Source organism: Mustela nigripes, chromosome 3 (genome assembly GCF_022355385.1).
Source record: "Mustela nigripes isolate SB6536 chromosome 3, MUSNIG.SB6536, whole genome shotgun sequence".
Classification (NCBI taxonomy): Eukaryota; Metazoa; Chordata; class Mammalia; order Carnivora; family Mustelidae; genus Mustela; species Mustela nigripes.
The window spans coordinates 157,710,995-157,855,173 of NC_081559.1; the positions used below are offsets into that span (position 1 = coordinate 157,710,995).

The 144,179-nt window shown below is 44.0% G+C and overlaps 3 protein-coding genes across 3 annotated transcripts; 1 reads left to right on the top strand and 2 right to left on the bottom strand.

Moving 5' to 3' along the window:
* Positions 1-29,305: 29,305 nt before the first annotated feature.
* LOC132013203 (cytochrome b-c1 complex subunit 7) lies at positions 29,306-34,027 on the bottom strand. The gene is made up of 4 exons (XM_059392918.1): positions 33,921-34,027; positions 31,808-31,879; positions 30,185-30,351; positions 29,306-29,521 (listed from the first exon to the last, which is right to left on the bottom strand). Exons 1-4 carry the CDS (start codon positions 33,937-33,939, stop codon positions 29,444-29,446), a joined length of 336 nt encoding a protein of 111 aa, XP_059248901.1. The 5' UTR covers positions 33,940-34,027; the 3' UTR covers positions 29,306-29,443.
* A 3,526-nt stretch (positions 34,028-37,553) lies between these two features.
* MTERF3 (mitochondrial transcription termination factor 3) lies at positions 37,554-56,668 on the bottom strand. Its single transcript, XM_059394901.1, has 8 exons — positions 56,312-56,668; positions 53,245-53,593; positions 51,793-51,945; positions 46,760-46,949; positions 42,367-42,514; positions 41,908-41,979; positions 40,618-40,779; positions 37,554-37,835 (listed from the first exon to the last, which is right to left on the bottom strand). The coding sequence occupies exons 2-8, from the start codon at positions 53,576-53,578 to the stop codon at positions 37,641-37,643; spliced, it is 1,254 nt and encodes a 417-aa protein (XP_059250884.1). The 5' UTR covers positions 53,579-53,593; positions 56,312-56,668; the 3' UTR covers positions 37,554-37,640.
* An 87-nt stretch (positions 56,669-56,755) lies between these two features.
* On the top strand, positions 56,756-118,171 carry PTDSS1 (phosphatidylserine synthase 1). Its single transcript, XM_059394900.1, has 13 exons — positions 56,756-57,035; positions 68,624-68,715; positions 81,244-81,288; positions 83,926-84,050; positions 87,921-88,079; positions 91,998-92,149; positions 95,193-95,334; positions 97,242-97,354; positions 100,350-100,415; positions 107,444-107,543; positions 115,120-115,188; positions 115,932-116,001; positions 117,969-118,171. The coding sequence occupies exons 1-13, from the start codon at positions 56,857-56,859 to the stop codon at positions 118,076-118,078; spliced, it is 1,422 nt and encodes a 473-aa protein (XP_059250883.1). The 5' UTR covers positions 56,756-56,856; the 3' UTR covers positions 118,079-118,171.
* Positions 118,172-144,179: the final 26,008 nt, after the last annotated feature.

Genomic DNA, 144,179 nt, shown 5'->3' on the forward strand with positions numbered 1-144,179 from the left:
AGGACCAACAGAGGGCAAAAGCAGGAGAGGACAGAATGAACTTCTTGGTATTCGCTGCCCACAGCAAGGGGACAGGCAACAGCAGAAGCAACCCGATTCTCTAGGTATATAGACATTGTCAGGGTTTGTGGTTCTCGCTACTTAAGTAATGCTTACAGTATGTGCTGGACTTTTCTAAGCTTATATGTCTGGGCCAACTTTGCATAGTGTGCATATTCTGGAGAAATGAATATTTATGCTGAGTTAGTTGGACAAATACACAACTCGTTGTAGATTCCTTCCACAAAAGCTATCACGTGGAAAGAAAAGTCGAACCCATGGTATAATGAGATTTGCTGAATGTTCATCCCAGGGCTATGCCAGTGCAGGACCGGTAGGAAAGTAATTCTGTGTCTATTAGGTGGTTAAAAACCAGTTGCATAAAATCATTTACCAAGTATCATTTTCATAGGGCCCCAATTCACTCTCACCAAGTAATTCTAGAGTTAGGAACCTTTCCAAAGAATTCCTGCAGAGCTATACTGGGATAAAACCTGGCCCCTTGTGAATATAAAATGGCAATTTTAATTTAAACAGTTGTAGCTCCTTGGGTCTCTTCTGGCTGACTCTGGTATTGCTCCTTGTCTATATACTTTGGACACATTTTCACTTTCTTCTAAGAAGAGTTTTACTGCTTCATCATCTTCCTCCTGCCCCCCTTTCCCTTCTAGCGAGTTCTGTGTCGGGACAATGGAATAATTATCCTTGGCAGTGGTCTGTTGATGAATTTCATAGGAAAGTTATCACTAGTGACCCTCCATACATGTCCCTCAATCTTGCTATGCCATCATTTTTTCCAGCTGTAAAACTCAGCTGATGAGTCCTAATGCCTCAAATTTCTCAGCAGCCAAGGGTTGCATGGCTTTCCTATGGTTTCTTTGCCAGCCTGAGTCATGACTTCCAGTTTGAAAAGCTGACTTCCCTTATTGTACCCCCTGTGTCACTTCTCTGACAAACAGGGGCCAGTAAAATGGATGGGACCTGGAAAAGCTTTAGTGGTTTTTTTGCAAGATATGTCTAGTTTATGGCCATACAACAGAATCGACTGTGCATGGACCCAAGAATCTCATCATCAGACTTAGCCCTCAGGATGGCTTCGAGCTTCATCCAATAGCAGATTATGATTTAATGTTGGATTTGAGGGAAGCATAGATCGGTTGATGCACAAGGAGGAGTTATTTGATATGTAGTATGACCCAGGTGTGGTGAAGGATGGTGAGGGGGTGGGTGGGTTGGTTGCTTGGTTGCTTGGTTAGTTGGTTTTTTACTCCCAGTGGTGGGAATGCGCTAACCAAAGAGTAAAAAGTCATATGCTTAGGGGGTTTGGAAAGCAGTTTCCATGGGAACAGGGGTTGACAGAAGTGTTTATCAGTTCCTGATAGTCTGAGTAAGGGCTCTGTTCTGGTTCCATTCTGCCCATACTACCTGGATATGACCATGACTTTATGCTTTTCTCTACCAACCTGGTGACCGGAGTAAAGGAACACATCTACCTCTGTAGGAGTGAATGATACCTGTGGTAGGGCACAACCATAAGCTCTGAATTTGAGCCCTTCCCCAAAATCTATCCTAAAACCTATCCCTTCAAGTTATCAGTTTTCCTTCCCTTTGCAATCCAATGTCTTGAAAGAGACCCATCTTTGCTGTCTTATTTTTTTTTAATCCCACATTTCCCCTCTCCAGTTAATCTTCAGTGCCACTCACATTGAAGATACAATTGCATGACATCTTGAAGAACTTTTCTGGCTCCCAGATTCGTTTCTACCCTCTCATGAGACGTACTGCAATGAGAAAAATAGCTAACCCTTTTTGGAAACCCAATAGGTGCCAGGCATTGCACTAAAAGTTTAAAAACTCATTTTGTTCTCACAGAAGTGTGAAACTGATGCAAGCATTAGCCCGGATAAGTAAAATAAAGCCCAGAGAGGGTTAATGACCAGCCCAAAGTCAGCTTCTCAGGGTGGAAGAGAATATCGGACCCAGATCCACCTGATTCACCTTGGAGCCATCGATGCCTGATGCCTCTCATGACTTTCCCAGAGGCCCATTAAGTAAGCCCTTCCTCCTCCCCATCTCCCATCTTCACAGGATGGCCCAGAGCAAGAGGACAAGTGGTCATCCCCTGAAACAATGTCCTTTTCCTTATAATTCTTGGCCCTGCCGACCAGCCTCCCAAGTGGAGGCCAGAATCACATGGGAACGCAAGGGTGGTCTAGAAGAGGAAACCCTGGGTTTCTGGAAGACACCGACAGCCAGTCTCCTGCGATAAGACATGGCCTATGTATGTTGTGTCATGTTGGCAAAGACCTTCTTTGGACAGAGGAGAAGAAGTGTATCTTTGAATTAATTTCAGCAAATCCCTGTATTTTTTACCCCACTTTGTCTTCTCTCCATCTTCAACATCTACCCTATGAGATCCAACCATGTTCCTGTTCCAAGAGCCTTCTGGACTCTCATAAGTCTGCCATCTGCTGTGACTCCATGCCCTACACACACCACACACCACCAAAATTTCCTTCAGTGGGGATCTAACGTGCCACATGCAGACTTCCAGGTCAAGTGTTTGCTTGTTTATGGTTTTTTTTATTTGAGTATAGTTGACACACAATGTAACATTTGTTTCAGGTGTTCAACATAGTGATTCAACAAGTGTATAGCTTATGCCCACTGCAAGTGTCACTACCATCTGTCCCCATTAAGTCAAGCATTTTGTTTCATAATCTCAGGAGATTGCAAATCCCTTAAGGCCAAAACCTTGTCTTGTTGTCTTTGTCCCTGGCATTTGGCAGATGCTGAGCATGTGTTGAGTGGCTCAGCTCCATTTCTGGCTCTCTGAGAAGTGTTCCCTCACACCGACCCGAGGCAATCTCTCATTCCTGAGCAGAATTAGCAGAGCATTCTGCGTCCCCAAGGCACTATATTTGCACCCCCAACAAACCACTTATGTTATAGAGTCACATGTCTATCTGTTCCTTGCCACCTGACCCCTGGTGATCTCTCCAACCTCACCCCCTTGTCCCCTTGTCTTTCCTGCTCCTTCCAGACTGACCTTCTGCCCACTTCTCTGCCAAGCGCATTCCCACATCAGAGCTTTGTACTTTCTGGGAACTCATTCCCTCACTTCTTCCAGGTCTCTTTTCAAGGGTCACCTTCTCAGAGAGGCTGTCCCCAAACACACTACCAAAATATCCACCCTACCATCGTTGTCTAGACCACTCTTCTCAGAGCACTGATGCCAACCTGGCTGATAATATCTACTTCTTCACGTGCGTGATTACGGTTACCTACAGTAAAATGTAAGCTCCCCAAAGACAGGGACTTTGTCTCTTCTCTCTTAGGACAGAGGCTGATACATAATAATTCCTTGATGACTATCTGCTGAATACATAAATTCCCTAAGGGACTGTGAGACCCATTTCCCCAGGAGCCAGGTTTGTGTCATTCTTCAACCTCTAGCATTTGGTAATGGTGGGCCTAGGACAAAACGTGAGCTTGTTACCTGATTTATGATACAAACAAGAGGTGTGTGCAGAAAAGCAACTACCCAGTGTCTACCCAGGGACAGGTGTCTGCTGCGGGCTCAGGTGTACGCTTCATTCCATCCTCACAATTTTATGAGGTGGTTGTTACTGTCCCCACGTAGGAGGGGAAGAGACTTGGCGTCAGAGAGCTGAGGTGTCTTGTCCCGAGTCATGGATAGTGTAGGGCAAACTGGGATTCAAATCCACTTCTCCCACCAATGTCTGTTTCTCTCTTCCACCTTGTTGACTCTCCTGATGCCCTACCTACACTTAAATAAGTAGATATTTGATTCAGATACAGTCCTGTAATCAATGAAGTAAATCAAGATAGAAAATTTAGGAAAAAAAATTTTCTAAATAATCTAGATTCCTTTCTGTGATTTCTAAATTTCCTTTCCCCCTAGGTCAGTGATATTTTCAGCTTCCCTTTCCAGAGGAGGGAGAATGGGCCTGGATACAATAATGAACATGGCAGTCACTGAAACCCATTCTGAATACAAAGTGCTGTATAAAGCATTCCAGTTAGAAGGCTAATCATCATCACTTTCATATGAGCCACATCTCTCTCAGAAAAATTAAATAACTCATTCTTGCAGCTCTTCCAATTTAACCTAAAGAAATGCATAAATTTTTCATTTAAAAAAATCCCAAGGGATTTGTAAATACACTCCACTCCCCATGTCTCAAGGAAACATTCCCTTTTCTTATAGGTGAGCTGGTTGCGGGTCTGCCCTTCTTCGGTGGGAGGGGGAACGCAGCACCAGGCAGAGGTCTTGTTCAAACTGTGTTCAGGGAGGACTGTCTGGAGACTGGGGGTAGGGAAATAGTATTTTGTAAGAGAACTGAAGCTTGGACTGATTTTATGAAATTACTGATTTTTAAATATTTTGCATTTTCTTAAGTCTGGAAGGCAGTAGCTTTGCCAGATGACGCCATTATCCCAGTGTTGCGCTCCATGCACTCAGAGTCAATTAAGGACACATCAAAAGCGATCGTTATGAGTTTAGACATCTAGAGGCAATCAAGGCTTTGCAGTGTGGGGGTCCTGTCCATTAAAACACAACAACACCAAATGGAACAAACACTTGCTCCCATTTGAACAGCTAATGTGTCTTGGCTTTAATTACGCCTGGTATGCTGTTGACGCCACGATTTTCACTGCCAGCACAACCCCTCTCAGGGACTCTGTTCCATATAGTCCCCTGCTGGTCAGTGTCCGAGTCTGCAGGTCTCATAGGCATCTCAGAGGTAACACTGAGTCCCAAACGGAGCCCTTCACTGGCCCTTCGCCTCACTCCCCAAAACCAGGTCCTACTGCCAAGTGCCCATCAGAGCAGCAGCATCTCAACTCTTAGATCCTGTTGGCTTTAACTTGGAAATGTATCCAGAACCCGAGCCTTCTCCCCACCTTCACTCTGCCTTCCTGGTCCTGGCCCCCATCCTTGCTCTTGAATTCTAGCAGAGGTCTCCTACCTGGGGCCCTGACCTCTGTCCCCTTGGGCCCCGCACCCCAACACAGTCCCCAAGGCAGTTTTTTTAAACAGAGTCAGATCGTGCTGTTCCACCCCTCAGATACCTCCAGTGGTCCTGCTGACCCTCAAAAGATATCTCAAGTTCCTTAATATGAGCTCTCAGGCCTGTATTACCTTCTTAGGCCTTCTGTAACAAATTATCACAATCTTAGTGGCTGAAAACAATAGAAATGTATTCTCTTGCAATTCTGGAGGTTAGATGTCTGAAATGAGGGTGTTGGCAGGGCCCCTCACCCTCTGGAAGCTCTGGAAGAAAAGGTATCCCTGGCCTCTTCCAGCTTCCGGTGAGGGCACTCTGGCTTATGGTGCACCTCTCTGTACCTCCCTGCTTCGTCTGCCCATCACCCTCCTCGCTGTGTGTCTACCTTAGAAGGATACATGGGGCTGCATTTAGGAATCACCCGGATCATCCTCGATAGGCCTCCCCTCTTATGATCCTTAATCGTATTTTTTATCATATGAGGTACTATTCACCATTTGCCATATAAGGGAACCTCACTAATGCCAGGAATTAGGGCTCAGACACCTACTTTAGGGGCTACCGTTCCATCACTACAGGGCCCTCCATGATCTGCCCCTGTCACCCCTCTGGCCTTACCTCCTGCTCCTTTTACCTTTATTCTCTTCATACTCACAGGCTTCCTTGCTGTGCCTTATGTAAACCAAGCTCATTCCTGCCACAGGGCCTTTGCATTTGCTGTTTCCTATTAGAGTGCTGGCTCCTTCACTTCCTTCAGGTCTTAACTCAAAAGCTACCCACTCAGTGAGGTTTTCCCTGGTCACCTTATTTAAAATTTCAGTACCTCCTAGCATTTCATTTATCCCTTCCATGTTTTACTTTTCTCCTTAGCCCTTATATTATAGACTTAACCATTTCATCTAACTTTCTGTAGACTTTACATAATTGTTTATTATATGCCTTCCTCCACCAGAATAAAAGCCACCAGAGGCCAGGGGTTTTTGTCTAATTCACGGATATGTCCCCAGCACCTGGAACAATGCCTGGCACACAGTCTTTCAGTAAGTACTCGTTGAAGGAATAAAGGCATCGATCACTTATCTCCTTGCTAGACACTGTGCTAAGGGTCTTATATGCATTGCCTCCCAATGATACAGGTGTAAACCATTACTCCCATTTTGCAGAGGAGAAAACTGAGGCTTCCAGGTTTACTAAATCCATCAAGATCCCACAGCCAGGGGGCGCCTGGGTGGCTCAGTGGGTTGAAGCCTCTGCCTTCAGCTCAGGTCATGATCCCAGGGTCCTGGAATCGAGCCCTGCATCCGGCTCTCTGCTCAGCCGGGAGCCTGCTTCCCTTCCTCTCTCTCTGCCTGCCTCTCTGCCTACTTGTGATCTCTGTCTGTTAAATAAATATTTTTTTTAAAAAATCCCACAGCCAGAAAGAAGCCCAACCAGGACTCAAGCCCACACCGGCAGACCCCAAAGCCTATACACACAGTGATTACAAATACCCATTGTATTGGTTAGCTAGAGCTGCCGTAACAAAGCACCACTGACCAGGGGGCTTGCACAGTAGAAACTCGTGCTCCCATAATTCTGAAGGCTATGAGTCTGAAACTGAGCTGTCAGCAGAGCTGGTTTCTCCCGGGCCTCTCTCCTTGTCTTGTGGATGACTGTGTCCTTGCTCATCTTCCCATGGTCTTCCTGCTGTGCAGGTCCGTGCCAACCTTTTCTTATAAAGATGCCAGTCATATTGAACGAGGGCCCAGCCATATGGCCTCATTTTACCTTAATTACCTCTTCAAAGATCCTGTCTCCAAATACGGTGGAGTTTGGAGGTACTGGGGGTTAGGACTTCACCGCACGGCCGCACGCGATTCAGCCCATAACACTGTTTCATCAGACACCTGGCCACAGAGAGAAAGGGATATCCCTATTAAATCTTTGGTTCAGAGTTCCTCTTTCTGTCTTTAGTGGTTCCTTCTTTTCGGCCCACAAATAGCTATAAACCTATCCAATTAAAAAAAAAAAAAAAAAGAAAGAAAGAAAGAAAGAAAGAAAACTCCTAAGTTTCCATCTCCTTCGATTCCAGTACACTCTTTCCCTTCACGGCCAAATTCAACAGAACCTCTGCGGGTCTCGTTCCGTCCTTTGAAATCATTGTTCTCCTCCCGACATCCGCTGGCATCACTCTTCCAAAAGTCACAAAGCCAAAGCCTGTGCCATCTTCGCCATCTTCATCGTCTCTCTGCTCACCACTGCACGCCAAGCACCCTCCCGTTGGATCTCGCTCCACACCACACGTTTATCTCTGACACCTATGACGCTCTCCACTTGACAGAAGGGAAAAGGAGATCAGTGGGTAATTTCTGCGGCTGGTGTAAGAACAGAGATGTCTGTATAGGGTCTCGGTATATAGGATTGCCAGGTAAAAGGCAGGTTACCGTGTACTAGTTGGGATGGGCGCATATTAAAACATTCCCCATTGTTTATCTGAAATTCATATTTAATTGAGAGTCTTCTATTTGCTAAATCTAGCAACCCTGCTGGTATGCAGTTTTGGTGAATGGGTTCTCCTCGCCCTGAACTTTCAGTAAAGTCTGCTATTTCCGGTCAGGGGTGGTTTGGGGAGGAAGGGAACTAAGGTAGCATTCTAAAGAAGCAAAAGTTTGAGGAAGGGAGAACACTCACAAGAGACTGTAAATTCAGAGAGCAGGAGAGAGGTGAGCCCAGACGTGTCCAGAGTCCTAGAAAGGTATATTAGACATTCACCTTACGTGAAAAAAAAACTCAAACCAATTTTTCAGCACTAAAGGAAACAACCGTTCATATTGTCTATAATATATACTTCATATATATACTATATATATACTTCATATATACTATATATACTTCATATATACTATAATATAATACTTCAGCATTGTGCACCTGGATGGTTCAGTCTGTTAAGTGTCTGCCTGTGGCTTGAGTCATGATCCCAGGGTCCTGGGATCGAGGACCATGTCCGGCTCCCTGCTCAGCGGGGAGCCTGCATCTGTCTCTCTTCCCTGCTCATGCTCTCTCTCACTATCTCTGTCTCTGTCTCTGTCTCTCTCTTTCTCAAATAAATAAATAAAATATTTAGAAAAAGAGAACACCTCAGCCTACATAGAGTGGTACATGTGTCATCCACACCCGAGGCATACCCTATCAGAAATAGAGTTAGCATTTTGGAAGACACTATTAGGCATCCCTGCTCTAGAAACAGCTACTGCAAGAGTTTCAGTGCCACCATCGGTTCTGTCAACTAGCACTGAGAATGTTTTAAAAATATCTTACAGTGGAAGGGAGTGGTGCCAAAGGTACAGGGATTGGCTGGAAATGCTGTGTAGGTACTTTGCATGAAGGGGATATTGGATCTGGTGAACCCGGCTACTTCCTGCCTTTCAAGAGGTCTATTTTAATCACCTCCTATTCACCCTATTGGTGAAGGAAGGATTCCTGTCCTGGGGTTCTGGAGATGATCGAACACGTCTATTCAGCATGGACAGGTAAATTGGACAGCCCTTGATACATCGCGTACACTCACAGCCTGAGGAAAGAGCACCCAGAATGTCCCAGAGGGGCTGTCCTCAGGAACAGAGTACACAACCAGGGACTGTGGGAGGCAGTCTTTGTGGTACCAAGAGGGGGAAGTGGCCCTTGGCTCTTTTGTCAGGATGTGATCAGCTTGTTAGAATTCCATGCACTGGCAGGAACAGAAGACTGCTACCAGGGATAAGCAGGAACTGTGTCTGGTTCTTGTAATAAGGTTTGTTTGGCCAGAGGACCTTATCTGCAGGAGCAGAGTGGGGAGAGAAATTTGTGGCTCGGCCATCTGTGGCCTTCCTGATGTTATAAGATGTCAAGGGAGCTTAAGATATCAGGCCTTGATTCTACACCACATGGCGCTTGGTTTCAGGTTCCATTTGGTCCTGGGTGTCCCTACTTTAGAGGGGATTCATGCCATCAGCCTAGGACAAAAGCTGATCCTACCACTATTGTCATATATATGCAGAATTGAACTTCAGATACCGAGAACAAACTGACATTTGCCAGAGTGGAGGAGAGTGAGAAACGGACAACATGGGTGAAGGTGAGTGGTAGATACTGGCTTCTAGTTATGGAAGGAATAAGCCATGGGAGTAAAAGGTACAGCATAAGGAGTATAGTCAATTACATTGTAATAGTGTTGTACGGTGACAGTCAGTAGCTCCAATTACTATGTTGTACACCTGAAATTAAGCTAACATTGTATGTCAACTAGACTTCAATAAAGAAAACCATACTTTTTTTAAAAAAGAGAGAACATTGAATGCAAAGTGTTACTGGACATCTAGGACCTCACCAAACCTAAAAGAAAAGGTTGAGTGAATGCCCTTCGCTGCACTTGCTGATCAATGTGTGTGGCATAATTCCTGTAAGACTTGCTTTTTCCATTGCAACATACCTCCTGATGGAGAAATTTTGAGGGGAAGAACATATACTTCTCATGTCTGTCTAATCCTCAGACTTCTGCTCAAACCAGTCTGGCAATGGTGAAAGACCAACAGAGACCGGGTGGTCTGGAAGGCTGCGGGGATGCCCAGGGAAACACAGGCCACCCCCTGAACCTGTGTTCAGTGCCTTCTCTTTTCATTCATACTTCCACGGTACCTGCTCCCAGAGCTTTCAATTAAATTCTCTGCAGATTTTCCCAGGACATTCAGACCCTGGTCTTCGCCGGAGTACCTGATTTACTTTCCCATGGTACACTGGACATCTACATCTGCTGCCATCAGTTCAAGCACTTATCAGTTATCCGTAGTAAGTGTTACCCATACAAAACACGTGACAGGTCCTGCTGTCTTCCTGGGGTTTATGGTGGGGTGGGAGACGTCATACAAGCCCATAAGCTCAACACACCCAAGATACTGTCACTTTCTTCTATCCCTACGTTGATTCCTTCTTTTTCAGCTAAAGACATCACCATCCCACCCCATGCTAAAATTCACGGCTCCTAAGTCATGCCTTTTTTCTCTCCCCCTCCCTCATTCTACAATTCCCTTTCTGCCTGTGACCTGATTCCCTGCCCATCCACTAGGCAAGCACATAACAATATAATGGCCAGAAAGTTTGATGAGGCCGAACCAAGTTTTATTGGGCCCCGAAGCCTCCACCTGCACACTCACGATGTTAATATTTTACGAAGTTGTCACTCTTAAGGTCCCCCTTACCATAGACAGTTGCCTACAAAGAGTAGTGTTTTGTACATGGGTAGCACCTGCCTTATATCCTTACCACATATTTTTACATCAAGGTTCTCAGTACTTTTAAGGTAACATTTCCGAGACTCCACAAAGTCTGAAAACTCCATTGTCTGAGCGACCCAAACCCACTAGCAGCCGCGGTCTGGTTTTTTAAGGCCAGGTCCAAGGCAGGGAGAGAAACATCTCCGTAGCTCGCAAAGATGCTGATGATGCTTTTCAGAAAAGGACCCCGAGGATTCCAGTTTTAAACAGACTCTAATAACAAAGCACTTCCAGCCAAAAGAGAAAGCTGAGCCCCTGACCCAAAGATGCCAGCAACACCACCTCCCCCCCCCCCGTCGGTGGGGCCGCTGACGCATCTTCTATCCTGTCTGTGGGAGAGCCAATCAGTTCCCTCTGAATGAAATCTTTCTTCGGCTGTTGAAACAGTCCTGGGGGAAGGGAGGGAAAGGACAAGAGGAGCATTTCAGAAACAATCGGGGACCCAAACGCCAAGTTTCTGTTCTTGTTACTGTTCGGCTTTTGGCCTCGTCAAGACGGTCTCAATTCCATGTTTTTCGCTAAGCTGGTTTGTTTGGCAAAATCACTGATAAATACAGAACTCTGAGGTCAGTCTCACCTTACTCAGAAGGCTCAAGCTGGGAAGTTGAGCTTTCTGTGGTCGGGGAAACTTTGGAAGACATGGATCTGCCGTTGACAACGGGAGGCCAAGATATGGGCCAGATAGTTTTTTCTTTACAAGTGTATGAATCTGGGACGTTTCTCTCTTAAAAATCCAGCAGACAAGCAACCCTTTGTTGATAGTTCAGCACTATCGGCTGCTGAGTGGGGGGTGTTCGGATTCAGTGAGCGCATGGCATTCACAGATAGGCCAAGATCTGTTCTTCAGGGGTTCCAACGCGCCGCAACCAACCCATGCCTCTTCCCTTGCTTTCTTATCCTCAGCTACTCAGGGACAGTCACACCCCTACCAGGGCCAGACACTCAGGGTAAATGTGAGGGAGACCAGGGCCTGGGCACGGACAGGCGAGCTGGTCCACTTGGAGGAGGTGATTCTGACTTCCTGGGACCCTGCTCTGCTTCCCCAGGCATTTCCTCCCAGGTTATGTGTCCTTAGGGGGCAACTTTTCTCCAGGTTTGTTAAAGAAGCCCTTTTTAGGGGCACCTGGGTGACTCAGTGGGTTAAGCCTCTGCCTTCGGCTAAGGTCATGATCCTGGGGTTCTGGGATTGAGCCCCCCCATTGGGCTCTCTGCTCAGCAAGGAGCCTGCTTCCCTGTCTCTCTCTGCCTGCCTCTCTGCCTACTTGTGATCTCTCTGTCTGTCAAATAAGTAAATAAATAAGATCTTTTTAAAAAAATCCCTTTTTATAAATTCCTGCCACATCAGTACCTCTCACTTAAAAACAAAGGAGTCTAAACAGGAAGAAATAATCTGCTTTAGTGCTGGAAATACAAAGCCCAAGGCGAATGTTTCGACTTGTTCACAGCCTATGAAATCATAATGGGCAACATGTAGTAAGTGCTTACTAACTTCAAGGGGATGGGCTCCGTGCTGACCCCCTTCACCAAGCAATCTTGTGATCATCTTCCTACTGTTTAGAGATGAGGGAATGGGGGCACAGAGAGGCTGAGTCACTGGTCTAAGGTCACACAGCTAGGATTTGAACCCAGGCAGTCTGACTTCAGATCTGTGGCTCTTAACCTCCCCCACATGAACCTGGCCTGTCCCCTAAGTAAAGGTATGTGACCAACGGCCCAAGTGGCCAAGTGGCCTGGACAACACTTCTCTCCTGCATTTATTTCCATAGGAAAAGGGCAGCAAATGAGGGTTGCTTGGAAGGGCAGAGAGAACCCCACAGGGACAGGGCAGCAGCATCACGATTCCGTGCACTAGGCTCTGCCCAAAAGGCAGGTCTCACAGCGCAGAGCCAGGCGTGGCATCCCTATGGGCGAGCACGCCAGCCGACCAGGCAGGGAGAACCGAGAGGGGCCTCACCACTGCCTTGGTGTGGGTGGATGTACACCCTGATGGGAGAGAAGGCAGAGCCAGCAAACTGCCCCCTGCTCTGGGGGAGACTGAAGAGCCAACTCTGGACATTTTATATATATCTACATATGTATGTATTTTTATATTATATTGTATTATTAAATTAAGTATAGAATAGTATATTATGTATTAGTTATTCAGTGATCCACCAAAAGTACGTAGCTTGGATTCAGTTTGTGGACTAGAAAATAAACACCTCGGTGATCATAATACAACGAAAAGATCTCTTAGTTAGTTGATGCCTTGGTCAGTTTGCGCTGCTGTAACAGAATATGGCAACCCAGACTCTGTGGCTTAGTCAACAACTGGACTCCTCACAGTTCTAAGGGAGGGGACGTCCAAGATCAAGGAGGCAGCAGGATGGCGTCTGATGAGGGAACACTTCCTGGTTGATGGGCAGTTGCTTTCTTACACGCTCACATGGTGGAGAGCAGAGAAAGAGGAGGCAAGCTCTCTCGGGTCTGTTCTTTTTCCTTTTCTTTTCTTTCTTTCTTTTTTTTTTTTTTTAAGATTTTATTTATTTATTTGACACAGAGAGATCACAAGTAGGCAGAGGGGCAGGCAGAGAGAGAGGGGGAAGCAGGCTCCTTTCTGAGCAGAGAGCCAGATGCAGGGCTCGATCCCAAGACCCTGGGATCATGACCTAAGCTGAAGGCAGAGGCTTTAACCCACTGAGCCATGCAGGCGCCCCTCTCGGGTCTATTCTTACCCCCAATGGCTCCACCTTCATTACTGAATCCCCTTCCAAAACTCCATCTCCAAATACTATCACACTAGGGTTTCAACATACAAATTGGTGGTGGTGGCGGGGGGGACACAAATGTTCGGTCCACAGTGAATGCCATTCTATAAGACTTGGCAAACACCATAAAAAATCAGACACTCATGCACACAGAAACTGTGTAGGCCTGGACCAAACTCAGAGATTTAATTGCCCCATTGTTCCCAAATGGCTTATTTAATGTCACAGTGTCACTAGGGCAGAAAGCTTATCTGTTTTGTTCATCACGTACACCCAACGTTCATCGCCTGGAACCCAGCTAGAATTGTTGAATTCAGTTACTGAGATTTTCCCATTCCTCCATGTCACTATAGTCCGTCTATACTTTTATACCTTCTTCCTGAAATTTCAGTTTCTTAAGATTCTGATGAGGCTAATCTGTTGACTCACAGCAGAGATGGCCACACCTCGTAGTTATGGTCCACGTTTTCATAACTAAAAGAAAGTAAAGATTCTAGAGTAAAGGAAATAGTGGGTCAAGATTAATTTGAAGATCTTCCAAACTATCAGAGAGAAACCTAAACACACTGGCTGTCTGTTGTTGTTTAACTCGTGTACAACCCCTCTGCTTAAAAAACAGATTTGTTTGTTCAGTGACAGATTCTCTTCAGACATTTGAACAGCTGCTGTCATCAGTCCCTATCCATTAAGATCCCCTATCTTAAATTTCTGAACCAAAGTCCACAGACCCTTCTCTCCCAGGAATGACGGAGTTATGGAGTTGAGGTTATAAATTCAGTCAAGCCCCAAGACCAAGTTCCAAGTTGGAGTGTTAGGGTCTAATGTTGATATTTTGCTTTTTTAAGTCAAAGTCATAATTTGAAACAGTTGTTCATCAGCAAATCACTTTTCTTACTTTTTCCTGATCTTTAGATAACATCGCAACAGTTAAAAGATTATAATATGGGTCAGTGCGCTAATCTGTGTTTTTAGTTCTCAATACTCAAGGTAGTTAACTTACAACATCTTAGACCAACATTTCTATATGGATTGGAAAGAAAAGCAATCTGGAGAGAAAAAAGAAAAATGAACCATTGCCCCAAAATGTCTATTCCTTCTTTTGGCTCACCCATTTGTGCTGCAAATATTTGAGTAAGGTAAAGACATGAGCCACTCTCTTTAACCCCAGGGACAATTTCCAGCACGTGGATCAGCGTGTTCTTTGCCTTTTCACTCGGTTTCCAGTAAGAAGTTCATCCCCGGGGGGGGGGGGGGGGGACATCGTACTCTGTTGTTTTTAAACAAAGTTTTGTTCACTAAGTTAAGTAAGTCAGTCTTGCAATTTTCCAGATAGGGACATTAGGATTTGAGGGGTGCCTGGGTGGCTCAGTGGGTTAAGCCTCTTCTTTTGGCTCAGGGCATGATCTCAGGGTCCTGGGATGGAGCCCCATATCAGGCTCTCTGCTCAGTGGGGAGCCTGCTTCCCCCCTCTCTCTGCCTGCTGCTCTGCCTACTTGTGATCTCTCTCTCTCTCTCTCTGTCAAATAAATAAATAAAATCTTTAAAAAAAGAGAGAGAGAGATATTAGGACTTGACCCTTGTTCTGTGAGCAATTTAGGACTTATTCTTTCTGCTGTCTGCAAACTGCTGTCCAACTTCAAAGGATCAGCTGGTAGCTGGGTATTTAACACAATTGAACTGGCAGCAAAGCAGCCATGACTTGCTATACCAGAGGGTTCTGCCCACAAATCCAATCCACAACCCTTTATAGATGAGAACAGAGACACGAGATGTATCGCAGGGGACAGCATTTCCAAGGACTAAGTTAGACTCGTGCTTTCTGGTAAGATGCAAGCTCTGAAGAAGAGCGAGGGGGACAAGTGAAGGAGGCTGGAGACACAGCAAACATCTGAGCAAGAAACGGAGAGAGAGAAGCCATCCGTGCCCAGGAAGGCTGGAGTTTGTTTCTCCCTATGAGAAATGCATACATGTTTGGAATTGGAGATCCTTGGCAGGGGCACAGACATGAATCCAATAGGTCTTGTTTTTTTTCTTCTTCTGCATACCGAATCAGGATCTCTGGGGGGAGTGTATTATGGAAAAGACCCCCAGGTGGTTCTAACATAAACCCGTGGCAGAGAAAAGGTGTGGTGTGTGATATTTTTCTGTCTTTATTTTCTCGTAATATCACAGCTTAATTTTTCAATGTCATTAATTTTTTTAAAATGCTCAGATGATAAAAACAATTCACTGAAAATCTGAAAAAGTACACCTAAAAAGTCAACCGATTAGTCAGACGTACCTTTCTTAGTCCAGGGATTCTAAATCGAGAAGCCCTGGTTGGATTTCAAGGAGGGGCACAGCCTAAACCTGAAAACTTACAGAAAATTCCTGTTGCCTTTTCCCCCCTTTATAATATTAATATCTGTTTTTGTTTGAAACAGTTTTTCTTTCCTAGTTAACAAGACATATCTTTAATATCGCTATATCCTTAAGTACCTCTCGTGAATATCACTTTTTTTAAAAGCTTTTTTTTTTTTAAGATTTTATTTATTTATTTGACAGACAGAGATCACAGGTAGGCAGAGAGGCAGGCAGAGAGAGAGAGAGAGGAGGAAGCAGGCTCTCTGCTGAGCAGAGAGCCCGATGCGGGGCTCTATCCCAGGACCCTGGGATCATGACCTGAGCCGAAGGCAGAGGCTTTAACCCACTGAGCCATCCAGGCGCCCCGCAAATATTACTTTTTAAGGGTGAATATATTCCAACCGCCATCCCCCATCATTGACGGTGAAATTACCTACATGCATTACAATAAACAATGCTGGAACAAACCACCACGTACATAAATCTCTGCATCTTTTATTGTTTTCTTCTTTCCCATTCCGATATGCAGAATTACTAGACCGGATGGTATGTCCTCTTAAAGGCTCTTGGCATTTGCTTTGTTTTGCATTTCTTTCTTTCTTTTTCTTTTTTTTTTTTAATATTTTATTTATTTATTTATTCATGAGAGATAGAAAGAGAGGAAGAGGCAGAGGGGAAAGCAGGCTCCCCACTGAGCAGGGAGCCCGATGCGGTGCTCTATCCCAGGACCCTGAGATCATGTCCCGAGCTGAAGACAGAGGCTTAACCGACTGAGCCACCCAGGTCTCCGCATTCATTGCTTTTGAGAGAGATCTTGCCAATCTGCACACTCATCAGGGCCGTATTAAAGTGAGGGACTCCCGTGTTCCGTCTGTGGCTTTTAGAACAGACTCTTGGTCTCTGATTTCTTTGCAGATACCTTTTATTCATATTAGAATTAGTCCCCTTTCTTGGGGAAATGACAGCCTGATACAGGGCCCAAGTGTCCTGAAATGAGCCACCCGAGGGAGGGCAGATGAGCTCTCGTGAGTTACTCTAACAGTCTTATTCAGGCCGCCGGCCCCAGCAGCTCCGTCCAGGGTGACGTCCCTGGTGACTGTTCCTTCCTGGGGCGTAAATGTGTTCTTGTGTCCACATCAGAGCTGCCAGCATCTGGACATGCTCCTGGCAGGGCATGGAAGGGAAGCCTCCAATCTGAGTCCTGCAGGGAGCCAATTGCTCCCCTCTTGTTACCCGAGCTTGGGGAGCAGGACACCTTCTCCCAGCAGTCAGCATGGGGTGCCTGAGCCAGAGCCTCCACCTGGATGTTCCAGCTCACGATTCTGTCTTGTGGGAACAACACAGGTGCAGGGAGAGCTGGGAAATGACACAGGCCGGTAGCGGGGGCCAGCAGCTGCTGCGGCCAGTACAGGGCTTTAGTCCATCAGTCCTGGGACAGGAACTTGGCAGGGCCTGAGCCCGTCCATCCTTTTCTGGGGGCGTCTCTTTTGCCTTCCGTGGTGGGTGGAATAATGACTTCCCGTCCCCAAAGAGGTTCTCTCTTTAATCCTTGGCACCTGTGAGTCCGTGAACTTACATGGCGAGAGGGACTTTGGAGATACGACTTAGTGAAGAATCTTGAGATGGGGAGATTATCCTGGATCATCTGGGTGGACCCAACGTACTCACAAGGGTTCTTAGAATAGGGAAGCAGAGAGGTCGAAGATAGCAGTAAGCCCGGTGCTAACAGCACCGGAAATCAGAGAGCTGTGGCCACAAGCCAGGCAATGCTGGCAACCTCTGGAAGTTGGAGGAGCAGAGGAACAGATTCTCCCCCAGACCCTCCAGAAGAAACTGAACCTCACCCATCTCCAGCCCTCCCCAGGCATTCCTTGGTTCCTAAGAAAAAACTTTTTCCTAAGAAAAAACATTTGAATAGATGGAGAAACATTCACATTAGGCACCTTTTCTTTAGACAATGGGAATTTTCTTTTTTTAAAGTATACTTACCTACCTAAAAGGAAAATTCTGTCCTGATTTACAACAGGATTTTCAAAAGCTGACTTTTACGTGAACGTAAAATATTAAACATATGATATGTTCACGAAATCGCTTGGATAGAACTGGAAGTGAGCAAATGTAATCAATTTATGATATTATTAAAACCTAAGAGGAAATGCAGTGTCCATTTCAGTAACACTGGGTGTGTCCATGTTCCTCACACTTCAGTGTCACTGTAGGACACTCGCAAAATGCTGATGGTGTGCTAAACCTGGCTTTATCCTGGCTGGTGTGGAACACGCATTTCAGACCCTTGGGCTTAAGAGATCTGTCTCTCTTGCAAGACGGGGAGTTTTAAAGGATTTTCTCCCCTCCCTGCCAACCATGTCCCCTGTCTAAATTTTTTAAGCCTCTGGACTCTCTCCTACAAAAATGCGAAAGCACAAGTGCAGAGGGATATATACTGCTGCTCTATTTTGTAATAGCATTCTGCTGGAAGCAGCCCAAATGCCAATCAATGAGCAAGTGGCTGAATAAATTATTAGACACCCATAAGCTGGAGAGCTCTGCTTTCCTGAAAAAGAGGTAGTTTTATACATACCGCTTGCTTTCAAATCAGAGTTCACTGCTCTGCTTAAAACCCTCCTGGGCTTATGGTTGGGTTTACATAAAATTCAAACTCCTTCCCCTGGTCTAAAATGTCTTCCACTGGGTTAACTGTGCCTGCCTCTCTAACTTCGGGTTTGCCTTCTCCCACCCTCTGTTCAGGGTCAGCAGGGTGGCCTTCTCCATCAGCTCAAGGTCAGCACGATGGCTTTCTCCATCAGCTTCTCCTCAGGGGCTCCCAGCCAGCTACTACCACAGGTCCTTTGCACTTGCTGTTTTCTCTGCCAGGAGTGTTCTTCCCCAAACCAGTGTTTATCTGCTGTAGTTGTATATTAAACACATCTGCATTACAGGCTGCATCTTAATCCAGTCAATTCAGAATCACAAGGATGGCTCCCAAGCATGGTTGTTTTGGTCTGAGTTGCTTGTTTGTTTCCAGAGTTCCCTGGGGATTATCTGCACAGCTCAACTTGAGAATCAGGGCGGCTTCCCATGGGGGCTCCTCTCCAACAGGACATAGTTCAAATGTCACCTCCTCAGAGAGAGTATGATTACGCTACTTTTAAAACTAAAGATTTCATTTGACACGGAGGCTTTTTTTTTTTTTTAAAGAAAAGCATAAGCAAAGAATGAAATAGAATTGAATTTGCAAATGTTGAGGTGGTAAACACAAGATGGCAGATATTGAAAAGACAGCATGCCATTTCAAGGCCTACAGAATTTAAATTTCAGTTTGCTCACTTGCCGTGATCTTGGATCTGTTATCTAAGATCTCTGAGCACTTATAAAACTGTGCCCAGCTTGAAGTTTTGTTTTTTTTTTTAAAGATTTAATTTGCTTATTTGACAGACAATGATCACAACTAGGCAGAAGGCAGGCAGAGAGAGAGGAGGGGAAGCAGGTTCCCTACTGAGCAGAGAACCTGATTTGGGGCTCGATCCCAGGACCCTGGGATCATGACCTGAGCTGAAGGCAGAGGCTTTAACCCACTGAGCCACCCAGGCACCCCTGAAGTTTTGTGGGTTTTTGTTTTTTTTTTAAAGAAATAAGAACACTGCTATTAGCACATAGTGGACACTAGGTAGATAGTATTAGGTAATTTTAAATAACAAATGATTGGCTGAAACAGTAAGTGCTTCAGAAATCAAAGAAAATAGATAGGTCAGGTGCCTTGGGATCAGTGAGGACTTCTCTGAGTAGGTAGAATTTCCTTTTTTTCTGAAAATAAAGCTAGAATGTGGGCAAGCAGAGACAATGGTGAGGGTTGCAAGTGACATCCCAGGAGATGGAACAGGAAAAACAAAGACTAGAGGTAGAATTTTAAAGTATGTTTGGGGAAGAGGGAGTTAAACAAGAAGAAAGAGCTTGCCCAGAAAGACAGCGCAGCAGTCTGTCAGGTTGGGTGAACCTTCTGTTTTCTGTCATACAGCATCTTTTTAGCCCTGGCATTTCCCTGAATTAAATTGTGTGGAAGAGTAAGTCTCTGATTGAAAGCAGATCCATCAGGCTTGGAGGCAGAGAAGTGGGAGTGGTAGGAGACAGGTTTTGGAAGGTCATTCCCTTCGACAGGAACTTGTGTGGTCTCTTGGAGGCTGACTCTGGGCCATGAGTTGGCCGACTTCAAAGAAGCAAGCTTGTAAAGTTTTCCAGTGATGGACCACAAACCAATTCCAAGGGACAGCCCTTGGTACTCTCATGGGGAAACCCAACAACTCTTGAGGGGAGCCCAACTCTGTATGAGTCAGGGTCCTTGGTTGCCAGTCAGATTCCCGCAACCAAAGAACATCCAGTGAAGAAATCACTAACAAAGGACAGGCAGGGTTAAAGGAAACCCACAAAGGATGGGTGTGGAGAGGGAGAGAGCTGCAGGAATCCTGAGAGGGACTGCCAACCCATAGCCCAGCAGAAGGTGGACTGGAGAAGTACATCCTAGTCTGTCTTCCCGTCTGCAATCTCCTACAGGTGACTTTCCATTGACCAACCTCAAGCCAGAAGCCAGAGGTCAAGATGCCTATGCAGGTCAGCCTCCCAGGTGCAAAGCAGGGTGGAGAAGTACAGAGAGTGGATCTGGAATATCCAGCACAGCGAAAAATCCTACAGAATGACAAGCTCATAGACAGGGCTGATTACCACCTGCTTCCCCCCTAAAGCATTCCCTTTTGTGGATCCCCTACATGCCTCCCTCTCTACTTCCCACCTCCATTCCCTGCACGTATAATTGATCATCCAGTCTTGCCAACTGGACCTCCTAGTATCTCTCAAAAACATGCTCTGCTCATACCATATACCTAAATTCCTTGGAGACTAAAGATTTATGGTTTAACTTCTTCCAGCTAAAAGTACTGGATGAAAACCTCACTGGATATTTATATAACTTTGGAGTAAAGGGAGGACTTCTCAAAGCATGACCTCAAAGGCAAAACCACAGAGGAGAGGACTGATAGATGGTGCTACATAAAAATTGGAAACTTCCATTCAACAAAAACCACCATGAACATAATTTAAAAGGCATCAAAAATTACCAAAACAAAACTCAAACAATGAAATAAGAAAATATCATCTCAGCAAATATAAGTAAAAGGAGTACTGTCTAAATATATAAAGGTCTCCTACAAATAGATAAGAAATGACCCAAATTTTGGGGCGGGGGGTTACTAAGAAGAAAACAAAACAAAACCAAAAAACCTGTAAAAATAAAATTAGAGGCATAGGAAAAGGACACGAACAAGATTGACTAAGGAGGAAAAACAACTTGGGCACCTGGGTGGCGCAGTGGGTTAAGCCTGTGCCTTCTGCTCAGGTCATGATCCCAGGGTCCTGGGATCGAGCCCCACATGGGGCTCTCTACTGAGCAGGGAGCCTGCTTCCCACCCACCACCCCGCCGCCCCCGGTCCTGCCTGCCTCTCTGCTTACTTGTGATCTCTCTGTCAAATAAATTAAAAAATGAAATCTTAAAAAAGAAAAGGAGGAAAAACAACTTAATAACAGCTTATGGAAAAATGTTTACTCAATCCAAGAAATGCAAATTTAAACCAGAAACTATCCAACCAAGTTCACAAAGATTGTTCTTTTTTTTTTTTAAGATTTTATTTATTTATTTCACACATACACACACACACAGAGATCACAAGTAGGCAGAGAGGCAGGCAGAGCATGAGAGGAAAGCAGGCTCCCGGCTGAGCAGAGAGCCCAATTCGGGGCTTGATTCCAGGACCCCAGGATCATGACTTGAGCCAAAGGCAGAGGCTTTAACCCACTGAGAACCCAGGTGCCCCCACAAAGATTGTCTTTAAGGGGAGTACACAGTTCAGGCAGGGGTGTTAATGGATTGCTTAGAGGCATATAAATCATTACAAAGTTATGAAAAGCAAACTGGCAGTTTGGTATTGAGAAACTTTAAAATTCATCCCCCTTGACCCAACTTGAAAATTCTGGAATTCTGGGAGAATGCTGGGAAAGATTTTCAGAATTTTTTCAAAGACTTTTCCTGCTCACAAAGTCCAAGCAGGTCAATTTGAAGCGCCCTTCCGAGTTTTATCTCGCACGTCTCCCAGCTGACATCTGCCACTCCATTAAAGCAAGACTGTTCTTCCCAAGACGTACACCTTGCACTTTGGTGCCTCTGAGTGAGTCCTTTTTGTTTCCCTCTGCTTACAAAGTCCTCCACCACCTTCTTGGCTTGGCTGACTTCGCTTACTCTTCTGGAGTCAGCTAAGTTGTCAGAGGGTCTTCCCTGAATATCCTCCAGGCTGAGTGAGTTTGCCTTTACCATGTTTCCATAATACCCGATACATACATATTTCTAGATAATTTACATATTCATGAATCTATTTACATATATGTCTCCACCCTCTTGGTTTCTCTCTTTGTATTCCTACACTGAAGGTTTTCAGCTGGAGGCAGTTCTGTCTCCCATGGGACATTGGGCGAGGTGTGGGGACATTTTTGGTAGCCACAACTGCGGGGGGGGGGGACCAGGGATGCTACTAAACATCCTACAATGTACAGGAAAGCCCCCATAACGAAGAATTATCCAGCCCAAAATGTCAGTAGTACCGATATTGAGGAAACCCTGTCCTATCCCAAGCTCCCACCTAGTATAAAGCACATAAAAAGCATACACCGAAAAAAAATTTTTTAACTATGTAATGAACAATAGTTAAATGACCTTCTCAAGCTCAACTTCTTCTTCCATACAATAGATGTAATAATATCTATCTCAGAGGGTTGAAGGGAGTATAAAAAGAGGCAACGTATGAACAAGGCCTAGGACAAAGCTGAGGCTCCATCACTGGCGGTTTATCCTAACAACAAAGTGCATAGATTAAATCACAGACCCAGATTGGGTTGGTGCTGAAATGAGTCTTAAAGACTTTGCAGCTAAGCCCCTTCATCTCATAGCTGAGAAACCCCAATCTATAAAGGCTAATGGCTTGCCTAAATTGTTGGCTTCAGATCTGAGTTTCCAGTTTAGTAGCAAACCACATTTTAAATGCATGCATAAGAAAGGAATTATAAACTGACTCTTTTGTAAACCAAACAGTTATCTTTGGGGGGGGGGGGTTGGCTTGTAAATATAGTTTTCATATATATGTATAAAACTTTCTTTAAGATAGAATACTAACAGAGCAATGACTCAACTGAATACTGTTACCAGAAGTTTCACAGGGATTTATTTTGAAATTACATTTTTGGCATTTATGCAAAAATAGGCAAGTGTATTAAAATACAAAGTAAAACAAATAATACATACTTTTGACTGTAGTAGAGATATAGTCAGAATCCAGAATAACAATTTAAATAGTTTGTCATAATACATAAACCCCTCAAATATTAACAGACTTTCTGGAATCTATGCTAAAAATTAACTGCCTTGTAATGATTCCATTCTTCTTTCCTGCTCAATTGCTAGTACATACAATGACATTTCTTAGCAAAATATAATTCAGAGGCACCGTCCACATCTGAGATCTCAGATTCTAACATGTTATGACTTTTAATATGAACACCAGTATAACCAGAATTTAAACAAATTATGGCAAATAAATTAAAACATTTATACTTTAACATCTATAGACTTTATTAGGTGTTCCTTATACAGTCATCTGGTATGTTTAAAGAGTGAGCAATCATATAAAAGGAAATATGGTCATAACTGATTGAAGTAATAAAATCCTGAAACTAAATAACATCTCATAATTCATTGCACAGCATATATTAGATTTCATTACATCAGTATATAGCTTAGTTGTAAATTCTCCTGATGGCCATAAACCTCTAAGGTGCTGTCATCCTGAAGAATGAAGGGGAGGGAGTTGGTGGGGCATGGAATGGATAAATCTTCAATCACACTGGTGTGGTGTACCTTGAAGTTGTAAAGTTGTAGTGCATCGCCACCTAGTGGCAGGATTTAGTACCTTATTCTAACAAGGGACCCTTTCCTCGTATTTTCTAAAATAACGTGATTCAGTTCACCATTCAACTCTGTTCATCTCTGATACCATAGTTCCTAAAATTGCCGTCACCCATTCAGAGTAAACTCAATTCTCTCCATCCTCCAGGTTGTCCCGGGTTTGCTTCGTACAGTTTTTATGTTCGCCTAACTTTGAAATTCCCAGTACTTTGGTTATTTTCAAAATCACACACAGGATGTCTGTAGTACCAAACCCCAACACATTTGTGAATATAGGAGGATTATTATGGCTGTAGGAACTTTGGGCTTTGGCCCAGTTTTTATTCTTATTAATGAGTCTTTTAGAAAGTCAGAATTAGTAAAGAACTAATGCCTTAAAAGGGAGTCCTTAAAGTAAACATACAATCTTTATCAAAATCTACACTTGGGATTTTATTAAGATCCTAGAGTTTTAAAACAGGCAATGGTGCTGCTGGTGAAGAGTCCTTCACTAACATGTTGGCCCCATTCGTAGAGCATCACATAAACACTGAGGCTGTGAGAACTCCGTTGGGGAACGTTACCAACATTGCTGCGCAGTTTGGGAATACCAGAATCAGAATTTGGGGACCTAAGCCCCCACCATACCTTACTCTGTTTCCTACACCGGGACACCGTGGAGGCTGAGTGATCCACAACAGTGAGCATAAGCTAAGTGTTTTGGATGGAATTGCAAAGAAATGAAAAACAAAGTAGGCCACTTGAGAGTAAGCAAATCTATCTTTCTTCAAGGTCTAGGAAGCCATATACTCAAAACCTAAATCAACCTCAAACTTTGAACAATAAAAGCTATCAAACATTTTACACTGTACAAAGTAAACTAGCAGGATGTGAAAGTTTAAAAAAACACTGCCAATCCAAAAAGCAAAACAAGGAGACAGGAAAGTCCTGGCTGGGCTCCTTCCTAATTAAGCTATCACACAGATCTGATTCCACCTGCCCTCATCTTGGGTAATGGGTACTTCATTCAAGGCCAGACATCCATGGAGACAGATGGGCCAGGAATGAGAGTGTCACATAGGAGGTAGAAGAAAAGAGCCCGGGACCTGGGCCTACATAGGCCACTACCAGACTTAATGGCCCTCAACATTTCCCCAGAATATTTATTCTTCCTTCTTTTCACATAAAGGAGCACCAAAGCTGACTCTTCTAGTGTTTACCATGTCCAGGAACTATTCTCAGTGTTTGGCATGTAATGAAGTCAGGCAATTTTCACAATAACCCTGTAAAGTGGGTCCTATCATGACCCCCACTTTAGAGCTGAAAAAACCAAGGTATGGAGCGGTTAGATCAGAGTCCTATAGTCACAGAGTAAGTGGATTCCTATCCGGGCATCTCTGAATCTTACTATTCCATGAGCTTGTATTTCAGATTTTCCGGTGCTGATTTTTCAAGTTTTTCATAGTACGCTTTTGGTAACAAAATGACCCTCTCTTCAAGTGAAAGGATTTCATTGGCCAATTAACAAAATTCTCACCCCTTCAACTATTCTTTCAGTGGGCCAAATACGGTTCCTATTTTCTGTCTTATTCTGCATGGCAAGCAGAACAATACTGGTAATTATAATTAATAGTAAAAACATTGATACAGTGTTCTATGGTTTTCAAAGAACTTTTGCATACTTTTTCCATTTAGAAGAATAAGGTCGTTAAGTGATGTGGAAAATCCTTACAGTTTGGCTAGAAAGAGCTCTCACAAAGTCACAGACCAGACTACCATCATGCCTCATTTTCTGCTTGGAGCAGGTGGATGACCCAGTTGCTCCCGTTACACCTTAACCTTGGTCAGCTGATTGCGCCATCTTTCAGTGGAGCCCTTAGGCTTGCTTTAAATGTCACCAGCATTTACAAGCATAGTTCCCAAGTTTAGTGCCCCAGCCTCCCTCCACCCCATCCTTCTCTTCACACACCTTTGTAGGAGTCCAGCTGGAGGTGCTTCCGCTCTGGTCTCCTTATAAAGATGCGCACTGGATGCTTAGTTGAACGATTGTCAGACTCTGCAAAAGTGATGCAGAGGTTAAAGGAGGCTCTGGAGAGTCCTAGTCGAGGAAATTCTCTGAGGATACAAATGATTTTTGTGGGGGGCACTTGCACCCAAATGTTTATAGTAGCAATGTCCACAATAGCGAAACTATGGAAATAACCTAGATGTCCATCAACAGATGAATGGATAAAGAAGATGTGGTATATATATATATATGTATATATATACATATATATATATGTATATACATATATATATTCCATATATATAATGGAATATATATATATATATATATAATGGAATACTATGCAGCCATCAAAAAATGAAATCTTGCCATTTGTGATGACGTGGATGGAACTAGAGGGTATTATGCTTAGTGAAATAAGTCAATCGGAGAAAGACAATTATTATATGATCTCCCTGATATGAGGAAGTTGAGATGCAACGTGGGGGGGGGTAGGAAAAGAATAAATGAAACAAGATGGGATTGGGAGGGAGACAAACCTCACAAAACAACCTGAGGGTTGCCGGGGAAAGGGGAGTTGGGAGATGGTGGGTGGGGTTATGGACATTGGGGAGGGTATGTGCAATGGTGAGTGCTCTCAAGTGTGTAAACCTGGCAATTCACAGACCTATACCCCTGGGGCTAATAATACATTATATGTCAATAAAAAATAATTTTTTAAAAAAATGGGGGTTCTGGACTGTCCTTTTTCTCAACCTTCTTCTGCCAAGCAGGAATATGTTGAAACCTCCTCCCAGTGTGACCTGATCTTTTTCCTAAGAACCTCCAGGGAGCCTTGCTTTTCCCTGGATGGTTTTTTAGTCCTCACCATAGTAGCAAATTGACTGGTAACAAGCAGTGTTATATGATATACATAGTATATAGTACTATATATATTATTATATATATGTGTGTGTGTGTATATGTATATATAAAATACCCTCTAGTTCCATCCATGTCATCGCAAATGGCAAGATTTCATTTCTTTTGATGGCTGCATAGTATTCCATTGTGTATATATACCACATCTTCTTTATCCATTCATTTGTTGTTGGACATCTAGGTTTTTTCCATAGTTTGGCTATTGTGGACATTGCTGCTATAAACATGAGGGCACAGCCTGCTTGCTGTTCTTCAGTCCGGTCTTCTTTATTTAGCCTGAATATGTTTTAGAAAAATTGTTCATTCTTTTTTTTTTAATTTAATTTTTAAAAGTTTTTTTAAACATATAATCTATTTTAAAATTTTTTTTATTTTCAGCATAACAGTATTCATTTTTTTGCACCACACCCAGTGCTCCACACAATCCGTGCCCTCTATAATACCCACCACCTGGTACCCCGACCTCCCACCCCCCGCCCCTTCAAAACCCTCAGATTGTTTTTCAGAGTCCATAGTCTCTCATGGTTCACCTCCCCTTCCAATTTCCCCCAACTCCCTTCTCCTCTCCATCTCCCCATGTCCTCCATGCAAATTGTTCATTCTTATTGCTGGTTACCATTTCATTCATAAGAGCTCCTGGGGCACGGGGCTCAGGCAAGGCGAGAGATCCTACGACCTACAGCTTTTGGGCCAATAACACAAATATCTGCTATTGCCTTTTCTACCGTAAAAGTGATTGCTACTCAATTATGAAAAATTAACTGTCAGAGAAAGGAAGAATACGAAACCACACTTACTCACAAAAAGAGAACCTCCACTATCACCTTCCTGTTTCCCATCTTTCCTTAACAAACGGTTGGGGATTTTGTTTCACCTGGTTACATCTGTCTTCATATCACAAGAAGTTTCTGACTTTTTAAACTATCTTCATAAATACACTTTCCCCACTCAGTACAGCTTACGTAAGTATGTCCTATTATTGAAAACTTATACTTGTTTGGTTTTTCACTCTGATAAGCAGCGCTGCAGCACAGTTTTGGAGCCACACACCATTTCTGTGGATGCACGACTTTGGGCAAGGTGCTTGACCTCTGTAAAGTAAGCCTTAGTTTGCTTATTTGCAAAGGTGTAATAATCCTCATTGCATTATTGTGAGACCAATGATTGTAAAGGACACAGTGCCTCATGTGAAACAATCATAATCACTCAATATAATGATGACTGCTATTGGAATTATTTAGATTTTGTAATTCTTGATTCACATTGCCAAAATGCTGTCCAAAGGATCATAGGGTTATTAACACCCATCAGCCACATATGAGATTCAAATTTATTTGAAAAAACATGAGAGGAAAGAAACTGAATCACTGAAACACTGGGTGGTTCTTGGTTGTCTGAGAATTTATCTTAGTTGCCTCATTATCCCTATATAAGGAAGCATCTTGACACAAAAAATTTAATAATTCACTAATGATATATAGTCCTCACTAAACCGTTCCCCAACACTAGCATCTACTGGCATCTTCATCTGTTTCTCTGTGATTTGTGATACTGTCCCAAAAACGTAACTCAAATGGACTGCAAAATCAAATCACAAATCTTATAAAATATTAAGTATGTTAAAGGGGAACTTTTATCGTGACCAAGGCCATTATCAAATGGAGATCCAAGCAACTCAGACCAGACTAAATAAAACTGGCAAGAATGATTAGGCATTTCAGAAAATAACTTTGTGAAAGAGAAGGCTCTTTGAGAATTTAATGACGTTTTTGAATATTTTAGATATTAAGGCAAAAAATTTAAGACACTCACGTTCATGTTGTAGAAGTCAAACATAAATGACTGTCAAACATTGTAACCCTTTTTGTGAAAAAAAAAATATATATATATACATATATATATATACTTTGATCCTGCTTTAGGAATTTTAAATAGAACCCCCAACTTGCTTTTTGCACTGTTGTTCTGTTCTCCGAGAGAAGATCCCAATCAGAGCTCTCTCTGCACACAGCAGAGGCTGGCAGAACCCCACACAGGATGCAGGTCCTACACAGCTCTTTCCACCGAAGCGTTTTAGAATTCAGGGGTAGGAATGACATTATTGAATGGTTCTAATTTGTATTTAAAATTATAACCTTGGGGCGCCTGGGTGGCTCAGTGGGTTAAGCCGCTGCCTTCGGCTCAGGTCATGATCTCAGGGTCCTGGGATCGAGTCCCGCATCGGGCTCTCTGCTCAGCAGGGAGCCTGCTTCCTCCTCTCTCTGCCTGCCTCTCTGCCTACTTGTGATCTCTGTCAAATAAATAAATAAAATCTTTAAAAAAAAAATAAAGTAAAATAAAATTATAACCTTAACACTTCTACTTTGTATTTTTGTCCATTTTTTTACTGTCTAGTTTTTGTTTGCTAATACACGTATTAACACAAGATCACATGTATGTATCCTACATAGAGCGATACTGCGACCACATACATAATTTTTTTAAAAAGGATAGGATGTAACATCAACAATATTCAGAGGCCAGTGGTTGGAGAATGCTATTTATCAATCCTGCCCAAGGAGGGGGTGAATCCTCTTTTTATCGGGGAACTTGTGATGTCTGAGAGGCAATCTGTTACAGTGCTGTTTGCTTCACATACAGTCAAGTCACCACACTAATTTCTTGCTCTACTCCATCCCAGCCAAGTGAGGCCTGAGGGGGCTTCTACATATCTTGGTAAACTACAAAGGCAATATAAAGGTGATTACTCTACTTGAAAGAATATTACATTCTTCAGTAAAATAAGATGTTGTCCAACCAGTGAGGAAAGCTGATTCAAGTGGCCTCTCTGAGCTCCAGGAAGCAGTAAAATCGTAACTAAAATATATCTTAGAAGTCTAGAAAGAATTGTTAACAGGTAAGTAAATTCAGTAGTTATTCAGAATAAGATTTAGAATGCAAACACTCCAATAGTAATCATAATAGATATTTATTTAAAGCAATACATTTGCAGCTCAGATAGTTCTAAATTGTACATTTCAGCTTTATTCAACTTCTTAAAAATACTTGAGGGCAGATGCAATGACAGTTTTCAACTCCATGATTACTTCTTTGCCCATTCTTCTCTCTCTTTCCTTTCCCGAATAACTTCTTTCAGATACGGTTCAAGGTAGAATTTATCCTAAAGAATGAATGAAAGAAAAATATTATATACAGCCATCACATACTGATATATCCCAAACACTCAACAGGTCTTCAACAAAAGACATTCATCAAAATTAATTTTTATTTCCAACTTAAGAAAATGTATTTACAAGCAGTCTAAGAACTGTCTGCTTTTCTAAAATGTAAAAACCAACAAAGCCACTGTAATAAGTTGCTTTGACAGGTTGAGAGGGTAAAGTCTGCCAAAGAAGAAGTGAAGTTAAAAGCTTTTGCCTAACTTTAGCACAGTTCAAGGGGTGGGGGTTTACTTCAGAGTCCTTCCTGGGAGCCAGAGGGCTACCCCAAGAGCTGATCACAAAGATACTACCATTTTTTCATCAAGCAGGAAACAGAGTATAGAAGGAGAATGACCCAGAAGAGAGAGGATCTGGACTGTAGCCCTGGATATCTACATTAGAGACTTGCTTGGTGATTTTGGAACAGTCACATCACCCCTAAGTCACAAAATTTATCTCTAAAATGGAGTTAACATTTGCTCTATTAACCTCACTGGACTGCCCTGAGGGTATTTCTCTGACACAACTTTAAGAACTCTAAAGAACGGTACCAATGAATTTGTTTGTTTCTAATGCTCAATGCTTAGTGCCCAAAGCTGTCCCATACATAAAAGCTGAGCTACCTCCTCGTATTTTGTCCATTGCTCTTTAGGCAAGATCTGATGCCTCATGGTCAGGTCCAGTGCCCTCTTAATGCGAAACATCCTGTCATTATAAAGGTTCTCAGGTAGCCTTCTTATGGCTTCTTTCACATCATCATTCTCATGTATTGTATCATCTCGCATTAACCCTGTGACAGAAAACAAGAGTTAGACTGAATACACATCTCAAAAATCAGACATTTAAAAAAAACGAATGAAACAAGTTTATGGCATAACTTAAGACTCAGGTGAACTATGTATGCATTTCATACGTAATACTGGGTTTTTTCTTTTTTAAAATTTAAAAATCAATGAATTAATGTATAGTTTATTATTAGCTTCAAAGGTATAATTTAGTGATTCATGAGTTGTATATAACAGCCGGTGCTCGTTACATCAAGTCCGCTCCATAACGTCCCTCACCTGCTTACCCCACCCCCCGACCCTCCCTCCAGGAACCCTCAGTTTTGTTTCCTAGCATCTCCTATGGTTTGTCTCCCTCTCCGATTTTCTTATTTTATTTTTTCCTTTCCTTCATAATGGATTATTTCTTAAATGGTGCCCTAGAAACAATGAGTCTTTTAAAACCCACTGTCAAAAAATTCATATTTTATCTAAAACAATTTTTAAAATATCTAAAATATCTACTTTGTTTTTAAACACATCAGTAAATCACATCTCTATTTTCTTATACTTTGAATCTGAGATCACGGTATTAAAGAACCTTAAGATAACAGTGTACTAAGGAACCAGTAACATTTAATGATGCTTCTGTCAAGCTTCAATTAAAAAAAGCTGAAATTCTTAGTGTTCAGATATCTGACGATTTAGGGGCACCTGGGTGGCTCAGTGGGTTAAAGTCTCTGCCTTCAGCTCAAGTCATGATCTCAGGGTCCTGGGATCGAGCCCCACATCCCCAGCATCCCTCAGCAGGGAGCCTGCTTCCCTTCCTCTCTCTGCCTACTTGTGATCTCTGTCAAATAAATAAATAAAGATCTTAAAAAAAAAGAGATCTGATGATTTGGACATCTGGCAATTTTAACATCTGTGAAATCTCTTACTTTCCAAGTTCATATAACCTAAATTTTCAAATGCCAGATGGAGGAGTTGGGAAAGGGAGCATATAATAGGGATAATGTACTGCTACCAGACTTCAAGAACATAACTTATATGCACCTCAAACATCTGAGATGATTGATTCTATTACTCTCTTCTCAAAATAATAAAAAAGAAATGACTGAACAATAAAATGTGAGCTAATTTTGGGACACCTGGGTGGCTCAGTTGGTTAAGCAGCTGCCTTCAGCTCAGGTCATGATCCCAGCGTGCTGGGATCGAGTCCGACATCAGGCTCCTTGCTCGGCGGGGAGCCTGCTTCTCCCTCTGCCTCTGCCTGCCATTCTGTCTGCCTGTGCTCGCTCTCTCCCCCTCCCTCTCTCTGATAAATAAATAAAATCTTTTAAAAAAAAATGTGAGCTAATTTTAAAATGTTCTAATATACACAGGTACAATTAGTTAAGCAGCTTTTGGGAATACTAACATCTCTTGCAAAAGCAAAAAAAAAAGGAAGAAAGGAAGAAAGAAAGAAAGAAAATAGATACTCACCCAGTTTATTGAACCCTGCAGCATTGTAGTACCATTTTCGAATACCCTCCAGCCACTGGCTTGATGCTGCAACTAATATTGTCACACTGTTAGTTTCTATGATGCAATTATTATTTATTATACTATATGAACACCTGGAGAGGTAGGCAACCAATACTCTTACAGTTGCCTTGTTAGAGAATGCAAACAGAGAAAGGAAATTTCCTTTTCAAAGTGTATATTCTGTACAATGTAGATAAAAACTGCTTATTTTATCTATGAGCAAAAGTGATTACAGGTTAAAAAAAATGGACAGCAAGTCATGGGAAAAAAGGGTAAACTCACACACATGAAGAAGCCCATTTTCCTACTCCCAAATAGTTAACTTTCCAACAAGGAAATGAATATTTGAAAATGGATGAAAAGAAATAGGTAATGTTAAAGCTCTTTGGGGTGCAGGACTGAAACTGATAGGTGACTCAGCAGAAGTTAAGGGCAACATGGAAGTGCCTAATGTTCATAGGTCAGGTGTTGTTAAGAAAGGGAGACAGAGCAAATTTAAATTTTCTTTTTAAAATTTTGGCTGGGGCTAGCCTCTCACCAAGAGCAAACTCTTTTATTCCAACCCCTCCTCCTCCCTTCTCCTTAGTGTATCACAGATTACACAGCTTTGGCAAAGCTCCTTAAGAATGAAGCACCATGTGGGGCGCCTGTGTGGCTCAGTGGGTTAAAGCCTCTGCCTTCCGCTAGGGTCATGATCCCAGGGTCCTGGGATGGAACCCAGCTTTGGGCTCTCTGCTCAGCAGGGAGCCTGCTTCCTCCTCTCTCTCTCTGCCTGCCTCTCTGCCTGCTTGTGATCTCTGTCGGTCAAATAAAATAAATAAAATCTTAAAAAAAAAAAAAATGAAGCACCATGTAAAAGATTGCTTCTAGAAAAACAAGTACCCAAGAGTCAACAATCTACAACCGTATTTGCAGAAAACAAATGATCTGTGTATCTATTTGTCATTGACGGTGATGATTAATATTCATTTAACACTTGTGTACTAGACACTATCTTATCTGCTTTATCCACATTAGCTGGGTTTATTTACAACACTCCTGTCCTACCAGAAGAGTAATGTTTAGGGAACTTATCCTATCCAAAATCAGAGCCTTCCAGTGATAGATAGGGTGGAGACCAGGTCTATCTAGTTCTCAAACACAGGACAGACCACAGTGACTTCTATATTTGTCAAGTTAATGAAACAATGAATTCTTCAATGTCCCCCCACCCCCCAAAAAGTTCAGTGTCATTTAGAGTAATGGATTTTTCCGGCAATCTGCTCTTTCCCAATAGCTTCATCATTGCTGAGAGCGAGGAGAAAGGGACCAAGAGCATTTAAAGGTTACTCCGATTTATACCTCCAGAGGGCAGAGACCTGAAAAAAGGTGCGGGGGAGGGAAAATCCTTGGTGTTCACGCTCTGTTTTAAATATTCCGGTAATCTGTATATTCTATTGGATAGTACGTATGTTTTAGTGCCTACAGTAAATACAAACTTCTCCAAATCTGCAGACGGAGCTGACGTTCCAGATAAGCCTACATGAATCTGAAGCTTCGCAGGAACCCTGGCTCAGCTGTCCCGAATGCCGTTCGAGAAGCGCGAGGGGTGAAAGGAAGTTTGCAGACCTATCTCCTCCAGTCATTTCCCCTCGGCTACCAGACCAGCGTTATGAGGCAAACCATGATCTCCGTCGTCACACTGGCAGAAGTGATCGCAGACGACAGGGCTTGACTCACGGCAAGCACTCGGTTTTAGTTGAAAGTCATGCACTAATTATCTCTTTGTGCCCCCTGAACACTTCAAGGCCGAGGGAAGGCCTGCCGCGTGCGGGCAGTTGGAATGGCAAGGCTATCGGAGCCACCGCGGGCACCTTCACCGACGGTAGATCCACCTTCAACCCTTCAGGTGAGCCCGGCCTGGGGACAGGAAGAGGGTCGGGGGAAAAGCGCCCTTTAGGCTGGAGCGCAGCCTCCACCTTCCCTGACATCGCACACCTAGCCACTTAGGACAGAGGAAGCGGAGCAAATTGCTGCAAGAAGAAAAGGCTGAGTATGGCAATGCCTGTCTGAGAGGTCACCCGTAACTTACCGGCAGGCCTGCTCGCCATTTTGACCCGAGACTGCTGCGTTGCCTGCTGGGTAAGTCCTGGAGGACGCTCTAGGCCCAATGCGCAGGCGCCTCACGTCGCGTCGCCTGGCGAGGAAGGACGCGCACGCAGGCGCAGTTTCTGGCAGCGGAGTTGGGGCATCTGCGGCTGCCGTTTTCTCCGCTTGGGTCATGCCAGTGTAGTCGGGCTGGCATCTTGCGCTACCCGTTCCATGGAACGTTTCATGTGATCTGATGGGAAGCACATTAGGCAAGGAATAAGGGGCTTCAGACTGAGTTCTGTGTTGAATGAGCTGTGAGAATTTAGGGAGTATTTATTGCGCCCTTTGTGCCAAGCAACGCCCTAAACCTTTTACTTTGTATTCTCATTTTAATGTTCTCATTTAGTTCTAAATCCATGAGGTAAGTACTGGGATTATCCCCATTGTAGAGAGGAAACGGGGGCTCAGAAAAGTCGAATAAATTGTCAAAAGCTACACAGCTACGAAGAATCCAGATTTATCTTCTAGTATCAGAGGATCCGAGTAAAACTCTGGGACTCCTTAATTCTAGGGCCATATACGACACTACTAATCTAGGAGACACTAACCCTCTCCATTTTCCAGCTTGGCTACACCAAGCCATTTTAGTGGAGGTTAAGTTTCTAGGGACAGAAATGATTATAGTGTGACTGACTCATTCAGTTCCTAGTGACCTACCACCATTACTGTCATGGTCAGCTTGAATTGCCATAACAAAACACCACAGACTGGATAGTTTGAAAAACAAAATGTATTTCTCACTGTTCTGGAAGCTGGAATCCCTAGATCAGGTGCAAGAATGGGCATTTTCAGGTGATAGCTTTTCCTGTGCATTTTTTAGAGGGCTGCCTTCTCACTGTGTCTTCGCATGGCAAAGACACAGCAGGCTCTTTTGTATCTTACAAGAACAGTATTCGCATTATGAGGACCCTATCTCTAAATGCCATCACACTGGGGGTTCGGGTTTCAACAGGACTTCTGGAGAGACACAATGCAATCCATAACAAGTACCTACAGATACTTACTTTTGTTTTCTTCAGGCTTAAGCAGAGAACTGGGACCATATACAGAAGGTTAGATTCAGTGGTCTTAGTCACATTCCAGTTCTAAACTTTTGTTGCCTTCCCTCTTTTCTTCTTTGTGCCACCAGATTCTCACATTACCCAGTCCTGTGTGCAGCACGAAAAACTGATGAATGTCTGCTCCCAGACTACACTAGCCAAAGTGAAGTCTGAAAGATGTGAAGTGTGATACATTTAAACACTGGCACATTGCTTTGCAAGAAGTACTCAGTAAACTCTTATTTCCTCGTTACCCTTAAGTTTCAGCTTGCTGATTACACAGTGAAGGTGGTAAGAGAGGGAAGACCATGTCAAGAGATAAGATGCCCAAGACTGTCCCAAACTCCAATTCCTAGTGGTATTGAGCCTACAGCTCCTGGATGTTTGCTGGCAGTCTTTAAGTTTGGTTCAAAATTCTGTTTTATTTCGCTGTGGGCACATGGGTAGGATTGCATTTCTCTGCTGCCTTAAGGCAGGCATGGTCATGTGATGCTTTGGCGAAGAAAAATGTGATTAGTTTTTTAAGAGCAATTCTCATTCCTTTCCCTTTCATAGAATGGCTACACTTAAGACACAGTAGAGGCTCTATCAACCTGTATCACCAAAGATGAAATGGAGCAGAGCTTTTTTGGTCCCAAGTAAGACATGTATGAGATGAAAAAAACAAAAAGCAAAACAAACAAAAAAAACTTCTGTGGTTTAAAACCACTCATGGTTTGGGGCTCCTGGGTGGCTCGGTTGTTTAAGCATCTGCCTTGGGCTCAGATCATGATCTCTGAGTCCTGGGATGGAATCCCGCACCAGGCTCATTGGCCAGTGGGGAGTCTGCTTCTCCTTATCTCTCTGCCCCTCCCCACTAGCATTTGTGCTCACTCTCTCTCTAAATGAATACTATCTTTAGAAAACTACTTAAGGTGGTTTTTTTTGTTTTTTTTTTAATTTTTTTTTTAAAGATTTTATTTATTTGACAGACTGAGATCACAAGTAGGCAGAGAGGCAGGCAGAGAGAGAGGAGGAAGCAGGCTCCCTGCTGAGCAGAGAGCCCGATGCGGGGCTCGATCCCAGGACCCCGGGATCATGACCTGAGCCGAAGGCAGAGGCTTCAACCCACTGAGCCACCCAGGCGCCCCGAAAACTACTTAAGGTTTTAGAACTGTTCATTATAGCCTATTCTGGTTTGTTAAGAAAGGCAAAATGAGGTTTGGAGCCATAAAAAGACCAGTTGGGATGCTTCCATGCTTTTTTAGCTGAATCTTGTTTCCTGTGTATTGATCTCATCCATTAGAGAACTCCATGAAGGCCCATATCTATGCCACACTCACCACTGCATTTTAGGAACTCAAATGCCTGTCAGGCAAATGAATAAAATACCTAACAGGAAGAACCTGATCAATTACAGATTCAGTTTATGAGCCTTCCCAACCTACAGTGCACCACAGAACCCCAGTGTACAACAAACTACTCCCGGTTAGTGTTTTAAAAACACTTTTTTAATCCCAGTTCTTAATTCAGCTGGATAGCTCTGCTCCATGTTGTATCTGCTGAGGCTGAAATGTCTAAGATAGCTTCTTCCCCCACCTGTCTGGTGCTCTGTTGGGATGGCTGGAATGGCTGACGTCTGGCCAGGCACCTCTTTCTCTTCACATCACTTCTCCCAGGGTCACCCGACCTCTCTGCATAGTGGCTCAGGGTTCTGACAGCAAATGTTTCAAGAGGACAAGTCCCAATATTGCAGAACGTATCTAGCCTCTACTTGATGTTTCAGGGACCAGATCCCATTGGCCCAGAGTCAGTGTGGAAGGGGACAAGGAGTACAAACACTGGGGTGGTTCACTGGAAGCCACCACTGTTAATTACCCACCCAAGCTTGTGATCCCAAGGCAGATAGCTTAAGTCACAACGCCTTGTTTTACAAACAAGGATCTGACCCAGAGGTTAAATTATTGGCCCAGGATTACAAGTCTGTATCAGTTCATGCTGTATATCTTTGCATACTGGCAATAAGTCAGAGGTTTGTTATGACCTTTTGCTATATCTCATTGCCCTTATCTTCACACTACTGCCCGCCCCCCTGTCCCCCCAAACCCTCTTCTTTTCCCAGTTCTCAGCAGCCAACTGTGAGCAACTCTGAGTATCTATACTCAGGAAGATACAGATACAGATCATCCAAAATGGAATGCATTTTGTAGCATGATCTACATGGATAGTAACTATTAAGTAAATAATAAAACAGCATGCTCCAGAAACTCTAGTAAGCTTTCAAAGCAAATAAAGAGGTCTTGTGATGAAACCACTTTAGAAGGCCTACAACTACAGAGGGAAACCTCTGTCCTCATCCTCACCAGTAGGACAGTATGCCCACCCATAGGAAAGTGACTCCTTCTCTCACTTGCTGTGGTTTGTTTTGTCCTCCTTGAGAAGGAAGGAAATGGTCAAGTTGAAGAAAAATTAAGTCACTAGGAACTTGTTAGAAAGATGTGCCACAAGTGTGCCCAAATACACAATATTAAGAAATTTTTTTTCCAGGATCAGTGGAGGCCTGAGGCATTTATTTAAAAATATGTATCACTCATTCATATATACATTCATTTTACATTATTATAGCTTTACATCATCAAAAACTAAAGAGTTTTTAAGAATTTTTCAAAGTCTTGTACTGAGGCTTTGGCAATCTCTTCACAAAATATCTCATCAGGTACAGACACTAACTTGTCCAAAGAGATGTAGTTAGGTTTTACTGGATCATATTGTGCTCTTCCTAAATAGGTAAGGAACAAATGCCTTTCTTTGACTTTAAACAACCTTGTATTAAATACCTAAAAAAGAAAAAAAAGTTTTTAACAAAAAATTATGCACTGAAAGATGAACTATTAAAATGTTTATTTGGCTAAAAATTTTAATTACTTAACAATTATAAAGCATTGACTATATGCTCTGTAACTATGATAAAGCTTCTGCTAAGAAACTATGATTAAAAAGAACTAACAGAACAATTATAAAGTAATTAAGGGCTATATTGTAGGCAAAGAACATTGGCTAATCCAGATGGAGGAGAAATTAAGATAGCAAATCCTCAAGCCCTGCCCCCAAAATACTTAATCAGAAATTCTGAATGGGGCCCACAGGTTCTCCAGGTGATTCTAATGACTGCCGAGTTTGATAACCAAAGTTAGAAATCAAGGTCTATCGGCACGGAAAAGTTTGCAAGATTTCACAATCTGTGAAGCTTCCTTATTTTGGTAAAATTCCCACCTGCTCCCTCTGACATTCATTTCAGAATGAAATGAACAAGGGCAGGCCCCTAGGGGAGCCACTAGGGAAAGCATGTCTTATCCATCTTGTGGTTAAAACTCCTAAGGGTAGTGTGAGTGGCAGCAACTTTTAAAAGGAGTTAGAAACAGGCCAACCAGAATTTTTATTTGCAAGAGAAAATTCATTTCATACCACTAAGTTTTTGAAGCACCAGCCAAAAATTTAAAGTCTATCAGTTGCCCCACAATCCTGTCAGTTAATGTATTTTTCCATTAGTTTTTTAAAAATAATATTAGCCAGACCCCTACAAGTCTGAGAATCCCAATAAGGAGGTCCCAGTTCTATAACTGGGCTTTCCAGAAGCAAGGGTTTGGGTGCCTAAGAGTCTGTGTGTTTTAAAGAAATGATTTTGCTCCATCTGGTCAAGTTTATAGTTTCCTCTATTCAGAAAGTTTCTGTCCATCTTTGAGACCCCACTCATTCTACTGACCACTCAAATGTCGGTTCTTAGAGTGGTAGCGTATCCTTGTTAAGAGCATGGATTTTTAAACTCAACTGACAAGAGTTCTAATCTTGGCTTTGTCTCTTGTTACCTGGGTAACCTTTGGACAATCCTTTTATGTTTTCTTCACTTGTAAAATCAGGATAATAATAGTACCCATCTCATATGGTGGTTGTCAGGATTAAATGAATTAATACAAGTAAAGCAGTAAAGGCAGGGCTAGTACACAGTGATCACTTAGTAGCTTCCATTATTTCTATGATTTTTTCCTACCTCTTCTAAATTAAATTAATAAGCTCTTGTAAGGTTAAGACTTATCTAAGTCTAGATTAAGGTAGACTTAGACTTAAGTCTACCTGGTTAAGACTCTAACATTATGTAAATCAACTACATTTTAGAAACTTGTCTCCCACACTAGATTACAAATTCCACAAGAATACATACCATGTCTGATTGATTTTTGTATCCCCAAACCAGATTATTTTATTATGCTCTGTCACTGAATTATCCAACAGCCCAGGGGAAAACTAATTGTTCCTGCTTTTTAGTTGAAGACCACTTACTTTACAATTGTTCCAAAAAGCCACATCTGTACCACTGCACTTTTAATAATGAATACATATACATTTAATGAAACAGAAAAACTCTCTGTTAAGGGCCTATTCATAGTGAAGTATGATAGGTAAATAAACATTGCTATTTATGAAGGAACTGTACCAAATTCAATCTAGTTCTGAGTTATATTAAAGTTGTATTTCTTTTGCCTATCATGTATCAAGAACACATGTAGCAAACAGAGTAGGGGGATCACTCTAATGAAATTCAATCTTTCATTTATCCAGTATATGAATATGAATATGGAATGTCTATTCACATGGCAAACAGGAAAAAAAGGATGACTTTGATGAAATTCAATCATTCATTTGTTCAGCAAATATCTACTAAATATCCCAGTATAGCTCTAGGCACTGAAAATCCAGCAGTGTATAAATCAGACAGGATCTCTGCTTTCAAAGAATTAACATATTGTGAACAAGCGGATAATGTCACTTGCTAAAGAAGAGCAAAGTCTGATGAGCTTGTAAAATATAAATGTGGCTTGGCACAGTGGCAAACAAACTGTTTCATGCCTTTGTAGGAGATCATTACAATATGGCTCATTAACTCGTGGTTTTATTTATTTATTTTAAAAGATTTATTTATTAATTTGAGAGACAGTAAGAGGACTGTGATGGGGGGGGCAGGACAGAAGGAGAGAAGCCCAAGCAAACACCCTGCTGACTGCAGAGCCCAGTGGGGTCACTCTCAGGACTCATGAGATGATGACTTGAGCCAAAAACCAAGAGTCAGACACTTTAACCAACTGAGCCACCCAGGCAGCCCTAACTGATGGATATAGATAGACTGGCATATACATAGACTGTGACTAAAAAGTACAAATAGAATTGAAAGGACCTTTAAGGGAAGTGATGTATTTCCAATTTAAATGGAGAAAAACACAATTGGGAATATGTTAGGCAGGATGAGCAGTAGGTAACAACTATCGGGCAACAGACTCGTCAATTGTGTCTCCGACGGAGATGTACATGTGTGCCCTAGAAGTTGTGAACTTTTCACAAGTGATCCCTCAACAAACAGCTTCTGCTAGATGTGTTCTTGATTTAAAAGACGGGCAAAAGAAATACAACCTTATTACAACTGTCAGCCTCAGAACCAGACTATCTTTGGTCCAGTTCCTTCCCAAACAGCAAGTCATCTTCTCAGTGGAACAGCACAATGCCCACAGAGAGCAGTTCTGGATGAAGGGCAATGAGAGCTCCCAGAGAGAGCCGTGCACCTGTTACCTGTGGGAAGCGGACAATGAGGTGATGGGGAATGCTCATCACATTGTGCACATAGTCAAAAGTCTCGGTCAGTTTCCTTTTATTTGCAGTCAACATCTTTGGGACTTTGGTGATCATATGTTGGATTTCATTACGTTTAAAACCTAGTTCAAGACGATAAACCTATAAGAAGGTAGAGTTACTTGAATCACAAACGGAAACAGTTATTTTGGCAATATGCCAGAGAACACACTGATTCTTTCAAAACTGGAATGAGGACTTTAAAATTTGGAAAGAGCTATGCCAGTGCCCTCAAGGGTCCCATGGGCACCCCAGTGCTTCTGAGGTAACCTGAATTTCAAGCCCCTTTCCTGAGATGAACCCTCATAGCATGGTGATCATCATGAAGATCACCAAAAGGCCCTACCATAACGATGAAACAGAATGATGGTGGATGTGGAAGTCCTGGTCGGGCTATCTGTATGGGCCCTATACCACAGACCAGCAGTTAAGACTGTCAGCACGTTTTTTTGAGCCTCTGCTCCCCAGAACACTCACATACATGTTATCTGGAAAAACATGTCAACATTCCAGACAGAGATGGTAAAACTAAACACCCATATATGTAGTTAGGTCCTCTGCTCCCCTACCAATCCACTGCTTTCCCCACTCCGCACGCTGTGCCCCCGCTGGATGGTAAGACCCATGAGAGCACAGTGCAGGGCCAGACGGACAACTGGACATGAAATACTTCAAGCACCTCAGAAAAACAGGCCTTCTATCATAATTTCAAATACCACTACAGCTTTGTATACTAACTAGTCAGCTGCCTTTGGCCTAATACTATTCTCTTGGAGGAAGGACAGTAACAAGTGTCTGGTACATCCTGTGAGGGAACTAGAACGGGCAGTGGGCACAGTTCTAAGGAGAGCAATGTGCTGGCCACTAGTCTTCTTTGCAGGTCTTCTGGATCCAGCCTCTAAATCTCCTCTCCCACCGAGGTGACATAAAGCCAGGATCTCACACTGGGTAACAGACGTAGTTCCCAGACATCACCCGGATACCTAATGCATTACTCCAGGATTATTGGTATCAGTGTCTACAAGGTGATTTCCGCACCCAATACCTGCTCAACATGTGAACATACTAACTAAAATAAACTGCTTGCTTGATATTTATTTATTTCCTAGGTCCATCTTTCCAGAAATAATTTCTTTCACAATCTAGTGTTCTTTAAGAAGACAGAAGCAAAATCTATCCTCTTAAGCACTTAAAGAAAGCGGATTTCTGAAAATCTTAAAGTTGACCTACCTTCATGTTTTCTTTCACAGGCTCCAGACTTCCAGTTAGTAGCCTTGGGAGACGAACTACCAGGTCTCTAGTCTATAGTTATTTAAAAAAAAATCATGATTACTATACATGCACATTCAACTAGTTTGGGAAAATAAGCCATTATTAGGAACACAAATCTAAAACTCAAAATATGAGCAATTCAGAAAGAATTCAGGAATTCAGGAACCCTGAAAATACATAAACTTAAAACTGTTTGAGAAAAAAACAAATACTGAAAACAAAACTTAAGGCACTAACTTGATGGAATATTATAAAATGATACAGTTATATATTTAACCTAGTAGGGTAATTCATTCTTATACAAAAACACCAAGCATTTGTAGAATTCATTTGGGCCAGGGATCTGTGAGAAACGTGAGATTTAAGTTACTAAATGGAGCGCACATGGGAAAATATAAATTCTCCTGTTTTCTTTACCTTCTTCACGCTAAGTTCAAGTTCTTTCTGAAAAAATCCCAATCTGTTATCCAATCTCTCCACTGAAAAACTCAGCAAAAATGGCGCATTTCTGACCATCTGTGCGATATGTGCCTTACTGAAATTTTTTGACTGCAGATAAGCCACTCTAGAGAAATAAACAAAAAGTACATGTACGTATGATTAACATTTACTAAAGTCATGCTACTTTCCAAAGTAACAAAAAAAAAGGATAAATAAAAACATTCTATAGTAATGGTCCAAATATGGTTAAAGCAAAACAAGCACCCAACCAACTCTAGAATGGTTCCCTTTTCTACTTAGAAACCAAATAATTCTGAAATCTACTAACAGGTTCTCTTTTCAGTTAATCTGACTTATTACTTTGTAGAAAAAAACCAATAGCTTCCGTTTAAGAATTTTTTGCTTAGAACAAAAAAATCCACAAATTAGGAAATAAGAGATTCCAAACTCTTTTTATAAAAACCCTCACACGTGGCTGAAATGGAGAGGGGAATGTTTTAGCTTAGCAAATTTACTGAGTATGTATATTTGTCAATAATTTTTACTATGATTTTCAATACGCCTTTTGTTAACAACAGAGAAATTTCCTGCTAAGTTTCTGGGAACCAAAATAAGGTAGTAAAATAGAAAGTTTGACTATGAAATATCATTATTGGTTTTTAAAACCTATACACATAGTAAAAGGCAGTTTTATTAAATACCTAAAATATACAAGTACATTGTCTTAATTCTTACCAGAAAAACAAAAACAATAACCTGTGAACCAGGTAAATTTTCCACATTGTATATGAAAAAAATACAGATTCAAAGAAGTTAAGTAATTCCTCTTAGGCCACTAGCTAATTAACGACCAAGCTGAGATGTGAACTCAGGCATGCCTACACTGAAGGCCTATGATATTTCTATACCATGTACCACCAGAGCTTATATTTTATAAGTGACTACTATTCCTTTAAGGGACTCCCTTAGAGGATATGAGAGAAAAGACCAATAAATTAAACTATATAAAAATTTAAAATGCAAGGCAACCCCCTCCAACCACTGACAAAGTCAGAACAAGTGTTGAGTATTTATAACATGTCACAGAGAAATAACTAATTTTGTTAAAATATATAAGAATGCTTACAAAAGAAAGAAAAAGACTTTAATTTTAAAATGGCAAAGGAGATTTATAGAAAAGGCAATGTATATAGAAATTCAGCATTGCAAAAGACCCTCCAAATGTTATTTCTGAAACAACACTGAGTCATTATGTTTTTGTTTATTTGTTCGGTTGGCTTTTAAGGCACTGTTTTTAATCTATAAAATGAACTGAAACCATAAATTCTGATGACTCTGTATTAGTGAGGGCAATAGAGAAACTGGCACTTCTGTACGATGCTGGTGGGAGCCTAAACTGGAAAACAACCTTACAAAGGACAACTTGTCGGTATCTATTAAGATTGTAAATGCTCATACCCTTTCACCTAGCAATGTCACTCCTAGAAATCTGTCCTACAGATACATAGCAGTATATGGGATATAAATGATAAATATATGTATATCATTTTCACACACACACACACACACACACACACACACACGGAGAGTCACTGCAGCCTCATTATGATAGTAGTGACTGGAAACACCCCAGCATGTTTGTCATGAGGGACTGGACAATCCACAGTATGGACTAAACAAGCATTAAAAACAAGAAGTCCTAGTACAAAACTATCTCTCATATACAGTTAAGTTAAGAAAGTGGAGAGCAGAATAGTATGTATAAATGTTACCAAGTTGTATGTACATGTGTTCATTTGTATTTGTACACACATATACACACATGCTTGCATATGATAGAACATTCTTAGGTCAAACAAAAAACCTGATCATAGTTGCTGCCTCCACAGATGGTCTCAGAAAGTTGATGAGGGATAGGAATAAGTAGGAGGGAAAGAGGATTACTTTTTCTCCCCCGACCCTTTTTTTGGGTCACAGCAAAAATCAATATTTGACTAAAACTTTGTCAAAACTGTTGCTACCTTCTGATAATTTTTTTTTTTTAAGATTTTATTTTTTTGACTGAGAAAGAGAGACAGCAAGAGAGGGAACATAAGTAGGGGGAGTGGGAGAGGGAGAGGCAGGCTTTCCCACGGAGCAGGGAGCCTGATGTGGGGCTCGATTCCAAGACCCTGGGATCATGACCTGAGCCAAAGACAGATAGTTTACGACTGAGCCACCCAGGTGCCCCTGTCATAATTTTTCTAATAAAAAATTAAGATATAAGGCTCAGTCAAAAAATTTTTAAATAATTAAATGCTGATTATCCTTTTGAATATCCTTACAAAGAACCAAGTAACTTTTTTATACATTTGAAATTTTCTTCATTCAAAGGAAAACAAGTTTATGAAATTAATGCTATTATAGAAATCCTAGAAAATAAGACTACTGTGCATACCAGAAGAACAGCTAAATTCAATTAAAATTAGAATACTCTTGCCTCTTACAGTAGAAGCTTGTCTTTTGCTGTATGTGAATAAATCTATTAAAAAATTGTAAGCAATTAAAATAATGTTCCAGAGTTTGAGTCAGCCAGGCTTAGGAACCATTAGACTATGCTGTCTATGAGGGAATATCCTTTTGTTGTTAGGAGGCTATGTGTGATCTGGAGCAAGTAACTTCAGCTTCCCTTCAACTTCGGTTTCCTTTACAGAATTAAGAGTAGGGAGACAGCGTGGTGCAGTACCCCAAACTCTGCAGTTAGACTAACTGGGCCAGAATCCCAGCTCCGTCATGTATACCATCCACGTCATCTTGGGCAAATTATTAAGCCTTTCTGTGCCTCCCCTGGAAAATGGGGATATTAATAGTAGTACTGAAGTAGTCAATGGTACTGAAATAGTGCTGTATGGTGACAGATGGTACTACACTTGTGATGAGCGTAGCATAACAGATAGCCTTGCACAGAATTGCTCAGTCACTCCTTTGTACACCTGGAACTAATGTAGCATTGCATGTCAACTATACTTCAATTAAAAACAATATTAGCAGAGTAGTCTCTGAAATGGCTCCCAATAATCCCCCACCTCCTGGTATGCACACTTCCTTTGAATAAATCTTGAACAATAGAGCAAACTCGTTTTTGAATGGAAAGGGATCAGTGTTCTAGATAGAAGAAGCAGAGCTGGATATGACAGACTGAGTTCCCTGGAATCATTCATTCTGTTCCCTGTAATAGTCTGTCTATATTATACCAGAAGGTAAGTCCCATAAAGAGAGAGGGTGTGCGTATCTATCTTTTGTGGTTCAAGTCTAGCTCAGTGCCTTGCATATACAGGAGTTTAAAATGTTCCAACACAAGGAATCAGTTTCTCATTTAGTATTTTTTTTCACTAATTCATACAAGGCATTGGGTTCTGATGTTGTTCAAGAAACTGTAAAGTTCTCTGATATGCAGTAAGGCTCACCATCAGTGTAAGAATAATCTGGGGGGTGAAGACTAGAGGCAGACCAGTTAGGAAACTATTAAAGCCATCTTCTTGTGAAATGGGGACCCAAGGTGATTTTCACAGTGAAGATTAAGAGAAATGTATTGACTATTTGAGAAATTAAAAAAAAATGATAGGTGATTTATTAGCTGTGGATACTAAAAGAAGAGAAGCCAAAGTTACTACCAACATTTCTGATTTGGTCAACAAGGTGAACCGTGCTCCCATTCAGTCCGTCTGGGAATAGAGGTGAGAAGTAGGGAGGATGATAAATTCAAAAGGTGAACTTAGGGACAGGGGCTCTGTCTTGTTCTCTTTGGTGTTCTCAATGCCTAGCAGGAGTCTTATGTCACAGATCAATACTATCTCATCTCACTGTATTGATTCTCACAGATTTAATAAATTATTTGAATGCTGAATTAAGTACAAAGATATTTATCAAAGTACTTTTTAAAGAAGAAAAAAAAGGAACAACCAAAATAGCCAACTTGTGGAAATGATTAAGCAAATTACAGAGTAATGAGCCAAGAGGATGTCAGATGTCTACCATCAAAAATTACCCAGAAATTAAAACAACCCACAAAAGTTCAGGTTTTCATAACTCTAAGTATACTCTCAGTAATCTAGCCATTTGTTAATGGATGAAAAAATTTTTTATTCCAGTTTCTGAAGAGAACCCTGTAAGTATTGACTCAGCAGTAAGTTGAACACATAAAATGAGAAGTCAAATAAAAGAACTGTTATAGATACTTAATCCTGATCAAAGAAAGTCCATGACAATAACAACAAACTTTCATATTATTAGCAGATTCTTATGCAGCTAAGACTTAAAAATATCTTACACATACGTTTCCTTCATAACCACTTCTTGGGTTATATGGAAACCACTGTAAAAGTCCTACCTGGTCTTGAGATTTTCAAGGTCTTCAGAGAAAATAGCATAGTTTTTAGTCAGGTATGTTCCCAGCTGGTTATCCTCTATACCCAAATCCTTAAGAAACATAAGTATTTGCTTAATGTCTTTTTCAAAATCCAGTCTCAGTAGGAGGTTGGCTGCATCAGGATGTTTTTCTATCTTTGAGAGATCCACTCCTATAATAAATTACAAATAGTGCTTGAAGATAACTGTTTAGATAGCTCATTAAACTTCATACATAAAAATACAAGGAATTACTGGTGAAGATCAACAACCTGTCCAAAAGAGAACTGAGATAGGCCAACAGAAACTTCTAAATTTATTTAAACTAAACTAGTTGCAGAAATAAAATTAAATTAAAATGAAAACGAAGTACTTCTGTCAAAGTCACATATAGAGGAAAACAGTTCATTTGGGGCTAAACTTCTGCCCAAAACAAATTCACCAAGTCATACTGATCTAGCTAGGATCATCATTTTTATCTATGGTTTCTTGAATATTGTTTGAAGGATGCTTATGAGCTCCAAGGAATCTCCACAGTAATTGCTTAACGGGTAATTCTACAGTGTAAAAAAAAAAACCCTTTAAATAAATTGTTACTTTCTTTGACGTTTGTCATTTCCTTAGTTATAAGCATTATTTTCAAAATGTGTTTAGATCTCCTCTGGTGGGGAAATAAAAATAACCCTATGTCTCACTCATTGTAATCTCCAGGTTTTCAACGTGGAGACAAGTACCTTGAAGGACCTCAAGAAATGTGTGTGTGAGAACAGGTGAGCCTACACAGCCCTCAGATAGAAAACAAAGCAGAAAGTATAGAAATTTGACCTTCAGATAGTCTTGTAATCTTAGGAAGTCTAAGTAAGTGAGACAAGGCACAGGAGAAAGAAAGAGGGAGAAAGCAAGTTGTTAAAGTATTCTCTGGTTATGGATATAATTAGATGGCAATGTTAATTAGGCAGGGAATCAAAGTAACCTGTAATTCAAAATTCATTAAAACTTAGCATTTTTAAAAAATATATATTTTATTTATTTATTTGAGAGAGAATGAGAAAGTGAGCATGAGAAGGGAGAGGTCAAGGGGAGAAGCAGACTCCCTGCCAAGCAGGAAGCCTGATGCGGGACTTGATCCTGCAACGCAAGGTTCATGACCTGAACCGAAGGCAGTTGCTTAACCAACTGAGCCACCCAGGTGCCCCAAAACTGAGTGTTTTATTCTCTCACTTTTCCCCCTTTCATCTGATTAAAAAAATAACCATGAACAGGAAAGGCATATTCTTTACCTTTAGAGTAAACATTTGAAGATACCTAATACCTAAAGGTTAGACCTAAATTTTATATTCCTAAAAATATTTCTTCAGGTGAAAAATAACTCTCAAACTGATTTCCAGATGCAGCTTTCAAGTCTTCAGTATAAAAGCAATTAAATAAAAACATTCTTTCTTTAATGGTATACACAACGAGAAAAGTAAATTATAATTTCTTACATTACTATATCCATCTATTATTATCAAAACAATCAAACCATAATTCTAAACCCAAATTCCTTTTTTTTTTTATGATTTTATTTACTTATTGGACAGACAGAGATCACAAGTAGGCAGAGAGGCAGGCAGAGAGAGAGGAGCAAACAGGCTCCCTGCTAGGCAGAGAGCCCAACATGGGGCTCGATCCTAGGACCCTAGGATCACAACCTGAGCCGAAGGCAGAGGCTTTAACCCATTGAGCCACCCAGGCGCCCCATAAACCCAAATTTCTTGATATTAAACACGCACTGATGATTACGACTATAAAAACTGATACACAAAGACACAGAATGAAGACCAGAAACAGATCCAGGATCAACTAAATGAATAAAATAAAATATTAGCATATAATAATAATGGCATTTCAAATTAATGGTGAAAAGATACACATTCATTGCAATATAAGAGGTCCACTAGCTATACATTTAAAAAATAATTGTTTTAATTACTATGCTTATCATGGTGAGCATGATGTAATGTACAGAACTATTGAATCACTATGTTGTGTATCTGAAACTATGTAACATACGTCAATTTTACTTAAATAAAAAAAAATCCTTCTATATCTCAAACAAAATTTCAGAAGGTTAAGCCTCTAAATGTGTACTAACTCCAAAACCACTAGAAGAGAACTGTTTTGTCAATTAGTAAGCTTGACTGCATACAAACGTAAAAACCATGCATGGCTTTCTGTAATAAGTGTATTTGCACAGAAAAAGGTAGGGAAAGCTATTCAACAAACTGGTGATAGGGTTACCTCTGGAAACAAAAGGTATGGGTATGGGTATGTAGAGAAGGTGAGCGTTCCTTCTCTTATAGTCCTCGATGGATAGATACATAAATCAGACAGAAACTATTTCCCAATCTCTGTGATAAATGTGGGAAGGGGTGCTTTAAAAATAACACACAGGATTCGGACTTGGAATTTCACTTCCTGTTAAGCTGACCTGTGCTGCAGTGTCCTGCTCCGCAGGAGCCATCACACCCCAACTGCGCTCAAACAGAAATCCTGAAAAGCAGCCTTTTTAACAGCTATCGGAGAGCAGAATCTCATCAAGAGAGCACACTGCTGCCAGCACAAATCACTTGGGCTTACTCAAGATTTCTTTAACTTGAAAAAAGAGTCCCCGAATTCCCAGTACGGACCAGGCACTTCTGTTAGGCTCTGGGGATATAAAAAATGAGTAATCCACACCTCTAACTTCTGGGTGAACGCCGTCCGAGTTGCTTTCATCCCTTCAGTAACTACAATGATTACCACTGTATTCAGTTATGGTTACACATATTTCCGTCAAGGTCTGGCAGGCAGCAGATTGTGCCCTAGAAAGTGCGAACCAAAAGAACTTTAATGAAGGGACTTTACACAGTGGTGTGACAGCGTGAACAAGGGCTCCCCTAGTGCTAAACAGCCAAGGAGCAAAAAGTATTACCCGGACCCAGAGGGAACCGCAAGCTATTAAGAAGGGGTGCTCGGTAGGAGCCGTTGTCATGGAGCAAGGCAGTTACAGGGCCCAATGCAGGGAGGGAACAGGGGAAAAAATAAACTCCCACCTGCCTTCCCTCTCCTCCCGCAAGTGCCTCCCACTGGCTGAAGCTGCCCAGGAGCCAGCTGGCAAAGGAGCTCTAGTGCATGGAGGCTGGCCTCCCGGGAGAGAGAACAGGCAGGGAAAGGCGGAAAATAGATCTGAGAAGCAGACAGGCACCGGGACACATGGGTCCTCAAAAACACTATCTGACAAGAAAATCAGGCTCCTCCACGGTCCTGTCATTTAAGTTACTTCCAAGATGTGCTGCTGACTTATCAACATACAAAGAAGGAATGGCTGAAACATATATTCCAGATTATATATTCCATATATTCCATATTAAGTATGCTGTAACTTACTTAAAGGCAGGGGCCATGTCTTCTGTTTATCTTGTATTTGCCATGGCACCTATCATAAGGCTGGAAAAGCTGTTCCAGAAGGAAAGTGACTGGATCTCCTCTTTGTAGCAGGCATCATCTTTCTCTCCTCTCTGAAGCCACAGAACACTTATTTGGATGTCTTATGTAGCACTTCTCACTTTCCCTTTCATTCCTGCAGACCATCTATTCTTAAAAATGTGTATTTAGATGCTTCTGAAGACTTGAAGCTTCTTGAGAACAAAGGCCATTCCCTGCACATTTGGGTAACTTGCACAGGAACAGGGAAGTAGACAACTGTTAATGTTGTTATTAGTGCTAGAATGGAACTAAGCCATGGTGATTGTGAGGGTCACCGAAGACATTCTAGAAGTTACTTGAACTAAGTCTTCCAGTTGTCAGAGCTGGCCACACTGAAGGAGGGAAGGGGCAAGCAGTAGAGCTGAAAAGGTAAGCAGGGGCCAGACTAGGCAGAGCTCTGACACCCCGAGAAGCTTTTGAAGGATTTCTAGCAAGTCACTGACATAGTCAGATTGGCATTTTAGAAAGAGAACTGGTATTTGAGAGATCATCAAGGCAAAACTACTGATAAAACGACTATCAAGTTAGGACACTCCTAACCTTCCAGTGAAAAATGAGAGCCTAAAGTACAGCCGTGAGTGGAAAATGAGAGAAGCAGATGAATTTGAGAAAGAATCCCTCACCTCCCCTCTTCCTCTCAATCCCCTGGGAGAAAGGATGTTTATCATCTGGGAAAATGAAGTCAGAGATGTGCGAGACCCAGGGATGAGAGAAGCAGATGGCTGCAATGAGGTATTGGATTGAACAGGACAGGACGAAGTAAAAAGTCTACAGTGAGATCCCTTGGCTGTCTTCAACTATCCAGACCCAAGTGCATGCTCCCAGCCAACAACCTAAAATAGTTATGGAGCAGGCCTAGATAGAAACCATCTACATTAGGGGGACGGTGGGCTCCAGGAGGAAGGGTGGCAGGTGGTAGCGAAAAGGAAGGAATTCCTCATCTGACAGGGTTTGTTGCAGGAAACACTGTCCTGACAGGCTACTGGAAGATGCGGGAAAATTTGGCCCTAGAAATAAAGAAAACTAACCAAAGGAAAAACAAGAACTATTAACAACTGTGGAAAAATGAAAAGTTGTACAGGAAGGAAAACAATCCAGAGAGCAACAAGCAATATTTACAGTCCTAATATCATCGCTGACTGAGGATTCGTCTAGAAATTTTTACCATCGCTATACTGGGCAAACCGAATAGGGGGAAAGTATGTGTACATACACGGGATCAACCAATGTCTAAAACTGATGAACCAAGCAACAGCACTGTAAACAGTTACGTAAACAGAGATTAACTGCAAACAGAAAGAGCTGTAAAAGTTAAGTAGATCCCTCTGGGGAATAGCATGAAGCTCAGGAAGGATGAAGCAGAGTATGATTTTTCACTAGAAGCCTTTTCACATTATTTGACTTCTGTTCATCTTGATAAAAGTTTAGAAATGCTGATTTGAACAAAGCAAGGCAAAAAAGCGAATGAGGGATACCCTCAAGAAGTCTTTGTAGGTTACTGAGACTTACCTAGCAGCACTAATTTCTGCAGAGTCTCGGAATGATCCACGTAGTCTCGGAGCGTGTACGTGTCTGGGGGCAGTGGCGGGTCTGCAATAATCTGAATGGCCTCCTCCTCGGAAACCAGCTGCAATGGAGACACTGGAGGCAGGTCGTCCAGCGCTTCCAGGCCGGCCATGTAGAAAGACAGGCAGTCAGCTCTCCAGTCTGTATGCCCAATGCTAAACCTCTTGCCTAGTTTGCTTCTTTTTAAGGCCTGGGATCACCGCAGAACTAAGTGTCTGAGAAGTTCACATATTTTCTGCCTTCGGAGAGGTAAGGCTAAGACTGTTTAGAGAAACTGTTCCTCCAAGATAATCTATCTGTTGGTACATTTCTGTTCTTCTGTTCGTTAAGGAGGAGGTCCCACACTAAATTCCTTCCCTTTAATTCACTTTTAATCAACAGGTAAGAACTCTAAAAAGATCAACTGACCTTCAAATACATTTTGAGATAGATTCTACCCCACCCTGTTAAACTGGCCCAAAGTACAACATATTCTACCAGCCTGATTTGTTTGTATGAGTTAGAGTCATTATATCCTGAAATGTCTTTTGATGCAATCCCCTCTCCTCCAAGTTATTCTCAAGTACGCTTTAAAAGGACTTCTATGATTCTCTTTCTACCACTTGTAGTCCTTCGCTGTGGACATGCCCCTCTCTAGCAGGGCCTTGATTCTGAGATTTTGTTTTGTTTAAACCAAACGTGGTATGGGAGACACTGGAAACTGTAACCTACCTTGAGCTAAAGAATCAAGACTATGATTTTTTTTGTTGTCCTATTTTTTGCTTCTAATCACTACCCTTCCTTATTTCTTAGAGCCAGTCTTTCCTCCCTGCCCCCCTTGCCCTGCTGTCTTTTATATTCTACTTAACCTAATATTATCTCATTGCGGTAAAATATTCCCTGCATGGGAATATTCCTAGAATAGGAAGCATAGGAGAGAGGATTGACTAAAAAGTGACAAAGGAGCTTTTTGGGGTGCTCTATTTGTGTTGTTTTGGGTTTGTAAGTTGTGGAGGCTGTTACACTACTAGATGTGTTTGTCAAAATTCATAAGCTGTACACTCAAAACTGACGAATTTTACTTGGATAAAATTATATCTTAATCAGGAATATCATATTAGGATAAATTATACCCTAGTAAACCTAATGACCACCTAAAAATTTTTTTATAAATAATTTAAATAATGAAGTATTTAGAAAACAACTATTACATATATATCTAGAACACAGTATTTTATACAGTAATCTACAAACCTTTTTTTCTCAGTCAGGTAAGTAAATGAATAGAACGGACATTGTTCTTTTTCTTACTTGGTACAAAGTACGACTTGAAATGGGCTAACAGACTATCAACCATTGACCTGCTCAAACTACCAAAGTGGGGCAAGAGGGACTCTTCAAGAAGTCCAGAATTACCTTCTAGAGACAGCTCAGAATCAAAACTGGGTATGTTTTCTGTCTTCTGTGTCTGTTCATTCATGGAAGGAAGCAGAGTACCTTGGGCAGAACCAATCTCTTGCCTACTTGAGTTGGTAGACTGGGAACTATTCCATAAGGAGGAAGTCCTGTACGTCTTGAATCCCCACTGGAGAAAGTAATTGTCAGAAGACATCTGTGGCTGAGCAGAAAAGCCATGCAACAGTGTTTTTCCTGGTCTCGGGAAATGTTTTCGAAGTTGTGTAGCTATAATGAAGCTACTCAATTTAACTGAATTGAACCATCTGGGTATCTGTTGGGCTGACAAAGCCATTTTTCTTAAAGTAGCCTACAAAGGAAATATATAACCATCAAAAAAGAGAAACTTATTTGACTTAAATGTTTAGAATTGTATTCAAACAACAAAATAATAAACTGGAAAATCTTTTTTTCTAATTCAAAGATGTTTAATAGACTTAGATGATTGGAGTAGTCCCATGTTATTTAACCACAGGAAAAGCCAAAAACAAGGCAATCCCAGTTACAAACCAAAGGATGGGAACTTTTGAACAGGAAAAATAAAGATTCTTTACAATGAGAAAAAAAGCAAAACCAATTGTATAAGAAAACCATTTAAAACAAAAATCTGTTAATATTTAAATTACAGCTGAACCCAATCATCTCTGTTAGTTTAATATTTAAAGGAAATAAGGTGATGCAATGAAGTGTTCTTGAAATTTGGTTTGTAGGACATTTAAGAAACAAACTGTTGATCAAGACACTGAATTATGCAAATGAATTTTATGTCTTGCATTACTCACAAAATAAAAAACAAGAAGAAATCTACTTTGTCCTAAGTGAATTATCACTGTCCTAAATATTATTATCACTGTTAATCTGGAAGATTGTTTCTTGGTTAATCTTCAGGGCTGAACACTGTTGATTATTTCAGATAAAGCTGTTCCTCAAAAGGAAACTGAACAAAACCAATTCTGCCAAATTCTGTTTTTTGGCTGTAGAAAAAAAGAAAAAGAAAAGGCCTTCAAAAACAAAAGGTCAAAACTAGCACAGAAATACATAAGCAGCCAGTAAAGAATATATGAATATTTTGACCAAAGATGCAGTTTTTTTAAAAAGATTTTTATAAGAAAAGGCTGTTAATACTTTAAGCTCCAAGATTATGAAGAAACTTTATATTTACACAGCTTAATTACAAGATTAGATTTGATGCATATAATTTTATGTTAAATAAGATAATCCATAAAACACGGAGCATGGAATCCAGCATATGGAAAATCCTCCACAAATGTTAGCCATTTTTTTTTAAAGATTTTATTTATTTATTTGACAGACAGAGATCACAAGTAGGCAGAGAGGCAGGCAGTGGGGGGGTGGGAAGCAGGCTCCCTGCTGAGCAGAGAGCCGGATGTGGGGCTCCATCCCAGGATCCTGAGATCATGACCTGAGCCACCCAGGCGCCCCCTTATTACTATTATTATTATTATTATTATTGATTAGATATCCATATATAAATGCATTCTGCTGGATTAGTTGTAACATACAACTTTTTGATTTGTTTTTCTACAGATTGAAATTCAGCTTCTTTTATGCTCAGAATCAGACTGGATATTAAAGGTCTAACCTCCTCCCAGAGATCTGTAGTTTAGGGAAGCCTCCTGAAAGAGTTTATAAAAGTGAAAGTCTCATCGTCATTCTGAAATGATTTCAGAAAGGAAATAGATATGCACAACGGCCTTGTGGGATAGGTGCTTTTTGTTAAATTCTGATAGGAAATGACCTGCCACATCAGTCAGGTTTTCCCTCAAACCTGTAACATTCATTCTCTACACAAAGTCATAAGAGAGCAAACTGGAAGCTTAGAAGACCTCAGTTGTACTAGTTGACAAGACTATTTCTTGTGGTGGTGGGCAAACTGGCCCATGATGGGGGTTCAATAACTATTCTTTAAATAACAATTTTTTTAAAAGGTTATGGATACAATAATATGACTCTTAAGGTCCCTATCAGCTTTAAAATATTTTGACTTCAAGTTTGTCTAGACATTGCATCCTACTTCAAAGCAAACTTCTGAAATCCCACATTCACTGTGAAGCCTTTCCACACTCAAATTAATACTTTACCTATCATATAGCGGAAATTAACTTTTGAATTCTGCCATATTCATTAAAAGACTTTTCTGCATTCAATTAATGTTTATCCTGTTTGTATTTACAAGGGCAGTCTCCTCCCTACATCAGCATTTCACTGCTGTTAGATACCTCTTAACAATTGATGAATTGTTCTGAAGTTCACCAGAGCAGGGCTGGGTTCTATCTCCGGACCCACCCTCCCAGGGGACTATTCCCCATTAGCCCAGGGATTTGCATTGCTCCAAAGTCTGTTGGATGGAAATGAGTCAGTTGCAACTATGATTAAATCATTTGTCGACTCAGTATTCAAAAGCGGGTGAGGCATTTGCAGACGTGCACAAAAGCCCTGCGTAGTGGTCCCAGTAAATCTAACACGGTTCCATCAGGAAGATTAAAGAAAAAAAGTCCTAAAGGACCTGTCAAGTCCATTAAAACATCATATACTAGGTTCTTGCTCTAGTCCTTCGCTAGGTATAGGAACGGTCACTTAAGTCCTGTTTTTCCAGAGTTCAAGATTTCTACCTCTGTAAGGCTGGTAAGTGAAGTCAAGAGATGGGGGGAGGGGTGGGTGTGAAGATGGCTCCGCAGTCAGGGGCCCCTGGTGAATGCCACACGCCCCTCCTAGGCCATTCTAACAAGTCCCCACAGCGAACTTCCGCAGGAAGCCGGCTGACATACTCTAGGCTTCCTTCCGCGTCCTTCGCAAAAAGCGCTAACAAACAAGCATGGTTGCGTTTTCGTCTCGTCGGCTAGGGGAAAAAAAAACAAAAACAAAACCAAAAACTAAATTAATCGCTCCCGACTGGGCCGCGGAGACCCAAGGGCCAGGAGGTCCTAGTCGCGGCCTGGACGCGGGTGGGTCCGGACCCGACCCCCACCGGGAGCGCGCCTCGCGTGCTCCCGCGGCTCCGCTTTACCTGTGGCGAGGCCCACGCTCTCGGTTTGTTTGGGGGTGGCTGCCAAGCTGGTCCGGCCCGGCCGGGCCCGGCCGACAGTCCCGCAGCGTCTCACGCGCGCTGGCCGGCGCCGCCGCGCTCCCTCGCCCACGTGGACTGCGGCCGGAGTGGGCGAGACCATCTGCGAGACAGCGCGGGGGGAGAGCGGGCGGCGTGCGGAGGGGAGGGAGCCGGCCAGGGGTCACAGCTTCCCTTCTGCCCCACGCTGCTTCCCTTAGACCTCGTCCACCGGGAATGTGAAGACACCGCGAGTCCGCAGAGATGCGGCTCCCGGAAGACCCGCGGCGGCAAGGCCGGCGGCGCCCCCCCCCCTCCGCTCGAGGCCGCGTTGGCGGCGCCGCGACCCCGCCCTCCCGCGCCGGTCCTTCCCTCGGCTTCCAGCCTGTGCTCGGCGCCAGACCCGGCCCCGCCGTCCGGCCGCTCGCCCGCAGCGGCTCGTCACCTCCGGGGTCCCAGCCTCCACGGGCCGGGACCGCCGCCGCCGCCGCAGGACGGGGAGGCGGGCCATGGCGTCCTGCGTGGGGAGCCGGACCCTGAGCAAAGATGATGTGAACTACAAGATGCATTTCCGGATGATCAACGAGCAGCAAGTGGAGGACATCACCATCGACTTCTTCTACCGGCCGCACACCATCACCCTGCTCAGCTTCACCATCGTCAGCCTCATGTACTTCGCCTTCACCCGGTGAGACGGGCCGGGCCGCGTGGAGGGAGCGCCCTGGGGCGAAGGGAAGGGGCTGGCGGGAGGCGGTGGTGAGGAGCGTGGGCCGGTGGAGCTCTGGATGAGGAATCAGGCTGGCTGTTCCACGCACACACTCGCAGACCCACCGCCCATCAGCTCCTCCACCGGCGCGGTGTCTCACAGCACACCTAGCTTCCTGCCCTAGAGCTCTTCGGGACTGGCATTCGTCCCTACCCTCCAACCCCCACCCTCAACCCCCACCGTGTGCTGCTACCTCCTCCCATACAGCGATTCGGGCCACACCAGGAGCACTCGAGGGTCACCTAGCGCGATGCCCACCTATCCTGTCCTACTGAGCGTCGCTCCCCGAACATCACGACGCGGCCCCCTCCTCTCCAGCCCTCATCCCTACCGAGCACACCGTATGAATCATCTCCTATGCACCACTTTCAGCACAGACCGCTACACGCTGAAAGCACCTAGGTCCACGGCGTTTCCATGCACCCTACACAGGCCCAGGCCACAACCAGCACCCTTCCTGTGGATCTCCTTCAGTATTCACTGCCGGCCATGCCCAAAATGCACATGTGAGTTGCACTACACGGTCTTTCCCATGCAGCCCCTCCGCTATGCGTGGCACACAAACCATCTAGCATAACCCGTCCCCCAGCCTCAAACAGGACCACAACGCAAATGGTGTAGATGGATGTCAAAGCTGATCCTTCCCCTTCCAGCAGAGCTACCTACCACATCTTGTGCATACTGCTGCACAATGAGATATTGTCAAGCAATTGTAGCGGTGCCTGGTGCATAGTATATGCTGTGGAAGTGATAAATAAAACACATAAACCTCAGCATAGCACAACTCTCTTTTCTCCCTGAACACACACACACACAAACACTCACACTAGCTCAAAACTTCTGATATATACTTGTGCATAGAAGCTATCCAGCCCAACTCTTAATACCTACATCATATAACTAGTCACTGAACATGTGGCCCCTCACCCACAACCCAGGGAAATATTTCACCCCTGGTTCAGAATGACGTGGGCACTATGGGTCCTACTTACAAGGATTTTTTTTTTTTTTTTTTTTTTTCCTGAATAAACTTCTTTAAAGGAAAGGCATGCCTACCACACTCTTACGGCTTAAAAGATTAACCCAGAGAGGTGTAGTTTCGGAGCCAGACGGTTGGCTTCAAATGTCTGTGTGCCCATGGTTGAGTTCCTTCCCCTTTCTCTGAGCCTCAGGATCCGCCCTTGTAAAATGGAGATAAAATATGTACTTACCTCATACAGGTTTATGAGTAATAAATGAGTATGTGTGAATGCACTTAGCAGAGTACCTCATTCTCAATGCACAATTAATGTCAGTTACTTCTCTCCATGTTTTTATCCAGCAATCAATCTCGTTCCAGGTTGGCAAAAAATGTGTAGAGATATACTGAGTGGTCCCAAGCATTGGAACTTCTGGAATTTCGTGGGTGGGGATTAAGGACTCTAGATGTGTTATGACACATGGGACAGCATAGTACAACAGAGAATGAACTGTATAAATGCTTGTGTGTGCAGATTTCCTGCAAGAGATACACACACGTACACGTGCCCACGTGCACACTCGGAAGTGACAGGGATGCCTCCATTGGGAATCACTGCCATCTTTCAGATTTTTGTAAAACTAAGTATCTTCCCACAACACACTTGTTTCTTACCTCCACAATCCATTTGACTCTTAGGTCTCATTTTGTGTTTATCTGTGTGCATAAACCTACCTTAAACTGTAAGGCATATGTAACAATTACTCGTAATGATTAAGGGATACAGCCACTATAATTGTAAAGTCTTCAGCTAATTCTATGCAGTGGGACTAGACCAGTCCTTTCCATAGAATCTAACCAAGAACATATTTCTAGCCCGGGAGGAAAAGCATTCTTGTCTCTAATTATGGTTACTCTCAAATACTTCATTTGTCATGTCATCTGATTTTACCACCTAATAGCAATGTGGCCACTTCATTTTGCTAAGCCTCAGTTTCCTTATTTGTATGTAAAAAGGAAATATTTTTAATACCCTATTGGATTATCTGTCAGGATTCAGTTCATTTTTTTTAGATAATCTGTGTTTAGATCAGTGCATGCCAAATATTGAGTGCTCAGTAAACATTAGCAGTAACTATTACATCGTTTCATTGTATGTTAATGTCTTCTAAATTATATTTGTGAGGGAGTGAGGATGAAGTGTGCTCTGTTATTGAGAAAAAGGATGAAGGCATTGAAATAGTAGAGACTGCTTTGCTTGGGTAACATATATGTCTGGTTAGTATTAATTTCGGTTCAACTTCATCTCCCGTGTGGGTTAACAGTGATGGAATTAGTGCAGGGAGTTTCTTTGGAAAAAAGAAAAGTAATTACGGTATTTTATTCTAAATCATGAGAAAAAGAATGAGCCGTTTGTTTCAGCCTTTTATCTTTCATATTATCTAGACCTCTAAGAATAGATCTCTCTTCCTCTTTTCTAATACAGAAATTCACATTCTTTTGTAACTTCCCTTTGCAGCATATTCTGCCAAAGCAGTCGATAAATTGCTGCAGAGAATATGAATTTTAACAGCTTGTCAGAAGTAATAGAAAAGGCATAATCTGAACCTCAGTCTATGGCCTTTTCCAAAAATAATAATCTTTTTATTTCTTCTAATAGTTTCATAAAGAGAAACCGTATATCGGAGAACTTGTAAATAACAAGTTTCACCTTTTATAAAATCATAAGCCCCATTAATGCAGATGGTACTTACTACCTCTTACTCATTTTTGTAATGATTTGTGACCCTTTTAAGTGGGGCATTACAGTGATCATTCTATCTTTCTCTGTAAAGATGGAAAATAATGACTTCTTAAATGAAAATTATTCATTCTGTCCTCTTTTGTAATGATTGTCTCTAGCACTTCATACTTATTTTATAACAGAATTTTAGTTGGATGACTATTCAGTACAGTTCCTTCAGGGAAAGCAGAAAAAAATGTGTTTTTCAGACACGTGATGTAAAAGTACAGGAGATTGAATACTTTTGGGGTGCCAGTGACCAGGAGGTGAGCCACGGTAGCTGGGTCCTGTCCTATGCTTCAGAGACACAGCGAGAAATTAGGATCATGCAAGAATAGACACCACACATGGAAGTGTGAGATGGGTTTGGATTTGTCAAGTAGTTCTTTTGTTATATAGCAGCTAGGCCAACTCACAGTTAAATCATAGTGTTTAAATCTCCTGTCTCTCTCACTGTCATTAAAAGTAAACCCAGGGGCGCCTGGGTGGCTCAGTGGGTTAAGCCTCTGCCTTCGGCTCAGGTCAGGGTCTTGGGGTCCTGGGATCAAGGCCCGCATCTGGCTCTCTGCTCAGCAGGGAGCCTGCTCCCCCCTTGCTCTCTGCCTGCCTCTTTGCTTACTTGTGATCTCTCTCTCTCTGTCAAATAAATAAATAAGATCTTTTAAAAAAAAAAAAAAAAAAACCCAGATAAAGCCACATGCCATCAAATCATTCTCTCCAAGCTCATTTTGCCACATTTGAGAAGTTTTCTTTTACGATAAATACTTTGGCATAGGTCTTGGAAGTTCGTTCAGCCAAAGTGGGGCAAGGAGAACGTTTGTCTCAAGTTCAGAGTAGAATTACTGAGGTGCTGCGTGTTTATTCTGCTTGCAGAGATTGGCAAACCTGGCCGTAGTGCGTGGCCCAAGTGGCAAAAGCTTGAACATCAGATTTGAAAACACCAAGATCTGCTAAGTCCCTGTCACAGCAGCCCACTCTCTCCTTAAGAGGCACTTGGCAGTAAGACTGAGGAATCTGTCTCTCTTGTCCAGTCATCACTTAACCCAGAAGAGAGTGCCTTCCTGCACTTTGCTGTCCCCAAGTCCTTCTCAGTCTGTCGGTGCTGGCTCTCTCCTTGATGGAGACTCAGGAGACAGGAAGGCAGGGATGTGGACAGATTTTTGATTGGTTTGTTCTTATTTACTTGCTAAGAGTGGTTTTTATTTCATTTCCCTGAGTGGGCTTGGAGCTCCAGTTCTTCCTCAGGTCCCCAAGCCTTACTTAGTTCTGCCTTCTTTGTCACCCCCCTCATAGAGACCTGCCAGCATTCCCCTTTCTTTCCCCTTTAGCCCATATAAATCCCATTAGAAAATGTCTCCTGATACTGCTGATTCAGTTGTCTTGGTTCTGTTTCCTTTATGTATATCATGTTCTTTCTCTCCCATTAACAGAAGACCTGGATATCCTTGTTCCCTGACACCAGCTCTGTTAAGTGATGGCCCACAGCGGCTGTATGCTGGGCTTCAACTAGCCCTGGGGGGGGAACAGAGCACACTATCAGGAGGTGCCCTCTGATGAGGTCCAGTTACCAGAGATATCACATTTCTCTTTCCTACTTCCTGTTTGAATCATATTTCTCCTTGGATTTCAGTAAGCATCTTCTATATCCTTTCTTATATTTACATCTGCTGTCTTAGCTCCCTAATAAGATTATAAGCTTGTTGGAGGGGGAAATGTATCCTCTATTTCTTTGGGATCTTCTATAGGAAATAGGTTCCTGAGTGACCTCAGATGTTTATTTGGTTTAAATGCTGCCTTACCTCACAGGGATTGCATGCTACCAATTGCTACCTGGTGTTTAGCATTTTAGCTAGAAATCTGTTACCGAGGGTCATTCAATGAGTCTTATGATAATAATCCTCAGATTTTTAGCCTCAGATTTTTGTAGGGAAGTTAGCAGTTTTTTTAGTCTCCCTGAATCCAGAAACCGGGCCTTATTTGGTCAGCCACGACTGCTTCCTGAGCCCTTGGCCCTGGCATCCTGTTTAATTCAGTTCATCTGTTCGAAAGTCCAGGTGTTTGTTGACGTGGAATAGACCTGGTCTATCTGCACCAGGTCTCACTGGGCCTTCCCAGCTCTCAGAGCTCTTCTCCTCTCCCCAGGCCCAGGCCTTGGCTCAGCAATCCCCTTATCCTTTGGGGCAGTATGCTCCCAAACCTTTACTCCATCTCCCTCCCATCTGTCTTCCACACTGCTGCCCTCATGACCTTCTAAGACAAAGTTATGACCCCATCTTTCCCTGCATACAATCTGTCACTGCAACCGCATCACCTGTAGGGGATGCTGGCTGGACTCAGGTCTTTCATTGTAGGGGATTCTGCTTCTCTAGCCTTGCCCATCCCCCTCCCCAACACCTGCACACAGGGCACACAGCAGGCCCAGTTGGCTCACCAACCCCACACCCAGTGCCAGGCTGGTGGTTCTCTGCTCCTGGAGAGCACTTCCTGGAGATTTCTCTCTAACCACGAGCCATGGCATCCTCCACAGTCACCTGGATGATGAGCCCCTTCCTGGACCTTTCTGGGTTGTTTGAGGAAGACAGGTTTATATACTTCCAAATATCTTTAATTCTTCTATGCCTCTTACTGGCATTATAATATTTGTTACTATATTGATTTCTTGAGGCCAAATACCTTAATCATCCCAAGATACACACCCAGTAAATGCTGAATGCATCAGATACCAGATATCATTTATCCAATAAAAACTTAAAAAAACCACTCTTCTCCTTTGGTTGACAGATCTAAGTTACAGTTCTTGACAATGACTGTAACTTACTGTAAAATGAAATGAAGGTAGTCCTTAAATACCAAAGCTAGTCAACATGGATCCACTTTGTAACCTGGGACTAGGTTTTCCATTGGGACAGAGGATCCTTATCAGGGACCTTATCAACATGACCCTACCTGTGTGTCTCAATTTCAAGGACTCCTATTAAAGGGATGGGAAGGAGAAGATTAGGGGAGGGAGGACAACCCCTTGGCACCTTAGGAGTCTTGGTAAAAGGTTCCTGTCTGCCTGGCCCTGAGGAGGAAGCCTTGTTGAGGGGACATGTGGGCGTGTGAGCAAGTGCATGGAGTTTGCTTCAGTTTCCTACAGTTGGCCTCCCCTACTGCCTGTAGTCAAACACTCAACAGACACAGAATCTGAGTCCAGAATTTTTTCTGGGTGCAAAGTTTTTTTAGTTCAGGACTTTCTTTCTTTTTTTTTTTTTTTTAAAGATTTTATTTATTTATTTGACAGACAGAGATCACAAGTAGGCAGAGAGGCAGGCAGAGAGAGAGAGAGAGAGAGAGAGGGAAGCAGGCTTCCTGCGGAGCAGAGAGCCCGATGCGGGGCTCGATCCCAGGACCCTGAGATCATGACCCGAGCCGAAGGCAGCAGCCCAAACCACTGAGCCACCCAGGCGCCCCAGTTGAGGACTTTCCTTCCACTTTCCTGCTCTTAGGACATTCTCTGTTCTCTGGACAGTTAGTTCCTTATATAGGTTGGAACAACATTCGACAGAAGGAGTTGAACTGTTAGGCTATTTGACTGGCCATCCCCACTGGGACCTGAAAGCCACTGTTGGTGCCCTCCGTGGGCTCAGGCTGTGGTTCACCCTCACGTGACCTCTGAGTCCTTGGGCTCACTCAGCTATAGCATCTCGCTCATTCCAGCGCCCACCGTATTGAGAAAGCCTGCTGTGTGCCAAGGATTGTGCTGGGCACCGGAGGTAGCTCAGAGGAATGAGATGGGACCTGTGCCCTCTGGAGCTTAAATTACAATTTTATTGTTATCTGCCCATTCAGTATTTTCACTGTGTGTAGTCATGGCTACCCCCACACACTTCCCAAGCACCTCCTAAATTTGGCAGAGGGGGAGAAGGACTTCGCCTGCCCCCCCCCCCCAAAATGTCTGTATCATTTTGTTAAATGTAGCAGTCTTGGCCTAGAGCCAGTGTTCCAGAAGCCTTGGCTCCTCCTTCCACGCAGTCTCTTATTTGTGTATAACTGTGGGCCAGAGCAAGCCAAGAGCTTTATCTCCCTCATCCTTCATGGCAAGATAATCCTCCTCCCCAGAACTGTGGGGCAGTTAAAATAAAATGCCAGCTGCAGAAGTTACTTGGCAAGTTCAGAGCACCAGAAGAGGAGACATTTGTGGCCATGGCTGCAGTAGACCTTGGGAGAAAGTTGGGGCTGTGGTCAAGGTTGTCAGAGCTGGGCGAGCTGGCGGGGTGGGGTGCCGGCGGGAGCGTTGGGCCATGCATTTCATTCTCTCTCTGTGCATCCACCTCTTGTGAGGGACCTGTCTAGCTGTGGCGGGAACACCCTTGCCACTCTCAAGAGGCTTGTGGGGCTGGGCACTGATGGTGCTCATGTTCCTTCTTATGCTCACCAGCTCGCCCTCCCATCTTTGATCAAAGAAGTCTGATCTTGACTGTGTATTTTCCATTTATCTAACAACACTGCTGTCTGTCTTAGATAGGTTTCCCCCACCCTCCAATTAGATAAAAAAAACTACCAACTTACCCCACTGCTGCTTTTTTTCAGTTTAGTCAGCCTTTTTTTCCCCTACTGAAACTAAGCCACCCATTTGATCCTTTCTAATAAAATTGGTCAAAATTTTTACAGAATTGCAGTTTCCTTGGTTTTATGTCTTTTTTTATAGCTGACCTTAAGTTTTTATACATTTAATGTTGTATATTTTCAAGCATTTTTGACTAGTGAGTGAATCTTAAATAGAGACTGGTTGGCTGTTACCCTTGGTTTAAGTCAAGTTTTAGTTAACTGTTTTGAAAAGAGTTATGTATCACATTGCTTGAAAGCCAAAATATACCTAAGGGTATGGGGAGAAAAGGTATGGGGAGAGGTCTGGCTCCCACTTGCACCCCCCCCCCCCCTTTAGAGGAAACCGGTGTTGCCACTTCTTGGGTAGATTTCCAGAGACACAGTGTGCATACACATGCCTACTTTTTTGAGCAGAATATTTGTTTCCTATGTGCACTATTCTACAACTTGCTTTATCTCACCATGTCTCTTAAGATTTTATTTATTTATTTGACAGAGAGAGATCACAAGTAAACAGACAAGCAGAGAGAGAGAGGGAAGCAGGCTCCCTGCTGAGCAGAGAGCTGGATGTGGGACTCGATCCCAGGACCCTGAGATCATGACCTGAACCGAAGGCAGCGGTTTAACCCACTGAGCCACCCAGGCGCCCCTCATCATGTCTCTTATTCTGTAGCAGTCAACTTAAAAAGATCTTCTTCGTTCTTTTTCTGGTTGCGTAGTATTCCATTATGAATAAATAAACTCTGTAATTTATTTCATCAGTTCCCATTCAGTGGACATTGATTTAGCTTGTTTCCATCCTTTTGCTAATACATATAATGCCCCAGTGCACAACTTTGTACCCATGCGATTTTCCGTAAATGAGGGTATATTTGTGGCATAAGTTCCCATTCGTGGAATTGCTGAGTCACAGGGTATGTGCATTTATAAAGTTCATATGTTGCCAAATTGCCCTACATTAAGGTGGTTTCAATTTATACTACCCCTGGCAATGTGAGAGACTACCTGTTTGTATTTTTCTTCATATCCCCTCCAGCTCAGTCATTCAGTTTTTACCTTTGTCATAGGCACATTTAAAAAATGATCTCCTGGTGTTGTTTTAATTTGTCTCTTACCACGGGTGAAAGTGAGCATCTTTTCACTTGCCTGAGAGCCACTGGATTTCCTGCTCTGAACTGTCTCTTCATATCCTTCAACCATTTTTCTGGGTTTTTTTCTTTGTCCATTTGTTGTTCTTTCTATTAATTGATATTGCGGTGAGTGCTTTGTGTATTTGGGAAGTTAATTAACTCTTTCCCTTGATCTAAGTTCCAAGTTTATCACTTGTCCTTTACTGATTTCTTTGTTGTGCAGATTAACCAACTTTTTTTCCTTAGTGATTTCTGGGTTGTGTCATACTGTAGGTAGGTCCCTACTCTGGAATTCGTGTGTTTCGGTTTTGGTTCTTTAATTCATTCATTGTTTCTTCCAGAACATTTCTGGGTCTTTGTTTTAGAGTTTGGGGTTTGGGGTTTTTTTTGTTGCTGTTGTTGTTACTGGTTTTTGTTTTTTTTTTTTAACTTTTATTCTTTGAATCATCCAGAGTATATTTTAATATAAAGGATGAGTTACAGAATCAACCTTTTCCCAGGCAACAGTTAATTTATTTCAGCCTTGCTTTTATTTTATTTGTAACGTACAGGTGTGTGCCCTGTCAAACTCTCTTATGCCATCCCTGTACATCTAACATGAGTCAGATAGATTTAGGATGACATAATTTTTTTAGGAGACAGCTTGGCATAGGGAAAGCTTGTCATCTTCAGAGCCTAAGAGACCTGGTTTCAAATGGGAACTCTGCAGCTTCTTAGGTATGTAGGCTTGGGCAAATTAAAATTATGTAACCTTTCTGAGCCTTTGTTGCCTCATTTGTAAAATATGGTTGATAGTACCCCATTTCATAGATCGGTTGTGACAGTTAGAGATGATGTTTAGAAACTGCCTGTCCTGTGCCTGGTACACAGTAAATACTTGATAATGGGGAGCTGTTATTATTGTCATTATTGTTACCAATATGGGTAGTGTGATGTTGGCTTGAATGAGGACATTGTGTCCCTCCAGTCCCTGTGTGTAGCCATTCTTCAATAAAAGTGCATCCTGGAAATTGGATATAGGGTTTCCCTGCCTAAGCCAAAAGCCATGGCAGGTGCCCTAGTAAATGATTGGGCCAGCATTTTCAGGGCCGTGTTCATAACCTCTGGGCAGATGTTTGATTGTTGGGGTGTACATTAAAATACGATTGCACTTTGCTGTAAGAGGAAGTCCATCTGATCGTGTAGTTCGGTTTTATAGGCAGATCTATGAAGTTAACTGTGAAGCATTGTTTCCTCACCATTAGTGTTAGTGCTCTTGGGCCAGATAATGATTTAAAGAATGGGATCTGTATGCTTTCTTACCTCGGAACCTTGTGTTAAGTCCTGTTGTAAATCTGGAAATTACTTAATTGGGCGCAGTTACCTGAACAGAAGTTGTTATCTAAGTTAACTTATCATTTGAAGCCCAGTACCCGAGGACCTAGCCTTTAACTGGGTAATTGATCACTGTGTCGTTCCACACCTCTTCATGTATGCCGATGCTCAAGATTGTTTAATACATTAACTTGATTTTCCTGTAAGTTTCTTTTTTTAACCTCTTTTGTAAGACCTTTCGCTGCAGTCCTTGCGCATATAAAAACTCAACGTCCAAAAATCAATTTTAAAATTATTGCTACTAGTCTCATTATGTCTGAATATCTCCTTCCGTTCTGTTCTCCTGTTTTCTGTCTTCTCATCCTGCACCTTTTTAAACTGAAATGCTAGACTTCCCTCTCTCAAGCTTCTTAATAATTTATCAATAATTCAGAAAATCTTACTGTCTGAGATTTCTGTTTTCCCTCTTTTGTTTGCTTCTCTTGAGTACCAAGGATGTTACTAGACTTATCTCTTTTTTTTTTTTTCTTTTTTAATATAAACTGTCAAGCTAATTTTTCTCTGCCATCAGTGTTAAGAAAATTTCCGTTTGGGAAATTTTACATGGTTTTATACAGTAGATTTTCTTCCTAATCAGTAATCAGTCCACAAATATCCATCGAGGGCTTATTGTGTGCCAGCCTTTGAGGACACCATGGGTGAATAATGTCCTACCTTCAGGACTTTATTTTCTATATTTATTTTGTTTTGGCAGGAGAGGGGAGGCAGAAGGTGGGGTAGAGAGAGAGAGTCCTAAGCAAGTCCATGCCCAACATGGAGCCAATGTGGGGCTCGATCTCACAACCCCTGAGATCATGACCTGGGCTGAAATCAAGAGTCGGATACTAAACCGAGTGAGCCACCCACATGCTTCAGGAGTGTACCTTCTATATTGAAGACAGACAACGTATCAATTAACAAATGGGATCATTTCAAGTTATAAAGGAGATAAATAGAGCAATATATTAGAAGTGACCAGGCACAGAGTGAGCAAATTCATCCCCTTTCTTCATAGTTCTTTTGCTTCTGGTCTGACTCTAAATCTTGTATTCTGTTTTCTCATGATTTTTCTTTTAGGACTGTTTTCTGGTGCTTTCTTATTACCCAACATTTTGCCCTTTTCATTCATCCCTTAGATGACCAACTGCCCATTTTTAAGAACTGATAGATAATCTCATTGCATTGTGCTTTTCTTCCTTATAATCTTACGCTTTCTTTCTGACTTCTAAAAATTTCTTTGCCATGGTGTACATGATAAAGGTTATCTTTAGTCATTCTTGAAATCAAAAGACATTTCTCCAAAATAAACTTTACTTTTTGACATCCTGGGGGGGGGTGTTTGTGTGTAAAGTATACATATATATATATATATATTAAAAAATATATATAAAATTTATATATATACGTATATATATAATTTTTTTTGAAGAATAAGAAGAGTGATTTTCAGATGTTTGTGTCAGTGGAATGTGTGTCAGTATGTAAGGATGCCAACTGCATTTCTCCTAAGACTGGATTTTACTATAAAATAGTTATTTTAGGAAAGGACAGTGAGGGGTAAGTAGCGTGTGTAAAGACTTTGCTTGCAAAATGAAGTTAACAATCTTTGGTTTTTAGAACATGGAACTCTTATGCCTTCTGGATTGACTGTTTAAGTCTGAAAATGAATACTCAGTGTTTTCTTTTCTGTTTTCAGGGATGACTCTGTCCCAGAGGACAACATCTGGAGGGGCATCCTCTCTGTCATTTTCTTCTTCCTTATCATCAGTGTGTTAGCTTTTCCCAATGGTAAGTGATGTCACGCTTTACCACATTTCTTCTGTGCATTGTGCCCCTTTGGTGTTTTTTGAGAGGCATGCCATCTAGAAGATGAAACCAGAAGGTGGGAATAAAAACTTAAGCTGTGGTGTTTAGGCTTTGCCTAACCAGGCTCTGCCACTGGCTAACTCTGTGGCCCTGGGGAAGACCCCCAGCTTCTTCCCAAGTGTTTGAGTCTCTCTCTTCTGTAAATGGAGATTATCAGGTAGGTACTCTTGAAAGGGTTAGTTAAGTTACTGCATGTTAAATTCTCTGAGTAGTGACTGACAGATTGTAAGCTCTCCATAAGTGTCAGCTGTTCTTACTGTTGCTATCTTTACTGTATCAACTGAGTCATAAAATACTCTATTATTATTTAGTCCTTTTTGCTAAGGACAGGGTCAGTGTTGTAATGAATATTACTTAAATAATGTGTTGTCCCAGGTGATCTTTAATCATGGTGAACTTTGCTGATCATGCATTTGGGATATGAATTTTCATGATCAGGTATTAAAAAAAGACAATTACTACTGTGAATTTTATCCCCTATCATGATTATAGTGTGAGGAAATGTTTTTTCTTGTGTGTGTATTTTGGGGTTTTTTGTTTGTATATTTGTTTGATTTTTAAAGATTTTATTTATTTATTTGACAGACAGAGATCACAAGTAGGCAGAGAGGCAGGCAGAGAGAGAGGGGGAAGCAGGCTTCCTGCTGAGCAGAGAGCCCCATCCGGAGCTTCATCCCAGGACCCTGGGATCATGACCTGAGCCAAAGGCAGAGGCTTTAACCCACTGAGCCACCCAGGCGCCCCTGTTTGTTTATTTTTTAAAGGGAGATACTTGGGTGGCTCAGTCAGTTAAGGATCTGCCTTCAGTTCAGGTCGTGATCCCAGGGTCCTGGTATCGAGCCCCAGGTTGGGTTCTCTGGTCAGCAGGGGACTTGCTTTCCCCTCTCCCTCTGCCAGTCCCCCTGCTTCTGCTCTCTCTCTCTCTTGCTCTCTCTCGCTCTCTCTGTTAAAATAAAATCTTTTTTTTAAAAAAAAAAAAAAGCTACCTTACTTAAGATTCATTCCTTTCCTCTGGATTGTCCCTTTGTTTTTTCTTAATCCTCTTCAGTAACTTCTCCCTAGAATATTCTGTACTTATTCCCTATAACCATTTTTAAATGCTGCTTTTTTTTAATATCCTGTTCTTTTACTCTTAAGATATTTTGAAAGTGTTCAGTCTTACCTACGCACTATGCTCCATGCGTCCTCCTCGGGTTTAAACTTCACACTTGAGGGTGTGTTTCTTCTCTTATCCTCCCATTTATTCAGTGGAGTAATGTGTAATGTAAGAAGCCCATGGTGAGTGTTACTCATTGCTACTTGGAAATCTACCATGGCGACAAAGTTCTAATACCAATTCCAAGTTATGTGTGTTGTGGGGGGCAGGTAGCAGGGACAGGGTGTTCCCCCATCAATAAGCAATTTTTAGACACTAGTTGACAACCCTCTAGTTCAACTCAGTTCTGACACTGTCTACCCAGAATTACCATCAGATCCCACAGGTTAAGGGCTCATAGAGGCCACTGCAGATGCCATTTGCAAGTCCGAGGTTTTCACCTGCACTCCTGACCAAATGGTTATAAATCAGAGGTTCCCATGACCCCTCCCTGGGCTCGACTGATTTCCTAACATGGGTCACTGGATGCAGGAAATGGGTTTACTCACTAACTGACGGTACCATTTTATTACAAAGAGTACTCATCAACAGATGAGAGATGAGTATAGGATAAGGTATGTGGGAAGGGTCTAGGAGTTTCCATGCACTCTCCACAATGTGTCACTCTTCTGATGTCAGAAAAGTGTTCAGCAACCCAGGAACTCTCCCAAATCCCCTCCTTTTGGGTTTTTTTGGAAGCCCCATTTACGTAGGCATGATCGATCCATCATCGGCCACTGGGAATTGAACTCAACCTCCAGCCTTTCACCCTTCCCCGGAGGTCTTAGGGATGGGATTGAAAGTTCCAACTCTGTAATCATGTGTTTGGCTCCACTGGCAACCAGCCCCAACCTTAGGCACTTTGCTAAGGTCTCATTAACAGAGCAAAAAATATTCATTATTCTCATCACTTGAAATTGCAAGGGCTTTAGGAGCTCTGTGCCAGAAGAGGGCACAAAGACCAAATCTATAGTTCTTATTGTAAATCACAGTATCACACATGGCACAGTCTTCAGTATTTCCAAGATGATGGCAATGGCATTCTGTTCTGTATTTTTGCTTAATCCAAAGCAACTCTATGTGCCTTTTGCTGGGAGCGTAACAATCTAACCAGTAAAAAGCATAACTGAATCCTTACGAGAATGAATTGTTGTAGATAACCAAGTTCTTTAACAGTTGAGTTTAACTCTCCAACCACTCAAGCTTCTAGATTAAATGTTTAGTGGAAACCTTTCAAGATGTGAAAACCTGCTCTCAGTCAATGCAGGCTGCTGTTGCAGAATACAGGTACCGAGGGTTTAAACAGCACAAGATTCATCCTGTGGCAGAATGCCTCTCCAGCTGGGAACCTATGAAACCAAACATGTGTTTACAAAGTCCGGTAGCGGGACCGGCACAGGATACACACTCCCATCCCAAAAGGGAGAAATGGGAAAGAAGGGAGGGTGACAAGTCCCAAGCAAGTTCAAAACCAGGAAGGCAAACTCGGTGAGACTTTAAGGGTTAAGAATAACCAATCCTGGGAGCACCTGACTGGCTCAGTCGGTAGAGCATGTGACTTGATCTCCATGTCGTGAGTTCCAGCCCCATGTAGGAGGTAGTGTCAACTTAAAAAAAAAGAAGAAGAAGAAGAAGAATCAGAGTTCTTTGGCTCAATGCTCTGCCTTCCAGATTTGGAGTAGTAATAGTCTGCTTCCATAGCTCTGCCCAGCTAGGATTTGGCCTGCTTGCATGGCTCTGCTGGGTGTTGTCTTGCATTTTGAAACTCAGATGGAGATATTCTCCCCACTTTTCATCTCCTCAGTGGCCCATGCACTCTAAGGCCTGTGGTGGAAATGACAGCCCAGATAATCTCCCAGTCACATTTAAGGTCTTTCACCCTGTGTCTTAAAGAAGAGCAAATGTTCATAGCCAAGTAACTCTCTGGTCTTGTAGGGTCCAAGAGGTCCAACAGAAGTCTTCACTGTAGTGGTTAGGATTATCACATCATGAATTTTGTCAGGGGACACAAACATCCGGCCTGTCACACCTGCATACCTTACGCAGATCTGACAAACATAGTTTGTTCTTTCCGTGATGATTGAGAGTTCTGGAAATGCACAATTATGATGTAAGTATGAGTATGATGACTCGATATCCATGGTATGGCTAGGTCATGGAATGAAGGGGTACTGACCCTACTATAGAATTTTCTAGGAAAAGTTCCTGATGGCAAAGAGCTTTTTTGGCTAATTGCCAACTTACTTTTCCCTCTGTCTTCCAACACACAGAACCTCAGAATTTGGAATTTTTGGTTAAGAGGAGAGCTTGGATATTATGCAGCCCATCCATTCTTTCAACGGTCGTGCATTATAGGATAGCTAAGTGGCCGCTTGCTGCATAAAACATTCTATACACATGAACCACCCGAGTCTGTAGGTGGTCCCCTAAGCTCCGGAAGCTGGCCTTTTCCTCTAAACATGGCATAAAAATACAGCCCAAAGCAAAGAGATGCTGAGCCCAGAAGGAGGGTGAGCAGGTGACCATTAAAGTGGTGGTGACAGGGCACCCAGGTGGCTCAGTCGTTGAGCATTTGCCTTCAGGTCAGGTCATGATCCTAGAGTCCCAGGATCCAGTCCCACATCGGGCTCCCAGCTCTGCAGGGAGTCTACTTCTCCCTCTCACCTTCTCCCCCTCATGCTTTCTCTCATTCTCTCTCTCTCAAATAAACAAAATCTTTAAAGTGGTGGAGACAACCACTCCTCCTTTAGCCGTCCTGCTGCTTACTCCAATGTCCTCAGGCAGTGGCATGACCATTACTGCTCTGCGCCCTTTGTTCTTACTTCATATCTAGTCCATACCTATCCTATTAGCTTGACATCAGTCAAGGCATGCTAGGTGCTCAGGGAACTGGTCAGTCCAGAGGGCTCGGGTCTTTTCTGCAAGCCTTAAGCTTTTCTTGGCTGCATGTTCACTGTTGCTGAGTTCTCACAGGTAGCTTCTCCACAGCGCTGAAGATTTCTTTTCCTCCTTTCTTTTTTTTTTTTCTTTTTAAGCTTGCCTTTTCTTTTTCCAGTGCCATTTTTGAAGTCTGAGGATTCTCAAAGATGAGTCACTCAATAGCCATGATTCTATGTTTTACTAGCCATCCCTTCCATGAGGCTTTCCAAGAGAGGGCTTGGGTGTTCATTAGCAGATGGTTTTCTGCGGGCACCCAGGGTGCCGAAGGTCAGGAGAGGAAGTCTATCGGACCTAACATATGGCATGCTTTCTGCTGGTTTTTTCTTCTGTTCCTTAATGAAGTCCTCCAGTCTTCAAAGTCCACTTAACCCACTCAGTTTATCACTGTGGGACTGTGCTCTTGTTTGCCTTCTGGGAAGATAAAAGTTAAGTTTGTTTTATGCTTTTCTTATCCTGGCTTGTTACTTCGTGACACATACAAAGTGGGGAGGACCGATAGGCCCATGTGGTTCATTCAGCCTGCTCGGTTTACAGCTGCGAAAGCTGAGACGCTCGGCCCTCATTGAGCCCCAAGAGGTCACCTGGCCACTCGATGTCAGCCTGGGGCCTCATCTCCTTTAGTCTGTCTTGTTCTGGTTAATTTTCTTACTAGGTCCACTGGGATGTGTTTTTATCTCTGTCATCCTATATGTTTTTGTCTCCTTTTTCTTCTGTTCTTCTCTATCAGTGTCTGGCTTTTCTTTTTTCCCAGGAATATAATCTTAGTGTCTTAGTTGGTCTGTACCGCGTGGGTGATTGTGTCCATGATCCTCCATTGCCCACGTGTCACCTGTGACCAGAGGGGCTAGCAGGAAGGAAGGAGCCTTCTTCTTCTCTCTCTCAATCTCTCTCTCTTTTTTTTTTTTTAAGATTTTTAAAATTTATTTGTCAGAGAGAGAGCGAGCGAGCCACAAGCATGGGGAGTGGAAGGCAGAGGGAGGAACAAACTCCCCGCTGAGCAGAGTGGCCAATTCAGGACTCGATCCCAGGACCCTGGGATCATGACCTGAACTGAAGGCAGACGCTTAACCAACTGAGCCACCTAGGTGTGCCTCCTTCTCTCTCTTTTATCTCGTCTCTTCCCCCGACATCCTTCCCCTGCCATCTCGTGTGTGCTTGCACTCACACCACTCCCCTGTAGGCAGAACATGCTAGAAAGAAGGTTTTTCAGTAGATACAGAAAAAGACAATAGCAGTTCAGTATTCTGTGTAGGGAAAGATTAGACTGTTAGGACAGCACCTAGTGAGAGGGATTCTCTTGAAGCCGTGTATGCATAGCAAACACCCTGTGTCTGCCTTGTTTTCTCAAGATTTCTTTGTCCACTCTTTACATAAGATCAGTAAAACTGAGTTTTCCACAGTGAAGAATGTTCTTATTGAATATTTTAAATATTATTATTAATATTTATTATATATTATATTAATAATAATTATTATCAATGTTACTATTATTGAATATTATTATTGAATATTTTTAAGTTAGGGGTGGCTTTAGAAGGTGCCAGTGTGGATGATGGGAGAGCTGGCCAGGCCCTTGGGAAAGGGTGCTCCCAAGCTATGTGGGGGTCTTCTCCCAGAGCCAGCACTCAGACTTCAGGCCTTCCCAGGAGGCCCCGATGCTGGGGGGCTGCTTCTGTCAGCAGAGTGTACATACCTCTTCTTGTTCCAGTCTTGTCAACTTGCTCTCTCTTCTCCCCCACCCTTGGCACAGTCTCAGATTAGGTAATGAAAATGGACGGGAGAAACAGAGCCCAACGTTAGCCTTCTCCTTGAAAGGCAGTTTTGGGGGAGTGCCTGCAGTGGATGGCATGCCCAGAATGGCTCTGTTTTGGCAACTTCGAATGCGTTTCTCCTTGACCTAGCAAAGGCTACCCTGCATGTTTTAGTGCACGCCTAGATTCGATTGTGTCCCTGTGTCTTGTCTGTGTGAGCTCATCTATACTAGGTGGTAGACTCAGTCTTCTCCTTCAGGAAGCTGGCGGGGGTGGCAGGGGGGTGAGCATGATGCTTTTTGTAGTCTAACTGACCAAGGAAGCCTTTAACTTTCTCCATAGGGTTTTATAACGGGATGCTTTTGGCCACAAGTAAGAGGAAACTCATTTCAAAATGGCTTGAAGCATAAAGGGCATGTTTATTTCCCACATGTCAGGAAGTCCTGAGATCCAGTGGTTCCAGGGTTGGCTAATTGAGTCACTTGGTGACATGCGAAGACCCAAGCTCCTTACCTTGTTCTGCACCATCCTCAGCCCATGGGTGCTGTTTTGGCTTCCCTGAGGACCCCAGGAGAGCTGCTGCAGTGTGGATAGACAGCCTCGGGCAGCATCCAGTGCAGGAGGAGGGCGCTTCTTCTGTCTGTCTCTTTAAGGGAGAAGAAACCCTTTCTAGAAACCCTCCAGTGCACTTGTCCTGGATTCTCTTTGACTCGAATTGGGCCCTGTGCCTCTCCTCCATCCAGACCTGAGACAGGAACCTATAGTCCCCTAAGGAGGAGGCACATGATAGGTCTGCCCTGACCAGAAGAAGGAAAGAAAAAGGATGGCTTCCGTGGGCTTAGATTTTTACCACTGTGTTATCTGGGAGAGGATTGGACTCTCAAACAGAATTTCATCCCCAGGGTGAGCAGCTGGGGTAGGTGCTAGAATTGCTTCCTTCGGGCCAGTGAGCAGACATGGAGGGAGAGACCCCAGGTAAGGCCAGGGACAGAGGACCCGATAATCTACACCGCGCTGCTTCTTTCTTTCTTCTCTCTCATTCTCTATCACTTACCTTACATTTTTTTTTTCTTTTAAGATTTTATTTATTTGACAGAGAGAGAAATAGACCACATGCAGGGAGAGAGGCAGGCAGAGGGAGAGGGAGAAGCAGGCTCTGTTGAGCAGGGAACCCAATATAGGGCTCGATCCCAGCACCATGGGATCATGACCTGAGCTGAAGGCAGATGCTTAACTGACTGAGCCACGCACGTATCTCTCCCTTAAGATTTTTTTAAATGCTACCTCCATTTCATTATAGCAACTGGCACTCAGGCAGAAGTGTGATTTTAACTATACCGCTGCATCATTGGGGTGTAGTTACAATTGTATCACTCTATCACTGCAGTGAAATTTAGAAACCTGTTTGGCTGTGAGATTTCTGTTCAGCAGGTGACCTTCAGGTGTACTTGTCCAGCCTCTGGGGGCTTTCTTGAACCGTTTCTTCCCTTGCACCCTGCCCTCCCCAAACCGCCCAAGCCATTTCTGTACCCCCAGTGCGTGGCTCACGGGAGCCTCTCAGTCACTATATGTGGGATCAAGACCGCCCGGAAGAAAATTCACAGAATCAGCCCTCCCTTTTCCATTCCTTGTCTGCAAGAGGAACACCATTCAGCACTTCTTTAAGATATTTTGAGGAGAGTGAAATACTAGTATGTCTTGATTTTCCTGATATCATCCTTCGGTTTGTCCTTTGGCCTCATTTGACTTCTCTGAGCTAAGATAGTGTTAGTCACATCTCCGCGAGGTTTGAAGGTGATCCAGAAGATTGCTGTCCCCCAAATTTGAAACAAAATGCCTGTCCTTCCCCCATCCTGTTTCCCACTCCACTACTTTTTCTTTAAAAAGAAAAAAAAAAAATTATTTCTTAGGTTTGAAATTTGCTTAAAGATCATTTTACCCACCTTTTCTAGGTTTTTCCTAGAGGAATTTAAACTTGCAAATAGTAATAATCATTGTTAATTAATCACACCTCATCAAAGCTAAAAAAACAGTGACAATCAAGGGCAGGCGCAGACGAAAAGGGCACAGACCCATAGCTTTTGGAAGTTCTGTCCCTTGAACTTAGTTATTCATGGGAATCATGACAGGCTGCCGACAAGTCAGACTGTGATCTTATTTACTTTAAAAAAATTTTTCTTATTATTTTTTAATGTGTGATCTACGTTCTAATTTCTGAGGCAGTTTTTGAAGTGTTAGCTCTTGTCATGGCAAAGCCATTTGATTTCTGTTTCCTTTGAACTCAAACTCACTGTTAATATCTGATTGAAAATTAACGTGTCCTAGATGGAGGGACTGATAAAGTAAACCGAGCCGTGTTTAAGCGTGGTCCGGGAAGAAAACCCAGCCCGGAACAAACCAGCACTGGCTCTGCGTGGCCGCCTGGAGAGGCCCTTCCCCGGGCCTCCCACGTGATCCAGAGGAGCCGTTCTTGCAGGCAGCTATGAAGTATGAAATAAAGCCTAGAAAAGCTGCAGGCCCTGAGACGGAGTGCCCCTGACTTCTGCATCTGAACATGGGGCAGAGGAGGACAAGGCGCCCTGCCCTGGCCTGCTGAGAAAGTAGTCTGCTGGGAAGCGGGATCTGTTAACATGAATGTTCGGGAAAGGCTGGGCAGTGGAACATTCCCAGGCAGATGAGTGCTGTGGGAAGCACAGCTCCAAAGGTGACCTGACCAGGGCAGTCAAGTGTGGGTGATCTGGCGAGCATTAGTGTCAGAGTTTTTGACAGAGAAAAACATACCGGCCGCCTCTCTCCATTTGTTTTAAGAGTTTATTTATTTATTAGACAGAGATCATAAGTAGGCAGAGAGGCAGGCAGGGGAGGGGTGGGAAGCAGGCTCCCTGCTGAACAGAGAGCCCGATGTGGGGCTCCATCCCAGGAGCCTGGGACCATGACCGAGGCAGAGGCTTTAACCCACTGAGCCACCCAGGCGCCCCCCTCCATTTGTTTTAAAAAGCAAAATGATACAAGTAATATCTTTAGCCGTATTCCCTTCTTTGATGGTAAAGTTGGTAATCTTAGTGAGTAATGCTACTAGAATGCACACCTTGAAATACTGCACCAAAACATTTAGAGTGCCTTTTCAGGAAGAAGCGGGCAGATGTGATGACTGAAATAAAGCCCGGAATGGGTTTTGCAGGTAGCTGCTGAAAGTCTCACCTTACATTTCAGGGCCTTATCTACACCTTTTGTAACAAAAGGCACCAAGGCTTCCCACCTACCTGGTTCAGGGTAGAGCAGCTCCGTCTCTGAAACATACTATGTCAGATTGCTGAAGCCTTTCTTAGATCCATCCAGTACATTTCAATTTGCAAAGCTAAAGGACATTTTGATTTTTTTTTAAGATTTTATTTATTTGAGAGGGAGAGAGAGAGAGCACAAGTAGGGGAAGGGATAGAAGGAGAGGGAGAAGCAGGCTCCTCGCTGAGTAGGGAGCCGGAGGCAGGGCTCAATCCCAAGACCCTCAGACCATGACCTGAACTGAAATCCAAGATCAGATGCTTAATCGACTGAGCCACTGAGGCGCCCCAAAGGACCTTTTTAAAAAACTTGTATTCATGGAACACTACCTCAAAAACTAATGAGGTACTGTATATTGGCTAACTGAACATAAAAAGAAAAAAAAATGGCATTTTTTTAGAACTACTGTGATATGATGTTATGAAGCATAAGTGGGAACTGTGGAGAAAAGAGGAGAAGATTCGATAGGGAGAAGTCAAGACGAGACTTAGAACCAACAACAGACTGCACTGTAGTAAGAGGAAAATTCTCCTCCCAAGTCGAACCACTTGCGCCTGTCGCAGGCATCACAGACGGACGGACGGAGGGAAATACCCCGAGGCTGAAGCAGCCTCACAGCAGGTCAGGGAAGAGCCGCAAGGCCCCGTCAAGCCCAGATTCCTCAACCACCCTATTCTCTTCTTTACACTGAACATGCTGCACAGGGTCGGAAGAGAGGGCTGAGTTCTGTTTTCCGAAGGCTGCTCTTCAGGTCATCGTGGGCTAAAGACGACCTTGGAGGCCCTTCTGTTAGTTGATATGAGGGACCTTACATCAGTTCCCCATCCTGCCCCTTGTCTATCCTGACCTTGCTTACCAGTTCCACATGGCAGCACCTCTAAACACCACTCACTAGCTTGCTTCTCTCCCGTTGTTCTGGCCCTGAGATAGTCCTGGTTAAGTCCTTGAGGTCTCCCCACCCCCCGCCCCCACTCTGTCCTCCTGAGCTGGCCCAGGCATGACTGAATGGATCAGAAAGCGCGAAGTCTTCTCAGACCAGAGGCGGGGCCCTTGGGCCGTGTGACCTTGCAAAGTACCTGTGCCTCAGTGTCCTGAGCGGTAAAAGGGATGCAGTGATACCCTCTCACTGGCAATCTGTCACTACAGCAAGGAGACACTGGGGTTGGGGAGGTGTCCCCCCCCCCCACCTGCCTCGTGCTAAGTGCCCAGCAAAGTACTATTATAAATAGTGATTCCTCTTGAGAAGAACCCGACTTATGGGATTCTGAGTGTTGACTGGGCATGGAATTGGGTTGCAAGCCAAAGAATCATACTGTTTTCGAGTTTCCCCTCGTGAGAGGAAGCCTAGAGAAAGCTGGGGTCCCGTGTTCTGTCTAAGAGGTGAACGCAGGGGTTTGGATGACGTGACACTTGCTCGCCGGGCAGCTACTGTAACACAGAAGCCACTCATGGTAACAAACAGTGGTGACGAGAGCACTGGGAAGAGGAAATTAAACGACGATTTTAACCATCCGTTTTCCAGTGACTTGAAGAGAGTTAGCTGTGTTGTTACCTGGAAGGGGACCCTGGTTTCTGTGCCTCACTGTGCCTTTCTGAGAAAAAAGCATCCGGTTAAAGAGAAAACACGGATTCCTTGCTGTGTGAGCCTGCACTACTGGAACGTAGAAGTGGAACAGATTGGCAGATGCTTTATTTAAATCCCTCTATCTGAGCCCTCACTCCTTGCCATTTTACAACTAAGACACCATATAAATTTGGACAAAGCCAACCACACGAACCACACTCACCTTCTGAACTGCCCCGTATAGGCTCAAGAACTGACTAGATTTGGATGGCAGGGGTTACTTGTAACTGATTTCCCTACTTTTTCCTTTTCCATCAAAGGAAAGCAGTTAAAATATGTTTCAAAGTCGTTTTTTTAAGATGAGGTAGGTGATTGAGGATGGGTCTAGAATAAAAATTACAATGGAATGTTTCCTGCAGACAGGATTCCAGGTTGCCAGCACTGGATGCTGATTGCTGATTAAAAAGACTTTCAGGGTGTTGGCTGGAGGACTGGGAAGTGGGCAGGGTGGGGGGGTTGGTTAGGAGGCTGGGTCCCAGGCTAAGCTTCTAGGAACAGGCAGGTCACCCAGAACTGGTATGTTGAGGGAACCCCAGTGAGCACTGGCTATAGGCTGTCCCACTGTCCCCTCTGCAGGGAACTGCCCCATCACCAGTGCCACCTCCCTGCTACTGTCCGTGCTGGTCCAGGCAGAGGGAGAGGGGGAAGTGGAGGAGAGCTCTGCATACTTAGGTCTGTGTCGGCAGCTTCCGAGATCAAGTCTGGCACAGGCTAAGCCCCGGTTGGGAAGGGGGCTGGGCAGCCAGCTCCGGCGTCTCCCCAGGAGACATGGGATCCTGATGTTGGAGATCCTCCACGAGTGTGTAGGTAGGCTGTTGTCCCACAGGGGTGGGCGGCCCCAAATAGGTCAAGTGCCCACGAGAGCAGTGTGCAGTATTAGGGAACTATAACTCTTCCCTTGATGGTGTGTCAGTTTAGTAGGTGGAGGCCTGGCTTGCTTTCTTCCTTCTCCTTTGTTTTGTTTTGTTTTTAAAGAGATACACAAGGAGAGAAAGTATTGATGGGTTACTTGTAGTCAGAGTGAGTTTTGTCCTGTGAAGCCTGTGTTTTCATGGTGTGGGAGCTGCATCTGGGCATCTGGTCGGGGTTGCCGTGTCAGAGGTATTTTGTTACCAGGGTTCATGATCAAAAGCCACTGCACTAGCACGTTCCAGTGCTCTAAGGATTTATTTTCAGTTTCCTACCCCACCTCACAAGTTCTCAAAGCAGTGTTTCTCCTGTTCCATTTCCAGAGCGCCTACCCTGCCGTCTCTCTGTCTCTCTGTCTGTCTGTCTGTCTCTCTCTCTCTCACTCTCTCTCACACACACACACACACACACAGAGTGGCTGGGCTGGGAGATTTCACTTGTTAAACTTGTTAAACTTGTTAAACTTAGGTATGTTTTAAGAACTCTTCACAGGCTGGCCTGGTAACCTACTCACTGTTGTAACATCGTTTCTCTGGGAAACAAGGGTCTGAATCCTAAAGACAAAGCTTGGAAAACAAAGGTGTGTTGTGGAGACTGAAACCTTTTACAGTTGTGGTGACAGTTGCTACAGTTTGAATAAAACATTTCAACCTAGACTTGATCTCAAAATATTTACGTGGAAAAAAAATTGTGACAGTAGAGAGCCTTTTTTTTTTTTTTTTTTTTTTAATCTCTGTAGAGATCAGCAATTTGCTTTTAGTTTTACTTTGAAACCAGTTTTTTTCTAACTGTACGTTTTCTCTCTGCAGGCCCATTTACTCGACCTCATCCGGCCTTATGGAGAATGGTTTTTGGTGAGTTACCCATTAGTAGATTTAGAAATAGATTCTATTTAAAATCCCCTTTCTGTACATCATTATGGCAGTTTTACAGTAAAACTTAATAGCCTTTTACTTTTCGGTATTCCTAATACAAATGTTTATGAAAATTCTTTGATGCAAAACAAACATACATGTGATAACTTTAGATTCTCGTGCCTGTGAGCTGTTCCAACTCCATTCCCCCCCGCCCTGCCTATGCTGTTGTCTCTAACATGCACGGGGTCTGACATGGGGGCACATGGCTTGTCCTTCTTGATGCATCTTGATGTTGCTCTTCACGGGGCCTGTGAGCATGTTTGCCTTGGCAGCATCCAGAACTGCCTGAAAGCCCAGCTTCTCCTGAATCGTGGATGGGAAAGATCCTGGAAAGGGTGAAACCTTTAGACAGAGAGCCCTGATTTTTCAACAAGGGTTAGCAATAAGCATATCCATGAATATTGGATGTCTTGTTTTTACGTGATTTTGAGTCCACATATAGTCAAATCCCCTGCATGGACTTAAAACGCATCTTTCAAGTGTTGGCTCTTGGCTTTGTCTTGCCTAAATAAGACATTAAGTCAATTATTTTAGGTTCGGAAAATGTAATGTTACCAGAAGGACCCTAAAAACGGGTATTTTGCTCAAGGTCGTCTGTTTTTTTTTTTTTTTTCAACTTTCAGAGATCATAGGTGAGTCCCTTTGAATGAACTGACTTCCTTCCTTTAGCAGGTGTTCACTGAGTGCCCATGTGTGGAGGGCTGTGCCCACAGGCTGCAGGGGAGGGCCAGACAGACAGGAGGCTCCCCCTGGGAGAGAGGACACCTATCGCAAACACACTATTAAACAGATTAATAATCAAAAATATCCCATGCCGTCGAGTGTTCGGAAGTTAAGTAAAGCCATATGGGATGATGTTGATCGAGTGACTGCTTTCACGTGCACAGTCAAGGAAGGATGCTTCCTGGAAATGTGTGTGCAAAGTAGGATTGAGGTCACCGGAAGCCAAGCAAAGGGAAAGACTACTAAAGTCGTCCCTAGCCGGAAAGAGTGTGATGTGTTGCAGGCCCATGTGGTGGAGCACAGCAGGCCCTCGGGGAGTAGTGAGAGAGAGGCCAGAGTCGGGCAGGGACAGAGCCCCACTGGGCTTGCGGGCCAGTAAAGAGCACAGATAGGAACGATGGTGGGAAGTCCCAGGAGGATTTTTCGTAGAAAAGTGGCGTGATTCATTTCCTTTTTTTTTTTAAGATTTTATTTATTTTTTTTATTTGACAGAGAGAGATCACAAGTAGGCAGAGAAAGAGGGGGAAGCAGGCTCCCTGCTGAGCAGAGAGAGCCTAATGTGGGGCTTGATCCCAGGACCCTGGGACCATGACCTGAGCCAAAGACAGAGGCTTAACCCTCTGAGCCACCCAGGTGCCCCTTGTTTCCATTTTTAAATAGATTGTCCTGGTTGCATCATACTTACATATCATGGACTTAATGTTGCTGCTTGAAATTATGAGTCATTTTCGGCCAGTTGGCTACATTTGAGATTTTCCTATTTCAAATGATCCATTATTGGTCATTAGCAGCTGATTTTACTTGAGATCTCTTGGGGATCACGGAGCCCTTTGAGCATCTGATGAGAACTAACTCTTTCTTAGTGCACACGCACGTGCACACACACATTTGTGCATATTATTTCTGGAGTTTCGCGGACTTTGAAGCTCAGCCATGAAATCCGGAAGCCTGCTCCACACAGATGGTTTCTTCCTGTCTTAAAATAATTATTTTGAAAGGATTATAATAAAAAGTTGTAGTGGGGACATGTGAGATGAAAATGTATAAAAGCAGCTGATAATAAACGTGAGGAGGTCCTTAGACTAACAAAACATGTGGCCCTGTGGCCCTAGGGTGTACAACCAGGGCCGCCCTGCGGTGCACAAGACCCCTGAGCTCCCTGAGGACTGGGAGGGGCCCTTTTGGATAGATTGGTGCTGTTGGTATTCCAGAGGATTTCATTCCAGCCATGGACGTTGTCTCCTCTGGAACAGCTCATGGGAGATTAGCACTGAGCCAAGTTCCCACAGAGTGCTGTGGTCCAAGGTCATTTGTACCATAGTGTCTAGGTGACCTGCACCAGTGTTTTAATTCTAGCAGGTTCGAGAGAAAGAGTAGTGGTAGAGTCACCAGTGGTTGGTTTCCAAACCTTTCCAAAAGGCTTTTGCTATTTTAAAAACAGACGATTGTGGTTTTTTTGTTTTGTTTTGTTTTGTTTTCAGCCAATTGACTTTATTTTTAAACGGTGTGGGGTGATTTTTAGGATGCCAATTATGAGGCGATGCAACGGAAATATAATGCCCACAGGGCTGACGTGGAATCCGAGACGTGGATGTGAGGCCCTGGGCCACCTCTGGCCCCTTCACACTTGTCTCTGCTGAATGTTGCCGGTCCTTCGAGACTCCATTCGAGCCTCGTTTTCTCAGACAGTGTTAGTGGCCCTCTCAGTGTGAGTTAGGACTGCGTATCAGACTCCTTCATCAAAGGAAGCGACAGACAGTGCAATATCCATGTCTGACTTGAGTCTAACATGTGTTGTGCGTCTGACCCCCAGATCTCTCCTAAATGTGAGAATGTTTCTGTTTCCCTCAGGACTCAGTGTGCTCTACTTCCTGTTCCTGGTGTTCCTCCTCTTCCTGAACTTCGATCAGGTTAAATCCCTGATGTACTGGCTGGATCCAAATCTTCGATATGCCACAAGGGAAGCCGACGTCATGGTATGGACTTGTCAGTGGTCTCTCAGAGAAATCAGTAGACTCATGGGTATGAGAGACAGCTTCACTAACGTGAAGTTCCAAATTGTTATTTTCGCTTATTTCCCATGTAGATAATATAAAAGCCAGGTCTCTGGGAAGGTGAGGTGTGTGGTTTCCATGAGTGATAGAGTCTGGGGAACTGATATGCCCTCTTGGAGCAAAAGGGGATGGTGGGAAGAGGGCGACCGGTTGTCAGCCAGCCTTGGGTGTGAATTCTGCCTCTGTCACTTGTTAGCTGTATGACCTTGGGCAATGTACTTATTAGCTAGCCTATTCCTTTCTTTGTAAAGTGAAATAATAGTACTTATTTGGGGAGTTTTATTGTGAGCGAAACAAAGTGACCTTATCTCCAAGGCCTAGGTTGGTGCTTTGCACACAGCAGGTCCTCAGTGATGGGGGTGGCTGCCCTCTAGCAGTGTGACCCTCAACCCTCTGCTTCCCACTCTGGCCTCAAAGTCATGATCCTTCACTATAAAGGGGCCAATGTGAATGACCCAGGCCACTTCGTTCATTATTTTTTTTTAACCCACAAAAATAATTTTATTCTTGGGTAAAACTACTCTGTACTTCAGTTTTTAGGGAAGAGACTATTTTATACTCTAATGCTGTTTCTTTCTTTTGTAATTTTACTTTTCTTAAATAATACCTGACATTTGGTACAGACTGAAGGAAAAACCTAGTAATGCTCAGAAAAGGAGAGCAAGCTTCTGGGCCACAGGCAGGACATTCCATAAGAAAGAGTGGTGCCTGGGTGGCTCAGTTGGTTAAGCATCTGCCTTTGGCTCAGGTCATGATCCCATGGTCCTGGGATTGAGCCACATGCTGCGCTTCCTGCTCGGTGGGGAATCTGCTTCTCCTTCTCTCTCTCTTTCTGCCACTCCCCTCCGCTCATGTTCTGCCTCTCCCTTTCTCTCTCTAAAAATAAATGAATAAAAAATTTTTTTAAAGATTTTATTTATTTATTTGACAGAGATCACAAGTAGACAGAGAGGCAGACAGAGAGAGGAAGGGAAGCAGGCTCCCTGCTGAGCAGAGAGCCCGATGCAGGGCTCCATCCCAGGACCCTGGGATCATGACCTGAGCGGAAGACAGAGGCTTTAACCCACTGAGCCACCCAGGTGTCCCATAAATGAATAAAATCTTAAAGAAAGAAAGAAAGAAAGAAACAATACAGAGGGACCCAATAAAAGGTCCAAGAAGTGATTGTTCTACTGGATTTGAGATTGGTCAGCTCCTTCATTGGTGTTTCAACACTTTATCTTTAACTTTTATAAAGGACATGCTACAGGTAGAAATAAGAATGCCAAAGATTATTCAAAAGTCTCAGTAAGAAAAATCTGGAGGTTTCCTACTTGAGGGAACAGAGTGGCGTGGGCTGACTTGGAGCCTCTACTGATGATGAGAGCGACGTGAGAGGTATGGTGAGGGTGGTGGCAGTTACCAACTGTGGGTTGGCTGTTCTTCCAGGCACTTACATATATTCTGTGTAAGCCTCACACGTGCGTGCCAGGCATTAATATCCCCCATTTTGTCAAGGAGGAAATGGGAATTAAAAATGGATGAATATCTCATTCAAAGCACAAAGCTGGTGAGATCCCTCTGACTTTAGGACCTCTTCTTTTCCTCTGGACGATGCCTGAAGTACACAGTTATAATAATGACAGTGCTTTGACACTCAAAGAAGCCTTGTGAAACAGAGATCAGGAGAAAGGTATTCTAGGTATGATATTTTCCCCCACCATTTTCACCAAGCAACCCAACCTGCAAAATGAATAGGACTTGGTATTTGATTAAGTGGTGGGCAAGCGAGGGAGATTATGGGACTGCCAGGATCAGCCCCGTGACCGCTTGGGAGGTGGGCACAATTTGTCTTTACCGGCTGTTCACTTGTGTGCGCACACCTTCCCCACCTTGCCCCTCTGGCTCCGGGATGCCCTCTTTTAATGCCCCTTTCCCCTTGCTGCCCAGAGTTGTGCCCACATCCGGCTCCCTAGCAGCATTTAACTGCAGCGTCCTGCATCCCTCCCACGACCAGGACCTCGAGGTCTTCCTGGCGTGACCATTGGCAGATGGCAAATCTGTGCATTAATGATTATAATGCTGAGTTGTAGTCAGCTCTTTGTGACTTTCGAAGGGCCTTTGCGTGTGTTGAAACCTGAAATATTCTCACGGAGAGTTAGAAGGGCCTCCAAGGTCATCTTTAGCCTACGATGACCTGAAGCGCAGCGTTCGGAAAAACAGAACTCAGCCCTCTCTTCTGACCCTGTGCAGCGTGTCCAGTGTAAAGAAGAGGATAGGGTGGCTGAGGATTATGGGGTTAATGGGGCCTTGCGGCTCTTGCCTGACTTGCTGGTGGGGCTGCTTCAGCCTCCGGGTCTGTGATGCCTGCAACAGGGGTATGTGGTTCCAGACTCAGGAGGAGAATTTTCCTCATAGTACAGTGCAGTTTGTTGTTGGTTCTAAGTCTCATCTTGACTTCTCCCTGCTGGATCCTTTCCTCTTTTCTCCACTCTTCCCACTTACACATTGTAATATCCTGTCATAGCGTTTCTGAAAAAAAATGCAGTTTTTAAAATCGCCCTTTCAGCTTTACAGACCGAAACGTACTAGATGGATCCAATAAAGGCTTCGGAAACCTGATGGTGGCAGGTTTTGGAAGAGAGAAGGGAATACCAAATTCCTCTTCTGCTCCCTTAGGAGACATCATTTCTAGAATTTAAAAATATTAATACTTTATAAAAATACTTTCAACTGCCTGATAATAGGTAGCTGTTTTCCAAATCTTACTCCGTCCTGTCAGATTCGTTTTGAGAAGAAAGAATGTCAGATGTAGAGGTCCCTAGAAATATTATATTGTCATATGATAATTAATTTCTTAATAAATACCAAAATATAAGGATGGTGATCTAAAATTTCTTTAAAATGGCCTGTTAAAAACAGAAAGATATTAGAAACAAAACCAAAAGTCTTAAAAGCGCTGTCATTTTTATTATTTATTTATTTTTAAAAGGTTTTATTTGTTTGAGAGAGAGAGAGATCACAAGCAGGGGGAGCAGCAGGCAGAGGGAGAAGCAGGCTTCCTGATGAGTAGGGAGCCAGATGAGCAGGGAGCTCAATCCTGGGATCATGACCTGAGCTGAAGGCAGACGCTCAACCAACTGAGGCACCCAGATGCCCAACTTTGTCATTTTTAAATATTGAAATTGTGTAGCATGTGATAACATTTGGAGATGGGACGTTTATTCTGTTTCCTTCTAATTTCTGAAATTGGATCCTTCAGCTTTTCCTCTTTTCTGACCTAAATATTTAAGGCTTTAGGTTTTCCTCTGAGTTCTACTTAGCTTCATCACATCATTCTGATACATAGTATTTTCATTGCCATTTACATTTCTATTCTGATTCCTTCTCTACATGATATTTAGATGTGTCTTTAAATTTATAAACTTATTGGGATTCTACTTAATTCTTTATTAATTGGGATTCTATTTATGTTCTTATCATTGGCTTTAAGATAGCTGCCCTATAGTCAGGTGACCTGGGCTGTGTGATTCCACTTCTTTAAGATGGGCTATAAGCCTTTGTGGAATTATTTTACTTCCCATTTTAATCAAACTTCTGTAATTCAGAGCAAAGCAATTCTGATTCATAAACTTTAATATTTGTCCATTTTTCCTAAAGGGTGTTCCACTATTAAAGCTTTCGGGGGGTAGGGGGGCAGGACCGGTATTAGTTGTCAAGGTCATATCCGTTCTTTTCATTTATTGTCAGGATCCTGGAAGGAGGTTGATTGTGAGAGTATCCATTCATTATTTCCGTTTTTATTTTGAACAGGAGTATGCTGTCAACTGCCACGTCATCACCTGGGAGAGGATTATCAGCCATTTTGATATATTTGCGTTTGGACATTTCTGGGGCTGGGCCATGAAGGCCTTGTTGATCCGTAGTTATGGTCTCTGCTGGACAATCAGTATTACCTGGGAGCTAACCGAGGTAAGAAGGGGCTGGGATCATTGTTTACCTGTAGGAGGAAGGCAGTCTGTCCATTAACAGGCATAATAGTTCATCCTTTCTCTGCCTTTTGCTACAAACTGTGTTTAAACGATCCCCTAGGAATACTTTATACCTTTGGTGGGGGGCAGGGCACAAATTCCTCCTTAACTTAAAATGTGTCTCTTGCCTCACAATTCTTAAAGAGAAACAAATAAAATGAAGCAAAAAGAATGAAGTAAAACCCCCCAGTGAGACAACTACAAGGTAATTTGTGATAAATACAAGGTAAGGAGATCTACTTAGAAATAAATAGGTAGGTTACCCACCAGCGAGTTTCCAGTTTGAGATAAATAGAATTTCGGTGTTTGGGAATTATAGGAGCCTCCAGGATATTTTGTAGCTGAAAAAACGGTTCCTAATATAGTTCTGATATCTCAGTAGTCAGGTTTGTCTCATTTAATGAATGAGAGAGAGTCTTTTTTTTTTTTTTTTTTTAAGATTTTATTTATTTGTTTGACAGCGAGAACACAGATGGGGTAGCAGCAGACAGAGGGTGGAGAAGGAGACTTCCCGCTGAGCAGAGAGCCCGATGTGGGGCTGGATCCCAGGACCCGGGACCATAACCTGAGCCAAAGGCAGATGCTTAACTGACTGAACCACCCAGGTGCTCCTGAAAGAGACATAGTCTTGAAAAACTATTAGGAAAATGAAATTTAGGGGATTTACTCATTTATCATTCAGCTATGATTTTATTCTTAGTTGATCACTCCTGGGGAGTAAAATTTGGCCATGTGTACAGTATCTTTCTGGATGCCAGCTGTTGTCTTGACCCTAACTTAGGGAAGCATGCCAGTCGCATCAGGCTTCTGTTAATGTGCTTCTTATAGCCGCAGAGGCTAGACATCTGAGTTCTCGGTATTGGCAGGATTGGTGTCCTTTGAGGGCTGTGAAGGAGAATCTGCTGCAGGCCTCTCAACTTCTAATGGCTTGCTGGCCATCTTTGGCATTTCTTGGCTAGTACATGCATCATCGTGATCTCTGCCTTCACCTCCAAGTGGGGCTTTCCCTGTTTCCATTCATGTGGCGTTCTTTTTGCAAGGACACCAATCACACTGGATTAGAAGCCCCCCCATTCCAGGATGACCTCATCTTTACTAATGACTTCTGCAGCAACTCTCTTTCCAAATTGAATTCATGTCATGAAGAATGAGGTTAGGGGCTCAACGTATGGGTTTTGAGGGGACACAATTCAACCCACAGTAGTACCCAGCCCTCTGTATGCATTATCCTAAATCGTTACCATAAACTGAAAAGGCAGTGTCTATACCTGGTAGACAGACGAAGGGACCAGAGCCTTGCCTCTCGAGGTGAGCCAGGAGCGGACTCCAGCTGTGCTTGATTCCAGGTGCGCCGCCCACGTTCCTGCTCTCCCACCACGTTCCCCTCGGAATTCCAAGCATCTTCCTGACCTCTCCGCTGTGGGACCCTGGGCCAGGCCCTGGGCCGTTCTTGACCTGACTCCTCCTCCCTCACACTACAGATGGCCCCATGCCTTCCTGCCCTGCTCCTCAGTGTCCTCTCCGCTCTCGTTAGCAGAGCTGCTTCGTCGAAGTCTTTCACGCCACTGCTCGACCTGTCTCTAACCTCCTGTCCTCTCCGGGATGAACCACTCCCCTCCTCCCTTCATTGTCTCCTCCCAAAGCGACCTTTTTCGCCTCTCGATCTGGTTATGTTCTTTTCCGACTAAAAACCCTTTAGTGGTTGTCCAAAATCCAAACTTCTGGACCAGCCTGTAAGGCCGGATATTAACCTGTGGCGGCCCACCTACCCCGGCTGCTGGAGACCCTCCCACGCTTCTGTCCGTATGGCAGCCATCTTTGCTTTCTTCATGTCAAAGATTCCATGTCTTTTCTACCTAAGAGCACAGCTGCTGGTTCTTCCCTCCTTTCCCAGCTCCCTGTGCTGTCTGTGCTCCACGTTTGTACACCTAGAAATGGAGCGCCTGGCCCTTCTTTGAAACACTCATTGTATTTTAGATGCTTATAGCGTCTCTTTGCTGCCAGGTGTTGGGCCTCGAGAGGGCAGGGCCCGTGTCTGCATAGTCCCAGGTCCCATGTCTCACAAGTGGTGGTTGCTTCCCAGATTCCTAGTGAGGGAATGAATGAAGTGAGTCCTCTCTAGCTCCTCCACTCAGGTCTGGACAGACGAGGGGACCAGAGCCCAGCACCTTGCTTCATTAGGTGAGCCCGGATTGGGTTCCGGATGTGTTCCACTCTGGATGGGCAGCCCTTGTTCCTTCTGTTTTCCTGTGTCCCCCTCCCTGAGCTCCAGTCTTTCCTCTGGACGGCCACCTCACCCCCAAGATATGGCACTTTCTAGGAAAGCTCTTGAGGACGAAGCCTGTCCTCCACATCCTGGTCCCCTGCGTAGTCTCATGTCAGCAAATATGTGTTACCGACTTCTGTTGACGTGTCTCTCTTCCCTGTCGAAAGGGACAGCTAGTGCTACCTCTCGTGGCTGGGAACCTGGGATCACACGTCAGGGGCTGTTCCTGGCTCGCCTCAGGGAGGGACACAGCCCGCTGCCTTTGTACGCAGCAGCTGCGCTCTGTCTCCTCACCGGCTGGTAGGCGGCAGACTCCTCGGATACTTGCACTGTTTACAGTCTCTGAAATGCTTCCATGAACGGTTTTACTTCATAGTGTTGATCATATTCCCCGAGAGGTTTGTAATTATGGGGTTACCTCTTTCCAGAAATGCCCAGGTGCTGTCTTTGTCATCTCAGACCTTCTTAAAATGGGCCTTCACGCCGCAGGGTGGGCTGCTCTGGACACGGCGCGGACCCACTCTTTGTTTTGGACAAAACTATTTCCATAGGTGATTTCTCCCCCCACCTCCCCCATCCTGGTGTTCCCCCTTTGTGGAATGTCCTCAGTCTTCATCTCCTTCTCTAGAAACCAGTCATTCCTGTCCTTAACGGTCCCAGTCCAGTACGTCGTGCTCCGGGTGCCATCCATCAGGAGGAACCTCCCTTTTGTCCCCACCATGCTCCATTTATGTCGCCACGGAAACATTTGCTACAGCCTACCTTATTTTGTGGTTCTGGATAAGTGTCCGACTCCTGCTCTTGAGAGCAAGAATCTTGACTTCACTTTGCCTCCCCACTTGGCACATCAGAAACCCTTAATAGGGTCATGATTGTGAATCGGTTATCAAAATGTTTCCCATTAAGCTTTTGGTTTCCTAAAAGATGTCATCAAAACCTGAACTTTCTACTTTTGCAGTTTCCTTGCTTCCTTACCTAAATATTTATGGGATATTTCTAAAATGTGCGGCTTGAACTCTCAAGTTGCAAATTTTGAGGATTCTGCCAGCACTCTGTTGGCAGGTACGAAGACTTTCCTCCTCCTCCCTTCCTAGTTCCTTGTCTTGTTGTCCTTAGCCAAAGTCATTCGTCAGTAGTATTTTTTCTGGAGCAGTTACATTTCTTTAAAGCCTTATGTTTAAAAACAAACAAAAAAACAAAAACCTGTTTGGTTCTTGATACTCATAGAGCGTCCACAGTGTAAAACACAAACCTGATCACAGATCTTGTTTTTATTTATTCTGTTCATACACTAGGAAAACCTGACTCATCAACAACCCTCCCTGACAGAATATGTTACTCCTAAGAAATCTCTCGTTCTGCAGTTTTGTTTTGTTTTGTTTTTTGTTTTAATTTTTAATTTTTTCAGCATAACAGTATTCATTATTTTTGCACCACACCCAGTGCTCCATGCAATCTGTGCCCTCTCCAATACCCACCACCTGGATCCCCCAACCCCCCCCCCCCCCCCCCCCCCCCCCCCCCCCCCCCCACCCCTTCAAAACCCTCAGATGCAGTTTTGTTTTTAAAACCGTGGCCTCTTGTGTTTCTCAGCTGTTCTTCATGCACCTGCTGCCCAATTTCGCCGAGTGCTGGTGGGATCAGGTCATCTTGGACATCCTGCTCTGCAACGGTGGCGGCATCTGGCTGGGCATGGTCGTTTGCCGCTTCCTAGAGATGAGGACCTACCACTGGGCCAGCTTCAAGTGAGTGGCCTTCTTTCTGGACATGAGTCACAGGGTTTCGCAATGCATCCTGCACCACGTGAGAAGCACACAATTTCAGGGTGGTCTTGGATGATAAGAAATTAATGACACATTAGTAATTGCAACTCACGAGTGATTATAGACCTCATTTCAGGCATTCATCCAGAAAATGCTGATTCATTTATGATCTTCTCACATCCATTTTATTTTTATGCTTGTACCTCAGCCTGCATTCACCCTGCTGTCGCTGGGTCAGTTAGTCCCCCATTCCCCGGTTACCCACTCCGAGCGATCTTTTTGAGAACGTCACATTCATCCTGTCTTTCCTCTGTGATGTCTTCTCGTGGTCTTTAGGATGAAATGCACCAGGGGGGCTGGGCAGGTCTTCTTTTCTCCACACCCTCTGGGGCACCCAAGGTTCTGAGCCTGAGCACATGTGCCTCTGGACTTGGGTTTGGCCCTTGTCCCCATGTGCCAGGGTCACGGGCCCTCTCCTTGCCTGCCTCAGCTCCCTCGATACCTCTCCAGGTGGTTGTCTCTGACTCTGATTCACATCGCACATCCCTCCTCTGTGCCTGGCCCACCTCCGTCATTGTCCTACTCCTCTGAACTCGCTCCTCAGTTTGATAGTCACAGGAACTGTGCCGCTGACAAGGAGGGAGAGAACCTCAGTAATGATCATGAAAGTGGTTGTTTTTACTGTGTTTACACCTTCATTTATTTATCAAACAAAACATGAGCATTTTCCCACATCATTAGTCTCCTAAACCATGATTTTAAGGGCTTCTTCATATCCCAACCTATGAATAAATCATGAGGTATTTAACCTGTTCTCTTCTGTGGTCATTTAGTTTTCAGTTTCATGAAGAAAGCTAGAGGAGACGTTCTTGAACATACATCTGTATGTACATTTTTAATTTTTCTTCCTGTAAATAAATTTATTTACACCCTTTTATATTCTCACCCGTGTTCACTAATATATGTATGTGCCCATTTTAGTGTTCCTTTGAATTTTACCTTTAATCCTTTCTGAATGTTATCACACATAGAAATGTGTGATACTGAATTTCTTGGGTGCTGACTTGATAACACACTTTTTAATATAGTTAAGACCGTGTGTAGCAGAGCAAAAACCGTAGCTGTGCCAGATGTTGGTGTAAGCAAGCTTTCTAAGCAGTAGCTCATTTGAGCCTGACCTCAATCCTAGGGATTGAAACTACTTTTCTATTCCTTCTAGGGATGGCCGCAGTGAGAACTAGGTTTAGTATTTTGCCGAAGGACACACAGGTCGTCAGCCATGGAGTCCGAATTTACAACGGGTTCTTACTGCCATACACTTCCCCCTTTTCATATATTTATGCTTCCGATTCAACGTGAGAGTCATTTTGTCACTTGACCAAAACATAAGACCAACCCATAAGCGGAAATCCCACTAGTTATTTTTTATGTTACATCAAATATGTAAATGAATATAAAGTTGAATTAGCCTGTTTACAGACAATCCTGACTTACGGTGATGGTTTGACTTCATGATTTTTTGACTTTGCAATAGTGTGAAAGTGATACGCATTCAGTAGAAAATCATACTTAAGTTTTGAATTTAGATCTTTTCCCAGGCTAGGGATGGACGTAGGACCCTGTCCTGCGATGCTGGGCAGTGGCCGTGTAGCTCCTGGCCAGTCACGTGATCATGAATGTAAATGACCAGTATAGTCACAACCCCTCTGCCCCCAGACAGCCCTGGTTTTTCACTTTCAGTGCAGTATTTCTGTAAGTTACATGAGATACTCAACACTTCGTTATCAAAGAGGCTTTGTTAGAAGATTTTGCCCAACCCCCATAGATAACTGTAAGTGTTCAGAGTAAGTTTAAAGTGGGTTGAACTAAACTGTGATGTTTGGTGAGGTGTACTAAATGCATTGTCATTGTATGATATTTGCAATTTATGTCAGGACTATCAGGATGAGATCCCATCATAAATTGAGGAAGATCTGTGTTAAGCATTCCAATACTTAATACCACTGTGTCACTCTCTTTATTCCCAGATTCCTCTTCCTCTTTCCATATAATTGGCTATTTTTTAAAAATATAGTTCCTTCATAATTTTTGTTTATTTTTGGAAAAATAATCTCTTATTTTTTTTGTTGTTGCTGTTGTGCCTCAAATCTTTTTGCTGTGAGATTTTCTTTCTCTTTCTTTTTTTTTTTTTTTAGATTTTATTTATTTATTTGTCAGAGAGAGAGGGGGCACAACCAGGGGGAGCAGCAGGCAGAGGGAGAAGCAGGCTCCCCACTGAGCAGGGAGCTTAGTCCCAGGACCCTGAGGTCATGACCTGAGCTGAAGGCAGATGTTTAACCCACTGAGCCACTCAGGTGTCCCGAGATCTTCTCAATACATGCTTGTTGATGGGTTAGATGAATGAAGGAAGGAAAAAACCCTCCCCTTTTCCCCCATAAGAATAAAAGGCCTGACCTTTTCTTTCATGGGAGTATGACATTTTTAACTGAGTGATTTCTAGGATTAAAACTAAGGAAGGTTAAAAATCACTGTGTGTCATCCCCAAGTGTTCACTTATCTTAGATGAAGAAACAGCGTGGGTGACCTCAAAGTCTGCAGCATGTTCTCTCTTTGACTAAAATGCCCTGACTTGGGAGATGCACAGAGGGTGGGAGCATATCCTCGCCAGCACCCTCATTCTCCCTGGCTTGGTTCCAGGTGGTTGTCGTTGATGTCACAGGCTCTTTTGTCACACATTCACAAGGGAAGGCCTCTCCTGGCTCTGCAGTGACCTGACCTCTGCCCTGTGCCTGTCATCACTTAAATGCCCCGTCGAGCTTACAGCTCTCCACCCGTCATATGAGTAGAGAGATCCTTGTGGGAAAGACGGTTCAACTAGAAAGGATTCTTTTTGTTCTGAGCATATGTGTAAAATTGTCAGTGCAGATTTTGTTTTTTGGGGTTTTTTTCCCTTGTCTTTTTGTTTTTTCTTCTTCCCCTTCTTTATCTCTCTGGATTTTCACTGGGGCCATTCTCTTCCTTACAGAGACATCCACACCACCACCGGGAAAATTAAAAGAGCTGTGCTCCAGTTCACTCCTGCTAGCTGGACCTACGTTCGATGGTTTGACCCCAAGTCATCTTTTCAGAGAGTGGCTGGAATATACCTTTTCATGATCATCTGGCAGGTATTTTTTCGGATGCCCAGACTTCGGCGGGGGTGGGGAGGGAAGGGGGTGGTGGGTACGAAAGCAAAATAAGAACCGCCCAGAAATTTAGAGTTAATGCTAGTTGACACTGCTTAGCAGCTGGCTGGTTCGGAAGATAGAAGATTCTGCAGCTGACATATAAAATAAACGGAACAGTGTTATCACGCCTAAGGTCTTACTTCCTGGAGAAGACATTTTCAAGTATCTTTCTTTGAATTGCAAATTAGAAACAGCTTAAAATTCCCCGAAAGAAGCTTTTGGTCAGCATCTGTCACCCACGGAGTTAGGCGTTGGATAGCTTTTCAGAGCGATCATTTTTCAGGACCAGAGGAACAAATGCGAAGGCTTTTTCTTATGCTCTAGGTTTAATGTTTGATTTTTAGAGTCATGCCTCAGCTGTTACCACTCTCCGTGATTTGTAGAGAGCTGAGAAAAGAAGCCCTCCACCATGGGTGGGGCGCTGGCGCTCTTTGGGGACCTGCGTCCTCCAGGAGGGTGCTGTCCTACGTGACTGAAGTGATTCAGACAGCTGAGGGTCTTGGAAAAGGATGACCAAACATCTCTGTCTTCTAGAGATAGCCTCTTGTGTTGATCCTCCCATCCCCAGGTTAATTATTTTACAACTTCGGGAGACTGGCTTTTGCCTGAAGAGTCTTTTGGAAGACTCTGTATTTTGAACACCTGCAAGGAATATGCCCCGCCTAAGAAAAAATAAGCGTGGGTTACCTTTAAGACTACGGTCCTGGCCCACACGTGGAAAATACTAATGTTCATCTCAGTAAATGGATTTTCTCGAGAAACAGAAGTGTATGTGAATGTTTAAAATTGTCACCATAGTTTGGGGAATCCGTATGTGTAAAAATGGGAGTTTAAATGGATGGGGATTAAGTTTACCTCATGAGAGTAATATCTAAGACGGTATAGGTTTTCCTTTAATCCAAGAACTGAAGAGGAGCTTTGATTTGTCTGGGAGAGATAGCCAGCTGTGCTTCTAGAAGGGCCATGCTCCACGGAGCCCAGGTCTCCCGTGAGCGTGAGCACCGAGCTGTGGCCAGCTTTCCATGTGTGGTGTTAACTAGTGGACCGTTTTTTAAATTTTATACCCTTGAAACCAGTGCTATGGGAAAAGACACAATGTCTTACGTCACTGAAATGAACCTGGTGATCCGTGGGTTTTCCAAGTGGTGACCCTCCCTGATCTCCGCTCCTTGCTTAGTCTGGACGGGAAATGCAGGAGGCGGGCTTGGCAGGGAACACATTCCCGTGCTGCCTCATGTGATGAGCTGCCCTGGGATGCTAAACTCATGGAAGAGGACCATGGCCGACAGATGAAACCTTGAACCAGTTCCTCACACCCACCTTTAAGAGCTGCCTTTGGCCGAGGCACATGCTAGATGCGTTCCCAGTCACGTCTCATTCTCAAGTTTCTTTTGGCGATTAAATAGCTCACTTTGCTACAGTCCTACATCTCTTAGACCCGGCCTGGTTTCTGTAAGACTGCGTAAGTGTTCCATGGCAGATACTTGTCTTCATGATACTGCTGTTCTCAAAGCATCTCTCTCCTGACTCTTCCAGCACATCACTCGCGTGACCCAAGTGACAGCCACGTCCCAGGAAACATGACAGATAGCCGATGCCACCATGTACCCCTTCCCCGACCCCAGCACCTCTCCCGTAAACCCCGGTTGGTTGGTGTCAATATTGTACTGGCTGTTACTTAGTTTAAAAGTAGCAACTATTCCACTAGTGACTTCGAAGACACCCTGTATTTTCTGAAAATGCTTTGAGCATACTAATTATTTTTTTTTAGAACATCTGTCATGAGGAATATATTATTATGACTAAGCATACAGTATCAGGTTGACTAATGCTTCCTTCTTTTTCAGCTAACTGAGTTGAATACCTTCTTCTTGAAACATATCTTTGTGTTCCAAGCCAGTCATCCATTAAGTTGGTGTAGAATTCTCTTTATTGGTGGCATCACGGCTCCCACAGTGAGGTAATTCTATACAAGCGTGACTGTCATTTGAGCATGTTAGCCTGCTGTGTATTCTCCTGTTCAGCATAAGGAAAGTCATGTAAATGAGCAGATTTTCCATGAAAATATTAAAGGAATATACATTTGGATCTGAAGAAAATGTTTTGCTCTCAGACCTCAGTCACATGAAGTGAGAACACCACACCCGCCATTATCTTCGAACCTTTTTAGCGTCCTCCACTGCTGTTTCTTTTCTAACCCCCTTGAAGATTTTTGAATTTAAAAAAAAAAAAAAGTTTTTTTCTAAAAGGAGGTGATCAAAAAATATGAAAGTCTTCATGGTTGATCAGAAGTCATAAGTGATGTTACTTTAGAATGATACTTTACTCGCTCTTTTAGAGCAGTTAATTTCCGTCTAGCAGTGTCCTTTCTGTCGTCCTCCAGGACAACTCAGATAAGCTTGGATGTTCATGCTGTTGTTTCCCCAATTCAGGTAGGGCCTCAGAGGTGAGGCATTCTTTGGAAACTGCCCCCCGTATAGACTGATCCCCGTGAATATCAGACAGACCTTGTTTCCTCTGTTTCATTCTTCCTACTTAGAGCTAATGGTATTTGGGTTTTACAGTTATCGTTGGAGCACTGGCATTGAGCAGTAAGAACACCAAAGAGATCTGTGCAGTCGATTCAAATATAAACTAAGCATTACAAGTGTTAGTTTTCCAGAAGCTGTGGGATAACTTAATTCCCCATTTTCAGTATGCATGCAAACTACACAAGCGGAGGGCCTCACTTGCCAAGAAGAGTGGGTGTTCTCTTCAGTCCAACAAACCTCCTTACTCTGTCCAGCACCTCTTCTGTTCCTCGTTAATTAGTACAAAAAGGAAGCAAATGCATATAGATATAGATACAGATTATATATAATCATTATAAACATTTAGTTAAATATTTTTGTTTTTTACATATTTTGTATATTATTTAATTTATATATATTTAATATGAAAATATTTTATTTTTAAATACTTAAAAAATTATATATGCTATATATCTGTATAGATATTTATATATCTACATCTATCTATATATAGTTCCCCCCAGATCCTGGATTGAGCAAACTAAGTAAGATACAACTGAGTCCTGCAGAATTAAGGGCCCAGAATTCCATCTCGGGCATTCATTGTGAACCGAATGAGAAACCAGCAGTTGGTAGGCAGGCGACGTTCTGACGTGTCACAGACCAGTGGCCCACTGAAGTACTTGTCTTGTAAATATGCTGTTTTCCCTTTGTGGCTTGGAAACTCCATCTCTCATTTAAAATTTAATTTCATTTGAGGCTCACAATGATCTTCAAGAAAGATTAGCAGCAGCTCCTTCATAAAATTAGGAATAATCAACAAAGACAGTAAGTAAGGAAAAGAAATCTCTTATAAAAGAGAATCACAACCATATCTAATGGATTGTGAAATTTCAGTATCATTAAACAACTCAAAACAAAAACCAGAGACTAAATGTCCAGTATTTTGAGGGGTTTTTTTGAGAGGATAACGTTTTTGCCAAACCCTATGGATTTCTACATGATTCTTTTGTTGTTGTTGTTTAAAAATCAGCCACGTTTTCTATGCTTTTTATGAACCAGGGGCATTTCCTATGCAAGAAGACGCTATGACAAGCTGTTTGGCAAGATGGAGGTGTTCCTAGTGGGTCTTAACACAGCCACTCCAAGTAGCGAGTGCCAGGCCTTTAAAAGGAGAGGAAGCTAATAGGCTTCCAGATAAATCCTACATACAGACCACATCTCCCGTTTTCATACCTTTTGATTCGACTCTCTTGCTTTGAGAAAATGTTTGACTGAACATTCTTTTAATCTGGTAGTGGAAAGCACAGTCTAGGGGACTGGATGCCATTGGAGGGTAGAGTCACTAAACCGGTAAAGCATATCAGGTAATGAAGATGTAATGAGGCAGACATGGATTCTTTATGACTAGAACTCTCCACTCAGGCCTCTGGGGTCAGGAGATGATAGTTCGTGGATGACCTCCAGGTGTCCACGAATCCCCTGAGGCTTAATGCAAAATTGTGTGTGTGTGTATGTTAATGTGCCTTTATCATAGGTTTCATTAAATCCTCAAAGGAGTCTGTGACCCCGAAAAAATGATGAGCTCCTGCTTCAGATGCTGCTTCTAAAGGGATAGATTGAGTTTTGAGGATAGTTATGAGGGTCTAAGCGTGTGCTGTCCTAAACAGCCACACCTGGAAATGTCACTTGTCTGTGTTAAAATATGCTCTATGAGGAAAATACACACCTTATTTGGTAGACTTAGTGCAAAAATAATATAAAATACTTCATTATAGCCATTTTCCATACATTGGATTAAATAACATCTATTACTAGAACAAATGTTATCTATTCCTTTTTCTTTAACATGGCCGCTGAAAGATTTTAAATTACACTTGTAGCTTGTATTATATATCTACTGGACGGTCCTGGCCTAAGCCTTTCAACTCCATATCATTGCCTCTTTTTTTCGGATCTCATCAATAGCATTCAAAGTCGTTTGTATTCAGGGAACAGTGAGCCGCAGCCGGGGTCCCATTCTAGTTTCTGAGAGCCAAAAATGTGTGTGTGTCCAGCCTGGGTTACAATCAGCAACCTTTGTCCTAAAGAGTGCCAGAGGAGACAATTACTGACAGTGTATACATGACCCTCTGGAATGACTTCCATGCAGAGAGACTCGAAGCGCCCATTCTGTCCCCGAATCAAAACCGCCTTCGAGAATAATTGGCCCTTTATGCCAGACCCTCTCTTCCTTCCGAACCCACACCGAACTCCTAACCTTTTACAGGAATGTTTCAGCAGGCACCGGCTTCCTATTCCCTTGACTAGAGGTAGACCAGGCAGCTGGAGTATGTAGAACAAGGCAGAATATCTTTTATATTTACTGTGTCAAAGTGATTTAATTCTATACTGACCTCTTGGTCTTCCAGAAGCTCTCAATGAATTCCACCTTTGTTCTTTCAGGCAATACTATGCTTACCTCACCGACACACAGTGCAAACGTGTAGGAACACAGTGCTGGGTGTTTGGGTGAGTAATCTCTGTGCATGTTTCAAAACTGAGCCTTTAAGTTTCCTTGGTTATTTCTTGACCCTAAATTAAGCGTCTCTTGGTACAATTTTCCTGTGGAGGCTTGACTGTTGTTTTTATAGGCCTTTTCATTTTTCAGCATTTCTCCTTTCTGATTTAAGTTTAGAATATTGTAGTTAACAATATTATAGAAAATAATCATAGAAAAGATGATAGACAAACTGCCTTTTAAGAAAAACAGGAAATCAAAAGATATTTTCTGCTAGAACTTGGGAGACATCATTCTTAACTATGGGGAACAAACTGAGGGTTTCTAGAGGGGAGGGGGTGGGGGGAAGGGGTAGCTGGGTGATGGGCATTAAGGAGGCACTTGTTTTAATGAGCACTGGGTGTTACATGCAGCTGATTAATCACTAAATTCTGTACCTGAAACTGATCCCACACCTTATGTTAATTAACTTGAAATTAAATAAAATCTTGAAAGAAAGAAAAGTGATTTGAATGAGACCCCAGGCTATCTAGTTTAGCCCCAGCAGTGTCAAATGCAAGATCATCTTCAGTGTCTCAGGTAACCAGTTCTTTCGCATAGATATCACCAACAGTTTATCCTTCCACTTAGCGGCTGAGGTTCCGAAGACACCTGGCAAACCCGTGTGTGCAGTTCTGTCCCAGAGGCAGCTTAGATCCAAGACCTAGGTTCTAAATTGAGTGTGGCGGCATAAAAAATATTCAATGAATACCCATAGTAGGGAAGAAATTACTACTTTCAACAGATTTTTAAACAGAGTTAACTTTCTTTTTCCCAGTTAAAAAGACAATACATATGTATAGATAAAAAAGTGGCAAAAGAAGAAGCTAAAGATGATCTAGAAAAGTCATCGGACCAAGATAATTGTGGTTAACATTTCTGTTACTCCTTCTGAACATTTTTCTGTGTCTGTGTCTGTGTGTGTGTGTGCGCGCGCGCGCACACGCACTCGCACATGCGTGTGTCCAGCTATCCTTTCAGAGTCTGAGGGGTTACTCAAGTTAGCTGTAGGCAGGCTTTTCCTCCCTCCTAGAGCACAAAGGCTCGTTGTCCTTGTATCTCGTACATTCTGTGATATAAACTGATTTTCCTACCCTAAGAGTAGCTTACTGGGTGATAACATGGATTAGCTTTCCACCATTGAGTGACGTGACAGGAGAGAGAGCTACCATCCACTGAGCAGAGGCCATGTGAGGGCACATTTGTTGAATCGTGTAAAAGAGGGACGTGGGCTCTCCTCCTCCCTGGCCTGCCCCAAGAGGACAAGAAGCATTGGTTTTGCATCTCCTTGTCCACAGAGCTCCTCCACCACTTACGGGAACCTTCCATCCACATGCGGTTTTCTCTTTGTATTTGCAAGTCCTTGCCAGAGTCTTCACTCTGCTGCTAGTGAACGTATTTTCCACACAACCGCCTGTTTACCTGTTGAGGGAAAAACGATGCTGCTCTGAGAGAGAGGTAGTGTTACGGCAAAGTTGGTTTCTCATCGGGCAACCAAAAGATACAATCCCAGTGGTGAGAGAAAAGGCAAAATCAGCAGGGCCTGAGTGACAGAAAACAACTGCTACAGAAAGTCGCATCTTGTTGACGGGGACCAAATAAAATGAAGCAAAATGGCAAAGGAGCGCTCCTGGGGCTTATTTACTATGCTTCTTGAAAATGGAGAGCTTCCAGAAGGGTGGTGTCAGGACTCAGGAATCTTGAGAACTAGTGGGCCATGCTGACAATAGCACAGGGCTCTCCAGCAATCACACACAGCCATCCACCTGGGCGTGTGGACACTGGCAAGGGCCACCTCCCATCAGCTGGCAAGGGAGAAACAGCAGGGCCCGAGCCTTGTGTCTTCTCTCTGCAGCTTTGCCCCTCGGAGGCCATCATCCCTCCTCTTCTGCCCCATCCCTCCTGTCTCCTGCTGCCCTCATGTGTTTTTCCATCCCCCATCACAACAGCAAATGTTGGGCCGCCTGAGTGGCTCCGTCCGTTAAGCATCTGACTCTTAATTTCAGTTCAGGTCATGATCTCGGAGTTGTGAGCTCCAGCCCTGCATCTGGCTCAGCACTGATTATGGAGCCACCTTGAGGATTCTCTCTCCACCCCCTCTAACCCCTCCTCTCGCTCACTCACGGCTCTGTCTCTCTCACAAAAACAAAAACAAAACAGCAAGTGTTTAAATGTCTCATTTCTTTTAATAACTAGGGGCTGCTTTATAGCTTCCTTTTCACTAATTTTAGAGTCATTTCAGGCTTTAGCACAGCGCGAAGATGTGGGGGAACAAAGTAGGAGCACCCCGTATTATAGTGACAGTGGAATTTGGCTTTGGGGGAGGTGGGCAGAGGAGGGGAAGAGGCCAACAGGACCACCTGAGGTGTCATTCCCACCATTCCACAGTTTTTTCTCCTGAAGAGAGCACTTTTTTCTTCTGTAAATAGTATACCCAGAAAAAGTTTGTATTAGTTGCATTCTGATGTAACTAAATACAGACTTACAATGTGGTCTCCCACAGTCATGCCACAAATCTGAGCTTTTAAACCTTTTATACTCAAATACGCTGTGCCCAGCAGAGAGATAGGACTCCATCCGGCTCCGGAATGGGAACCCCACCAAGGGGAAAGTGGTAGTGTGAAAAAGCCAGCCCCTTCTCTCTTTAGAAAGTCCCATTACACCATTTCTCGCTCTGTGGGGGCATTAGGGCTAGACCGCTATGAACAGACTGCCCGTGTGCACTTTATACCATCCTTATCTTCGTAGCTGGATGTATAAAGAAAAGGTGTCTGATCATGAGGCCCTGAAGGAAGGTGTCCAACAAGCTTTGGCTGTTGGAGGTGTGAGCCGTCACTTTTCCTTCTGGAGAAAGTTCCAGGGTGGGGCCTTGGAGGGTTGAGTAAGAGTCTACAGGGCCCTGGGGGCTCCAGGACTCACTGTATACTCACAGCTTTCGTCTCACTGTCACAACTGCCCTTTGCTCCATGTCACCCAGATGCTACTGTTTGACAGTCAGCTGCCATCTCCGCTGCTCTGCTGAACTGTTCTGGCCAAGGCTGGTCCCAAATCAGCAGGTCCTTCCTCCATCTGCAGCTCTCCTGTCTTTGCCCCAGCGTCCGCCATCTTGAAACTTCAGCGACTGGCCTGGTTTTCCTCCTACTTTTTTGTTCCTTCTCAGTTTTCTCTGCTGGCTTCTCATTCCATGTCACTCCACTCCACAGTTTCTTATAATTGCGCTTGTTCTTCCAGCCGCCCCATCCCCCCTTTTTTAAAGATTTTATTTATTTGTTTGGCAGAGAGACAGCAAGAAAGGGAGCACAAGCAGGGAAAGTGGGAGAGGGAGAAGAAGGCTTCTCGCAGAGCAGGGAACGTGATGTGGGGCTCAATCCCAGGACTCTGGGATCATGACCTGAGCTGAAGGCAGACACTTAACTGACCAAGCCACCCAGACACCCCATCTTCCAGGCTCTTCTTCCCCCTACCCCCACACAGCCTCCTGTATCCCTCACCTTCTTCCCCGTCCACCCACCTCCATTCCCACTGCTAGGGTAGCTTCATAGCCAGTTTCCCTTCCTCCTCTGTCTTCCTTCCTCATAAACACCTCCACGGACAGCCCCAAATCCTAATAGAGAGCAAAAACAGGTGAGCAGATCTATCGTGGGTATGCCACCCAGGACCCTTTGCCCCTCTTCCCACCCTTCCCACCTTGACCTTGGGGTTCTTGGGAAGTCTGAAAGTTCCATGGAATACAGTCAAACCTTTCGTTTCTATCTGGTAAAACCTAGCGCAGCTATCACTTCTTCTAAGAAGGTGTCTTTTTTCTCACCTGAAGCAGAACTGGAACCCAGTTCCTGGGCACCTGTGTAGTTGTGTGGTAGATGTGTCCTGTGTGGACGTGTCTCCCTTCCACTGCGAGAGGGTCCCACCATGAGCCACCACAGCAGTGTATTCTCGTGCTGCCAGGGGGCAGGATGTGTGGTAAATTCCAGTTGCACCCAGGCCATGGCGCTCTCAGAATCCTGAAGTGGGTTTTGTTGGCCAACTGAAAACTTCCTCTGCTTCTCCCAGTTAGCTCGTACGCCCAGTACTTTTGTGTCTCAAGTTTCTGTAGTGTACCTGCGGCCGTTCTTGTCCCACTCACTGAGGAGCTCCTTACCCCAGACTCTACGTTAATGCCATCTTTACTTGTACCATGTCTGGAAGGAACAGGTTCCACGGGGCAGGGGAGCTGAGAAGGTCCAAGTCAGCAGAACAGCCTCGCCCCCAGTTCTCAGGCAGGAGCAGCTCCCGCAGCCCAGGTGTTTGGCTGCCTTCTAACCTCGCTGATTAAAGATAAGGATGGGCAGAGGCATCAAAGGGAGGAGCAGCCCCACCTAATCCCATCAAACCGTGGTTTGGCCACCAAGCTCATTCCGATAAAGATCAGAGAGATGGAATTTTGTGCCCCACCTGACCCCCTTGGTAAGGAGGTTGTACAATCTCAGCTGACAAGCTCAGCAACAGCGACTCCCTGTGTGTCCAAGCCTTTGGACTCAGCCCTGAAGGAGCTACCACTTGGGTCTTCTACGGGGTAGTTATCCTTCCAGAAGGACTCCATCAGGATTCCCTCAGAGGGTCAAGGATAATGGGTGAGGGGCAATGACTGGTGGTAAAAGCGTCCATGTGATGATTGGGTTTAATGCATCCCATTTCCCACCACTCCTCACACCTCCACAGAGACTCCCCTGGTCCTGTCCCCAAATTGGAAGCCCCCCTGATCCTGCCCGAGAATGACCATATTCAAATGGAATTGAGTCACATTCACTTTGCCCTTCATTTAAAACCCTTCCTCAGATTCAAAGCCAAGCCCTATTGTGGTCCTCAAGACCCACGTTGCCCTGTGCCTCATCTCTGCCCCCTTCCCCTCACTTCCTGCCACGCCATTTTACTCTGTGGTCATGTGCTCACTGCAGGGACCCACGGCTTAGCTAAGATTCTTCAGCATGAAGGAGCCAGCAAATCCTAACCCTGAAGTCATTGACTGAAACACTCTCCTGTCTTTAACTTCGCATCATTATGAAGACCCATTCTGAGTCAGTCCTGCCAGCATTTTCTTAAAAGTAAAGGAACAAATTATCCTGTGGAACTTCTGTTTCAGTTTCGTGTGTGTGTGTGTGTGTGTGTGTGTGTGTGTGTGCGCGCGCGCATATGGGGTTGCAAAGAAAAATATGTTTCTTTCTGTGGGTCTCGGGTCATAAAAGCTTGAGAATCACAGCCCTAGTTACTGTGTTTTTGAAAGGTGACTCAATGGAGTAGAATACCCAGAATTCTCACAGTAAACTCTGGGTGTTCAGTCTGGCCGAAAGGCAGATGAGCACACTGACTTCCTGGGCTAAGCACTTGCTCCTGTGATTCTTCAAGAAGCCCCAGCCAAAGGTTAAGTGCTCTTTCCAAGTTTCCCCCGCCCCCACACCCCCTGCCAGGCACCTGCCTGCACTCTGCTGCCATCTAGTGACACCTCACAGTCCAGACTTGAGCATCCTGGTGATACTCCGCCCTGCACTGGATCCCAGCTAGAATGTACTTTGCTGGGGGTGGCGTGGGGCAGAGGTGGTCTTTAGAGATGCAGACCAACCACTCCTAAACATTGTTTGGTCAGGGCTAGGGGAGAAGAGCCCCAAACTCTATAACGATACATTAAGATTTTCTGCTTTGGCAGATTTGAGGCATTCCGCTGTTCAGAGCCATCTGTACATTTGCCCACGGCAGTGCTCTTTGTGTCTACCCATGGGTAGGGACACTGAGGATCTCCTGAGCCCCTTCTTGCCTTTTGAGAGAATATCTGTGTGACTATACTGGTCACTGAATGACCAGATTCCACCTGGAGTGAGGGACACCTAAAGTGGAGTCGTCTGGAATCAGCATTCTTGGGTCATGTCTGGGATCACACAGCCAGCTCCTCTGGTCTTACCTTCAAGCTCTGAACCTTAGTAAAATTCTGATCTTTATATTCATAAGTGAAGATGCAGAATGTAAAAGTGGCTTACCCCCACCCCCCTGTCCCACCCCCACCTTAGCTCTTTTAACTAAGGAGTAAAACGAAATTGTTTTCTTTAAACTTTTTGTATTTGGAGGATAAAGGGTTATTTATATGGTCAACAGGAACGAGGAATATTGGATCTGGAAATGCTTAGAAGTCTGGGAGGGGAATGGGACTGCTGTCTTCAAGTCATTGAAAGACAGCTCGGAAGGCTCAAACTTGTCCCGTATGACTAGAGGACAGAGTTAGGATCCATGGGCAAAAGGGGGCAGATACCCACCTGAGACAAGGCAAACTTGGCAACGGCTGAAGAGATTGAGTGGCAGAACATGTGGGTTCCAACAGAGGCGGTGACAGGCTGAGTTGGAGGCTTCCAGCTATTAAGATCCAGGAGCTGAGGTTTTGGTCTGGGAGAAAGGAAGATGTGGAAAATACTTCGTTACATCTGAGGAGGTGTAGAGAGACGAATAGGCAGAACACGGGGTTTTTTAGGGCAGTGTGGCTCACCTGGAGGGTCCCGTAATGGTCCATGCACATCACTGAACATTAGCTCAAACACACAGAATGTACGACGCCAAGAGCGAACGCATACGTGAATTGTGGTCTTTGGGTGATGGTGACATGTCCCTGTAGCCTCATCAGTTGTGACAAATGGACCCTTCCGGGGAAGGGTCGTGACCCTCAGGGAGGTAGATGGCAGATCTCTGTACTTTGCCTTCAGTTTTACTATGATCCTAAAGCTGCTCTAAAAAAATTAAGTCTTAAGAAAAATAACAATAAATAGACTTTGTATGCCATCTAAATATGTATGTTATTTCTGAAGAAATTGCTGTGGAATAGAACGAGTATCATTTGTGGGGAGGCTGCTACCCACGTAGAATGATGGAATAATGCGTATTTCTGGTAATGCATATTCCCAGTCCTGCACTGTTGATATGCATATGTATAATGCATACGATAAGAAGAATTAATATTTAATCATTCATTCTGTCTGACTAGGGTCATCGGTTTCCTGGAAGCTATCGTGTGCATAAAATTTGGGCAAGATCTCTTCTCTAAGACCCAAATACTCTATGTTGTGCTCTGGCTTCTTTGTGTGGTAAGTCATTACTTTTTTACCCAAAAGTGACAGCAACACTCCCCATGGTGTCTCTTTAAAAAAACAAAACAACTATGATGAAAACCCTTGTACACCAAGTTCTTTTAGAAATTTGCAGACAGGACCTTCTACTTGTAATAACCCGAAACCAGCCACCAGTTAAACACATGAGACCATCCAGCATCCAAAACGGGTCACCTGGGCAGGTGCTAGTCAAACGCCTTCTGCAGGTGCACTGTACGTGCATTTATTCTGCTTTTGGGAGTTCGGCTCCATGAAGGGACAAGGACAGTTACTGTGCCCTGTAGCATATGTATGGCTGGACAAGGGTTTATGTACAAGATAGTGGACTCTGGTTTATAGGTCATGTGAGATGTTCTTGAAGGTAATCAGACCATGTAGTTTCTGCCTCATGGCCGTACTCTGATGGGCCAGGCCCTGTGGGTTGAGCTTCCTCTCTGAAGGGAAAAGCCCTTGGGGGCCTCTAGCTCCACTGTCCTGGGACTTCTTTCTCTTTTTTAAAATGAAGTAAGATCTTCCCCCATGAACCCCTGTCTCATTTCTTAAATTCCACATATGCATGAAATCATAATTATCTTTCTCTGATAAGGGAAGGGAGGGAAAAAGAAAATAAGACAAAACCAGAGAGGGAGACAAAGCATTGGAAACAGAGAGTTGCTGGAGGGGAGGGGCGTGAGGGGATGGGGTAACTGGGGGATGGGCATTAAGGGGGTCACATGATGTCGTGAGCACTGGGTGTTACATGCAACTGACGAATCTCTAAACTTTACTTCTGAAACTAATAATACACTGTTAACTAATTGAATTTAAATTAAAAGTGAACAAAGTGAAGTAAGATCTTAACCTACCGTTCTGTGTCTACCCTTCTTAATTTGTTTTATTATTTTGGAGGAAAGTCTTATTTTACATTTAAGCTTAAGATTCTTCACTTTTCACTTACTTTGTCCAGAAAATGAACTCAGGCTTTCATTATAATCATAGAAAATTTCAAACATAGGTGGAAGTAGACGTCACCCATGCACTGTCCAGTTTCAACAGTGGTCACCTTATGGATTTCTTGTTTCCTTATATTCCCTACCCACCGTCCTCACGCTGAATTATTTTGAAGCAGATCCACTTTTAATAGTTCAGGATACATCCCGAAAAGAAAGTCAAAATGTCTTTTTCTTTAATGCAACCACTGTACCGTTGTCACATCTGAAAAAGAATAATTTCATAATACTATCAAATATCTAATCAATGTTCAAACTTCTAATATTTTTGTAAAATTTGGTATTTTAGCAGTTTATTTGATAATCAACATCCACTTGTTAGAATTGGCTGGCGTGCCTTTTAAGTCCCTTAATGTACGCTTTCCCTCTGTCTCTTGCTATCTTTTACAGTTCGTCGAAGGACCTAGCTTTGTTGTCCTGTAGATTTGCTCAGAGTCAGGATTTCACTGATTTTATAGTGTACTCTGATTTAACACATGGCTTTGTCCTCTGTTTTTGTTTTGTTTCCCTTGCAAATTAGTAGATTAATCAGATTTGGGTCTTTGTTTGTTTGTTTGTTTGGCATGACTAAACTTTGTATTTTTAAGGTTTTTTTTTAATTGCCTTTCATTTCACAGCATCTATTTTTAGGGTCACTTATTAGAAATTTGAGCTGTGCCAGAGCACCTTGAGCCTGTTCTGTCCTGTTTTATCTTGAACTATGAAAGGGAATGATGATTTCCCTTGTACCTGTACTCCAGAATTCATGTTCTAATGTATTTTTTCCATCCCAGTGAGACTACATGTAAGAATCGGTTAGGAGAGTGCATCAGAGGAGACTGGAGATTTTGACCATGTGCTTCTCACATGTCTCTCTGGCACATGCCTCAGGTGCGTGAATTGTAGAATGACCAAGTGCAGTACGGCAGGCAGAGATGGGTGCTGCCCCCACCTGGTGGCAGAGCCCTGGGGACCGCCAGGAGCTTGAGGCAGGAGGAGTCCCAGGACGGGGGCAGCACCCTTCTCACGGCATCCATGTACAGCCCCACCTGGGGGCACCAGTGGCCAGCAAGGCCTTCCCAAGGCCATGTCCAGGAAGCCCTCTCTAGTTACCTGCCCTGCAGGGGCTCCTCCAACCTCTCTTCAACTTTTAGAGACTTTTCTCTATTTTACTTATTTGGCACTTAGCCTGCGCTCCCTTATGTCAGTCACTTTTGGTTTGCCTTGGTGCCTGTGTGATTGTCACTTTATCGAGGACATGATGAACCACTTCCTGTCCACGCATTGGTCTGTCCTTCACCTAGCGTGGTCCTTGTAAGTCTAGTGAGTGTTCCTCAAAGCGGTCTCGGACGCCACCCACAGACAGCTGGCGGAATAAGATTGTATTAATGCTCACTGGGTGCCATTCACTTCTCATGAGTGGCAAGTTTGAGGATTTCTTGGAGGGCATGCACTTTATTAGCCCTCTTTTATAGATGAAAAAAGGCCCAGAGAGGTTCACGAGCTGGCTCAAGGTCACACAGATGGTGAGGGCAGAGCTGGGGCCAACATCCAGATGGTCTGGCAAGAGAGTTCCTGTCCCCCCTGCAAAGGCTCCCCCTTTCACGGATCCCCAGGTCCAAATGGGAATGATCCGCATGCAAACGAAGCATGTTCCTGTGTGACAAACAGTACGAAAGGTGTGTACCTAGAGAGCTGAGGGAGCACTAGAGGGAGAGCACCACTTGAGCTGGGGAGTTGCCAAAGTCTCCCAGGATGTACCATGCGAGCAGGGTTTTGAAGGGTTGCAGTGGATGCCCGCCCAGCCCTCAGGTGCCCCAGCTAAAAACCTCAGGGCTGCTGCCCCTCCTCTGCCCCTCTTGAAACCAGCGGGTCACCAGGTTCTGTCCACCCAGCTCCCTCCCCTCCCCCCACCCCCGCTGTCCCTGCAGCTGTCTGGACATGCACTTCCTCCGCATTCTGCCCCTCGGCCCCATTCTCTACGCTGCCCACCCCACCCCCCGCCCACTAGCTTCCGGGACTCAGACCTGATTCTCTTGCCCTCCTCAGAACCATTCCCTGTCATCGGGGGCTAGAGAAGGCCCAGTAATACAACATTTTTCAATTAAGAACAGTTCAAGGATAGGGTGAGAGAAGGCTGTGGAGATCAGCCTAGCATCTCTCTTACTGAGGATACACATTTTTCAGCATCAGCTTTCGGCGACAAGGGGCTTCTGAACAGTGAAGCCCAGAATGAGACGCACTCTCAGGCCCCAGGAAGCAGGTGGTCTCACGCGGTGTGGGCGGCCTAGCACGCATGGAAGGACAGGAAATGTCCAGCTTCCTTATCTCGGATTCAGCCGTCAGTGAGAGAGAACTCTTCTCCAGTGAAAGGTGTCAGGGGTGAGAGGCATGAGGATTATACCAGCAAAGCTCCTCCGTGTAGAAAGAAGTATCAAGAAGGAAGAAGAATCCCCGTCACAAGACCTACCAGCTACAGTGTGAACTCTTGTGTGTGTGTTTGGACGGTCGTCGTCGGGAGCCCGCATCATACCCACCCTCTTGGACTTGATTCTCAGGCTACCCCAGACGACTCTTAGTCACCTCACTGAGTCACCCTTCCAGACTTCTCTTGTCTTCACCCAGGGTGCTTTCTTTGCCTCATCTGAATGCTTTCCCCTCCTTTTTCTACCCAGTGACTAATGCCAAGACCAAACTTCAGTTCTGCCCTCCATGAAATGCACCCCTGCCAGCGGGCTGGTCAACTCCCCTTGGGGCGCTGGTCACACCTGGCACATACTTCTTTGAGTTCGAAACTCAGTGTCACATAATTTTGGGTTCTTTATATCGTCTCCTCAGCATTGTACCTCTTGCTTACAAAGACTGTTTTTGTTGTCCTCTTGTCCCCACTGACTCTAGTACCTGCAGTCTCTGACATGTTGGACTGGGCAAATGCATGGAGAATGAAGGAGTGGGCTCGAGCGATAGAGACCAGGAGGGACATCCAGGCAGGCTGAGAAACAGGCATGTGCAAAGATGTGCATCTGCGCCTGTGCCCAGCATCTCAGGAAGACAGCTCCCCCGTGGGGGAGCGAGAGTGTGGAGAATAAGGTGGGGGGAGGGGACAAGAGACTTCTGTTTCAGAAGGATGCTTGTGTGTCTATAGTTGGAGATCCAAGGACAGTCCTTCAGTAGGAAGACACTGGTTCTCCGAGAAAGGCTGCATGGGCTGGGAGAGTCTGGAGGGAGCAGAGGTGCTGTCTGAGAGTACTGAGGGTCCCACGCACGAAATGACAGAGGGTTGGATTTGAGAGCTGTTGAAGAGGTCAGCTCCACAGGTCGCCACGCTCCTTGTGATAGCATGAGGGCAACTCTAGGGTTTCTAGTTTGTGCCCCTGGGTGGCTTTTGGTGTTAGTCACAGATTGGGGGATATAAGAGAAGCCCATTGAGGGAACGATGAATTTGATGAGGGCTTTGGGGTTTGAGGGACCCTTAGAACTTACAGGCGAAGATGTCCTGTATCACTGGAAATTCCAGTCAGTCCAGTAACACAGGAAGACTTCGTCAGCGGTGGAGGTGCAGGAGGGGAGGGCCACTGTGCACAGGGCGAGGCTGGAACCCCTGGATTAGGTCAGGGGAACAGAGCCGGGGCAGGAAAACTGGCTGAGGATGGGATTCTTTGGAGCAGCGGCCACATTTAGGAGGTGGGCCTGAGAAACAGCCCCAGGAGATCAGGCCTTTGAAGATGAAGAAGACTGCCCTGAGTGTTATCAGTGTTCGTTGTGCCACAGAAGGGGACCTGGCCTGAACAGAGGCCATTGGCTGTGTTGGTTAGGGGTCCCCACTGCCCATATTCTGAAAGGAAGGAGGCGAGCCTTATTCAGTAAGAGTTAGGTGTGGCCAGGCCTCCCTTCTACTCAGAGAAAGACAGACCCTGATTATTACCCCTGCTTGACAGGAGAACAGATCCAGACTTTGAGATGAATGCAGATGCAGAGTTCGCGTATGCTGCTCCTAGGCAGTTCTGTGATCAGTCCTAGTCAGTTTGCGGGCTCATTACTCAAAGTGGAAGCCAAGCCAGGTCTGACCACACCCTGATTGCCACCACACCCCCCAGCTGTGTGCTGCTCTGGCCCTCATCCCACATGTTTTTGTCTTTTTTTCCTTGCTCTTTCTTTAAACAAAATCTACAATTGCTATTTTAAATCCAGGCCTTGGCATTTTAAGTGGATACACACCTAGATTTTCACAGGTGTGATTGCAAACCTATAAATTACAAGCTTTGTCTCCTGGGACAAGTGTGAAGTGGGCCTCTAAGTACCCAGGTGAAGTGATAAATTTGGCTGCCACAGCAGGCCCTTTGTGTGGCGATTGTGATGATAAGCACCTGTCGCTCACCACCCGGCCAGTGTTTGCCTGTGTTTGCCTGCCCGCAAATTGCTAAGTTCTAGCTGCCCCTCCCCGCCCAGCCGCCAGCCAGCCCGCCAGCCCCCCCACCCCCACCAGGGACAAGGCTGGGGAAGGTGGAGCACCACATTCCTGCCCTCTAGTGGGCAGAATTTGCAATGACCGCCATCCCCGTGCTCACTGCCCCGTAGGCTAGTGGAGTGAGGACAGCTATCTGGCCAAACTCCTGGTCTGGGAGGTGGAACCTGCCCCCCCCCCCCAAACCTAGGACAGTCTGTTTTGTTCTTTGTAAAGGAGCAAACACATCCTTAAGTTTGACACTATGCAAATCCTCTAGGCTTCCCCATTCTTCCCATGCCTCCAAAATGGTACACTTAATGGTGGTATATATTAGAAATCTTGAGCAAGTCCTAGAATATGCTAAAGCTTAGGAGTTATTTTCATTTTATCATCTTAATATATTAATTCATTGTCTAACTTTTTGATGGGGGAGGATATGAGCTTCCTTTTCTTTAAATCCCTCACCTATGGACGTGTGCCCTCTTGCATATGGCTTTAAAATAAAATGAACCAGTGGGTCTTCCATTTCATGTTGTCTCCACCACACCAGTATTCCCACTTTATGGACGTAGATGCAGGCCCTCCAGAGCCCTGGGACTCCTGTCTTTTTTGCACTTAAGGTGCTGCTGTGTACCCAACAGATGCTCGGTAAATGTGGTTGGCTGACAGGATCTGGGCCAGAGCCAGACTGCTCACTGCGGTGATGAGAACTGATGAGAGCTCAAAGCCCCTGCCTTCCTAGCAGGCTCAGCTCTGATCTGGAGTCCAGGCCATGCAGAGGGATGCTGCTGGTCCTGGCTGTTCCCTTGATGCTTTTCTCTCTCCAGGGGTGGATAAATGGATGGACGGATAGATAGAGATGTGAGGATGTATAGACATAAAATCAATATAGGATCCAGGAATACCAAGAGACCTGTGTCAAGGCCCCAGTTCGCTACATATTAGCTGTGTGCCTTGGAAAGGCCATTCACCTCTCTGAACCTTCATTCCTCTTCTGTGAAATGAGTGCTATCTGAGGCAGCCCTTTGGGATCTAAAGTTAGGATTCTCAGAAAGAATTAAACCTACTCAAGAAGAGAGTGTTCTACTCTGATTTTGCAGCTGTTCTTTATGGTTGGTTCAGGGTGACAGTCTCCAACAGGAAATGCAGGGGAAGAGACAGTGGTGGGACAATGAGGGTGCTCTGGTGTCAGTGAGTACCTAAGGCAAGGCATTCTGAAGAAACAGAACTGGGAGGGACAGTCCTTTTGCTTCGGTGATTCACTTACAGTGGGAAGGTCAGGCCTTGTTGGAGGGCCTGGAGGGAAATCATCTGTCCTCACTCTCCCCGTCTCCTTCGGGTGCTCCCAACAAGACAACCAGAAAGTTCTCCCTGGTTTTTAGTGGTTTGGCATATTTGAAGACGTTGGATTTCCGTAGGTGCTATTCTTTGCTTCAGTTAGAGTATAATTTAGGGTGTGGTGCAAGGTGGGTGGGGAATTGTCTGGGGAAGTAGAGGTTATCCCTGTCTCTGGGAACCCGAAGACCGCTCCCTTCCCATTTCACTCCGCTGGCTTCTAAAGCAGTCGTGTTTTCTCTGCGTTTTCCTGTGGACTTACAGAAGAAAAACAAAAGCATCCAGAACTGGGGTTGAGGCGGGGCCATGGAGACAAAAAAAGAGCTGAGAAAGCCGTGCAGAGCCACGGGCAGAGTGTCCCGCTGTGCCTGCCCCCAACTGAGACACTGCGGACTCCATGCCTTCCAGAGCCACTGTGATCCCAGACCGAGGGAACCTCCTCTCTCATTTACAGCTCCCACATAAGCCAACCAGCTGAGTCCTCGTAACTTCCCAGTGCTGGTGGCAGAGGAAGGGTCATGAGAACCAGACAAAGTATATAAAAGTATATAAAATCCTATATGCCCTCTCAAGGAGCACCTGCAGAGTGTGCAGAGAATGCTTCCCATCTTACCCACCATCGAGAAATGATCTTGCATTCTGATTATCGGCGTCATAAGTAGTCACTAGGATCTCTAGTGTCCTAGGATAGATGGCAAAGCCACATCAAGCCATCTTGTATGTTACAAGTTGAAACCCTGAAATCCCGGGAAATGGGATTTTTTTTTTGGTGCTACACTGTGTGCTTGTTTTTCTCTTCTAGGCTTTTACCACCTTCCTGTGTCTCTACGGCATGGTTTGGTACGCTGAGCACTATGGTCACCGAGAAAAGGTATGCAAAGGCCCCTCTTTAAAATGATCATGTCCTGCTTGGAGCTTTGTGGGGGCAGGGGCGGCGTTCATCTGAGAACATGGCGTGGCCATCATGGGGAACACGCTCCTTCTGTCCTGGCCACTGCAGAAACGTAACGGGTTCAGGATTCGTCCCCTATCAGTGGCTGACCATGCTTGTGAGTGTTATGCTCAGTCGGTCACTATTTCTGTACTCCTTTTGCAAGAGGTTTAAGACCCTGTTAATGGGTCTGTTTAAAAAATAAAATTACACGGAGAGCCCTGGACTGGTGTTTGGAAGACTGGGTTTTCTTCCCGGCTCTTGGACGTTGTATGTGTCTCTCTGTGATCCAGCCTAGGGCTCCCCCTCCTCAAATGCCTGCCCTGCCCGCCTCATAGAAGACACAGGGATTACAGTTAGCGGCCTGAAAACGCTGTGCTACGTTGATAGTCTACCTCAAAGTGTCATATCTTCTTCAGTAAAATACGGCTTTCATCCTTGACTTACACCGTAAGTTGAGGAACTGACAGTACTTTCTAGAAGATTGACGCTATAGCCCTGGGAGATAGTCATGGTTTTATAGCGAAGGAAAAGAAGCGTGATGAGGTTCTGCTGCTTGCTGGGGACGCAGGGGTGGAGCAGCCTGGCTTGCCGGCCCGCCCCCATCACTTTCCCTCATCCCCTCACCCCCCTGCCCCGGGGAGTACTTGAAGCTCCATCACTAAGTCTGCTTCTCTCCCTAGACGTACTCCGAGTGTGAAGATGGCACCTACAGTCCAGACATCTCCTGGTCTCATGGGAAAGGCTCAAAAGGTATCTCTCTCTTACTCATTGTTTAAAAATTGTATTGGGTTCTCTTCCTCCCCAAGGCCCAGTAAGGAGATGTGAAAGCAGTATTTATCCTCTGAATGTTGATAAATGTACACCCCGAGGTCTCTCAGACCTGCCCATCACATGTCATCCATTACCTGTTCATGAGACCTGCAGGGTACTGGTGGGGTCTGTCCAAGAGGCTGGTCTCATGAGAAGAGGTGCCGTGTGGTTCTGCCTCTTCTGGGACGGGAAGATGTGCCCCCGTCTCAGGCAGCCTGATGGGAATGTTCTTCCTCCTGGCTTTGGTCATGAGTGGAAAGAGGAAGAATTGCAAACCAGGAGGCGAGGTCCCTTAGAAGAGGTGGATTGATTTAAGTGTATTTGTTCAAGAGGCAGATGAGTAGAAGAGAGATTTCGGGAGTGAGCCAGGGATCTCCCACTGGCCTCTGCAGGAAGCCTTTGGGAAAGATTTGGGGCCACCTGGCTGTTTTAAAGAATGAGGCTTGTGGAAAGATAACACTGAACAGTCATCCCTTGTCAGTTCTCATGAGCCGATTGGACGTCTTGGCCAAAGAGAGAGAACTATGTGTCCTGGAGACCATGAATTTGAGCTCACAGAATTGCTCAGAGGAACCACGGTCCCACAGAGAGGAAAGCACTGCCTGGCAGTGCTTTCCTGAGGTTTTTTAGGGCCAAGGTTTTCAGAGTTTTTTCCAGGGAAGAGGCGAGCGTGCCCTCTGCTGAGTGGCCGGGCGCCCTTTCTGCAAGTCCTGAATCCGTGTCGATGGGTACCCTGTTCTGGATTGCTAATAGTAGTGGGCCAAGGGGCTCCCTCGGGCTCCCTCATTCAGAACTGCCTCCCTACAGATCATTTCTTGGCACTTCGAAGCCCTTCTCTGTTGAAAAGAAGTCTGTAGGAAGGAAGCAGTGATAGAGATATGTTTAAATGAAAGGTAGACAGAATAGTTCAGAAAAAAGAACTTGAGTGTGGTGAAAGAATCCATTGGACTAAGCCAAATGGCCCTTGCCATGGAGACCAAAATCTGGGAACTTGTTATGTTTTTAGTGGCTATGGTGGTGGAGGGCCTGGATCTGAGCCCTGGAGCAGTCTGCCTTGACTGCTGGGCTGGAGGGCGGCCATGCGCTCAGCCTTAGGACAGAGGCAGCTTGATGCCCTGCAGTTCTGCTTCTCTCCCAAGCCTCGCTCACACCCTACTCCCTGGGAGGCCCACCCCTAGCCTGCTCCCCTGCTTCCACCCTCCACCTCACTGACCCCTGCTGGCTGCTCAGGCATCCGGCTGATGGGGAAGTTTCTCTCTGAGGTCCCAGACAAACAGTAAGTGTGCCAGAGACGGTGCTGTCCCTGCAGCCCAAGAGCATCTCGAAGGTGTGTGGCATCTTCAGCGAGAGGCTCCAGAGGGATCCTGAGCGGCAGGGGCCTGGGTTTTAAAGCTGTTCAGTGGCTCAGATGATAGAGAGCATAAGAGCCTTAATTTTGTAGCGTCAGGGATCCTTCCGGGGGGAGATGTGGCAACTCTATAGTGCATCCACCCGTCAGGGCACAGAACTCTGGGTGATGCTTCCCTTGGTTATGAGAGTTGACTCGACACCCATGTGGTGTCATTGTTCTTGTTCTTCCTTGTGCTTTGAGTTGGTTTGTCCTCTCCCTTTGTCGTGAGTGCAGTCCACCTTACACAGTGAGAATGTAAAAGTTCTTCAGGGACCACCCCCCCCCCCCCATAATCTCCTTGCACAGGCAGGCAGTACCAGCCTGGTGCTGGGCTTCTGGGCCTTGCCGTCCTGTGTTCACCAGGCCACTAGATGGAGTGCAAGTATCAGCAGAAGAGCCCGCACTTCCAGCAGGCTCCAGACGGCGATGGCCGGAGCGGGGAGAACCAAGAGTCTGAGGCGTGAGCCCCTAGCCCCCCACAGCCACAGTGACGGTGTGTTCTCCTTCCTTTGGCCAGGTTCTGAAGACAGCCCACCCAAGCATCCAGGCAACAACGAGAGCCACTCTTCCAGAAGAAGGAATCGGCATGCCAAGTCAAAAGTCACCAACGGAGTGGGAAAGAAATGAAAACGCCTGGCTCGTCGCAGATGTCCCAGAGAGTGCCTAGAACTGAGGGGGAAACGGGATGGTGTGGACCTCTCCGTGCGGAGGGCAAACACGCAGTGCCATCAGGACGAGGAGAGGGGTTCGGGGGTCATTATTTGAGAGCGTGAGTCTTGTTTCCCATAGACCCGGCCACCCTGGGTGGCTCATTGCCTGGGATCCTTTGCCAATTCGGGGTCTCTTCCAACTTCAGCACTTGCCATACGGTCACTGGGAGGCACCGGAGTGCTGGCGGGTGGGGGCTCCCTCCCCGCCGCCCAGGACAGCACTGCATTGGTGTGTCCTGTGGTCGTGGGGCCAGAGACTTGCGGACTGGTGACCGGTCTTTATTTTTACAAATCTGCCTCTCCCTTTGGACCGATGGGTCCAGGTTCAGGCCCCCATTCTGCCTTCTATTTTATCGTCGTTAGTATTTGGTTTTAAGTTAGAAGCCACTGCTGAAGTTGAGTTGAGGAGGGCACTTCCCTCCCCGGAGGAGGGCGTCTGTGTCGCTCTCTCGCAAACGCGTCCCCTCTTGAGGACCTTACACCATGCGCAGTGGGAGGAAACCGGTCTGAGCAAAGGGTCGCTGCTCACAGAGGCTCCAGGGCTTCAGGTCAGAACCTGTCCTATTCGTTCCCAACATCGTCTGTCCTGACCGGCCACAGTGCACAGAAGCGGGGCTGCTCCCAGGCCGCGCACACCGGGCTTCTCTCCCAGCCAGGTGCCTTCTATATTGTGTTGGTTTCCCCCCGTGCCGCGTGGCTGATGTTGTCTTTTAGTCCCATGTGAGGTGCTGGTGAGTATTACCTTCCATCCGTGCCATGCTCTAGAACATTTACTTACCCTGATAGTTCACCACCTCTGATGGATTCCTGTTTTAAATAAAATAATTCATGTGAAAGTCCATCAAAGATGGGTCTCTATAAAATGCTTGTTTCTTCGCATCGTGTTGGTATTTTTCACCATTTGTAAGCAATCACGGTATTCTTCAGGTGACTTTAGGGAGACAGGAGTGCGGACGCGCTTTCTGCAGTGACAAGAGAAGAGAGGAAAGATGGTATTTTAGAGGGTGTACAGACCCACGTTCTGTTTCCACAGATCCCCGGATGAGCCATAGGAGACAACGGGATCGTCGTTGTGTGCACGTGGTGATGGTTAACCCCACCGAGCTGGATTTTTTTTTCTTTTTTTTTTTTTTTGCCTCTAACAGGGGGCTGGTACTCAGCTGATTGGCTTAGAGATCTAAATATTTGCCAAAAGAAATCCTCCTGTTCCTTCATTTCACAGAGCAGAGTTTTCGATGTCTTTCCCCCTTTAAGGAAATCTTTCACCCTGGAAGTGTCATGTTTTTCTTTTCTGCAAAGGAATTCCAGGGCAGGGGTGAGGGGGTGAGATGAATCATGCATAGCTGGGGTCACATCCTGTGCTCTGGGCTGTCGGCAACCACTTGGTTGAGTGGCCGCCTTGCTGGTGGAGGGCCACCTGCATTCGTTCCGCAGGCACCGGGACTGTGGGAGACGGCTGCGATGGGCGCCCCCGCCCAGCTCCACATTCACATGGGGTCCACACAGCAGCTCCGTCCTTCTCAGAAAGGGCTGAGACAACAGAGGTGCCCCTTGCAAAAACTGCCTACACTTTGACAGCACATCAAAAAGGCATTTTTAAAACACAGATAGACCGTATATGTTCTTTGCAAGTAGGGGTTTGTTTCATTTCCCCATGTGTTTTGCTTTTCTGAGCACCAAGTGCCCAAGTATATCACGGTATCATAGACACAGTCTGCCTCGACTCTCCTTCTGTGCACCTGGTCCACGTCGCAGAGTGTTTCCAAGTTCATTTTCTGGGAGAACTGGGCCTGGCCCTTGAACGCTCCTAACTCATAGCTCAGTCAGACGGTTGCAGCGTGTTCCTTTCTCCAAGGCCGGCTTAGGAGGAGGCACCTATTAGCACGCGGCGGCTGACTCCTGTGCGACATCGAAAAGCATAGAGCACATGAGACCATTTTTCCTCTGTGGCTTTGTCTGAACTTCCAGCAAAGTCCTCAGATACTTTTTGTGCCTGCTCTTTGAGTTTAAACTTTATTCCCCCCCCCCACCCCTTTCAGTAAAAGCTCTTGACACGGTGGTTACAAAACCAGTGCTTTCTGTGGCTGGCCCGAACCTCTGCTGCCTTTCCTCCTAGAAACCATACTGCTGGCTTTGGCCCACTTTTCCACTCGTTTCTATGGAAATGGACCTCTCATTGGGTAGAAACAGATCCGAGGCATCATTTAATATCAGAAACGATTCATTTGCAAATCATCTCACATTCGCCATTTGCAAACCACCCTCTTAAAATACGCTTGTTTTGGACATAACGCGCAAAGAATGTTTCCTGTCTTTTTCTCCGTAAGTGGCACCGTGTGGGGTATTAGATACCTTTCCTTTTTTGTCATTCTTGGTTTTCCATGTCCTTTCCCTGCTTTCCTTGTGTCTGCTTTCACCGTTTGAAAAAGACTTGGGCCAACCGCTCCCACAGCGACGCTAGAACATTTTATTGACCTGCTAAGCACAGTGATGATAAAAGATACCCCATAAATGTGGTCTTATTTTCACTATAGTGAGCTCATGAGTATAGTACTCACCCAAGAGAAAGAAAATAAAATTCCTTACCAATCAAATCAGGTTCTGCCCTAGAGGTCTCCCCTCTGAAGCTGCGTCTCTGAGCAATAGCTCTTATTGTCCAGGATCTCCCTTTGGACGTGAACACTGGGTTGTTTCATTTCTTTCTAGGAGTCCACTTGGCCAGGCCCTTATGGGAGGTGGGGGGAAGCCAAATGCAGGAATAGAACCACCTGTTCACCACTGGACACCAGACTGAATTGAGCACGTTAAACACAGGGGATTGGACTTGTGTGCTCTTTGAATTATGCTCAGCTCCTCCTGCAGAATTCCCAGGCCCACCACGGTGTTCACCAGCTGGGCTTCATTTGTAGTGTTCTTATTGTCAGAGAGAGCAGGAATCCCACAGGTAGGCCGTTGTCATCCCCACTTACATGATTGAAATCAAGACGTAAAGAGAGCCAAGACTTCTGTCTGTCCATGAGTGTTTCATCAGAAATGCATGTCTGTCCATATGTCGGTGTGCATTTGTAAGAGTCATGTTTGAGACCTGGTGCTTCGCAAGGATCTGCACTGGCCATGGCTAAGACCGATGGGCTGCACAGTCTCGTTGCTAGCCCGTAATGATTCAGTTTTTACATTTCCTTGATCCTGTTTTATTCTAAACATGATGCTAAGACTATCACAGGTGAAAGTCACAAAAAACTTGAATTGGAACTTTGGCATTATTTTTGGTGCAATACTTGGGCTTTTTTTTTTTTTTTTTTTTTTTACTTCCCTATCTTCTGTGAATTCAGAGGAATCATTTATGAATGTCAACCAAAGAAGGAGAAAAATCGTTGCGTGTGATTTGGTGGCAAGGGGGATTGTTAGAATGCTGAATTGTAAAAATCTTCCTTGTCTCCTCTGTTGACCAAAGGCTGCCTTTAACCCATTTCAGAAATTCATCTGTGACTTTGTCTATCTTGACATTCCCTTGCTTGCAGCTTTGTTGGATAGATTTTTGAAGCTGCCTATTGTATAAGATAATATTTGTTGTTAAAGTCTCACACAGGTCCGAGTAGCTCCAAGGCCTCCCAGGGCTATGCTTAGTTTTCATTATACATCATGATACTGTGGTTGGGAATCAGTCTCTATGGACAGCGCACATGGCTGGCTGGCCGGGTTGCGGGGGGGGGGGGGGGGGGGGGGGGGGGATAGCCAAGCTCCCTGCCTGTAGTGTTGGCAAAAGGGACTCCAAAGTCCCCAGCATTCTTGTCCTCCTGGAGCAGGGAGAAGAGCATTGGCAAATCCATCCCCTTATAAATCCAGTGAGGACAGGAACATCATTCAAGAAAATAGAATTTGCCCAAGAGTTTTGCTTTCACGGCTGATGCAGTCATGTGTGAAACTCTTGTGCCCCAGGTATTAATTTTTTTTTTCGTTGTTATCGGAAGGCTCTGAAAACATGTTCAGAGGGCCTGCAAGTTGTGGGCACGGATAATGTCCCACTTTCTGGAAGGTTTTCTTAGATCTGCGTGGCCCCCGGGGCCTCAGGTGCTGGTGTTTCTATGTAGGCCAAGTCCTTGTTCTGGATGCTCAGGAAAGGCAACTCGTGATTCTACCAACCACTGGAAATAAGGTTTGTTTGCCTTTAAAAGTAGACAAATTGGAGACTCAAGAACCAAAATACTGTATTTCCATATCTAAAGTATACAAAGAATAGCCTTAATGATGGTGTCAGATCGCAGGCAGGTTTCTGTAATAATCCGTACTGGAAAATCCGGACTGTAAACCTCAACTCTTCCCGCTCACTTGATGAAGGGCTCCTTTGGCTCATTCTCGTCAATCCGACTGCATACATCAAGGTTAGGTGTTCGGAATTGTATGGTTGCAACCCAGGAAAGGCTTAAGAAAGATCTCCAGCTTTCAAAATGTTTAGAATCCTCTACCTTCTTTTGGAGTGGACAAAATCCAGACCAGGAGCAAGGGGATGGATTTAATGGGCAACTGCTAGGTTATCTTCCAGACAGGCTTTCAGAGGACAGGGAACCATGGAAAGACTTCTAAGTGGAGCTCTTAGGACCCCTCGCTCCCCTGAATCTTCCTAGGACAGCAGTTGCACTCAGCTGGCTTTGCTTATGAGCCAGACCCCAGGTGGCATTTTCAATTCCAGGGGGACAGGGCCTCCCTGAAACCGCCCCTCACCCACCCCGTGGGGCCAGGTGTATGTATGTATGTGTGTTCTTCTTGAATCCAGTGAGTTTGGTGGTGTTAATCACCATTTTCTGGGGTTATGGTGCTTAGGAAGGGTAAATATTTGACCCCAGAGCACACAGCCATTAGAGGCTGTCGGATCAGCCCAGAGCCCAGTGCTCCTGTTTCCACTCCAGGCTCCTTGACTCGATTGCTGTGCACAGGTCTTAGGCCCCATTGCCAGACCAGAGCCTCCACAGACCTGCCCCCACTTTGCTTCCAGCCAGCATCCATGGCAGATACGTGGACACTGAGAAGCCTGCTCAAATGGGGGAGCCAGGCCCTTGTCTGCCCTCCCCCATGGAAGGCGACGGTATGACTCCTCTCAGGTGCCCACTGTGTGAGAGATGGCCAAACCTCCAAGCCGCTCTCCACATATTGGGTCCCCGTGTGATTCTGGCTGGTTGCGTGCTGGGTGGATGAAATAACCAGTGCTGTGTGAGAACATGGACCCTGGCCTCATCTGCGCTTTGTGTGGCCTCAGGTGAGTCAAGACGTGATTCCTTGAAGCAGGTCCCATCTCCGGGTTCTCTTCCACATGTTCTGATGCATTCTGCGAATTGTCAGAAGGCAGTTCCTCAGCCCATAGCCGCTCCCTCTACCCTCAGGAATCTGATTTATGATCTGGTGAAGCCGTAAACCTCTGCTCTTCACTTCTGAAAAACAGCAAAGTATGGGAAAGAATGTAAATTATAAATACTGAATTCCTATGGTCAGCAATAATGGAATGGCCTGGGTTTTGTGGGTTTTTTTGTTGTTGTTGTTGTTGTTAATATGGTATGCGTATGGCTTTGATTTCTAAGGGTCTAGGTTCCTCTGCCCCCCTCAACATATTTCTAGGGAGAATAGAGAGCCATGAAATACCCCGCTGAGATATGAATGAGAGAGAGCAGTTTTCTGACGACTCACTGGCCAGAATACTTGGAAGCCACTCTTCACAGAGGGACGGGATGGTAGGTGACTGTCACATACCCACCCTTTGCCTGCCGACCCAGTGCCACACCACTCCACACCAAACCCTCGTGTTCTCACTTAGCAAGCCTGTGTCACCCCAGTTGTAACTCTCTAGAAAGAGGTTTTCCTGTAAGATTTTTGAAACTCTCCACCTGTACCTGTTAGTCAAGGTTCTGTGCTCTCGCTGGGAACAGACTTCTTACTGCTGCCACTAGCAGTAAGGACAGCGGCAGGGTCACGGTAAAGACCAAAGGGTGGCATGGGTTTGAATTTTCCTTCCAGTGGTGGGTCAGCTCTGGCTTCGATTTCACAAACAGCTCCCCGCTCTGCTGAGGCAGAAAGAAACCTCTCAGTGACCAACTGTGTGAATTCCCCTTACCCATCTCAGACCACAGATGACAGCGCCTGGGATTGCTGTGCTGCCCTTCAGCACTTTTTCCCTTAAACTTGACCTCAACCCAGCTCACAAGACTGGGTGAAAGCTGAGAAAAAACCCAGGGTCTCAGAGTTCTTCCCAAGCTGCTGTTATCACAGCCTAAGTCTGCCAGGGTATCTATTAAAGTCGTGGTCAGCAAGGAAGCTGACGGCAGAGCAGTGTGTGTGTGAGAGTACGACACTTAAACTCGCAATCGTGTCCACCACGGAAACACATCCTCTCGCAAGCACCTAGTCACCCCCACACTTGCCCTTCACGTCTTCTTGTCATCTCCTTTGGACCTCATTGGATTCACAGAACGCCAAGCTCAGCTTGAGGGTGGGACCAGCCAGACCACACCTAGGACATGGACGAGAGGGCTAAGGTTCTCGAAAACACCCAAGTGGAAGTGTACATTTTGGCCCCTTGGATCACCTCCGCTGTGGGTCTCAATCTTGTGTCTCCCGGAAGTTTCCATTTATGGACCTCTAAGTAATTTCAACAAAAACTGAAGATAAGTCCAGTGGTGGTGGCCAAAGAAAATGTCTAGGTCAGTGGGGTGGTTAGTTTTACGTGTCACCCCTGACTGGGTTGAGGAAGGCCCAGACAGCTGGTAAAACGTTATTTCTGGGTGTGTCCCTGAGAGTGTCTGGGGAAGAGATTAGCATTTGAATCCGCAGGCTGAGTAAAGCAGATGGCCCTGGCTAACGTGGGTGGGCATCCTCCAATCCATTGAGGGCCTCAATAGAACAAAAAGGTGAAGGAAGGGCGAATTTGCTCTCCCTGCTTGAGCCGAGACATCCATCTTCTCGGGCATTATTGCTCCTGGTCCTCAGGCTTTTCAAACTCAGACTACAACCTCCCCCCAACACCGTCCCCACACACACGCACAGTTCTCAGGCCATTCGACTCAGACTGGATTATGCCATGCACCAGTGTTCATGGTTCTCTAGCTTGCAGACCATGGGTCATGGGACTTCTTGGCCTCCATACCCACGTAAGCCAATTCCTAGCAAGTCTCATGTAGATTGTTACAGATAGGGATAGAGATACCCTATATTGGTTCTGTTTTCTGGAGAACCTTGACTAACACAGCCAGCCTTGTGTTTGGACTGATGTCTGAGAGTTAAACTTGCAAAAGGAAATGAGAAAATAAAAATGGAGCCCGGTTCACCAGGCAGGCACCTCCTTCCTTCAGGATGAGTCCTCCTTTGGGGCCTCAGGATCCATCACTGCCGGGGACCAGCTAATCCATCCAGGAGGTTGCGCTAAGCATGAACACAAAAGGGAAGAATTAAGCTTTATCCACCCCACCCCCCCAGCTCCTCGTGCCCTTTGGCCTCTCAGCAGTTCTGTCACCTGCCCTGAACAGCTTGGTGCCAGGTTACAAAAGCAGAATGACACAGTTCTCCTGCCACAGATCCCCTGTCTCCCAGGGTTCTTGTTCTTTCCCTGTAAGGAGCTGACTGGATGTGCTTCCTCACATCTGACAGTTTACAGAGGAGTTCCTGCTCCCATGTAAGCCACTTCCTTCCTGACGAGACCTGCAGCCCCTCTGGTTCTCAGATGGTGACAGCAGTGTTCATGAGGGTTCTTTCTGGAGCCACAGAGGCCAGGCTGCCAGGGGCTATGGCTGCCGGGCGTCTAGGGAAGATGTTCTTTCCATATCTTGCCAGGCCTGGTTACTGCTTTAGTGAGAAAAGAACCCCCCAAAGAAAGGCCCTTCCTTTGGTGGTTCTCCCCCAAATGAAATAATTCTTTCATCCTGCTAACTTTATCCTGCTGTGACCAGTTCAGTGTGGGGAATTATTTTGGCTTTTGAATGTAAATGTTCTTCCCTCTCGCATCTGCTTACCACAAGCTTTCCAAACAGGCAGTGACAGACCATTGAGTAAAATGTTTTACTTATGTGTTTCCTCAAGAAAGCCACGTGCAACATCCGCCCCTTCCGAGCAAGTGTCTGTGCGAATCCGACTTCTCTCTGGGGTGAACTGAGCCAAAAATAAATCACTCCCTTGGCTGCAGGGAAAGGCTGACCTGCCATTCTGGAAGACTCCAATCCCATAATCAGCCTACCGATCCCTCCTGCTGACTGAAGCCAGAAGACTGAGCTGCATTAAAAGATGGCTGAGGAAATGACACAGAATAGCACATTTTCACCTCTTTTCCAATCCAAAGAGAGTTGCTCCCAGATGCTGTTTCTACAGTCCAACTCTGCCTCGCAAAACGGTTCAAGAAGAAGGTTGTGGATGGCAAAGAGCCCGTGTGACCCAACCTTCCTGTTGTCACACACACACACACACACACACACACACAGATGGAGGAAGCCAGGAGACATTTGGAGAAGGGGCTCGGGGTCAGTCTGCGATTAAACCCCTGCGGCTCACAGGTCAAGACACTAAGGTGCCCCACTCACCCATTAGGATGGATACCATCCAAAACAACAAACAAAAGAGCGAGTGTCAGCAAGGATGTGGAGAAATTGGAGCCCTTGTGTGATGTTGGGAAACGTGAAACCATGTGACTTCTGTGGAAAACAGTATGGTGGTTCTTAAGAAAGTTAAAAATAGAGCTACCAGATGATCCAGCAATTCCACGGGGTTAGTCTGGGTATCGGTCCAAAAGAATTGAAAGCAGACTCTTGGAGACTGGTACCCCCATGTTCACAGCAGCACTACTCACAATAGCTGAAACGTGGAAGGAACCCAAGTGTGTGTGTATAGATGAGCGGACAGAGAAAACGGTACAGACGTACAATGGAATAATGTTCAGCCTTAAAAAGGAAGAGAATGCTTACTATGTGGCCACATGGAAGAATCTTGAGGACATTTTGCTGAGTGAACTAAGCCACTCAGAGAAGCACAAATATTATAAGATTCCACGGGCATGAAGCACTGTGGTCAGAATCACTAAGACAGAAAGCATAAGGGTGGTGGCTGGAGGCCGAGGGGAAGATGGAAATGGAGAGTTGCTCTTTAATAGGTAGAGAGCTTCGGTTTTATAAAGTAAAACGAGTCCTGGAGAAGGATGGTGATAGAACAGTGGCACAACATTTTGGATATATTCAAAAACCACTGTACACTTAAAATGATAAATTTTATGTTGTGTATGTTACACCACAAGGACAAAGAAATTGGAAAAAAGGAGGGAGGGAGGCAGGGACGAAAAGAAGGAAGGAAGGAAGGGAGGGAAAGGAAAGGAGAAAGAAAGAAAAGACACAGAGGCCCAGAGTGGTCAAGTAACTTGGCCAGAGTTGCAGAGCTGGCTGCACCAGAGCTAGGGTTCGGGGAGCCTCTGACCCCCTGCTCCCGTGCTCCTGCCCTCGTCCACCACGTCCTCCTACAAGTTGCTGAAGTGAGCCAGCTCCACCCTCAGAAGCCTTCCATCACTGACGAGTTCAGAATTTTAAAAGGTGCATACAAGAACAGAAGGCACAGAGATAGCCAGGGATGCTTGTAAAAGAAAGACAGAGCCCATGGAAAAGTTGCATTACTGAAGTGAACAAAGCCTGGGCTGCTATCTGGAAAGGGCTAGGACAACTTTTTAAAAAGGAGGTAGGGAGAGTTTTCGAAAGTCATGTATAGGACCAGAAAGGAAAACAAAAGATTGATGTCCACCACTTGAAAAAAAGAGTTCAGTCTGATTACATTGTATTATGTCTTATTTCCCTGCTGCAGATTCTTTTGTGATTTCTCTTTGCTCTTTACTATGGCTCCTGAGGAATTTCTGGCCCTCCTGTGTACTGTGTCCTCCTCACCTCTGCCCTCTAGTCATTCTGGCCTGTTTTGTTTTGTTTTGTTTTTAAACATTTTTTTTTAAGATTTTATTTATTTATTTGACAGACAGAGATCACAAGTAGGCAGAGAGGCAGGCAGAGAGAGAGAGGAGGAAGCAGGCTCCCCGCTGAGCAGAGAGCCCAATGCGGGGCTCGATCCCAGGACCCTGAGATCATGACCTGAGCTGAAGGCAGAGGCTTAACCACTGAGCCACCCAGGTGCCCCCATTCTGGCCTGTTTTTATCACTTGCAAATCAATCAGGGTCTTTCCCATCACATCCTGCCTCCCACTATTGCCCTAGTAACACAGAAATACAGGAAGGGAGAGATGATGTTGGTCAGGAAGAACCTAAATGATGTGAGAGATCCTCCAGCAAGTTCTAGAAGGACATGGCTATGAGTTAGCAAAAAGAAGGCAGAAGGTCCATGAGAAGCAGTGGGAGAAATAAGCAAGTCTGATACAGAGTCAGTGAGGACTCTACCTTGAACACGATGGGGTTATTTTCAAGATTTCCTTTCTATGTTTCCCATCAATAGTATGATATACAAACTGGAGAAAGGCAAAACATGCCTTGGTAGAAGGAAATCAGAGCCCAAGATAGCACCTACTTCTGTTAGAAATGTCAACTCCAGGTAAATATCGTGTCAATGTGGTGCTGAATTTTAGAGCTGTTGTTGTCAATGCTGAGAAACAAAACATTATTAGGAGAGAGAAGGAAAGAGGTAGATTTTGAAAACTACAAATCAACATGCTTGATATTAATCCACAGTAAAGTTCCAGGACAAGTTGTTAAAGATGATCTGTGACCGTCCTTACAGAAGAAAGCATTAATCACTGACCATTAGCATAGGTTCACTATGAACAAAGCATGTAAGGCTAATGTGTCCTTTTTCACAGGATTACCAGATGGGGAGATCAAATCTCAGAGTACAAATCCCATCTAAGCTAAAAAAATAATTTTAGGTGATTAAAAAATGACCCACCCCAACTTTGAGAAACCCAGTATGCTAATACACCTCCTCCTAGTCACAGTGTATATTAGCACATTAAAGGTCCTGAGAAATCCTGCACCAAAGAAACCTATTTAAAATACTGTACTGAGAAATGTTCCACAGAACACACTTGGAGAAAGGATGGTTTGGGAAAATTTCAGCAAGGTGTTTTACAGTCTCTTATTATGTAAACTGTGAAGGAATTGAAGAAATATAGGGTTAAAAATAGCTCACTTGGACTCACAATTGGGTAGACAACTGCTCAAAGAACCTTAGTAAATTAGTAGCCACTCTTTGGAAGTCTCTAATAGAATATCTTGAGGCTTTGCCCTTGGTCCTGGCATGGTCAACATTCTTACAGTGACTTGTATCACAACATTGAAGACTAGATCTACTTTTAAAATTTTCCCATAACCTAAAGTGAGAGAGGCAGCTAATAGGCTACATAACATAGTGAAATACTGTCTCAAAACAAACCACGAGAGGAATCTAATAGAATGCCATCAAAATTTGTTAGAATCAGTGGTATAAGTAAAGCACAGATGAACTCTGACTTGAAACTAGCTAATAGGAAAAAGACATGGGGTTGTAGCTCTATGAAGCAAACAAGTGATAGGGCTACCATGCTTCTGAAGTCAGTGAAGCCATCCTGGCAGGTAAGATGGCTTGCCAGGCAAGCAAGGCAGGCAAGATGGTCTGGCCCCTCTGGGAATGGGATTCCAGCCTTATGTTGCATTTTGAGAGGGACATTGACAAGTTGGAGGATGTTTTGAGAGTGACCACCATCAGGAAAGGTTGAAGAGCATGCGCTCTAAGGAGAAAAGTCTGAAGAAAGCAGGGACATTAGGTGGTCTTTTGAAGAGATGATAAAGAGCATGTTGATATCTGACTTTGGGAGGCAATGCAGTAGAGCAGCAAAGAGGTGAGTTTGGGCTCAAATTTCCGCTCTAGTACTTAAAGGCTGTGTGTTCTTGGACAAGTTTCTTAACATCTCTGACCTTCTAAGCCCTTAAGTAAGAAATCATCATCCCTATTTAGTAGGGATATTGTCATGTCCTGGAACAGAGTAGGTGATCAATGTGTGCTTCTCTTTCCTTTCTCCATGCAAAAAAGGACAATCATGACAGTCAGAAGGGTGATTTATTTAATGTAGATCAGAGAGGTGGAGACTGGGACCAATAAGAGAATTTCCTTAAGGAAGGTACATATGGCTGATGAAAAATAGGAACTTTGTACTAACCAAAACCTAGGAAACAAAGGAAGTGGCTTAGTTGCCTTTAAATTGACAGTGGAATTACCACCGATTCTGTAGAAGAGATCTCTGCTTTGGGTAAGAGGTGAGATTTGGATGACCCCAGATCTCTTCCAATTCTGAGATTCTGTTATTCAATGACTCATGAATCAAAGACTCAAACAGTCAGCTAGACAGTTTATTGTTCTCTTCCATATGTGGTCAACTCATATATGTTCAACTCCTATTCATATATATTGAGAGATACTTAGGGAGACTTACTTTCAATTGTTCTTCAGCCATGTCCTATGTATGGATGCTTTCTCTCCCGTTTTGGGGCTCTGTTACAGTCTAGTTCAGGGATTTGTTCTCAGTGAGCACTTGATGTTCATTTATTCAAATCTTGGCTCCACATCTTGGCCATGTGACCTTGGGCAGGTTGCCCTTTGAGCCTTCATTTCCCCATCTGTAAGGTAGAGGTAGTCCTTACATTTTATGAGATAAAATAAATAGGATATTTTAAGTCCTTAGAAAAATAGTACTTTTACAGTAAATATTAGATATCATTATCTTAATAGTTGTTGTCTAATATAATAGTTGTTATGAAATTAAATCTACTTAGTACTTATATAGGAGTTTTCTGACTACACAATAAGAGTCTTAGGGGTGATTTTTTTCTTCCTGTACCATCGTTCCTGTACCAAATATTTCCCCCTACAGAGTGTTCTTGGTTATCATGCCCCAAAGCCTACTTAAGTCTATTACCCTAGTTCCTGCAGCATTCACAATGGGGACAAAGAGGAATCAACTGGAAATGAGCAGAAGTGGATACACTGAAGTGGAGGCAATTTAGCTTTGGCCAGAAAATCTCTGACAAGGCCAGAGCTGGTCTGAAACATCCTCCGAGGGAAACGCCTGGCATGCAGTCAGTCCACGCTGGAGACAAAGCTAGCCTCTAGCTTGGCCTTGCCTTTTGTTGATGTACTCTACAGAATAGGGAGTGTTCGTCAGCATGTGGTGGGGGTCTGTGAGCCTCTCCAGACAGAGCCTGCACCTTGGTTATTGCCTAGCCCAGCATGGGCCATGGCCTAGACCTAGAGATATTTAACCAGGAAGGGACAAAGGAAGGAAAGGAGGGAGGAAGGGAAGGAGAATGAAGTAGAAATGCTTTTTTTTTTCATAGATTTTTTTTTATTTATTTGACAGAGAGAGATACAGTGAGAGTAGAAACACAAGCAGGGGAACTGGGAGAAGGAAAGTAGGCTTCCTGCCAAACAGGGAGCTCAATGCAGGGCTCCATCCCAGGACCCGGGATCATGATCTGAGCTGAAGGCAGACACTTAACAACTGAGCCACCCAAGCATTCAGAATTGCTTCTTTAAAGAAATTTTTTTTAATTGCAATAGAAAGGAAAAAAAACATAAAATTTACTAACTCAGCCATTTTTAAGTGTATAATTGTGTAGCATTAAGTACATTCACATTGTTGAACAACAGATCTCCAAAATTTTTTTCATCTTGTAAAACTAAAACACTCACAACTCCCTATTTACCCCTCTCTCCAGCTCCTGGCAACTACCACTCTACTTTTTGTTTCTATGAATTTAAGTATTTTAAATACCTCCTTTCCAGTGAATCATACAGTATTTGTCTTTTTGTGACTGGCTTATTTTAACTGGCATAATGTCCTCAAAGTTCATTCACATTGTAGCATGTGACAGGACTTTCTTCCTTTATTTCCATTGCAGAGAGAGAGAGAGAGCAATCAGCCGATCACATTTTGTTTATCCATTTATCCATTGGTGGTCACTTGGGTTGCTTATACCTCTTGGCTATTGTGAATAACGTTGCCATGAACAAGGCTGCGCCAATAGACATGATTTTAAAGGAACACAGAAGTGAAGGTTTGGAAAGTTAGGAGGGGAAATTTAGGGAAATAAATTCATAGAGACAAGGACACTCAAAAAGCAATTCACACCCAAAAATGGCAATGTTGAAAGAATACCTGTGAACAGCTGGCAAAAAAAAAAAAAAGTCATTAGTCAAGGATTGTTAGAATTGTAAAAAACAGAACCCACTCGTACTAGCTCAAGGAAAGAGAAGTGCTTGTCATAAGAACACAGGAGCGTCTCATGGTACCTAAGGTGGAAACCCAGGAAGGACTGGATCCAGAAACTAGAGTAAAAAACCAAACTCCTCTCTTCATCTCACAGAACCCACATTTGTTCTTTCAACTGAAGATGTTACTGTTCTAGAATTTGAGGGTTCAATAGTAAATAAAACCAACTTTACACTGGGGAAGATGAGTAATTAGTAACTATGTAAACAAGAAATTCCAAATTCTGTAAATTATGTGAAGAAAAAAGCAAATGCTGTGAGAAAGAATAACAGGGAGGTGAGGGTGGTAGAGGGACCTGACTTTGTCTTAGCTGATCATTGACTGCTGCTCTGAGGAGGCAACACTAAAGCTACAACTGGCAAGACAAGGAGGTGACAGCCACATGACAGGCAGAATAGATGTTGTGTTGATGAAGTGAGAGAAAGCCAGGAGCCAGGAGAAAGGTGAGCAAGGGATAGTGTAGCAGAATCGGAGAGGGAAAGGATTGTAATGGTGGGCACCAGATCACACAGAGCCTTATTGACTATCGAATGAATTTCTTTCCTAGTTTAATAGGAATTCACTGACAAGTTATAAGCTAGGAAGCAACAATATCTGATTTATGTTTCCAGAAGATCCTTCTGGAAGTCAGATGGAGAGAGGATTTGAGAGGGGGGAAGTGGGAGAAGGAGGCAGGAATGGGAATCTCATAGACAGTGGCTTAGGTCCAGACCAGGGAGGTAGAGAGAAGGGGCCAGGGTCAAGACATACTTGGGGTACATGAATGTTCATAATAGCATTATTCATAATAGCCAAAAAGTAAAAACAGCCCAAATGCTCATCAAAAGATGAATGGATAAACAAATGTGGTATATCCATACGGTGGAATATTATTCACCTATTAAAAAGGAAGGAAATACTGACATATGGTACAGTGTGGATAAACCTTTAATAATTGTGCTAATTGAAAGAAGCCAGTCATAGGGTGGCCTAGTGGGTTAAGCCTCTGCCTTTGGCTCAGGTCATGATCTCAGGGTCCTGAGATTGAGCCCTGCATTGGGCTCTCTGCTCAGTAGGGAGCCTGCTTCCCCCACTTTCTCTACCTGCTTCTCTGCCTACTTATGATCTCTCTCTCTCTCTCTCTTTGTCAAATAAATAAATGAAATCTTAAAAAAAAAAAAAAGTCAGTCATAAAAACCACATTTTATTCTATCCCATCCTTATAGAAGTGCAGAAGAGGGAAATCTATAGAGGTAAAAGGTAGATTAGTGGTTGCCTAGGACAAAGGGGTGGGGTGATAGGAGAGGAGGTGACAGCTAAAGGGTAGTGGGTTTCTTTTGGAGGTAATGAAAATCTAAAATTGGCTGAGATGATGCTTGTAAATAACGATGAATATACTAAAACCATTGGATGATATACTTCAAATGGGAAAATTGTATGGTATGTGAATTATTTCTCTGTAAAACTGTAGAAAAAAGAGACTCACACCTGGGAGGCAGAACTGACAGGATGAGCCCCTGGCTTGGAAGAGGAGTGTGCAGCCTGTCATCTCTCTTCTCTCCCTCTGCTTCTGTTTTGTTCCCCTTCCTCTCTGTGGCTTGGCTTTCTCTGTGCACAAGGAGAAAAGTGGTATCTGAGGGCTTACTCTACATTGCATCCGGCCTCCATGCTCGTACTATAGAAATCCCTGTAATAACCCAGCTTTAAGTACCCCTGGTTGGAGGCTTGTTGCCCCAGCCAGGCCACCCCTTAGTAGGGCTGTGTGGGATGAGCAGTGCCCATCCTCAGAGGCAGTAGGAGTCTATTTTCAGAGTTTTCCAACAGAACCAACATATAATGAGCACCTTCCATGAGCCATATACAGTGTCAACTCCTCTCACAGCCCTAATGCCATATAATCCCTTTTGGACACTGTATGAAAGCATGTGCTGATTAAAAGAAACTTTCTCAGTTGGGTTCCGCTTGTGAGGTATGCATAATGTCCCATCAAGTCCACAACTGGTAAAATCTTCTACCCGAGGGTGGGAGGAGGCCTCCTTGAAATGGGATTACCAGCCACAGAGTCTGGTTACCCCACAGAGGGTAGTGTTTTCAGTTCACCAAAACACAGGGCTTGGGGTTCCTTCTGGTTAGTTGCATTGGCCAGCAGAAACAGAGATGTTTCTGAAAAATGCTTCAGGACCAGCCTGATGGGAAGAGAATCTGTTACAAAAACTATTTGGATCTTAAACATTAGCGATCTAGAAATTCGCCCATTTAAAAATCTTCCTGATCTGACATTACTCTTTGGAAAGAATGACGCCAAATGCCCAAGGCTGAAGGGGCAGAGTGAGACCTGAGGAAAATCCATATTCTTTAGCTGTGGAGTAGGCGGAACCCAAATCCAAACCATATTTTCCAAAAAGATTTTCCCTCTTAATTCTTAAATCCATGTGTGTTATAGGAGAAATCTAATCCATATGTTTCTGACTCATTTACACTTAACTCATCAAAGCATTTCCTCTGAAGAGCTATTTGATGTCCAAGGAGACTTGAGAGACTTTTTTTCTTTTTAACAAGCCTTTGTTCTTAGAAATAAAGAAGCTGCTGAAGTTGTTATATGCAAAGAATAAATGAACTTGAACCCCAGAAAGGTTAAACTTTGTTTCAAGGAGGTTCTCTATTGGGAAGAGATGACTTTAGGAATGAGCTCTTTTCCTTTTAAAATTTTTTTAGGAGGGGCCTTCAAATGGGTGCTTGGATTTTCATGCCAAAACAATTTGCTCTTCAGCTGTTCTTGGTAGGCACCATTAGATAGATGAAGTCCATCTTAAGGCATTTCTGGTCTTCAACTTTTTCGTTAGAAGAAACTACAGCTAATTTTGATCTCTGTCTGATCACTTGAGGCAAAATCTGCCCAAGGCAAGATGAATCCTTCTGAGAGTCCCAAGATGTATGTTATAAAGAACAAAGCTCCATGATGAAAGAGGTGCCATGGATCCTGAGGGCTGAGAGGTTCATCCTTTCACTGAGACACAAAATAATCCAAGTGAGAAGTTTATCAGGCATGGGCTTGGTGGGTATTCCAGGACTTCCAAGAAGGGAAAGATGATCAAGGACACACAGAGCAGGAAAAGCTTCCCAGGGCAGCTGGACCCTGGGGGCTTAGAAATAACACCCTTAAGTATTGATGTGGCCATAGCCAGGTCAAAGTGCAAGTACCCTGGGCTGGCATCAGTCAGACACTCCTTCAAACTGATGTGTGAAAAATATTTGCTTGATGTTTATTGGAAGCAAAACTGAAGAGTGTGTAAAGCATACAGGACCAAAGGTGGCAGGACTCACGGTCTCTATTGCCTCTGCAGTTCTACACTACCCAAGCCCATCCACCCCACCCAGCAAACCCAAGCCACGGGGTCTGCTACTGGCCTGTTGGGGACCATCAATTGTGACTTTTTAATGCCCCTTCGGAATCTCACAGCCCACTGAAATTGCTCCCCTTGTGTTCTAATAAGTACATAATTCTTTACCTTGTACCATTTCTGATGATGCTTTAGCAACCCTTCTGGACTGTTCTTGGACAACTCTCTGCTTGGGATGATATGAGATATGGGCAAATATTTACCTCAGTGCATAGAGAAAAGGAATAAGATTGAATAAGAGAAAATAAGGTCTAGGGAACCAGCATTGTTCCACACTAGTGCTTGATGTCATACAAGCACGTTCTTGTTCATTCTATATAACAGCACTACAAGACAGGTGTTGTGACCCCATTTAGTAGATGAGGAAAGAGATACATAGAGGCTAATATGCTTGCCCATAGGCAGCTAATAAGGAGAGATGCTTGGATACAAACCCAATATAAGGTCAGGATAGATTTGCAGCGGGGAGGAGGGTGGTTGGGTGAAAAGCAGAGTCAGGAAAAGCAATGAGGAGCCACTGAGAAGCCCGAGGATAAAAGGAAGGGTTAGTGAGCTAGAAAAAGGGCATATTCATAGTAGTGACCACCATATTTGAGGGTTGGGAATGAGTTTGGAGGGAGAGGAAAAGAAGCTTCTGTCCTTATTAGGACAGAAGAGAAAACACTGGTGACATTGAAACCTGGATGTCAAGGGAGGGCATGGGTTTGAAGGGAAAGATGCCAAGCCTGTTGTGTTTGAGGTTCTGGAAGAACTGCAGTCTAGGCTTCTGATCTGTGCTGGAGAATAGTCAGGGCTGGACTGGAGGATTAGCCTCCGGTTGACATACTGAAGGACACAGATGGGATGCCAGGCAAGGAAACAGAGCAGCCTGCTGAACAAGAACTTTTGGGACCACCACACTGTTTTCTCAGTATCTCTACTTCTCAGTGGGGACTCTGCTACCTCTGATGCAGAACACTGGAAAATGGAGGGGTTGTTTTTGGTTGTTGCAGTGGTTGGAGGATGCCGCTGGTCTTCAGTAGACATACAAGGTATATAGGATACAAGATGTCCTACAATGCATGGGACAGTTTTGTACAGTGAAAAATCATTCTGGGGTCCTCTTCATTTCTAAATGTCCCATTGGACATTCATTTAGGCGAAAACTCTTTATAAGTCTCTCAGCCTGGACTCTAACTAAGTTTCCATATATACATATATATTTTGCTCCGTTTGAATTTGTGCTCAGTTTCAAAAGAATGTAACCATGTAAATAAAAAAATTGTACTTTGATTTATTGGAACTTGACCAATCTAATCATAAGTTGAAATACATTTTTCCTATGGATTCCTTTCTTTTTATTGATCCTTCACATTATAGTTAGGCCATTATGTTGGCTTTTTTAAAGTTAGGCATTTGGTGAGTTATGTATTATTTTCATGTCAGGGGAGTGAAGGGGTTGTTACAAGTTAATCATTATAAGGGAGGGTTGAGACTAATGGAGTTGAGAACTACTGGTTCTAGACTAGTATCATCCTATAGAAATATAATGCAAGACACAAAAAGAAGTTTAACTTTCCTAGTAGTCACCTTAAAAAAATTAAGAGGATGGATTATTACTATGAGTCTTAAACAGGAAAGGAATCCTGTCATATGCTATAGCATGGATAAAACTTGAAGATATTGTGCTAAGTGGAATAACCCAGTCACAAAAAGACATATACTGCATGATTCCACTTACATGAAGTATCTAAAGTAGTCAAATTCTTAGAAACAAAAAATAGAATGGGGGTTGCCAAGGGTTCAGGGGGGAGGAGGAAAAGGGGAATTATTTAATGGATATAAAGTTGCATATTTGTAAGATGGAAAAGTTCTTGAGATCTGTCTCACACAAAGTGAATATACTTAACACTGCTGAACTGTACACTCAAAAACGGTTAAAATGAGGAATCTGTGTTATGTGTTTTTTACTAAGTATTATTTTAAAGGAGCAGATGAAATTAACTTTAATACTATATATTTATTTAACTGGACATATCCAAAGTGCTATCACTACAACATATAATCAATATAGCAACTCTTGATGACATATTATATATTATTTTTCTTGTACAAAGTCATTGAAATCTGTGTATTTTATACCTATAGCTCCTGTCAGCCCAGACTGGACACATTTCTAGTGCTCAATACCCACATACGGTTAGTGATTACTGTAGTAGACAGCCAAGTTCTAGAGAATAGAATCGTAACAATAGAACCCTTGTCAAGTAGGCTTTAAGTGCCAACCACTGCTGTGACTCCTTCACATAGAATGACTCATTTAATCCTCATAACGGCCCTATGAGGTTGGCACAGTTATTGTTCCTGTCACACATGAAGAAACTGAAGCCCAGAAACCTTCAGTGGCTTGTCTGAGATCACACACCACTATGTCCCCAAGTGGAAAGATGAACCCAGGTGTTCTGGCCCCAGAACCGTCCCGTAACCACTGTACACTGGGTGCCTTTGTAGGATTTTTCCCTAGAATTCCCTCACTGGCCCACTGGGGGTTCTGAGTAGCCCTGATAGGCAGGAGGGCAGAAGGGACATGGCTGAGCCCCCAGGGAGCTGGTTTGGCTCATCTTTCCCTGCCCTTCCCGAGGAGCATGGCAGAGGCACTGGCTAGCCCTTCTGAGAAGCAGAAAGAAATCCTGTGCTTGCTTCATAGCCCCCAGCAATGTCCTCTATTCTTCTCTGTATTTCTATTAAAAGAGGTAGTGGTCTGAGCAAATCAAGATGAAACACAGAAGGGACAGAAAGTCTGTCCCAACTCATGCATCTAATAAGGACTTGCTACCAGGACCTTGCTGGTGAGTTGTGTGCATTCCAATAACTTTCTCTGGCTTCTCCTTAATAAAGACAGATTTCTCATTTCCTGGGACTCCATCAAGATTACGCTGACAACTTCCCCATTAATTATTAAATTATGCACTGTCACAAAATGACTGCACTTGCTTCCTATCTAAACACCACCCCTCACTGATGAAAAATCTCATTTAAACTAATATGCTTTTAACTTGCTTCCTTTCAACACCTCCGTGGAGGCTACTAATGAGCGGACTCCTTGCCCAGCTGGTCCCCTGGTCCTTCTTTGTGTTCTCTGTTCCAAGACCAGTCTTGCTGAGCAGGAAAGGGGAGGACTCTCCATTTGAATAGGAGTCTTGGCTGGAGACTTCCTGAGGGGCGTGTATACTTACACATGTGACTTTGAGTTCTGAGCCCCCCACAAAAGTGAGACACCACTTGCTGCTTCCAGAACCACAAAAATTGCCAAAGAGTGTGGCCACACGGGTAGAACAGCCTCCCAGTTTCAACTGGGTGGCTTCATAAGTCAGGTAATTATGCCCAGATTCCCTTTACAGGGGCCTCCTAATTATTATTTAATAAAGAGATGATTCCAGGCTGTGACCCACAAGGGTGGCAGCATCATAACCATGGAGCTAGAGAAGGGCTTTCTCCCTGACGTTGTCCTCCTCTGGCAGGGAGACAAGGTGCTTTGAAAGGACCCCTCATTGTTGCTTTTGGAGAATGTCATTTGCCAAGCAACTCATCTTCCTGGCACTGTCTTCTCTGGGGTGTCAGATGGGTCACTTCACTGGAGTGCTGTGAATCAGGTCAGTCTGTTCTTCTGATTTACCCTGATCTCATTTTGTTGGCAGCAGGCAGTACCCTGAGGCCCTGCTGCCTTCTGAAGGCTGCCCACTCATGCCAGGGGTACTGGGAACAGGAAGGGCTGACTGAGCTCACACCATGAGCCAGGTCCATTCTAAGTGCTCCTGAAACCCGTCTCCTTAAATTTTCACATAGGTATTACTTTACTTCCCTCCCTGTTTCACAGATCCGGAAACAGGCTCATTGGGGTTTTGCCCATTGCCCAAGACTACGCAACTAATGTAATTGGGAGAGCTGGGATTTGAACCTACCTCTCTCCGGATCCATAGTCTAAGGGCTGAACTCCTATGCCATACTGTTAGGGGTGAGCTAGCCAGAAAGGGAATTATCTGGGCCATGTTTTTGTGGCCAAACTTATCTAGACTATCTAAGGACCCCCATTTTTATCAACATGGGTGGCACATCATGCTCTTGGCTTCTGATCAGGGGCATATACGATAATCATAGTTTTCCTTACCCATAGCAACCATATTCATCAGACCAGAGATGGGCCTACTGGCCCAGCCAGAACAATAAGAGGCCTTCCCTGGGAATTTTCAAATTGAAATTAAAAAAAAGAAAAGCCTTTCTTACACCAGTGGTGCAACTAGGTAGATAAAAGCTCTAAGTGGCCATGGATCATGGTCCAGGCTTGTAGAGAAGGGCAAGAAGATAATGCTTGATAATACACAGAGTACTGGAAAAAAATCCAATGGCATTTGAGCCCCTGATTCAAATTTCTGGGGGCACGCCCTTATATTTCCTATAATTCAGCTATGTAAGCAAATAAATTTCCCCTTTTCACCCAAAATAGTCCTACTTGACGTTCTATTACTTGTGATAAAACCACACTAAAACACCTTACACTGGAATTTGGTCTACTAAGGACAATGCAGAGCTTCTAAAGGGTTTTAACGTGCACTGGAGAGAGGCAGGAGAGGAGGGGAACACTTTAAGCAGGAAGACCATCAAGGAGCCTCTTGCTGTGTAAGCTGTATCAGTGGTCCCTCAAAGAGATGATGAGGGCTAGAACCAAGGCAAAATTGGGGATGGAGTCAACTTGGGAGTAGTCTTCTGATTTGGCAATTGATTAAAATTAGGGAGGTGACACAGGTGATGCCCAGGATGATTCTCAAGTAGATGGCTTTGCCATTAGCCCAACAGAAAAGCCCAGGAGGCAGAGCAGACTCAGAAGGGATGAGTGGAGAAGCAATAGGTAATAAGCTTGGCCATGGGTAGCTGACTGGTGTTCAGCTGTGTGTGACCGCTTTAAGCTGACACAGTGTGTTTTGGCACCATGACAAAGGTGTGATCTGGCAATCATCTGCTGGCGACAGCCACAGTCCTGAGTCATTCACCCTAACCTGTGCCTCATGCCTCTTCCCACCCTGCTTTCAGCTCTCCCAGTCGCCAAGTGGCCTTATTTTGTCCTTGCATCATCCTGCAGATTTGTCAGAACTGGTATTGCCTTCCTGGTAGAACTTAGGCTCCTTTCCATGAGATTCTGTCCTTCCTGCTGCTCAGCTGAATTGAACGACATTGGATAACTTCCTCCCCGGAGTGGTGGGGATGGATGGCTAGCACTGTTAAAAACAAACAAAGGAATCATGCTGTGGAAATCTGACTCCAGCCAATTTGGCTACTTATAACTATTAGGTTCTTCATGTTGGGTTCTGTAGCCTACCATAGTTTAAAAATGATAAGGATTATAGATGTCCTCTACTGAGACTGCCCAACTCAAGGGTAAGGTAGGTTGCATTGAAAGCAAGACCCAGACCAAATTCTGTTATACATACAAACATTTATTAATAAACAGGCCTTATAATCACAATCTTTTTTTCTAAGTTTGATAAAATCTCTGTTCTGTAACATGCATTTTGCATGATGAGTTAATATTCTAGGGGCAGAATTATAGTCAAAATCAGGCAGTAGCCTCATCTGTTAGTTGCAGCACGCAGATAAGGTGGAGTCTGTGGCTGGGCAGGCCATTATGAAGGGTGTAGGCTGTTGAACTTGAAAAATTCTTACACTGTGTTCATATAAGCATGGAAGTGTATTGTATTTCGGGCTATCCATATATCTTTTGCACCAGTTATTTCACCAACAAAAAAAAATTTCTAAACCCATCACACAATGAGCAGACCCTCTAGGGCTGGTGGAAGATAAAGACTGCTGAAGTTCTATTCAGAAACAAGCCCATGCATATATGAAGTCAACTAATACTTGACAAGGAAGCTAAGAAGACTCAATGGGGAAAGGATAGTCTCTTTAATAAGTGGTTTTTAGGAAAACTAGATAACCATATGTATATACTACTCACAAAAATTAATTCAAAGTAGGTTAAAGACTTGAATGTAAGATACAAAACTGTAGAACTACTAGAAGAAAATAAAGAGGAAAAGCTCCTTGACACTGTTCATGGCAAAGAGTTTTTTGGATATGACACCAAAAGCACAAATAACAAAAGCAAAAATAAACATGTGGGACTATATCAAACTAAAAAGCTTTTGCACAGCAAAAGAAATAATCACTAAAATAAAAAGGCAACCTACCAAACGGAAGAAAATATTTGCAAATCATCTATCTGATAAGGTCTAAGGTATCCAAAATATATAAGGAACTCATACAATTCAGTAGGAAGAAAATCCAATTTTCCAAAATTAAAAATGGGCAAAGGACTTGAAGAAACATTTTTCCAAAGAAGACATACAATTGGCCAACAGGTATGCAAAAAGATGCTCAATATCGTTAATCATCAGAGAAATGCAAATCAAAGCACACACTTGTTAGAATGGCTAACATCAAGTGAGCCTGCTTCCTCCTCTCTCTGCCTGCCTCTCTGCCTACTTGTGATCTTTCTCTCTCTCTCTCTCTCTGTCAAATAAATAAATAAAATCTTAAAAAAAAAAAAAAAAGAATGGCCAACATCAAAAAGACAAAAGATAGCATGGGTTGATGAGGAAGTAAAGAAAAGGGAACCCATATATGCTGTTGGTGGGAATGCAAATTTAACAGCCACTATGGAAAACAATATGGAGGTTCCTCAAAAAGATAAAAATAGAACTACGATATGATCCAGCAATCTCCCTTCTGGGTGCGTATCTGAGGAAAGTGAAATCACTATCTGAAAGAGAAATTTGTATGCCCATGTTCACTGCAGCATTATTCACAACAGCCAAGACATGGAAATAACCTAAGTTGACTAGATAGAGAAAATGAATATTTATAAGTAGATAAAGAAAATGTGGTATATATGTACAATGGAATTTATTATTCAGCCATAAAATAGAAGGAAATCATGTCTTTGTGACAAACAGATGGACCACGAGGGCATCTTGCTAAGTGAACTAAGTCATTCATAGAACTCACAGAAATAGAGACTAGAATGGTGATTGCCAGAGGCTGTGCAAGGGGAAAATGGGAGAAGTTGGTCAAAGGGTATAAACTCCCAGATATAAGAAAAATAAATTCTGGGGATTTAATGTACAGCAAGATGACTATAATTAATAATACTGTATTATATATGTGAAAGTTGTTGATAGAGTAGACTTTAAATTTTATCATCACAAATAATGGTAATTATGTGAGGGGATAAGTTTACTGTGGTAACTGACCATTTTGCAATGTATATGTTTATCAATCATCATATTGCACATCTTAAACTTGAATATAAATTAGTAATATCTCAATAAAGCTGGGGGTGGAGGGAAAAACTGCTGAAGCTCTTGTAGAAGCTACCCTAGAGTGTAGATTTCCAGTTAGAGTCTATCAGAGCTTACAAAACATTCTGGAATGTGTATCGCTGACTGGGGTACTTCAGATATTAACAAAGTACTCCTAGGATGTAGGTTAAAACTAACACATACACTCTTAATCTATAAATAAGATAAATGACATATAAAATATATATACAAATATATGTGCTTGCCTCAGAACCTTTGCATAAGCTGTTCTCCACACACAATGTCTTCATCCCTTACTCCCGCATTTGCCTGAATGACTTCTATTCTACCTTCAGGACTTGAAATAGCTGTCACCTCCTTCAGGAAGCCTTGCCTGATCCTCTACCATCCCCATCAAGGCCAAGTTGAGTGACTATCCCTTGTCTTGTATATCTTTGTAGCATCTCGTGCTAACTTCTTGTCATTGAAAGTCAATCAACCGGTCTGTCCCTTCCCCTTCTCCGTAAAACTAGCAGAATGCCTGGCCATTAGTAAATACCTGGTTTGTTTGTAAAACTGAATTTAACTCAAAGGAGAAACTGATTTTGTTTTCCTTCCCCCCTGCTTCCCATCCGTGTACTGGAAAAGGAATCAACAATGATTATTTGTTGACCAAATGTAGATTGCCAGTGAAAAGGGGGTTGAATGGGACACTACCCTGAATAGTTCACAAGCTTGAGAATAATTTCCAAGTGACTAAACATAGAAAAATTTTTAATTTGCTTTCACTTTATATGCTCCAAATGTTCGCTGATTTGCTCTCAGGGTGAGCTCTGGAGCAGGAGTATCTTCTGTGCTGGCTGATCATTGTTATTTCTCCTGAGGAGAAGAAAGTAACCAGAGGCCTTATTCCTTTGATTCTTCCCTCTGGGTCATGTAATTCCTCATGGAGTGAAGGTCAGTGAGGTCAGCCAGACCGACAGCCCATTGGGAGGCTGCTGACCTCATTTTGTCCACCACAGTCCAAATACACGGACTTGGACTTGACAT

Excerpts from the sequence above, each read along its gene's own strand:
- LOC132013203 (XM_059392918.1), bottom strand. Across the intron at positions 30,352-31,807 it reads TGCAGGGTTCAATAAACTGG|GGTTAATGCGAGATGATACA; the intron begins GTGAGTATCTAT and ends TTTCTGTCACAG. Across the intron at positions 29,522-30,184 it reads AATGGACAAAATACGAGGAG|GATAAATTCTACCTTGAACC; the intron begins GTAGCTCAGCTT and ends TTCATTCTTTAG.
- MTERF3 (XM_059394901.1), bottom strand. The coding sequence starts at position 53,578 with ATGGCTTTGTCAGCCCAACAGATACCCAGATGGTTCAATTCAGTTAAA. Across the intron at positions 51,946-53,244 it reads TTCTGAGCTGTCTCTAGAAG|CGCTGGACGACCTGCCTCCA; the intron begins GTAATTCTGGAC and ends CCGGCCTGGAAG. Across the intron at positions 41,980-42,366 it reads TTGAACTTAGCGTGAAGAAG|ACTAGAGACCTGGTAGTTCG; the intron begins GTAAAGAAAACA and ends AAATAACTATAG.
- PTDSS1 (XM_059394900.1), top strand. The coding sequence starts at position 56,857 with ATGGCGTCCTGCGTGGGGAGCCGGACCCTGAGCAAAGATGATGTGAAC. Across the intron at positions 68,716-81,243 it reads TGTGTTAGCTTTTCCCAATG|GCCCATTTACTCGACCTCAT; the intron begins GTAAGTGATGTC and ends TTCTCTCTGCAG. Across the intron at positions 115,189-115,931 it reads ACTATGGTCACCGAGAAAAG|ACGTACTCCGAGTGTGAAGA; the intron begins GTATGCAAAGGC and ends TTCTCTCCCTAG.